We start from the raw sequence: 144,179 nt of genomic DNA, 5'->3' as shown, positions 1-144,179 counted from the left end.
GTTGTTTTTTTTGTTTGTTTGTTTGTTTGTTTTGTTTTGTTTTGTTTTTAACTTTAGTATCCTCCTTTGAAAATGAGCCCCAGTCTTTCCTAGTCCTATAGTATGTTTCTATGGCAGGGTTCTTTCTTCTTTATTGGCTCATTTTTTAAATAAGAGACATTAGTATAAGCACCTCTAATCCTAGGATGGGGGGAAGATGGTGTCTTTGGCTTTTCAGAGTTTTTCACAGTTTCTACTGTGACCAAGAACCCCAAACCAAAAGCTCTCCCCTTTTGCAAGTGCCCGCAGCTAGCAGTGGCTCTGCTTACCTGCCTCTACATTCACCTAAGGCAGAGTCTGTGAAGCACAACTGGGCCTGGCATTCTAAATCAGCTGAAGTTCCCTCAATCTTTCCAGACTCAAACCCAACTCTACATTAGTCTGGCAGGTGAAAGTTCCTGTGCTTTCTGCTCAAGCTCCAGCTATACCCAGCAAACTCTGGAGCTCCCCACTTGGACCTAACCCAGAAATGTTTGCACTTCACATGAATTAATCTCAGGTCTGGGTCTTTCTTCTGATCTTCTCAGGTTATATCAGAATGATCTTTTTTTCTGTCCCAAGTTGTCTTGATTTTTCATAAATCTATGTCTACCCCAAGGCATAAATTCATTGGGAGAGCTTGAAATTTACTAACCTATTCCCATATCTTCCCAGACTCCTCCTCTCTATTTAGGTTTCTTAAAATCACTTCACTAGTACAAGATGTAGAAAGTATGACTAAGCAGTGGTTTGTCTGGAAAAAAAAAAAAGATCTGGAAGTTTTAGTGGATTACAAATTAACATGGAGTTGATGGTGTATTATTGTATACAAGAAAGCTAATTCAATCTTAAATTTCATTAAGAGAAGCCAACAGTTAGAACTCAGAAAGCTATAGTGCTGCTATACTCTGTATTGCAAGAAAGCATATGAAAAGATTCATTGAATTCTCTATGCCACAGTGTAGGAAGGACAATTATAAGAATACAAAGCATACAGAGAAGAGTAACCAAGATTGTAAGCAAAGGCCTCAGACTCATGCCAAAGGAGGATCATTTGAAAGAACTAGGAATTTTTAGCCTAGAAAAAATTTCAAATGGATATGGGAAGTATATTCAAATATCCAAAGAGCTTTCAAGTGGAATAGGGATCAGATTTGCTCTGTTTGACCTTAAAAGGCAGAACTAGAACCAATGACTGGAAGTTACAATGGCAATTTTTAATTTCATGCAAAAAATAAAAAGTTAATCATATCAATCCACAAGTGAAATAGGCATCTTGGGTGATAATATGATCTTTCTCACTAGTAGATATCTTTAAGGATGACCATTTTTCAAATATGTTGTGAAGGAGAACCAATTCAAAGATCTATGACATTTGCTGACTACAATTCTGCTATTTTGTCATTTGTTCAAATCCTCAAATAACTTGAAGCCCTGCTTCACAAAGAGTCTCGAGAACTCATCACTGAAATTTAGGATTGACTCGGGGTTCCTCTGTTGATTTCTTGAGTACCTGAAATGAGAATGAGTAGTCCTCAGTTCATTTCCTTAAATATATTTATAATACTTTGTTCAGGAAAAGAAAAATCAAGTTACTTTCTAGAATATAATTGTTTAAGATGATCTAGACAAATTTGTATTAAATATGATATATATATATATTTGTATATACTTTTATGTATATAATATATATTTGTATGTATATTTAATATACATATAGAGAGGTAAGTACATTTTGGTTTCCATTTTCAAAAATGGTAGTAACTTTATATACTTTATGTAGAGGGCTGAAACTCTGAAAGGGTATGTTTGAATCTAAGACAGCAGAGCACTTAAGGTTAATTACTTGCTCTAGGTGTGATAATGGTTCTATAATATATGGTCATGTGATGACTCTCCTCAGAGTTGGCACTTGCTGAATGTGGTGATGACATAATCAGAGACAAGGATTGGAGAGCTGAGGGATAGGGTCAGAGCCTCTCTGACACAGCATGCTGAAGGGAGAGGATTTCAGGTTCCAGACTCCAGAATACAGGATTTATTTTTGGCAAGCTTCATGCCAGCTTGTCTGCCTCCTTCGCTTCTCCTCCTTAAAGACCAAGGACATTGACTGATCCTGACTCTGACTGATCCTGAGGCCATTCCAGAGAGCTAGCCCAGACTTTAATTTTCTTGAATATTAAAAATAAATTGCAAATATTCTAAAGTATTTTCTACCTTTAGCAACCAAACAAGAGATAGTAATACCATTCACTCAAAAGCATGGAATATCTAAAAACAGCAATTCCCAAAACTGTTTAATGGTTTAAATGGCACTATAGAACAAGGCATAATTAGAGATAACTGTTTCCTGCCTCCAGTTTTAGAGCTACCATGAACCATTGACGCAGAGGTAAGGGGATGATTTAAGTTGTGTGTGACATTTTTATGTGACCAATTGAATAAGCTGTCTTTGTATAAACTGGTTTTACAGACTATATCCTTGTGGTCTCTAAGGCTAGATAGCAGAGTATCTGGTTCATTACCAAAGGAGTTTTCAAGTATTAAATTTCTTTTTCAAAATTCCTCCACATGTTTCTTGAAGATTTTTCTCAATCATAAAAGCATAAAGAAGTGGAGAAAAGCATTATTGTTATATTGAGTCTAGGAAAGTAACAGGTGTTGCTAATACCTCATAGAAGTTAACTGGGAGAAATAGTTCAGCTGAATAGAGGGGAAGGTGAAAAATTTGAGTGTATATACATTCGTCAACATCCTTGAGTTTCCTCTTCTCTTTTTCCCTTGGAAAAAAATCCAGTCTAGGAGAGTATGCCATTATTACATGCCCCTGTCTTCAGTTTCATGTCATTCCTTCTAAAAGAGAAGATTATTATGAGATCAGGAGTGTTTGCTGAGGAGGCGACGGCAGTTATTAACTGCTTACAACTATGGACCTTGAAGCAAAGCTCAAACTGAAATCGATCTTAGAGAGCAGTAGTGATCATGGCAAAGATTCAGTCAGAGACCTGGGATAGTAAGGAAACAGAACAACGGGACAAGGCATTCCAATGGACACTAGACTTTTAAAAAATAAGTTTTTATTGATACTTCTATTTTTTATATATAACCAAAGTATCCCATGTATACTTTCCCACTCACCCTTCCAGATAAACATTCACACACACACACGCACACACACACACACACACACACACACACACACACACACACACAGGGGAGGAGGGAGGAGAGACAGGACAACATTGTTAAAAAAAAAAAAAAAAGTCCCAAATAGGTGCAATATGTAATCCCTGTGGATAGCTCATTTTCATGAAAAGGAAGTTATTTTACATCTTTTCATTTAGAATCTTACTTGATCTTTAAATTTTTGTTATTGTAGTTATTGTATATATTGTTTTCTTGCTTACTTCATTCTATATTTGTTCATACAGCCCTTTCCATGCTTCTCTGTATTCATCACACACATCACTTCTTCTAGTATAGTGATAATCCATTACATTCATGTACTTATAATTTGTTTAACCATTTCCCAAATATTAGGCATGTATTTTATTTTAAATTCTTAGCTATCACAAAAAAGTTCTGTTATAAATAGTTGGGTATATATAGTAGCAAAAGTAGATTAAGAAACAATTTTGCAACCACCAGCCATGGGTAAATCAAGCAAGAGAAGGCATACCAGGCATTATTCCAAACCTCTTCCCCACCATATTTCAAGTCATCCCCTCTTTTTTCCCCTCCATCTACCAACCTAAAAGGAATGGAGAAATATTTAATTAAATAAAGCAACTTCTTAACATTTATGCTATTCTAAATATATTTTGATAATTTGAGAAAGTTCTTTTACAACTCTCTTAATGCATTGTAACAAGTCATATAGCTACTCAAATCAATTAACACTTATGAAATACGTACTATGTATCAAGCACTGGGCTAAGTGCTAAAGACACAAATAGAGGCAAAAGACAGTCTTTTGACTCTCAAGAAGCTTGCAATCTACCAGAGAAGATGGACATACAAACAAATATATATAGGCAAGATATATAAAGGATAAACAGGAAATTATTAAAACGGGGAAGGCAGTAGAATTAAAATGGATTGGGAAATGCTTCCTATAAATTTTTAGTTGGGATCTGAAGGAGACCAGACAATCCAGCAGTCAAAAATTAGGTGGGGAAAGAATTTCATGCATGGGGGACAGGCAGAGAAAATCCCTGGAACCATAGATGGATCTTCTTTGTCTTCAAAGTATCTTCTTTGTAGAATAACAAGTAGGCTAGTGACACTGGATGAAAGACTATGTGGTAAGGAATAAAATGTGAAAAGATTGGAAAAGGATAGGGCAAGGTTATGAAAATCTTTGAATGCTAACCAAAGGATTTTGTATTTGATGTTTGAGTTGATAAGGAGATAATGGAGTTTCTTGAGTAAGGAGGTGACATTTTCACTCCTAGGCTTTAAGATAATTTCTTTGGCAGCTAAATAGAGGATGGATTGTAGTGGGGAGAGAATATACACAGGCAGACTCATCAGTAGGCTATTAAAATATTCCAAGTGGGAGGTGATAAGGGCTTGCACCAGATTGGTAGTAGTACCAGAGGAGAAAAGGGAGCATAGTAGAGAAAGGTGTAGTGGACAAATTGTGGCAACAGATTGGATATGGGACAGTAGTGAGGAGTTTAGAATGACACTTACCTACATTTCAAATCTGAGAGGCCAGGAAGATGATGCTGCCCTCAATAGCAATAAAAAAGTTAATACAGAAAGTTCTGGGGAAAAGACCAGTTTAGTCTTAGATATGTGGAGTTTAAAATGTCTGCCCTATATCCAGTTTGGGATGACATGGGAGATCGAAGGTCAGCAGAGAGATTGGAGCCAGATGGGTACATCTGAGAATTATTAGCGTAGAGATGCTAATTAAGGCTATGAGAACTGATGAGATCACCAAATGAAGTAGTGTTGAAGGAGAAGAGAAGAGGGCCTGGATAAACCCTGAGTTTCATATATATATATATATATATATATATATATATATATATATATATATATATATACATATATATATATATATATATATATATATATATATATATATATATATATATATATATATATATATATATATGTTTAAAAGGTATTATCTGGATCAGGATCTAGCAAAGGATCTGAGAAGAATTCTGATAAATAGGAGAACCAGAAGAAAGAGTTGTCCTGAAAATCTGAAAAAGAAGAGAGGATTTAGGAGAGGATTATCAACAGTGTCAGCAGCTTCAAATGAACATTGATAAAATATCACAAGTAAAATATTGTTGGTGAGATGAGAGATAGTTTTAGTAGAATGATGAGGTCAGAAGACAAAGTGCCTATTATATATACTATGCTATGTACTTTTAAAATATTACCTCAATTTATCTTCAAAACAATCCTATGAGACTAGTATTGTTATTATCCCAATTTTATAGCTGAGGAAATTGACACAGACAGAGGTAAAATGACTTTTTCAGAGTCACATTTAAACTTAGATCTGCCTGATTCCAGGTTTAGAATTATACTTCTTAGATGTCTATGGAAATGTAAAAGTAATTTGCATGGTCCAGGTGCTAATTGCCTGGGGCATCTTAGGAGATGAAAGAAATTCACCCACCCTAACCTAACTAGGCAGGAGAGTTGAACTCTAGCCAAAAAAATAAATAAATAAAAATTTAAAAATTAACAATTATTTAGAGCTAGACTTCTTATGCTTTTTCTACTTCCCCTTCCCTTCCACTTTATTTTCCTTCCACTCCAAAAAAATTTTATATGACCCTAAGTTTATAGGTACAGAAAGGAAGTGTACAAATCTCTAAATGAGAATCTAATAAGGTAAGAATGGGGGGGTGGGGGTGGAAATTAACTATATCATAAGTGAAAATTTTAATAAATGTGAATCTTAGCAAGTGAATCTAACTAAAACTGAGAATTGTGAGATTGCCAAAAGTTTCTTTCAAAGTTCATAAAGAATAATAGCTAGTTTCAAATCAATGCAAAAAAGAGGAGAAATAGACAGTTCTCATTCTTGAACAGATGGTTCAAAAGCCTGATAAAAACTGGACAAACCTGGATTATAAAAAAGACTATTCCAAATAGCCTCAGTCAGTCTAGGCAGCAACCTGGAGATCAGAACATCCTAAACTTTCCATTCTGTTAGCATCATATTCTCCTTGCCATTACTCTAGCTTTGTTAATTTAGCATGCAAGGCTGTTTTTTTTTTTTTTGTTTTTTTTAATAATTACCCACATGCTATCCATGTCTAATTACTTTCAATTTATTAAAAGCAAAGATGGAGAGACAGAAGTGGACTACTAATGCCATAATTCATTACTGCAGCTCTTAGTAATGTTGTAAGTTGCTAGAGTTTTACTGTTACAAGATTGGAATCAGAGACCCATGAATTCATTCGTATAAGGAACTTTCAGGTAAGGAAATTTCCTTTGCCAACGCAGTTCAAGATCTTCTTAGCTTTGTCTTAAAGAGATGCTTAAATCACATAGGCCCAGGATCACATAGGCAATATGTTTTAAAGGCAAGACTTGAAGCCATGTTTTCCTCACTTGGACGAGGCCAGCTTTCTATCCAGTTTGGCCAACTAGGTAGCACAATGGATAGAATTCCAGGCCTAGAGTTACCATGACTCTTCTTCATGAGTTCAAATCTGCTCTCAGACACTTAATAACTGTGTAACCATGTGCAAGTCATTTAACTTCATTTCCTCATTTGTAAAATGATCTGGAAAAAGAAATGGCAAACAAATCTAATATCTTTACCAAGAAAACTTCCAAAAGAGATCACAAAGCACTGGACATTATTGAAAAATGACTAAAAAACTTTGATCCACCTGACCATGCTTAGATGCTCTTTTAGAACTAAAAATAGCAAAGTATCCTCCAAGAATTAATAATGAAATTTTAAAACAATGATGAAATCTAATCCTAACTCTAGTACATAATATTAATGTCTGTTTATATAAATAGATATATGGATACCAATTGTTATTGTTGAGTCTTTTTAGTCTCCTGTGACTCTTTATGACCTCATTTGGAGTTTTCTTGGCAGAAATACTGGTTGGAGTAGTTTATCACTTCTTTCTTCAGCTTATTTTACAGATGAAGAAACTGAGTTAACAGGGTTAAATTATTTGCCATGGGTCACCCTTATAGTAAGGGTCTAAGCCAGAATTTGAACCCAAGCTCTCCTGACTCCAGGCCTGGTGTTCTATCCACTGCACTAGCTGTCCTGAATGAATATCCATGAACATTGTTAATATTGTCAATACATCGGCAAAATTTCAGCCTTTTCTAGTTTAAGTGTAGGACATGGGTGAAGTAAGAAATATAAGATTAGATTATATTACTATACTATTGATTTAATAGATCAATAACTGGTTCTAGCCCAACAAAACAAAATTAAACTTCTTGGTTTCAAATAAAGACTTAGTCACAGTGTTTTTTTCCAGGATGGGAGGAAGATGGGGACATAATTTCATGTGTATATATTGCTGTAACTTTTTGATAAAGAAAAATTATAGGATTTAGCAGCACCATAAAACCAAATGGAGTGTCCGTACCATGTTATTCACTCATAAAATTCATTCATCCTCCAAATTGGCTTCAGTTGGAACATTTTTCCACTGTCTTTTTGTGGGTTTTACCATTGTAAAATTTGTTTAGTTTCATTATTTAAAGGTATTTAGAGGAGTTTGAAGAAAAGCTCAGGCGAGTCCCTACCTTTACGCCATCATCTTGGCTCCATCCCCCCCACACTCATAAAATTTGAAAAACAATTTACTGTATATGGAAATTTTCCTTTCTGAAAAAAGAGAACTTTACTAAACAGTGGATATAGTATTAGCATTAATAAATAGCTGATGTGGAGTATTGAATCCAGAATTCTTTTTACTATTTCTAAAATCAATCAAAATATTTCAAATAAAAAATTATCAAACACTATAAAATGAATATTAATATTTTAATTGTTTTTCTTATCCTGCATTTTTCCTTTGTGAAAAACATTTTAATAAATGTTCTTTTTTCTTAAAATGACTGATATAACTAGATTCTACAAAAAAACCTTTGAAATCTGAATAGAGGAAAAGAGGGAATTATTTGACTTCTAAGAGTATAACATATGTACATATACATATACATACAGTTTATCAGAGAACAGGAACAAGACTAACAAAAACTGAGAGGACTCAATTTTAACACTGGAAAGAATTCCTCTCTAATGAAATCATGGATTTACTGAAGTATATATAAAATCAGCTTTGATTTTCTTAATTGATATAAATTAAAATCATAATTTGACAGGCAGAAAAGTAAACCTGATAAATCTCATAATGAAAAACTAATATTATGGTGCTAATTAGGGAAAATTATTTCTAATAGTCACACTTCTTCTTTGAAGAAAATTCTAGAAATTTTTAAGAAAGCAATAGTCTAAACAGCAAGACTCAAGCTTCTCTCATATCTCTTTACCTTTATACACAGCTCTTATTCAAAATGGTGTCAAACATAAAATTGCTTTCTTCTACTGCTTTTGGTAGATTACAATCATGGCCAAAGGGCTAAAATTACATTTGTTATATTATCCAAGTACAATTTAGACCACTGAGGTTAAAAAACAAAACAAAACAGCACAGCCTGTCTTAAAAGAGTTTCATCTCCTTTGACCTGTCAGAGTGAGAGCAGTGAGCGTGAACTGAGCTTTTGGAAAGCAATAAAACTACTTTTTTTTTTCATCTTCAGCTTTTCCAGGGGCAAAGAAAGGCCTAGGCAAAATACAGAGAGTCATGCATGACAAGCAACTGCAAACAACTGTGAAAGGGGGTCTCTGGCATCTGAGATGATGGAATTAGATAAAGACAAAAGGATGCAGGAGGTCAGAGGGATAGCTTCTTTCAGTAAGACAGTCCCTCCTATTCATGGCCGAAGTAAATGTTCTTGGGAGAATGAGGAGCAAATCAATATTTTTATGTTCAATATTCAGCTCAGGGTCAGACAAAGGCTCTCTTATTTCTGCAGCATTAGTCACAGATGTTAGCTGAATTATCTTTGTTACTCAAACAATGCTTCACAGAGGAATGTCTCACATATATAGCCTATACATGTGCAGCTACAAATTTTGACCACTGTCACTTAAGTTATCTGAACAGCTCAGCTTTTTTTTTTTTTTTTTTGAACATAGGTACATTTTGACAGCCTCTTCTTCTTCTTTTCTCTTTTTTTCCCCCAAAGCCAGTGGAAATGGTGGTGTATAACTTGTAGGCTATGTTTTTTAAGTCTGGAAGAGAAGCTATAACTTGAATGAATTCAAACCTCACACTTTGGGAATTTACCCACCCACCACCCTTTCAAAAATAGGGCGTCTACAGCTTTGTGACACAAACAAAAGCAATTCAAAAGCTCTCAAAACTTCATAGAAGAGAACTCATAATTTTATGGAACTTGTTTGGCTTTAATAAAAGAGATGATTCCCCACAGGGAAAACCTCACTCCTGGCATGGATGTCTCTCATAACTATGGAAACACTGAAGTGTCTACAAGCTTGCAAACCCAGACAGACAATTAAACATGTGGTTAATAATTTCATATAAAAATATCTGTGCACATATATTTTCCTACATACCTCACAACATCCTCAATGTCTTTAAGGATTCATACAACATAAATAAAGGAACTGTAGCCAAGTGGAAAAAAAAAAAAAAGGACAAATGAATAATTCATGAAGCAAAGCTTTCTGACATACCCGGCTGCTTTGGACTGTCTAAAAATAGATCAGTTAAGGGTAATATGCAATAATTTGCTTCTGAAGACTGTTAAAGGAATATTTTACTTGAAATTTTCTCCACACATTCATTCATCAGTGAACCTCTCTTCACATATATTCCATGAGATCTTCAAATTGTTTTAAAGAAGGGATAGAAGGGATTATGGAAAGTATATATGCAGAGTAGACTTACAATGACTTTTCTCCCTGTTGCCTTATTAGCATCTAGCTAGAAGGCATGGTATGCTTCTTTGCTTTAGTGTATTCTATGTAAATTACTGGAGAAACCCTGTGTTTACTAATAGATTTAAAACATACTTTAAAGTAATATATTTTCTTGTAGGCAGTATATTTTATGTGAAAATTTCAATTGGGGGCAAAGCCATTTTCCATCGATTTGAGACCTAATTAATAATTTCCTTTTTAAATCAATGGAATAATAAGCAAGTATAAGGAGTAGTTTTGGAATAATAAGACATTAAAAAATTTAGTCTCGCATAAAAAAATACATTTTCATTCCTCACCACAAATTCTGCTTTCTATTCTATTTCCTAATGTGTTGGGTATGTTAAATACAATGATACTGAAATAAGAATCAACTTAGACTTGATAAAAAGAACATTTGTGTTCATATTTGGTTAACACTATTTCTTATATAATTGGGCTTTCTAAATTTATGGTGTAGGTTTTTATTAGATCATTGATTAATTGAGTCTGAAAAAAATTCTAAAGAGAAATAGTTTAAAAATAATTCTACAGCATAAATAATATAGCCTCTTAGAAATACAAACAGCATCTACTTACTTTATGGTGGAAAAAAATTTCTTACAAAGTAACTGAATTTAATGATATGTTTATACTTTTTAGAAGTATAAAGTGACTATAGTAAGAATGGTGTAATCATATTTTAATGATATCTAGTTATATGAATCTTCACCTATATTTCACTTTTAATATGATAATTTATGTTTTATAATTAGCATAATCCACATAATTTTCATCACTCCCAAGAAATGTCATCTTTACAAAAACCCCCCAACTCAAATGAAATAGCCCCCCTGGTCACATAGTAGCTGAGCTGTCATTCCTCATTATTTTCAATAACACAATTATTTCACTGACCTACTTTTCCAGTGACCACTAACCTCTTGTAGGCAAAAATAAATTCAAAATTTAGAGTTTGTTTCTTTGAACTAGTTACCCTCCTCCATGTATAGAATCTTTAATGTCTTAATTGGCCAAAAGCTCATTTTCTATTTATATTCATGGTAAACTAATTTGGACTTAAGGTTTCTTCCAAATAGTAAAAATACATAAGTCATCCAATCTTTCTTCAAATTGTATTTATTAAAGCTTTATATCTGTGAACAATAAAATAAAAAGTACAAATCAAAATAGCAAAAATGAGTATTATTTACTCATTATTCCAATTTTATTCATGTTTCAAGAAAGATAGGTAAATAAAAGTGAGTCCTTTAGAATTTCATTTTCTAAACAGAGAATTTTAAAGGTTCTCTTCCTCCCATTTTTGGTCATTAATCTGTTAATTAACTGGATTTGTAAATGCAAAGAAAAGTTCAGTTAATCCATTTTTAAATTCATATCTGACAGAGAAGATTTATGTAACTGTGCTCCTGTCCACCATGTTAATGGGTTTGTTGAGATCCCCTTTTGTACGCGTCTTTGAGGAGACAGCAAGATGTGACATGGTGTATTAACTTGTTCTCCCCACCAGCCATATTACTGAATCGAAACTTGCCAGCAGCTAATCACCTTACTCATATTGCTCAGAGACTTGCTTTGGGATTTTGGATTTCCACTCATTTATGGATTTTTAAAAAAAGCAATTCTGCTTAAATATAAACAGAACAGCTAGGGACTTGTCATATTAAATAAGTAAATCCTGAAACCCTAAAAAGTTATGCTGAACCCTTAGGGCTGGCAATCAGATCCCACAAAGCACCAAAGCCCATCTGAATCATTGAAGGCTAATAGAACATTGCAGGGCAGACTCCTATGGTTCTCTAATCTTTTCCTCTATGCTTGCCTTTGGGGACCTTCCATAAGGAAGACTTATTAATCATAAGGGGGCCCAGTTCCTTGAGGGCCAGGAATGCCTTATGTGTTTTTATTTGTATTGTCAGAGCTTAGCACAGTACCTGGAATATAATGTGTTTAATAAAAATTTTTTCCCCTAATCATCTTAAGTAAGCCTACTAACTAATTCTGAGAGCCTTATTTTTGGGGAAAAAAAAAAAAAAAAATACTTCATGAGGTCAAGCCATTGATAATATAGTTCATAGTTCTGAAGACAAAAATGTCAAGGTGCCTTCTGCTATTATCCTTCCCATAATGAGGAGGCTTGCACTACAAGTGAGAAGTCAAAATAGTAAAAGGCAAAATTAGAAGCCTATATAAAGCAGTTCAGCAAGGACTACTGAATTGTTGACAAGAAAGGATATAACAAGGACTACATAACCCCAATATGTCAATTAAAATAAAAGTCAAAGGACCAAATTGAACTGAGTAAATGAGATGAACTAGTAAAAATATAAATTTTGGGGAAAAAAATCTTAAATGGCTATAGCAGAATTAATTATTATCCTTTCAACTGTTCCTAAAGAACCGGTGGTCTTCTGCTATTATTCTAGGGCATAACTAATCCACCTTGTACAGCATACCTCTGATTGAAACATTTCAGATCTGAAAGTGAAGCACAGGGAAATTCAACAAAGTTAAAAGACCCCTTATAAATACTGGTGATCACCCATAATTTCCAGTGCCCAGAGCACACAGCGTTAGAGGATAAAATATAATAAATTGTTTATGTTAATTGCTTAGTGGTGGTAGAATAAGAAATGAGAGACAGCAATTAAGAAGTAAAGATAATTGAGCAAATGGAGCTATATGAATCTTTACTTAGTTTCCACTTAAGGCAGGTAAGTCAGATGCAGCTAGACTCAATCCTGGGTCTGACTCACAATTCAATATCACATATGTCACAGGTAGGTTGACCTTTGGAATTTTGGAATAAATTAAGTCATAAATAAAATGTCCCAAATATCCTTATGTTCTGGTCTCACAATACTAAGGGCCTCTTATTTGGACTCATGCCAACTCTTATGGGTATAACACTGAATATGTGGGGTAGACTAATCACAGTCAGAAAAAGGAATATCTTAAAATAGAACTAGTGATGCTCTCCTCTTTCTTTTAAGGTCTGAGATTTACATTCTAAATTATTAATTAACTTCATACTCTTGAGATTTTAGCATCTTTCCATGCTCCTCCTTAATCCTTCACTAAATCCAAACACACACACACACACACACACACACACACACACACACACACACACACACTGAAAGATTGAGGATCTGCAAAAAACTAAGAAGTAAATATCTTCAGTAGAAGGAAAACTATCTCTTATATAGATTATCATCTATTTGTAATATGGCAAAAATAGAAAAATTATTAGACCAGAAGAAAAGAGTTTGGTTATATGCTATAGTGCTAAGGTATTTCCTGTAGAAGTGTGCAAGTTATTTAGGACAAGATAAAATATGTAAATTTATTGACATAAAATAAATACTTAAAGTTATTATCTTTTTTTTTTTTTTAAGCTGGGGTTAAGTGACTTGCCCAGGGTCACACAGCTAGGAAGTGTTAAGTGTCTGAGACCAGATTTGAACATTTTTAATTCATCAAAATCACACACATTATATGTTATGCATACAGGTGGGGGAAAGTAGGGTGTTTTTTTCCCCCAAGACTAGCCTTGATTATATCCCATATTTTAATGGGGTTTAAATAAGACATTTTTCCTGGTCATTAAGCCTTTTTTTTTTCTAATCAACTGCTCTTAATCTTTCCTGATACCATAAATAGAGGAGTAGAAGTCAAAAGAGACCCTTTTCTCTCTTGTAGGAATGGTAAGTACCTAGAAGGTACCATAAATGAATTTTATAGTTTATCTGTGCTGTTCAAAGAACTAATACATTATTTCCTGTAATTTTCCAAATAATTAAAATTGCCAGAGTGATGAAATGTTTCTCCTTGCTCAGTTTAAACTTTGCATTGATCTAAAACATGTTTGAATGAACAAAATACTAAGAAAAAGCCCAGAATGCCCTATGGGTCTGCTTCAAGTACAGGCTTCTATAAAAAGCCTGAAACTAACATATACTCAGCCTTATGAACTCCTAAATGCTCCTAAAAGACCTAGAATGATATCTTTCTTCTATCTTCTATCTATCTTCTGGTGTTACTAATTCAATCCAGCCATTAGAACTAGAATCATGGGAAGATTTAAAGGTAAAGGAAATTAGAAGAGGAGTTTCAGATATAAGCAAGTTATAATTTAGCAGGCTATGCTTTCTGGAGAAAGGAAAGTTAATGGCAGAGCTACTCAGAGTAAGACTCTAAAAGTAAATAATCAGGGGCAGCTAGGTGGATTGAGCACTAGCCTTGATTTCAGGAGGACTAGAGTTCAAATCTGGTCTCAGACACTTAACACTTCCTAGTTGTGTGACCCTGGGCAAGTCACTTAACCCTAGCCTCAGGGAAAAAAAAAAGTAAATAATCACAGCTGTAGTCTGTTTGCAATGGTGGGTCAATGAAAGGAAGGACTTTCACTGAAAAGAAGAATGAACTCTGAGTGACTGAGAAAAATTACCAAGTTTTTCATCCCAGTTTTTATGTCCTTCCATGAATATATCCTTACCTCACTCATAATAATGGTTAATAAGGACAGCAAGATGGCACAGTGGATAAAGCACCAGTCCTGGAGTCAGGAGGACTTGAGTTCAAATATGACTTCAGATACTTAACACTTCCTGGCTGTGTGACCCTGGGAAAGTCACTTAACCCCAATTGCTTCAGAAAAGAAAAAAAAAAGGCTAATGACAGAAATCAACTTGGACAAATCAACTAACATTTATTAGGTCTCTGCTACATGTCAGGATCTATCCTTAGTGCTGGAGATACAAAGAAAGGCAGAATTAAACAAACAAAAAGCTCCCCAAAGCTGCTGGCAATATGGTACCTTCTTTCTTTAAAAAGAAAGTCGGTGGTTATAGCTATAGAACAAAGCACATAGAGGGTATCCTAGAATTTTTAGTGTAGGTTTCAACTTTAATAACTTCAGATATATAAAGCTTGCAAACTGACAAATATATCCTTTGAAAGTTAAATTATTGAAATATGATATATATACATATATATATAATATTTTGAATTAAAAAGATAAAATTTTCATTTTAAGTTAAGACAGAGTAGCCTGATATTATTCATTATGTACTGTACCATACACTGTTTGTCAATGACTGGTGTATTTGAGTAGTGTTTTGCTTGGTCAACTCAATCATCTGATGCATCTCCATTAGACTTTTTCTTTTGAGATGACAGCAAAATTGTCATGTATCCATCAGAACCTCAATCTCTGGATGATTTTAAGACCAAGATTACAAATGGAGTACTTTCAGTCATTAATCAGTAGCTAATGAGAATCTTTGCAAATTTGAAAATTCTCTAGAGCAACATATAACACAATATGGTGAATACATTGAATTTCAACAAAATACCATATTTCAAAATTTTAAATAATTGACATTTAAAATGTTGGGATTTTTTTTTTTTGCCAGTTTATATCATTTGTACTGCTAAAGTTATTAAAGCTGTAAACTTCACTGAGGCTTTTGGGATCACTATCAGAGTCCAGTGATACGTTGTATAGTTTTGCTAAACTGCATTTTGTTTTCTTTTTTTCTGTTCGTTGTTACAAAGAATAACTTCCTGGTTAGAGAAGTACAGGTGACATAAAAATAAAAGATAATATTTTAAAAGCAGAAAAAATGGGCAGATATACTTAAATTATCTTGAAATTTTGCTCTCACTCTAAATCTATGACCTTAGGATTTTTAGCCAGGTGAATAAAGAAAACCCCCCTCTCCATCAATTAAATAATTTCATCATTCCAAATAAGGTAGCCTAATTTTTCACAAAGCTATCTGTAATCAGGGAACTCTTCCAGAGGTGAGGGGTAGAAAGAAACTCATTCTGTGTCTTAAATACTGTGTCTAAGTACTAAAACTAGTACTGTTTGTCTATTTTATTATTAGAAATAGTCATGAATCTACCACTAGCAATCCCAATCTTCCTTCCAACTCTTACTGCCAATCTTTCCCAAAAGACTACCATTTCATATCACCAATCTGTGGGAACCAATCATTTTGGCATCATTAAGTGTTTTGTGTGCTTCTTTTTTTGTCTTTCCAAGAATTAATTGATTTTCCTGATGTTGTTTTTATTTCAATGAATTTCCTAATGTAGAATTTCATGAGCTATTGCTAGGACAAGAGATCAGCAAAGCTACTTTGTACTAATTCCTTCTCAAAAAATGAACAGGGGTTCCTTTGGAACTTAAAAAGATGATACCTCTTCTGTTAGGGTAGTCCAAGATTACAAAAGCCTTATCACAGATCTTTAAGCAGATTACTTAACCTTATAGTAGTGATCATATTTCCACTACTCAAACACTTTTCTAAGGATGCCCTTTACCAGTTGAATCCACAGACTGTTAACTGAATGGAACTCACAACTGGATGAAGAGAGTCAAGTTCCAGGGAACAATACCAAAAGGTTTTTGGCACTTATGTCAAAGAAAAATTGTGGCCATGTGGGCTGAGGTGTCTGATATTAAACTCCATAGAATTTGCTATATTGGGAGTTGGGAGGAGCTTCATATGTATTATCAACAGTGTTGATCACTATTAAAAAGGTTCCCAAATGTGATATAGGAAGTAATCACTGGGACTATTCCTTCTACCAATGGAACTATCTTACTGGTACGTACTTGTGGAATATCTTTCTTCAAATGAAGAAATGAGAAAGAAGGAAAGAGTATAGTTATCTATTCCACATCTGCTTATTCCTCCAAAATATGTGATTTCATTCATATGTTTATGAAATTTTATTAATGACATTGCAGAGAAACAAAATAAATTATCTGTCAGGATACCCAGTAAAATCAGAGGCAGGAGGCAATTTCCCAGGTATTTTGCACTATGCCAACAGCATAACCTGCTAGGGAGCAATCACTTTTCCATGAATGCCAATACTTTCATCAGCATAGGCAAGACACTTGGTTCCTGGTTTTGGAAGATGGAGTTTCAGAGAGAATATTTTTAAGTCTTCTTTGCATTCACTCCAAGGGCCTTGTACACTTGGCCACTGAGGTTATGGGGTTTCCTCCCAACCGAACACAAAGTCCCTTGAGGGTTTACATGGCTGGCCCTATGTGGCTGGTTGTGGCTAGTGAGGGGAGCAGTACACTTGTTAAGAAATCTTACATACCCAGTTGATCCAATGGAAATTTTGAATATGTTTGTGTTTATAAGCCTTTTAAATGCTAGGATCTCATGGACATTTCCTTTCATTTTAAGGGAATCTTTCTGTATAACTCATAACTTTCTGAATTTTATGGTCTCTTTGCCACATGAAAAAGATTCAATGTGTGGATTATCTACCATGATGCTAGGCAGCAGTAGTTCTTTTAAGATTACAGTGCTTCTTGGCGAGGGATAGATGGTAGACTTTTCCTTTTAGTAGTATAGTGTACTGGGAGAATAAGGAATTTATCCAAGATTATATGGCTGGTATATATTAGAGGTGAGATTTGAATTCAGATCTGCCTGTCTTTGAGGTGAGCTCCTTATTCCCCATGTCACACTGCTTTCCCAGTTTATACTAAATATATTTATGTGATTTGGGTTCTTTCTTTAAAAACTTTTATATAAAATCTTATTTTCCAATTTAAATTGAATTTAACATTGTCTTATGGAGGAAGTGCTTACAATACTAGTTTTTGTAAAGCACTTAATTTCAAATGATATTTTAAAAAATTTTAAATATTAACCATGAATAAATTATGACTAGTTTAATTTATTACAGTTAAATTATTCTTATAGCCTATAAAAACAAAAAGTTTTCATTTGTCAGCTGAGGCTTAGCTTATACTTTTAATTTTTTTTTCCTTAACCCAAATATTTTCTCTGGGTTACAATAGGAAGCAATCAAAATGATATAGGAAAGATTAAGGATGTTAGAGGATCAGATGAAGAATTAAGGAAGTTTATTATTTTTTTGATCTTTATCTCCATAGTGGGTATTCCTTTTTACCTCTATATAAATATCCTTGATCCTCTTTCAATTATACATCTACTTTGAGATTATTTTTTCAAACATAGTGGTCAGTCCCCAAAGAGATCATAAAAAAAGGAAAAAGGACTCACATGTGCAAAATGTGTATAGCAGCCCTTTTTTGTAATGGCAAGGAGCAGGAAATTAAGTGGATGCCCATCAGCAGTATGACAATTGTGGAAATATGTATAGAAGAATTGCACATGTTTAACATGAATTGGATTACTTGGTATTTAGGGGAGGGAAGAGGGGAAAGGAGGAAGAAAAAATTTGGAACACAAGGTTTTGTGAGGCTCAATGTTGAAAACTATGTAAATGTTTTGAAAATAAAAAGCTTTATTATAAAAAATAAAATATCCCACAAAATAATAAAATATGAAAAAATTAAATAAAATAAATAAAAATAGTGAGCCAATCGGGTAGCAAGAGTAAGGAATCACCAACAGTCTATGCTTCCTATTGGTATCTAGACAATATTAGAGGATCTAAAAGAAGGCTCCTAAATATGTTAGGTGGAAAATCTGTGGGGAATTTAATAGAGAATTGTAGCGAGCTGTCGTCTCCAGAAGCTGCCGGATCGCTCTCTGGGAAGAGATCTGCTGTGTCTACTCAAATCTCTCAGACAGATTCTTCTTCCTGTAGAGAACTGTTGTCTCCAGGCAGTTGCCGTTAACTCTTGTCCAGAGAAGTGACTTCCCTTCCTGCAGAGAGCCCCGTCAGGCCTGATGTAATGCAGAGACTTCTGGAGCCTCCAGCCAGCCTCTTCTTCTTCCTGAATCCTGGCTCTGAATCTCCTCTTGTCCTTCCCCAGTCAAGACTGCTTGTCCAGGCCCAATGTTGCCTCTTTTATCCTCCCAGAGAATGGGGGTGGGATAATGCAAGGGCTTCTGGGAAGAACCACCTCAACCAATGAGCTTGCTCCTCCCAGGCATGCAAGCTCTTCCTTAGGAATTCACAAGTCAAACTACCAGGAAAGGCCGGAACTAGAGAATTGTCAAGTACCAACTTAGCACTTAGTAAGAACCCAATATCTCATTATCTCATTAGTACTTAGTAAGAACCTAACAGAGAATAGAGGCAAGAATCAATGGATAGAGTGCTGGACCTAGAGTCAAGAAAACTCAACTTCCTGGATTCAAATTTGGCCCCAGACACTTAGTAGCTGTGGGTCTCTGGGCAAGTCACTTAACTTTGTTTGTCTTAGTTCCTCTTCTATAAAATGATCTGGAGAAGGAAACGGTAAACCATTCCAATATCTTTGCCAAGAAAGTATCTTGTCAAAGAAAACTCCAAATGGAGTCATGAAGAATCAGGCATGTTTGAAGTGACTGAACAACAATAGAGGCAAAAATCATACAAGATGAAAAAGAATAGATAGATTGTGATACACATACTAATGGCGGGAATATTGACATGGATGAGATCACAGATCTCATCTGTGGGAAAAAAAAAAAAAGTGATAACTGAATGATGCTTATCGTAAGGGTTTTAGGTCAAATCTCACTACTTCTGTGATATCTACCTGAGATATATTAGTCCTTCCCAGAATTTCTAAGATAGTTATGCTTTGAATCAAAGAACACTTCACTTTTAAAAATACCATTTTATTTTGTTATCTAGAATTAAAATAATACTTTATTCATGTTGTTCTCTTTTAGTGATGCAAACATAATTGCAAAGAAACAATGACATTGTTCCTGGTAAGCAGAATCTAAGTTATTACTTGTGTGTGGGAGAAGAGGTTATAATAAATGATGAAAGCTGAAAGTATGTACATAATAGCACCCTAAATCTGAGAAAAATGGATACAAAGAAACATAATTACATTTTAAATGAGTAAGAGAGAGGGTATGAGTTGGAAATTTTCTTATCTATAAATTCTTCTAGGGAAATATATATTAATGATAAAAGTATTTCAGAATTTAAGTGATTGTTTGGCAAAAGCATCTTTTAAAAATCTGACCTGCTCCCAGCAAAATAACCTTTTTCTAGGTAGTCTGTATAATGTCTACATAAAGTCTGAATAGAAGAAAAATGTATAGAATTAAAAACTAGATTGGAATGGGGCAGTTAATCTTTAAGAAATTTGTTTATTTCTCACTAGGAGTTTTGGAACTTAGGAGGCAGAATTCACAATTATATATGTACAGGTACATATACTTCCACATAAATGCATATTTAATCTCCCTATATATAAGACTGATAAAATGCAAGTGTATTAATTTGTTTTAATATATATCCTTCATATAACCAAAGAAACAGTTTACTTTTTTCAAGTATTAGAGTAAGGATTAAAGAAGCTTACAAATGTAATATAAATATAAATATATACACACATACATGTATATATTATATATAATTACAATTATAAAATATGAAATAGTTCTGATTGCATTATATGCTGAGGTATTAAAAATACATTTGAAAATAATGTAAATTTTAAAAAGATTTTTAGAATTATATCAATAGATATTTATATAAATGAAGAAATGTTATATGTAAAATTCATACTCATTAAATGGTTTAGGAAGATCATGAATTTACAAAGGATGAAAAATCATAATATCATTGATTTGTAGTCAGAAATCACCCCAGACATTATTTAGTCTATCCCACTCTTTTAATAGATGAGAAAACCTTCAGACAGGAAGAAATGTAAGTACCTACTATGTGCCAGATCCTGTATTAAGCATTAGTAATAGAAAAGTAATGTGTGTGGGAGCATTGTAGATTGTATGGGTCCACATGGATTTGTCTAGATATGGCTTATAGTGTTGTTAGGATTCTTACAAGGTGCTAAGTCACTGAAATGCATATAATTATCTAATTTAGCATGGTACTTAACAATTCTCTAGTTCAGTAATGTATTTACTAAAATTCCATGAGACTCACACCTTTAAGAGAGCGTACTTTTAAGGAGCTCCAACAAGCCCATGGAGTACCCACAAGCCCACTCTCTGGGAGGAGGAGTCTGATTCATTCCAACTTCCACTTTGGGTGGAGATATTGGGAGGACAAGAGGCGAGAGGTTAGAGGCTGAAGGACAAGCCTTTGGATTTGGAGATATTTGGCAAGAGCTCTCCGGAGTAAAGAAGAGAGATAGGCCTCTACTAAAGCTAACTGGGCCCCAGGAAAAGATTCAGGACTTTGAAAGACACAACAAAGGATCTGGACTTTAACTCTTGGCTGCATTTTGGGATTACTGAACTAAACTGAAACTAAGGCTGCCTCCAGAAGCTCCCCAAGAAACCTGCTCCCAGAGAACAATTACAATTTAGAGAAAAAAACATTACAAGGTATTAATAATTATCTCTAGTTTTCTTCTGCCTTTCTCTAACGATGATTTTGATTTCTATCTTGAGTTCAAATCCAGCCTTGGACATTTACTTTCTGTGTGATCTTGGGCAGGTCACAATCTCTGTTTGCTTCAGTTTTCTCAACTATAAAAAGGGCATAATAATAGGACCTGTCTCCCAGGGTTGCTATGAGAATACGATGAGACCCTATTTATAAAGCTTATGTCAAAAAGCTTAGCATATATTGGGTACATAAGCATTATCTGTCATCATCATTCTTGTCAGGGCAGGAGAAGGAGGCTAGGGGTATGAGATTGGTCATCCTTCTCTTTTCAGAGAGAGGATATTGATTAAAATTATATTCATCTACCATTCTAGATATTGTAATTCCTAGAGAAGTAAATAGATGTTTCAAGTGACTACGTTGATAACTGTCCTTTAAAAGGGATGGGGTGACCTAAACTATATGCAAAGGCTTGATTTTAAATACAACAAATTGCTAGATAAATGGATAGATAGGCAGAAAAAATACAGGCATATCTCACTTATTACATTTTTATTATAAATTGATTTATTGTACATTAAGATAATGTATTTTTTGCTAACTGAAGTTTTGTGCCAATCCTATGTTAAGCAAATTGATCATCACCTCTTTTTCCAGTAGCATGAGCTCACATTGTGTCTTTATGTTCCATTTTGGTTATTCTTACAATTGTATGAGTCTTTTTGTGTGTGAAACCTTTTTGTTATTATTATAATATCTGCTTCAGGAATCTGTGATCAATGATCTCTGTTGTTACTATTATAATTGGTTTGGGGTACCATGAAGCACATCCATATAAGATGGAGCATTTAATAGATAATTTCTGGGAGTGTTCTGATTGCCCCACTGATTTGTCATTCCATCTTTCTCCCTCACCTCAAGCTTCTCTGTGTTTTTTCTGAGGCAAAGCAGTATTGAAATTAGACCAACTAAGAGCCCTAAACTGAACTCTAACTATCCAAATAAATGGAAAATCAATGTGGAAGACTTTATTGTTGTCTCATTTTTAGAAATTTTCAGAGCCACTCTAACCTTCAGCAAACATCAACACTGGGGCAAGACCTTCCATCAGCAAAAAAATTTTGATTCACTAAAGGTTCAGATGATGGTTAGCACTTTTTAGCAAAAAAAAAAAAAAAAAATGTAATTGAGGTAGGTACAGTGGTTTTTAAAATATATTATTGCTTATTTGTAGACTACAATATAGTATAAATATAACTTTTATATGTACTGTAAAACCAAAAAATTCTGTTTACTTTATTGCAATGGCTTGGAACTGAATCCTCTGAAGTATGTCAATACATAGACAACTAGACAGATAGCTAGAAAGACAGATAGATAGATAATAGAGAGATAGATAGAAAGACAGACAAAGTAAACAAATAGTACCTGCTTTCAAGGAACTCATGTTTAATGGGAAAGATATCATGCAATTAACTATATATACATAAAATGCACAAGTATCCATTGATACAGTATATTAAAACACAAAGACAGAAACCTCTGCCATGATCACTGGATCCTATGCAGGATTTATGGGAGAATATAGAACATACAAAGAATAAAAAAGCATTGGTGGGTTATAATTCATATTGTCTAGAACATAGTAAACACTTAATAAATGTTTGTTGATCAACTGAGTATCTATAGTGATGGGATCATGGGTTCATCAGCTTTGGGAAAGAGAAATTGAATTGCATTCAGGAAATATGTTCTAGAGATAGAATTCAAGTCCATATTTTAGAGGCTTTCCTTACTCCAAGACCAGATCTCTATTCACTGCTCCTTTCTTGTATATGTAGGTTTTATATATGTATTTATATATACATGTTGTCTACACATGTAATAAATACATAAACAAATATTCCTTTCTAGTCTATGATTTATAAGAAATCTACTTATTAGGTGAACCCTGATGGAGGGTTTACAAGAAAAAAATTGGGGGGGGGTTCATTCAATGGAATTCTATGGAAAGATTTCTTGATATTAATGAGACCATTGATCCTGTGACAATTTAAAGAAATGCATATAATTGTACAGACATATTTATAAATGCACACATATATATGAGATAGATGTATATATTTATGCAATTCTTTAAAAAATATGATATATGTATCTATATCTAATTTTGTGTGTATTCTGACTGCTCTGCTAGCTGGTTAAAGATAGAAGTAAGGCTAATGATTATAACAAAATAATTATTAATGAATTTAGTCATCAATTTTTATGGTTCTTTTGTAAAATAAAATCATTCTCTGCCTTAAGAAAGACCCTGTACTTTTCATTCTGAGCAAGGTAGTGATCAATATATTTGTAAGATATATTTGTAAGTACATTATTTCTTCCTTAGAAACAGTAATAACCAAAAAATTTATTGATCAACAATGGGATAAAAAGAATACCATACAAAGTAAATGCTAAATGTAGAGTAGGATCAATATAGCCTATAATAATGATGAAAAGGTTTGAGGATACAATATGATACAACAGGAGAAAATGCTACATTTGTAATCTTTGGGTGTGATCCTGGATCAGCCACTTACAATCTGTGACCTTGATCATTTAACCTCTGAGGGTCTCAATTCCTTCATGTAAAATGAAGAAATTAAAATAAATAATCTAAAAGATTCTTCTAAGTACTTAATCTATGGCCCCATAAAGGTCCCAGGACTTGATGAATTGATAGGATGTGAATATTCAGGAAAAAAAAATAGCATGGGGATTGATAATGAATTCAGATCTATGAGCAAGTCACTTATCTCAGTTTCCTACCTTTAAAATGATATCTTTAAAACAAATAACCTCATCAGTTCCTTCTAATTCAAAATTTATTATCATAATGTACAATATTCTGATTTGTGAATATGTGGGAGATATTTGTATGTATTTGTATGCTTTCAAACATATACAAACAAAACATATGATTATAAAACTCATTTGCATATATGAATATATTATATATAGTTGTCTCTTCCACATCACTGAAGTTAGGAGCATGTTGCCCTAGTGATCTGAAAAATCATATGATAATCATATAACCAAATAACAGAGAAGAAGTCAGAATTTTTTTCTTTTTTCATCTAAGGAGTATTTACAGAACCTTACTGTATAATTGGGTTAAATATATGGTTATAATCCCTGTGACATTTTCTGAACATCATGTGTCTGTGTTTTCTATATCATTTCCCCCCCCCCCCAATTCCCATTTAATTTTGTATACTAACCTGAGATGTATAGAAACCATTATGGGGAATATCACAATGTGTAATGGATACAATGTGTAGCTTCTACTGGAGCCCATCCCAAGCTTTCTTAACCTTAGTGTCTTCCTTCTAAGACTACCCTCAATTTATGGATCTTTTGTAAAAGATAAGCATTTTTGGCTTAAGTCATGCCAATATTTTTCATTCTAAGCAAAATAATTGACCAATTTATTTGCAAAATTCAAGCACAATCTTTTCCCCTAAGAAACATTTTTTGGTATCTTATTTTTATAGGGTTATTTGTCTATCACCTTTCCCATTAGACTATAAGCTCTGAAAGAATAGGAACCAAGTTTTTCTTTATATCACTGTAACACTATGCTTAGCATAGTGTGTGTGATAAATAATAGGTACTTACTAAATGCCTAAAGTCTTGATTATAGCTACTACATAATATTGGTTGTTATTCAATTGTTTTCAGTTATGTCCCATCTGTGACTTCATTTGGATTTTTCTTGGCAAAGATCCTGGAGTGGTTTGTAATTTCCTTTTCTAGTTTATTTTACAGATGAGGGTTAAGTGACTTGTCCAGGATCACACAAATAGTTAAGTGGCTGGGGCTGATTTGAAATCAGTAAGATGAGTCTTCCTGGAATTTGTGACCAAAGAAGAGCTAAAGATCATTACTGAACACAAAATAGATAATTTTGATTATATTAACTTAAAAAGTTTTTGTACAAACAAAACCAATGCAGACAAAATTAGAAAGGAAGCAATAAAATGGGAAAACATTTTTATATTGAATGATTCTGATAAAGGCCTCATTTCTAAAATATATAGACTATAACTGACTCAAATTTATAAGAATTCAAGACATTTTCCAATTGATAAGTGATCAAAGGATATGAACAGACAATTTTCAGATGAAGAAATTGAAACCATTTTTAGTCATATGAAAAGGTGCCCTAAATCATTATTGATCAGAGAAATGCAAATTAAGACAACTTGAAGATATCACTACACACTTCTGATATTAACTAAGATGACAAGAAAAGATAATGATGAATGTTGGAGGGGATGTGGGAAAATTAGAACTGATGCATTGTTGGTGGAATTGTTAATTGATCCAACCATTTTGGAGAGCAATTTGGAACTATGCCCAAAGGGCATCAAACTGTGCATACTCTTTGCTCCAGAAGTGTTTTTACTGGGCTTATATCCTAAAGAAATGTTAAAGAAGGGAAAGGGACTCACATGTGCAAAAATGTTTGCGGCAGCCATTTTTATAGTGGCAAAAACATGAAAACTGAGTGGATGCCCATCAGTTGAAAAATGGCTGAATAAGTTATGGTTATATGAATATTATGGAATATTATTGTTCTATAAGAAATGATCAGCAGGATGATTTTAAAGAGGCCTGGAGAGACTTACATGAACTTATGTTAAGTGAAATGAACAGAAATAGGATATCATTGTACGGAAGCAACAAGATTATACAATGATCAATTCTGATGGATGTGTCTCTTTTCAACAATGAGATGATTCATGTCTGTTCCAATGATCTTGTGATAATGAGAGCCATCTACACCCAAAGAGAGTGTAAGGATGCGATTCCTACAAAACAAGAGAAGGGAATTGTAAGGGTCCTTTAAATGGGCGGGCACTGTGCAACAGGAGATTTGAGTGGCCTAGAAGTATTCTCTGTGGATATAGGACTGCCCTGTGGGTGGAAACCTGGCCATATTGAGATAGCTTCGTAATGGGTGACAGCTCTCTCACTGGTTGGCTGTGTGTGTGATCTCACAGGCCCTTTATAAGCCCATGCAGACAGCAGTCACTCTCTTTAACCTGGCTCCCTACCCTGGGGTAGCTAAGCCAAGCTGATGGAGCCATGAGAGGTAAGAAGTTAACAAGTCAGGGCATTATGTGAGTAGGTATAATAAAGGCTTTTAAGATTACATGTGGCTGTCCTTGAGTGTACTACCAGTTATTAAATTATAGATCCAAGAAATCATGGCCAGAGACCTTTGAAGGCCTCAAGAGGAGGCAAGCCGGGTAGAGTTGACACTGCAAAGGTCAGTAGTCAAAGGTACTCTGTTGGGCATAGGATAGACTAGTAATTGTAATTGCCAGGAGGGTATATTACAAGAGAGGACCAAGAAAACTGAGAATGGATTGCAACATAGCATTTTCACTCCCTCTTTTTGGTGGTTTGTTTAAATATCATTTTCTTTTTCTTTTTTCTGATTTGATTTTTCTTGTGCACTAAGATAATTGTAAAAAATATTTAACATATATTTTTACTATGTGTAACATATATTGGATTACATGCCATCTAAGGGAGAAGGTGCAGGGAAGGGGAGAGAAATTGGAACACAAGGTTTTTCAAGGGTCAACATCAAAAAAAGTATCCTTTCATGTATTTTGAAAATAAACTTCAATGAAAAATAAAAGTAAGTCTTCCTGACTCTATGCCTGACATTCTTTCTCCTGTACAATGGAGATAGGATTAAATATATAAAATAGATATAAAATATGTAAATATATATAATAAAATCATGCTTTTATAGCTAAAACAAATTAGAAATTCTAACATGAATAGTACTTTAACCCAGATGTAATGTGGGTAAGATTACACTAGAAATTGCCCAATCTATTGTTTATAAAAGGCTTGCCCTACAGATCACTATTTTTTGGAAATATCACTACTGAAACAATTTATGAAATGAGATTCACAAAGGTTCTAAGGAGAAAAAATGAATAAATAAACCAAACTTTTATGTAGAAAGATTATACATCATGGAAATGAATGTATTTTATAATTCCCAATAACAACAAATGAATCGTATTTTTTTTAAAAAAATTCTAGTCTGACAAGTCAGCAAATAAAGATCCAAATGAAACTGTTCACAACTTCCCTTTATTCCTCCTAGACATAAAATAGAGAGCCATTTATGTGTGTAGGAGTCATATGATCACAGAATTAAGATTTGGGAAGAAGTTTAGAGATCATCTAGTACAGCTTCTTCATTTTATAGATGGAGAGACTGAGTTCCTTACAGGTTAAGTGACTGCTCCAACTTTCAGAGATATAAGTATTACAAGCACTATTAAAAAGTAGGTCCACTGTTCAAAAATAAATACAATGTTTGTGAAGGTAGACAGTAGGAAGAATATTTAACTGTAACAAAAAAAAAAACAACAACCTGAAAAAAACTTTTTTTCATTCTTGTAACTTTAAGTGAATGGGTATCTGTTAAGTCTATGTACATAAGTAAAATAAAGTGAAATTAATTTAGGAAATTAGCCAGGTTATTCATTGAATGTATGCCTGCTAAGTGGCTCATTGGCTAGAGTCTGGGCCTAAAGTTGAGAAGACTGATCAAATCTGGCCACATATGCTTAGGCAGTTGTGTAATTCTGGGAAAGTCACTTCATCCTGTTTGCCTCAGGTTTTTCTTCTGTAAAAATGATCTAAAGAAGGAAATGGCTAAACTCTCCATATCTTTGCCAAGAAAATCCCAAATGGGGTCATAGAGTGTTGTACACAACTGAAAATGACTGAACAACAGAATCTTATTGAACTATTGGCCATTATTTTGAAAAGGTCATAAAGAATTGAGAACATACATCAAAAAAGCAGTCTATTCCTCCCATATTTTTTCTATGTTTGTACATTATTCTCATGCACTGCAGTTATATGAAATAGCAAATCCTATCTCCTTCTTCCTATTTTCTGCACCTGTATATTCCTTTTACCTTCCTTTCTCTTATATATCTTATAATTCTAAGAACCAACCCACCCTAAGTTTTTTGTTTTTGTTTTCATATTCTTCTAATAACTTTTAAAGCCATGAAGATTCTGGAAGAACTTTCACTTGTTTCCCCCAATAAAAGTGCTAGTATGATATCATAAGGTAATCCTTTCCAATTACCTAAATATACTTAGAAAATTCAAGAAAAGAGAGATTAAGTGAATGATTGAAATTAGATGGTCCATAAGATGCCTTTTAGTTCTAATATCTTATGAGTTTATGAGAAAACTGGGATTTATAATGTCTTATACAGAGACAACTAATCAAGCAATAAGCATTTATTACACACTAATTATATACCAGGGATTGTCCTAAGTCTTAAAGATACAAACATTTATATAGTGCTTTAAATTTTGCAAAGTACCTCATATTCTTTATACAATTTCAGCTTTGTAATAACTATTGATAGATGCTCCTATGAGTCCCATTTTATAGATAAGAAAACTGATGATGAGACTCACTCTGCTATTTTATGACTGAAGTGATATTTAAACCCACAAGTTCTTGACCTCACACTTAACACAAAGGGAATAGTTCATGATCTTCGATATAAAAGCATTCCTACTTTCCCTCTCTGCTTCTATGCCTTCCAAAAATCTTACTACTCTGTAGCCCATTGGGAAAATGCATATATGCCTTCTGAATGAGGTAATGAATCAGTTTCTAGTATTCAATTTATTTGTGCCAGAAGAACACAAAAAATAGGCATAAAAATTTTGCCCCCGAGATGTGTAAATAGCAATGTAGATAATAATCATCATCATAATAGTGATTATTATTATGTATGTAACATATATTTGGAATGACACAAAGCCTAGACATCATTTCACACACACACTCTCACAGTTACACACACACACACACACACACACACACACACACACACACACACACACACACACAAACACACACATACAGAGAAATGAAATTGCTTTTTTGTTTTCATATCAGTGCAATATATCAGGAATACAATGCCTTAAGTATCTAGAGCAAAATGTAAAAATAAATGGTAATTAGTTTCACTTGTGCTCAATTTTGTCATGTGATGTGAATAAAAAAACATATTTCAGTTTGAAGAAAACACTAAATTGAGCTTTTGCAAATGCAATTGAAGAAATAATTTCTATAAGGGAAAATTTTCTGATGTTAAAAGAATAGATAAAATTTAGGTAAATTAAAAGAAATTCATTTGCTCCATAAGCAAGGGCAGCTGAGGTTTTAGAAATTTGGAGGAATCTGAGAGAGATTCTCAAATGCATACACATGTGAGTATGTGTGTGTAGGTATCTACACTTGGAAAACAACACTACAGGACAACAGTTGAGAAGATGGAAATGGTGAGTGTGTTGATTTACTGATTATTGGAGAAGAGCCACCCAGCACTAGGGCTGATCCCAGTGGTTCTCCCTGGTCCTTCAAATGTCAAGATGACATCATTGCCTACTACCACTTTATCAATTATACAAGTGATGAATAGTCTATCAATCTGGCTCCTGAGGAAATAAGAAAAGCAGAAAGGAATTACTAGCAGAAGGGAAATATGATGAGATTATTTCTTGACCCTAAAAGGGAGCTTCATTTCTTTTTGAAACCTCAAAGAAGACATAATCTGACCTGTTAACTAGGACAAAAAATACTTTAGTGGTCTCCTTACAGAAAAATTGATCAGTTTTTTACTTAGGGCACAGTTACATAGGCATTACAAGGGAGATAACTAAGTATTGCGTCTCCAGGAGAGGTAGAAAAGGTAAAAAGCTAGCAAATATTGGGTCTGTCTGACCCCACAAGCCAGTTAGTCAACAAATATTTATTAAGCCCTTATTATGTTCCAAGAAGCATTGAAAAAGGCAAAAGAAAGTTTCTGCTTCCAAAGAACTTATAGCCTACAAGATAAGCAAAATAACTATATCCAAAGTAGGATAAATTGGAAACTATCAATAGAGGGAAGACATGAGTATTATGAAAGCTCAGGAAAGACATCTTGTAGAAGATGACATTTTAGTTGGGACTGAAGGAAGCCAAGTAAAACAGGAAACACTGGTAAGGAAGGAGATTATACAAGACATGGGGGGAAAAGAGTGGGAAAAGGTCCAGGGTTTAGACATAGATTGTCTTGTGTGAAGAATAAGAAGAATCATAGAGAAGCACTTATCAGAAATTCCATGGGTCTCACAGGGATCCAGGTATGTTATTTTTTTTTTTTCTCTTTTAGAAAAGACCAGTGGAATGATATATTAGTAACATAGTGCTAACGGATGACCGAAAAGGGTAGAAGAATAGGCCACCAAAATTGCACATCTGAGGCAGCATGTAGAATTTCCTAGCACCTTAATTCACTCTGCTAATTATGTTCTGTCTTTATATAGCTTGTTTGTACATTATGTTTGCAGGCATCTTGTCTCCCCCATTAAATTATGAACTCTAGAAGAGAAACTGTCTTTAGTCATTTTTTATTTCCACAGGCTTTCACAAAGGTCCTATTATAAAGTAGGCATTTAAATATTTTGTCAAGTTACTAGCATACAGGAAAATTAAGACACAGAGAGGAGTCTTAGTGACCTTCAATAGATCATGCAGATAGTTTAAACTGGTGTTTTAGGAAAGCTTTTGAAGAATTATTTATTTATGTTTTGCTAAGGAGAGAGAGAGAGAGAGAGAGAAAGACAGAGGTGAGCATGGGGTGGTGGTGGGAGGTAAGAGACAAGAGGAAGATAGAGACACACTGAGATAGAGAGAAAGAAAGAGGAGAAAGAGAAATCTCTAATGGCTCTAGTAGCAGATGGGAGAGAGAGAAGGAGAAAGAAAAGAAAATTTTCTGTATAAGTCAGTGCTCATAAATGGTGAGACCAGAAATCTGTAGGGTATGTGAAACAATATAAAAAAAAAAAAAAGATATATGAGGGAAGATACTATCTGCAAAGGGAAAGAATTGATAAATAGAAATAAGTATGTGTAGAGTGACTCTGTGTGTGTGTGTTTAGGGTGGGTGAAGGAAAAAATGAAAAAAAAGTTACATGATAACTATTATATATTTTAAAAGAATAACAAGTTGTCTAAATATAGATTTGAAGTTTCATGTGTAATCATCTTTTTATATTTTAGTATGTTATGGAAATGCTTGGTTCATTTCATAAGTTAAAAATAAAATTAAAAGAAAAAAATTGTTCATCAGGTTCATTTAGCATATGTGAAAGTACTTGGTAAAGTACTTTGCTGAAATAATCCCTTATTACTTAAAGACTTGTGTTTGATTGTAACAAAACAAAAATCTTAAAGATGGTGAAATCACCTTTAAAAGAACTGGTGTATAAAGTATTAAAATAGTTGCCATAAGAAAGAACACATATATGTACCATCATGGAGCTGACGCTATGGACTATATTGGGATACGTCTGTAAATAGATTTCCCATTTCCTCAGATTCTGCAACATTCAAAAGAAGGAAAAAAAGTACCACCAACTCAATATTTCCTCATCTGTTACTCAATAACCTGACAAGCGCTCTAGTATGTTAGATACAATTCTAATTGCAGAGGCTTTTGTTCCTTACTGAATATCAAATTATCACTGGAGGGTAATTTACCTGTCTTTGCTACTTTCAGGAATGCTCAGTGATAGAAAATGTATACACTTTTACAAGGGAATGACAATTTGCTATTTAGTTACCATAATTACTTCCCAACCACAGTCAGTATCTAATAAAGGGTACAGCCTTAGATTAACATATACAGTAGAGATTTTGTACATATTCATATTGTCTTATGCATGAAAGAAGTTAAATAGAGCATGCAAATGGTGGAAGCAGAGCATCTTGGGATGTATATCAACCAAAATTAGCTAATTGGGGAAAATGCTAATGAGGGCATTTTGTTTAATGGAGAGGGGGATAAGTAGAACACTCACAACTCCAATAATTACTATAATATATATTTTAGAATCTAAGATTTAGGTCAACTATTATATGAAATTTTAAAAATATATAAATAATTGCTAAAGTTCAGCATATTTAAATTAATAAAATACTAACTAAAATCATATATTTGTTATTTCTGTCATGTAATTAGGATGAAAATATACAAATATTACTTTCACATTCTATGATAAAATTAACAGAATTTAACCAAAATTAACTAAATTTAATTGAAATTAACACCCGCTAGTCCCATATTATTTTAGGTTGTTACACAGATTTTAGTGGATATCATAGTGACTGAATATTATACATTGCCTCTAATTTTCTTCTTTTTGGAAATATTTTGAGGGTTCAGATTTATAGTCATCCTAATTAAAATTTGAGAAGTAGGTGAAGGCAGGTGGTAGAGGATGTCATAAATATATATATATATATATATATATATATATATATATATTCCCTTGGTATAGTCTTGTTATTAAGCAGATAGTGTTTTTTCCATTTTCGTCCTGCCCCATTGAAATAACCCAGATTGAAAGCTACTGGCTATATAACTCGGGACAAGTCCTTTAATTTCCTGGTGCTTTAGGAAACTCTCTAAGAATATAAATTATGGAACAACTATAAATCTTCATTGATAACAAGTTTTTCCTCAACATAGTTCAACACATTAATAAAATTATAGGATTGGGTCAAAATGTCATGGTGGTGGTAGCAGCTGTGATTGTCACCTCTGGTATATCAAATTTTTTTTTTTAACTTAAAAAAAATTTTTTGATGGAGTAGAACTAAAAATATTTTGGAGCTAAGTAAATATCCTGCTATTAATATTTCATACTTAAGATCCTGACAAGCATTGCACAGATGGATAAAGTGATAACTTTTCAAATTAAATATGAAAATTGAGATGAAGAGATATCTTCTCTAAAGTCACTGAAAGCACCTTCAAAACAACCATCCCATCAGAAAGAATGGCAGGGTTCAGTCTGGTTTCCTATCCCTATTTTTCCTTCTCTCATTTGTTCTGTGTTGCATCAGTTTCACATACACTAACTAGATATTTTGCTATATTGGGATAGCTTAAAATATTAATTTTGGAGTTAGGAGATTAGAGTTCAAATAGTAGCTTGAACATTTGCTAATTGTGGGATACTGGGCAAACCCTTTGACTGTATTCTCATCTGACAAATATGAGGAGGTAAATGGGGAACCATAATTTCAGCCAATATGTCCCAGGGCTGGATATAGAAATTCCACAGAAATTCCAACTTTCATCTCTTTAGTTTAAAGCTTTGATCTTTGTTAAAATGCAAATACATACCCCTAGGAAGAAGGGCTTACACTATAAGCCCCTATTTATCACTGAGCCTCCATCTGACTGAGCCTAAATTCAGTAAACATTTATTAAGTTCTTATGATATATGTAGTTGACTGTAGTCAGAATTAGAAAACTAAGACTCAAAGTGATTTCTTAATAGTTTCAAAAATAGCAAATTAGCAAAGCCCTGAGGTGCTATAAACTTACATGTACTATTTACATATACACCTAACTCACCTCACATTATATTAATATATGTAGCACCAATACAAAGTAACTTGCCTCATATTATATTTATATATGTAGCACTAAAACCTTTGTATGATGGCAGAAATGATAGGAGAAAGTCCACCTCTTGTTTTTCATTTCCCCTATCTTTATCAAGATTATTAAAGTTTCAAGAACATTCATATAGTGAGTCGGTCGTGAAAATTAGAAAGGCCATTCACTTATTTCCAGCCCCAGAAAGCTTCACACACTCCTCCAATATCGAGTTACACAGGTCTGCTTGTTATTTTCCCAACAAGACACTCCATCTCTCAACTCTAGTATTTTCATGCTTGTCTCCTACTCTTGGAATGCTCTTTTTCCCTCTTCCCTGTTCCTTGTCCTTCCTAGCCTCCTTCAAGGCCCAGCTAAAATCTCACTTTCAAAAGAAGCTTTTCCTGATCTTTCTTAAAGTTAAAATTTTCTTCAGATTGATTATGTCCAACATTTCCTATATATCTTGCTTATACCTAGTGTTTTCATATTGTCGTTACTCTTTCTTTTCTTTTTCTTTCCTTGCCTCCACTTTCTTTCTTTCTTTTTCTTCTTTCTCTCTTGTGTTTCTTTATTTTCTTCTTTTTCTTTGTGTCCCCAACACTAAGCATAGAACTTATGACATAGTAGGCACTTAATAAATGCTAATTTGATTGATTGACTGACTGACAAATGCATCAGGTGATTCAAACAGAGAGTAGGCTCACTTCCTGCTCCTGAGGCAGCAAAGATATAAAAGAAAATCACTCATCCTAACTCACAAAAGAATCAGGACTGGAGATCCTCAAAGTAGACCAAAGAGGAAGTCTCGCAGCCAGGGCCAGAGCAGCCCTTTTAATCACATCCTAAACAGAACTATGTGGTAAGTGAAAAAGACAGACTAAAGAATTTGATTAATAGCTCCCAGGCACTTGACTTGGGTGGTCCCTAAAAGAGCCGGTTCTAAAAGAGTATTAAAAATAGCTCACCCTCTGCCCACCCCACCTCACCCCCAGGCATTCAGACTGGGAGGTCTGAATCTAATGTAATTCTTACCTGAGACTGGAATAGGGGAAAGTAGTAGAGCAAAGCTACTTTGGAAAGCAGAAAAGAAGCCTGAGGTAAGCAGTGAGAGCCACCATGGTAGCTTCATGATGAAAAGATTACAGCAGAAGACCTTTGGTATTCAATTTAATTTCATTCCCCTCTACAAACATATATTAAACATGGATATGCTTAAATCTATACAAAAAGGAAATAGTTCCTGTCCATAGGGAGTTCATAGTCTATTGGAGGGTTTTGGCTTGTCAACAAATAAGCAAATGCAAAATATATTTAAAGTAATTTCTAAAAAAAAAGAAAATGCAAACAATGGAGACAATACAAAATGCTTGCCAGGGGACAAGCGGTGGCAGCTAGGTGGAGCAATGAATGAGTGCCTGGTCTGGAATCAGAACAACTCATCTTCCTATTGTTTAAATCTGATCTCAGATACTATCTATGTGACCCTGAATAAGTCACTTTAGCTTGTTTGCCTCAGTTTCCTCATCTGTAAAATGAATTGGAAAAGGAAATGGCAAACCATCCCAGTATTTTTACCAAAAAAGCAAGTAAACAAACAAAAAAAAAAAAACAAAAAAAAAACCCAACCCACAAATGGTGCTATGAAAAAGTTAGATCTAAGTGAATAATTAAAAAAAAAAAAAGGAAGGAAATGCAAGTCAGTGTGATAAATACATATCTTAAGAATCTTTTTTAATAGTGAATGTCCAGTAGAAAGACTTGAACAAGTTATTTAATCTCTGTTTGTTTTTGTTTCCTCATGTATAAAATAGGAAGATAATAGTCCCTACCATACCTCACTTTTTGAAAAATGCATTTAACAGTGCCTGGCTCACTAGTAGTAAGGGCTATGTAAATGTTTATTCTCTGCTCAACCCTTCTTTACCTGTCACATTGAGAAGTTTGTATATTATTTGGGAAGTAATGGATAGTTTTGTTTAGTTGTTTTTTTTTTTTGTTTGTTTGTTTTGTTTTTTAAATGGCAGAAATGCTTTCAAGACAGAAAAAAAGCTCCAAATACAGAGCTAGCTTTGATACATAAACAGCAGAAACAGGTAAAGCATCTGATGAGGGACACCTGGTGATAGATGGCCTCAGTCAACTGAAAGCTGGAAGGCTGAGTTGACTTGGCAGTGATAAAAGTGAAACTGTATGAAGCTGAAGAGGCAAGGGGATCCCCTAAATACAGTTTTGGCAGCAACTCAAGGGAGTCTTTTCTCTAGCATCTTAGAATCCTCATTTTTCTTCTTCCGTCCATTCATTCCAATGTTGTGGATCTTTTTCTTTTTTCTCCATTGACAAAGTTTTGGGGGTAATAAATTTTTTGGCATGTGAGTCTTTGAGGAGTATAACACCTCTGGTATAAAGAGTTACTGAACCTTTTCAGGGTTGCTCATCTATATTTGGTGTCTACCTGGCACTCTATTCCCATCTATGGCTCCAAGAAGCTGTAGCATGTGCAGTGGCCACATTTCAGTAAACCATCTCAGCAGATGAGCTAAAACAGATTGAAGATTACCAATCGGTATCAGACCTATTGGTGAGTTATCATGGTGTCTAAGCATATGAAGACTTCCCTAGACAGAATGGCCAGATGAAAACAATTCGTCCCAATGGCCATGGAGGCAAATGAAATAAGAGCTTGGTCATCAAAAATGCCAAATGTATCCACTCTCTCCTGGGCTAATACCAATCATCTTGACTTCTGCCTTACTATTGGACTTTGATAACTCTGGAAGAGAGAATGAGACTGATGACTTTATACAACTCTGACTCACTCAAATCCAACATACACGAGAGTCAAAACTCACCCTGTGACTACCAAAAGGGACCCAAATAATGGGATTACTTAGTGGTCCTGGATGAGTTGAGTCTGCATCAGTGGTGAGTATAGGACACTAACCCACCTATAGCAGGGTAATAAAAGCAATTCTGTTTTTAACTAGAGCAAAAATGGGAAAGCTATGTGACAGTGACTCTACTTGCCATTCCCACTTGGAAGATAATATAAAGCTGGGAAAGATAACTAACACAGTAGAAGACAGGATCCTAAAAGAACTTGCTAAGTCAGAGAATTGGACTGATTTAATAAAAATCTAAGAAATTTAAAAAGGATAATATTAAATTCTTACATTTGTTTCCAAAAGATTGACTTCAGAAATAGAAAGGGAAAGATCATACATAGCCAACAGTTTGTCTGATAAAAGATCTTGGGGTCTCAGCAAACTAGAAATTCAATAACAATAGTAGTCTCAAAATGGCAATGAGACATTGGGCTACACTGAGAGGCACAGATCACAAGTATAAGAAAGCAAAAGTCACAGTCTACTTTGCCTAGATCATACATTTGTGGTACTGCATTCAGCTCTGTGAGCTTAAGAAGGAGATCTAGAGGAGAGTGAAATAGTATACTGAAAAGCTTTCAATCTGTTCCTTATTACAATAAGTAGAAAAATCATTTATTAAAAATCATAAGGTATTTTTATAGCAGTTAGATGTTATCGGTTACAGATGTGGCCACACTAATATTACACAGACATAAGCAAGATATAGAAACAAGGCTAAGAATATAGAGGATTTGAATCTAGTAATCTGCTATTCACCATTATTGTGCTTACATATAGATAAAATCCTTCACAATTATAAGTAAAACAAAAATCCACCAGAGTCTACATTTCTGAAATGGGACACTGGACATGCTCATAGTTTAAAAAATGCAATATAGTTAAAATAAATAGAACTTTGAGTAATATAATACACAGTCAAGAAATATGACCTTCTACTATATCATGGTGCTATAGATAAAACAGAGAACATCATCTTTATAAAGCACCATTGATTGAAATATCTCAAAGGTGAAAACAGGGACAATCAAAGAGTACCTGGTGCAGAAGCATCATGTTCCATAGAATTCAAACCAAGCAGAGCTACAGATGGAAAGTGGAGAGTTAGCTGGAGGCTCCAGATCCAACTTTCTGAAAAGGAATGCTTTTGGAGGATATTTGTACTCCACCCTCCAGCCCTACCTAGAAGACTATAAGTAGTACCAAATTGAACCCTTTCAAAAGTATTATTCAGTAAATATCAATGCATTCACTGACTTTTACAGTTGGACTAACCCAACCCTGAGAAATAACCTCCATCAAAATCTATCCACTATGAGGCCATTCAATGAAAGGACTTCCATTACCTCTTTCTCCAATCTAGACTGCCCACTTTTAGCTGAGTCTAAATACTAAGTTCTAAAGATAAACATAAAACAAACATGAAATTATCTCTACCTTTAAGGACCACACATTAAATGGAGAGAGGAAGGAGAATACAACATATACTCAGAGAAGTCATTAAAAAGAAGTATTTTAAGAAAGGAAGAATATTAACATAAAAAGCATGTCTTGCCAAGAGATTGCATAATTCAGTCATCCTTAACTGGACCCTCTCAAAAGTATGATCTTTTAAATGGTACATGGTCTGCCAATCTGATCACAGCATTCTAAAAGTCATGGATACAAATCCAACCAATTTACTATTACAATAGATATGGTGAGGCTTGTTTAGATGTATAAATTGATATTTGTTGTACCTTATTCAAAGATCTTTTTTTTTTTTTTTATGAAGTTCCTAAATATATCATCAAAGGCATTGAAGAAGATATAGAATTCTATTTTAGAGCAGAAAGTGGGCCATGGGCTAGTGAATAGAAGCCAGCATTTGAGACTAGAAGGTTTTCATTCCATTCTATGCTTTGTCAGAAACATACTGATTATATGACTTTAAGCAAGTCTGTGTTGATTCTTAGAGAATTCTTTCTCAAAAGAAAATTATAATACTTAACCAACCTAACTTCACTAGGATCTTGTGAAGTCCAAATAACAGGCACCCAAAAATCACAAAAAAGTTAAATGACCCTACCCAAATGAAAGGTATTGTTAGGATAGTATCCGGATAAACTTTATACTATCATAACCAAAAAAAATTCAAAATTCTGTTGTAGTAATATTCTGATTCAAGCAAGAACATAATCAGTATTATTTCAACATTTATGCAATATGCTGTCTCTTATCTAATAAAGTCTTTGAAGCAAAGAAAATAATATATTTTGAATAACTTATTTTAGTAAAGGTGAATATAATTATAACAATAAAGAATAATAACATTATACATATTAAATATTCATCTATCAAATATCCCTGGAAAGTAAATAATTTATGTAGTACAATTTTCCAATTATTGCATGTTAATCCTTAAAACATGAAAACTTTATATAATTCTAATGGAAATCTTTCCAAAACTACATTTTATACCACCCTACCTTCTCAAATAGACTCTCCTGAAAGCAATTAATCTTCTTATTGATACTTAGTTGATTATGATTTTGAACAATACTAAATATACCAATATTCTGCATCTTAATAGTGATGTCTTCAGTTTATTAATTCATAGACTTGCCTAATTCACCCAGTGAGTTAATTATTGACAAAGTTTGGATTAGAATCCAACAAAGGATTAGACAGAGTCCAGGATTATGGACTACTTCAACACTGAAAGTTTCTAGCCTCCATGATCTTTGAATTATTGGGTCATCTTTTTTTTTTGCAAGTCAACTGGATTGTTACCTCCCCAGGGTCACCCAACTAATAAGTGTCAAATATCTGAGGCCACATTTGAACTCAGGTCCTCCTGACCCCAGGGACCATGGTCTGCCCACTGTATCCCTTAGCTGCCCTCTGTGTCAACTTTTTATACATTTTTGCACTTCCTTCCTCGGCTGACAACGGTTTTTTTTTTTTTTTTTTTTTTTTTCTTGCTTGTGGTGTGCTTGCCAGTAGCAATCAGTCAGTCAGCAAATATTTATTAAGCACCTATTCTGTGTCAGGCAGAGTGCTAGCATTCCATCTCCCAGGGGTCCTTGAACTTTTTTGTCTTTTGGATCTATTTTGCAGGATGATGTGGCCTTTGAATCCTTTCTGAGCATATTATTTATGGCTCACATTCATAATTGAAAGTCATATAAAATTTTAGTTACAGTAAAAAAGAATGAGAGGTAATTTTTTTTTTCCTAACCAAATTCATGGATCCCCTGGACCTAGAAAGCTCTCCTATAGGAGCATAAAAGAACTTTATAGAGTCTATCTGTGCTGTTCAAAGAAACTTTTCTGTTTAATATATTATTTCCTGTAATTTGCTAAATAGTCAAGATTGCTAGAGAGATGAAATGTTACTCTTTGGTCAGTTTAAAATTTGCTCTGATCTAAAACATATTTGGATGAACAAAACTCCAAGAAAAAGCCCAGGATGCCCTCTGGGTCTGCTTCAAGTACAAGATTCTGCATAAAGCCTGAGACTAACTTATACACTTGCCTTATGACCTCCTATAATACAAACAAAGCTTAACAATTTCCCTTCATTTGTCTCATTTCCCCAATAAAAATATGTGATCCTTAAGGGAAATGTTACATTTCTTTGGAATATAATTGTATATTCCTCAGAGCCTGAATAAATAAATAAGGTTTCTTGCTGATTGACTAATTGATTTGATTGGCTAAAAGCTTCAAACTAATTAACTCAATGGCAATGTATTCTCCTAATGTCTATTAATTCAGTGAATTTTCCCAATAGGATTCATTGAGGTTTTTTTTTATTTTTTTATTTAAGGCAATTGAAAAACTTAAATATTAAAACTTTAAACTTCTATTCCTCATGAAAATAGGGATGGACAAATGCAATTTATCAACTTTGGAACCAACCTTGAATTTTCATGCCAAACCAAAATCGTTTCAGTTCATTGTCCCTAGAGTCCAGATGCTGAACCTTTCATATGCATTTTAATATAAGACACAACTCCCTGCTAAAGACTCCTTCCAATTGTATTTTCAACCTTGACAGTTAAGTGAAAGAACTGAAAGTTGTAACTTTCAGAAATGCCCCAATAATGAAATCTATAAAGGTACCATAAGAATTGTTGGAATAGACTTCAAAATATCTCTGAGTTCTAACTCAAAGTGAGTGAGGATAGATCTGATATATTACACCAGTCATTTGCAAGCCAGTTGATCATATCATAAATTACAATCTTAAAGCATGATTGCTAGAAGAGACCTTAGAAATCATATTCAAATTGATTTGGCCACTTGGTAATTTCTGCCATTAAGGCAAATCTAACTAATTATTTAGCTGAAAGCAAATTTAATCATGAAAACACAATTTATCCAATGTGTTATATTGCAGATTCCTTTTAAGTGACCTAGGACACATTTGAACTCAGGTCTTCCTGATTCCAGGTCTAGCACTCTATCCACTGAGCCACTTAGACCCCCCTTCTTCACATTTCAGGTGGCCTAAAACCTAAATGAGGTTTTTTCCAGTTCTAAAATATTGTGGTTTTGATTTTGTGATTCTGAAATCCCTGTGTCAGTGTGGAAAAAAAAAAAAAAAAAGAATTTGATCCCTTAAGGATCAAATTAAGCATAGCTAGTAAACAACATATTTAATCTCTGAGTTAAAGAATAGTAGCTGAATCTTGTCAATACAGTCAGCTGCTATTGAATAATTGATAAATAGAAGCTATTATAAGGTCTTTATTGGAGGAGGAAATAGCTATAATGTTATTTCCCTTTTTTTACATTCTTTATTAACTATACAATATTTTTTCTTTATTAATTTTGCAATAAACAACATAATGTAGTGAGGAGATCATTGGGTGGCTGCTCTGAAAACTTACATTGAAATTATGTGTGACCTTGCTAAGTGGGCAAACTTGGATTACTTGTTAGTTGTATGGTCTTGAATAAGTCACTTCACAATTTTGGGGCTTGACTTCCTAATCTTTAAAATGAGGTAGTTGGACTAAATTACCTCTGAGTTTCCTTGCAATTCTAAAATAGTATGATCCACTCTCCATAAGTGATATGTAATCATCATTATTTCAAATGATATGAGATGTTGTGGATGATATGAGAAAATAAGGCAAAGCACTGGTCTCAGAATTCTGGAAGGTAATTTGGAATTAGGCTAAGAAAGTAACTAAGATGTAGGTATGCTTTGTTTCAGAGATTCTATTCCTAAGTATATATTGAGAAGGATCCAAACACACCAAAATAATCAAAACAATACTTCTTGTAGTAGCAAAGAAAATGTCAAACAAAGTAAATGCCCATTGAGTGAGGAATGGCTAAATAAATTGTGGTACATGAAGGTAATAGAAGATTATTCTGTTATAAAAATAATAAGTAGAAACCTCAATTGATCTAAGTAGAAGTAAATATAACCTGGAAAAAATACACATAATGCCCATAATAATATAAAATGGAAAGTAAATAATTGCCTTCTGTGTGATCACTGTGACCAAAGCTGGCCCTGAAAATGAAGTGAAAAAATGTAACTTCTTTTTATTTACAGAGAAGCTATGGGTATAAAGCATTGGATATACCCTTATGAATATTTGGTTAAATTTTTAAAATAATTTTCTTTTCTCTTTTAAAATTTATTTTCATTACTGGAAAAGATATTTTGAATAGAGGAGGAAGAAGGGATTTATTTGAAAATAAGAGCTTTAAAAAAACAATGAAATAATTAAAGAGGGGATATATATTACATGGAGTTGCTTACAATTAAAAAATCACCACTTCAAATAAACCCAAGGGTTTGGGGGATTTTTGTTTGTTTGTTGGGGGGGGGGGGTTGAATGTAGGGGCTAAATTTTTTATACTATTATCAGCATCTAAATATTTCAAGTTTAAGTAGTTGGGGTCCTAAATAACTGAACAATTTCCTCAATTCTCTACTTCATTATAAAAGATGGACATAGCATGTGACCCAATTAAAATAAATTATTTTGAGGAAAAAGAAATGTGTGATTCTGTAAAAAAAAAAAAAAAAAATCACTAAATTATTTCTAGGCACAAGTCTTACTCCAAGCATAAGAAAAATCATGGAGTTTTAGGACTAAGATGAAGCCAGAGATAACCAATGCCAACTCTCCGGTTAAATGGTTTGTTACAGAGTTAGCTAAAGAGAGAGTCAGCATTAGAAACAAGATCTTATGATTCTTTGCCGAATCATTTCCCACTGTTCCATGACTAATGTTATTAAAAATCATTAAGGGAGAGAGTTAAATATTAGCTAGCAATTTGGATGAATCAAAGCCTAAACCATTAAAGAATGGCATAAGCTAGGAATTTTCATACACTCTTGCCAACATGTCATTAACAAGTTCCCTGATTATTTTCCAGAATGTTGATGCTTATCAAGTAACGCAGATCATAAGTCCAAGTTGGCTCAGTCAGTCATCATTTTTCCTGACTATTTGGAGACTTCATTAACTGATGTGGTAAATCAAAGTTATGTCTTCAGCATAAAAGGCATTAATAGCAACTGCTGTGCCTCTGTCTTTAAATGTTAAGCAAAGTCCAATTAATATGCATGCCATATGAATTCAGATCACACAAAATTTGGAAAGCAGTTCTTGATTTGCTATAATTAGTTCACTCAAGTTGTGTTGATTTTTCTTAGAGAACTTACATTGTTCATATTGTTTCAAAGAATAAGTGTATATGTTCAAGCACCAAGTATTTTATGTGGTCATTAAAATTTGCTAAAAGTAGGAAGCATGTGATCAACTGGATGGACTTGGCTCTTTTCAACAATGAGGTAATTTAGGCCAATTCCAACAGACTTGTGATGGAGAGAACCATCTGCATCCAGAGGGATTGAATATAGATTACAAAATAGTATTTTCACCTTTTTATTGTTGTTGTTTGCTTGCTTATTTTTTCTCTCATTTTTCCTCTTTGGATCTGATTTTTCTTGTGCAGTATGATAAATGTGGAAAAATATTTAGAAAAATTGCATGTTTAACCTATATTGGATTACTTACTGTTTAAGGAAGGGGGATGAGAGGAGGGAGGGAGAAAAATTTGGAACACAAGGTTTTGCAAGGGTGAATGTTTGAAAAATATCTTTGCATGTATTTTGAAAAATAAAAAGCTATACTTATAATAAAAAAGTAGAAATCATAAACATATTTTCCTATAGAGTTAGAATATTCTTTTCTGTTGCTTGAAATATGCCTATAAATTTTAATTTAATATATGAGCTTTATTAATTAGTGTCAATGTTGTATAATGTTTTAGATGAATTTTAGCACCTTTTAATATGGAACTTCATTAACAATTGATTTTTTTTAAATTTTTGTCTTTAGATTCTGTTTTGCTGACTTTCACTTCCACACAGCTTTTTCCATATTTCTTAGAATTCTTTACATTTTTCATTCCTTAGATTGCAATGATATTGTCATAACAATAGGATAGTTTTAAAAGCTATTTTCTATTCATTAGACAGGATTTTTTCTGACTGTTTTGACTTACAAATAGTGCTATTATGAATATTATCATACATATGGGTTTTTTGTTGCTATCAATAACTTCCTAACAATAGAAATCAAAGATGCTAAACATTTTCTAACTGTTTTTGTACAATTCCAAATTGTTTTCCAAAATGGTTGGACCAATTTATAACTCAATTTCTGCCAACATTGAATTTTTCCATCTGTTACCAACTTTGTCAGTTTCATAGGTGTGAGGTCATAGGATCATCAATTTAGAATTGAAAGGAACCTTAGAAATCATGTAGACCAATTGACTAATTTTATAAATGAGAACCTAATGTCCCCTACAGACTGGGTGATTAGGTCAGGATCATATTACTATTAAGAAGTAGAGCCAAGAAGTGGACCCAGGTCCACTGATTCCAAAATCAACTTTCCATTGAACCATGCTGACTTCCAGTAATATCTCAGAACTGTCTAATTTGCAATTATCCAATTATTGGTGATTTTGAGAATGTTTTAAATTGGTTGTTGGCATTTTTCTTTTCATTAACTGTTTCTTTTTATGATGTCTCAAGCTTGGGTGATTATACTGTCTTCTCCAAGAGTCAATGTTAGAAATCTTCGACTTTGTGAGAAATGATCACTTGCATTTCTAGCAGAATATGATTTGGAGACTATTGTAGCTTCATGGCTTGTTGGACTTTGAGGCTGAAGCTTGCTGGAGCACATACACTAAATTACACAACTTCCCTAAATGAGGTCCTCAGAAAACTTTACTCTGTTCTATGTATCTCCCTAAAAATCACCTAGAATATGAAATAACAAACTATTTTATTGTAAACTCCTTAAGAGCATTGACAATTTTCTCCTTTTCTTCATTTGATTGTCAAATGTTTATGCCACATACCCCTAAGAAAAGATATGTTCTTTACTATTCATAGTTAATTTTTCTAGGGGTCTATCATATCTAACTTTTTCAAAATTCTACTTTCCTCCTTAACTTTCTCCTCCTTTATTTTTGGTTAGATTTTTCTAATTCTGAGAAGGGAAAATTGAAGTTGCTCAATAGTATAGTTTTATTTTCTATTTCCTCCTGTAATTCATATAACTTTACCTTTAAGAGTTTGTATACTATGCCATTTGGTAGTGATCTATTTTTGATTATGCTATGTCTGAGATCATGATTGCTATCCCTGCTTTTTAAGCATAATAGTTTCTGTTCTAGCCTCTTAGTTTTCTTCTTTGTGTGTCTCTGCTTACAAAGTGTAAAGAACTTATTGTAGGATACTGGCTTTTAATTCATTCTATCTGCTTCCATTTTATGGGTGAGTTTATCCCATTCACATGGATAGCCATTATTACTGTGTGTTTTCTTCTATCCTTCTTCCCTCTCCTCCCTTAACCTTCTCCATCTCTGTCTCTCTGTCTGTTTCTGTGTCTCTCTCCCCTTTCACCCTATCCCTCCTCAACAGTATGTTGCTTTCTATCCACTGCCCCCTCCAATACAACTTCTATCAGCCCCTCCCCTTTTTCTAATTTCCTTCCCCTCCTATTAAACCCAAGTAAGAATAAATGTTATTTCCTCTTTGAGTGAATTCAAAAGAGAATAAGGTTCAAGTTCTTCCAAATTTGTCCCTGCTTTCTTGACCTGACTTTTCTAGACCTGTGAGCTATGAGTGACCACAAGCACTCTAGTCTGTCCTGAAACTGTGACAGGATTTGCATTCCTACTAGTGCTTCTCACTCTGGAAATGCATCCCTGACCCACATACATTCAATAGAGTCCTATCTGTTAAGAGCTTTGGAAGTTGCCACTGCAATTCATTGACCACCAAGGCCTACGGCTAGTTTGCTGGGACACAACCTAATCTGGATTGTATTTCACTCCCTGTGAGACAAACCAGAATTTAGGCCCTCTCACTTTAAATCTCCATTCTTCTTATTCAGCCATAATGAATAATCCCATACCTTCCTGAAAAAAAGAATCTGTGGTGGTGAAGGGAAGTAAGGAACTTCTAGCCAATTGTCCCACATGGCAAGAACCTAGAGTTTATAGGCTAGCGATTTCTAGAGAGGGGGACTACAACATCCCAAACATGATTAGAAGCTAGTAATATTTTTATTGTAAATGCTTTGTATTTTATTGTTAAAAATACTCTTTTTATTGTAAATACTATTAAGGTAAAGATAGTTGCATCTAAAATTCATTTTTACACAATCACATCTCCAAGCAGCAAGAACTACCATAAGATTTTCCATAGTTACAATTTTTTTTTAAATGGTCCTAATCCCTAACATGAAGCTTCTACTATTTGCCAGCATAACTGGATAATTCTGGTTTATGCTCTGATACTTGAGTATATTTTCTGTAATTCAGGTTATAGCTATACGATTAGTGTGCTTCTGGACCTCAACATAACCTATTCTCAAGGCTCCATCTTGATTTATTGTATTAGTTGATGGTGCCAAAAATAGATCCTGCAAAACACAGTATCTTACCAGACTGTTAGCTTTCACATAGCATTTCCCCAGCTTCTGGGAGGAGGGGGAGCATTATCAGATTTGGAGCAGACAACTTGATGAGGAAACAGAAAGGCATTGGATACTTGGGGGTTGACCATATTCCTATGAAAAATGCCATAACCAAAAAAAAGTAGGAACAACACCAACATCAGCTATTGTTGTGTACCTGTATACAGGGGAAACATAACAATTTTAATGGGGCTATTGAATTTATTTTAAAATAAGTTTCATTAATTTTTAATATATTTCTATCTTTTCCCTAGTACATCTCCCCCTTGAGAAACCCATTCCATAAAACAAAGAGTTATTTGGGGGGGGAAAAAACAGGAAAAGAAAAAAAAAAGAAGAGAGGAAAAGATCAATAAAAATTTCATATGATATTTATCTGTGTCTGCCTATTTATATGTATATACACATGCATATACTACATATATATGTAGACTAATCATTTATATATCTTAGATAATTCACTTGGATAATAGCAAACTTAAATACAAAGATTCTTCCTTGTCTAGTCTGTTCCATTGATCTACTTCTCAATTTTATAACCAATACTAGATGCTTTTGATGATTGCTGCTTTACAATATAGCTTGAGGCCTGGAAGTGCTATCCCCCTTTGGACCCTACCTCATTTTTTCATCATTTCCCTTGATATTCTAGATGTTTTATTTTTCTAAATGGATTTTGTTTGATTTTTTTGTTATTCTATTAAGTTTATAAAGAATCTCTTTGATAATTGCATGGTAACATTTTCATTTTTGTATTTGTATTTATATTTTTATATAACCTGAGCAGGAGAATTGGATGTTCCTTTAGCTATTTAAATTTCTTCCTTCCTTTCTTCTTTTCTTCCTTCCTTTCTTGCTGGATCTCTTTGTAATTGAACCTATTTAAGTTTTATTTGTGTTTTGATAGATTGGTCCACATATATTTTATGTATTTTTAATCATTCCAGATGGAACTTCTCTTGCTACTAATGTCTTTTAGGGTTTTTTTTATGTAGAAATATTGCTGATCTTAAGGATTTATTTTATAACTTGAAACTTTGCTGAAGTTCTTATTGCAATTACTATCTTTGCTGATTACCTAGGATTTTCTAAGAAATCATAATGTCATACCTAAATAGAACTGTTTCTATCTCCTATTTACTTATCTTTAGGCCTTTAATTTCTTTCTCTTGTCTTGTTATTAATGCTAGAAGTCCCAGAATTATATCAAATAGTAATGTTTAAAATCATTGTCATTTTGTTATTCTTGTATTTTTTAAGTTTTTAAAGTATTTCTGAATTGTATCAAATAGTAATGTTTAAAATCATTGTAATTTCTTTATTCTTGTATTTTTAAAAGTTTCTGAGGTATTTCTGATGAATATGATGTTTACTTTTAGTTTTAGAAAGATACTTTATTATGTTATTTTAAAAATATTTTTCTATGCCTATGAAATAACAAGTTAAAACTGTATAGAGACAGAGAGAATGATAAAAAGAGACAGAGAGTCAGAAACAGAGTAAAACAGAGAAATAAAGACAGAGACAAACACAGAAAAAGAGTTCCTAAGTGTTAGCCGAAAATGGGTAATTTAGGAATATTTCAAAGGACACACCTGGTCTTTCCAGTATTTAATAAATGATTATTGAATTGAATCTAAAAGAATTCCTTAAAGCATAAAATACTCACTATAGGAACTTTTAAATAATTTTCCCCTTCTGCTTGCCACAGTGTTTTTAGAAGGTAAATTGATTTACCTCACAACTCAATTGCAAACATTTTTAGGAAAGTATCTATTAAATAAAGGGAAATAAACCTGTATATTCAACACTCAATTATACATAAATAGACATTGTATTACTCAACTTTAAGGATTACTGTATCTGTTCTGTTCTCACTTCTTCCTGTCTTTTCACAAACCATATTTCTAGACAATCATTGCCTGGAAAAACTCCATGATGGAATAGAAAAATCCTAGGTCTTAAAATTAAATTCACCTATAATGAAATTCTGCCACTCATACTAGTATCTATTTCTCTAATAAAAGATCAATCAGCTAACATCTTCGACCCCTAGTTTTTTTTTCTATAAAATGAATTATAAAGATACTTATATTACATAAATGTGAGATATAACTATAATTATTCCATTATGATAACTATCTTCTTGGGAACAGATAGTTTCTGGACACAATAAGTCATAGTAGATATAACATTGGAGTCAGAAAGACCCAAGTTCAGATTTGGCTTCAGAAATTTGTCATCTGTGTGAGTCTTGCCAATGCACTGAACTGTTGCCTGCCTCAGTTTCCAAATCATCTATAAAATGAGGATAATAGCACCTGTCACTTTCCTCAGTACAGTCCTACCTGAGATTGTCCAGCACAAAAAAAATCATTCAGTTTATTTACCAATGTTACCAATCATCAATATTGTATGGTAAATTTTACAAAATAAATCATACACACATTCAAAAGCAGTGCCAATAAACTTATCATTCATTTCTCTTCTCTCTTTACTGATTCATTCATTCAATCTTGCAACCTGAAGAGCAGTCTGAGTTTTATGTATGTCAGGGAAAGTTAATTTGTAACACAGGAAGCATGAGATAAAGAAGAATGTGTGTTGTGTTTAACAGATTTGGTGTAAGTGTGAATATATATATTTATGTGAGACTGAAGATAGATCTACCAAACAGCTGGATCAAAAGCAAAAAACAAGTTGCTTTTCAAATCATGAAATGCTCTACATTTTTACAGAGAGTTTCCATTCAATATTTTTTTAAGAGTGTCATTAAATGTTTTTAAATTCCTTTTTTTTTCAACATTTCTTCCCTTCTAGCTTTTGTTTCTGCTAGTTTACTAGGTTGAGCCTTTTATTTGTTTTTTTTTTTATTTTATATATATATATATATATATATATTTTATAATATTATCCCTTGTATTCATTTTTCCAAATTACCCCCCCTCCCTCTATTCCCTCCCCCCGATGACAGGCAATACCATACATTTTACATGTGTTACAATATAGTCTAGGTACAATACATGTGTGCGAATATCATTTTCTTGTTGCACAATAAACATTAGAATCCGAAGGTACATGCAACCTGGGCAGACAGATATTAGTGCTAACAATTTTCATTCCCCTCCCAGTGTTTCTTCTCTGGGTGCAGCTACCCCTGTCCATCATTGATCAACTGGAAGTGAGTTGGATCTTCTTTATGTTGAAGATTTCCACTTCCATCAGAATACATCCTCATACAGTATTGTTGTTGAAGTGTACAGTGATCTTCTGGTTCTGCTCATTTCACTCAGCATCAGTTGATTTAAGTCTCTCCAGGCCTCTCTATATTCCTCCTGCTGGTCATTTCTTACCGAGCAATAATATTCCATAACCTTCATATACCACAATTTACCCAACCATTCTCCAACTGATGGACATCCATTCATCTTCCAGTTTCTAGCTACAACAAAAAGAGCTGCCACAAACATTTTGGCACATATATGTCTCTTTCCGCTCTTTAGTATTTCTTTGGGATATAATCCCAGTAGTAGCGCTGCTGGGTCAAAGGGTATGCACAGTTTGATAACTTTTTGGGCATAATTCCAGATTGCTCTCCAGAATGGCTGGATTCTTTCACAACTCCACCAGCAATGTATTAGTGTCCCAATTTCCCCACATCCCCTCCAACATTTGTCATTATTTGTTCCTGTCATCTTAGCCAATCTGACAGGTGTGTAGTGGTATCTCAGAGTGGTCTTAATTTGCATTTCTCTGATCAGTAGTGATTTGGAACACTCTTTCATGTGAGTGGATATAGTTTCAATTTCTTCCTCTGAGAATTGTCTGTTCATATCCTTTGACCATTTATCAATTGGAGAATGGTTCGGTTTCTTATAAATTATGGTCAGTTCTCTATATATTTTGGAAATGAGACCTTTGTCAGAACCTTTGTTTTTAAAAATATTTTCCCAATTTGTTACTTCCCTTCTAATCTTGTTTGCATTAGTATTATTTGTACAGAAACTTTTTAGTTTGATGTAATCAAAATCTTCTATTTTGTGATCAATAATGATCTCTAGTTCTCCTCTGGTCATAAATTCCTTCCTCCTCCACAAGTCTGAGAGGTAGATTATCCTCTGTTCCTCTAATCTATTTATTATCTCCCTCTTTATGCCTAAATCATGGACCCATTTTGATCTTATCTTGGTATATGGTGTTAAGTGTGGATCCATATCTAATTTCTGCCATACTAATTTCCAGTTTTCCCAACAGTTTTTTCCGAATAATGAATTTTTATCCCTAATGTTGGAATCTTTGGGTTTGTCAAAGATTAGATTGCTATAGATGTACCCTTTTTTGTCCTTTGTATCTAATCTGTTCCACTGATCTACCGGTCTATTTCGTAGCCAATACCAAATGGTTTTGGTGACTGCTGCTATATAATATAGCTTTAGATCAGGTACACTTAGACCACCTTCCTCTGAGTTTTTTTTCATTAGTTCCCTTGCAATTCTTGACCTTTTATTCTTCCATATGAATTTTGTTGTTATTTTTTCTAGGTCATTAAAATAGTTTCTTGGGAGTCTGATTGGTATAGCACTAAATAAATAGATTAGTTTGGGGAGTATTGTCATCTTTATTATATTCGCTCGGCCTATCCAAGAGCACTGAATGTCTTTCCAATTATTTAAATCTGATTTTATTTTTGTGGCAAGTGTTTTGTAATTTTTCTCATATAATTCCTGACTTTTCTTTGGTAGATGGATTCCCAAATATTTTATACTCTCAACATTTGTTTGGAATGGAATTTCTCTTTGTATCTCTTGCTGTTGCATTTCGTTGGTGATATATAAAAATGCTGAGGATTTATGTGGATTTATTTTGTATCCTGCCACTTTGCTGAAATTTTGAATTATTTCTAGTAGCTTTTTAGCAGAGTCTTTGGGGTTCTCTAAGTATACCATCATGTCATCTGCAAAAAGTGATAGTTTAATTTCCTCATTTCCTACTCTAATTCCTTGAATCTCTTTCTCGGCTCTTATTGCCGAGGCTACCGTTTCTAGTACTATATTGAATAGTAATGGTGATAGTGGGCAACCTTGTTTCACTCCTGATCTTACTGGGAAAGGTTGCAGTTTATTTCTATTGCATATTATGCTTACTGACGGTCTTAAATATATACTCCTGATTATTCTAAGGAATAATCCATTTATTCCTATACTCTCAAGAGTTTTTAGTAGGAATGGATGTTGGATTTTGTCAAATGCTTTTTCTGCATCTATTGAGATGATCATATGGTTCTTATTAATTTGATTATTAATATGGTCAATTATATTAATAGTTTTCCTAATATTAAACCAGCCCTGCATTCCTGGAATAAATCCTACTTGATCATAGTGTATTATCTTGGAGATGATTTTCTGAAGTCTTTTTGCTAATATCTTATTTAAGATTTTAGCATCAATATTCATTAAGGAGATTGGTCTATAATTTTCTTTCTCAGTTTTCGATCTACCAGGTTTAGGTATCAGTACCATGTCTGTGTCATAAAAGGAGTTTGGTAGGACTCCTTCATCCCCTATTTTTTCAAATAATTTATATAACATTGGGGCTAATTGTTCTTTAAATGTTTGGTAGAATTCACATGTGAATCCATCTGGCCCTGGGGATTTTTTCCTGGGGAGTTGATTAATAGCTTGTTCTATTTCTTTTTCTGAAATGGGACTATTTAAGCAATTTATCTCCTCCTCTGTTAATCTAGGGAGCCTATATTTTTGGAGAAAGTCATCCATTTCACTTAAGTTATCAAATTTATTGGCATAAAGTTGGGCAAAGTAACTCCTTATTATTTCTCTAATTTCCTCTTCATTGGTGGAAAGATCCCCCTTTTCATTTGTAAGACTATCAATTTGATTTTCCTCTTTCTTTTTTTTGATCAAATTTACCAAAGGTTTATCTATTTTATTGGCTTTTTCATAAAACCAACTCTTGGTTTTATTTATTAATTCAATAGTTTTTTTACTTTCAATTTTATTGATTTCTCCTTTTAATTTTTGTATTTCGAGTTTAATTTTTGGTTGGGGGTTTATAATTTGGTCTTTTTCTAGCCTTTTAAGTTGTAAGCCCAATTCGTTAATCTTCTCTTTCTCAATTTTCTTCAAATAAGCCTCTAAAGATATAAAATTTCCCCTTATTACTGCTTTAGCTGCATCCCAAAGATTTTGATATGATGTCTCATCATTATCATTATCTTGGGTGAAATTGTTAATTGCTTCTATAATTTGCTCTTTCACCCAGTCATTCTTTAAGATGAGATTATTCAGTTTCCAATTACTTTTTGGTCTATTTACCCCTAACTTTTTACTGAATGTAGCTTTTATTGCATTGTGATCTGAGAAGAAGGCATTTATTATTTCTGCCTTCCTACATTTAATTTTGAGATCTTTATGTCCTAATATATGGTCAATTTTTGTATAGGATCCATGAACTGCTGAGAAGAAAGTATATTCCTTCCTATTGCCATTCAGTTTTCTCCAAAGGTCTATCATACCTAGTTTTTCTAATGTTCTATTTACTTTTTTAATTTCTTTCTTGTTTGTTTTGTGGTTTGATTTGTCTAAATCTGAGAGTGCAAGGTTGAGATCTCCCACTATTATAGTTTTACTGTCTATTTCTTCTTGCAGTTCTCTTAACTTTTCCTTTAGAAAGTTAGATGCTATACCACTTGGTGCATATATGTTTAGTATTGATATGGCTTCATTATTTATGCTACCTTTCAGCAGGATATAGTTTCCTTCCTTATCTTTTTTAACGAGATCTACTTCTGCTTTTGCTTGATCTGAGATAAGGATAGCTACCCCTGCTTTTTTGGCTTTACCTGAAGCATAATAGGCTCTGTTCCAACCTTTTACCTTTACTCTGTATGTATCTCCCTGCTTTAAGTATGTTTCCTGTAGACAACATATTGTAGGGTTCTGCTTTTTGATCCAATCTGCTATCCGTCTCCGTTTGATGGGATCGTTCATCCCATTTACATTTACAGTTAAAATTACTAATTCTGTGTTTCCTGCCATCGTATTATCCCCAGATTATACTTTTTTCCCTTGACCCCCCTGATCCCCCTCCCCGATATTTAATTTACAGACCCCCCTTGTGACGCGCAACCCTCCCTCTTTTTTTTTTTTTTTTAGGATCCCTCCCCCCTCCCTCCAAGTCCCTTCACTTATTCTCCTTTTCCTTTCCCCTTTTCCTCTCCCCCCTTTTAATGAGGTGAGAGAAAATTCTCTGAAAAACAAATATGTTAATTATTTACTCTTTGAGCCTCTTCTGATGAGAGTAAGATTCACACAATGATTCTCCCCCTCACTAAGTTCCCTCAGATATGGTGTATTTTCTATGTCTCTTCCTGGGATGTAGTTTCCCTCTTTTTATCACTCCTTCCCCTTTTTCTGAACCGACCACCTTCCCTTTACCACACCCCCCTTTTTTTCTTTTATATCAGTAAAATCAAATTATCCTTGAGTATTTTTTATATACCCACAACAGAGTTACAGTTCTCAAGGGTTCTGTGTACCTTTTTCTGTTTCTCTTCAGTCTTGTGGATGTAGATCAAATTTTTTGTTTAAGTCTGGTTTTTTTCTTAGAAACATATAGAATTCCTCTGTTTCATTGAATGACCATCTTCTTCCATGGAAAAAGATGCTAAACTTAGCTGGGTAGTTCATTCTTGGTTGCAGTCCTTGATCTTTTGCCTTTCGGAATATCAGGTTCCAGGCCCTTCTATCTTTTAATGTGGAGGCAGCCAGATCTTGGGTGACCCTTATTGTGGCACCTTGGTATTTAAATTGTTTTTTTCTAGCTGCTTGCAGGATTTTCTCCTTTGTGTGGTAATTCTGCAGCTTAGCCACAATATTCCGTGGTGTTCTTTTTTTAGGGTCTATTTCAGAAGGAGTTCGATGAATTCTTTCCACATCTACTTTCCCTTCTGTTTCTATTATCTCTGGACAGTTCTCTTTGATAATTTCCTGTAAAATAGAATCTAGGCTCTTTTTTTGGTCATAGTTTTCTGGAAGTCCAATAATCCGCAGATTATCTCTCCTAGATCTATTTTCCAGGTCTATAGATTTTCCCAGTAAGTATTTGACGTTGTTCTCCAGCTTCTCATTTTTTTTGTTTTGTTTGACTGATTCTTGGGTTCTCTGTGAATCATTCATTTCTATTTGTTCCATCCTGACTTTTAAGGAGTTATTTTCTTCTTTCACAGTTTTTAGTTCTTTTTGTAAATGCCCAATTTCGTTTTTAAATGAATTATTTTGCTCTATTGAGTTTTTTTCCATTTCCCTAATTTTTTTTTTTTTGAGAATTATTTTCTTTTTCCAATTCAGAAATTCTATTTTCTTGAGACTTTTTTATCTTTTCCAATTCAGAAATCCTACTTTCCTGTGTTTTTTTAACCTTTTCTAATTCACTAATTTTGTTTCCCTGCATCTCCTGTGAATTCTTTATTTTTTCCAACTCCAATTTCAGGACGTTGTTATTCTCTATCATAACTTCCCTTTCTTTTCCCCATTTTTCTTTGATCTCCCTCAATTTTTTAAGAGCTTCTTCTAGGAGAGAGTTATGTGATGGGGGGCAGGAATCGTTCCCCTTTAGGTTGTTGTCTGTTGATTCTCTGCTGTCAACTTCCTCGGGGTTGGACACCCACTCTTTCTCTGTATAGAAGGAATCTATAGTTTTTCTAGCTTTTTTGCTCATACTTAAAAAAATCTTTTGGGGTCTGTCTCTGGGGTAGGAAATTATTTACTTCTTTACCAGCTTCCTCCCAGACCGGATGGATGCAGCGGCCCCTGCGCCCGAGCTAAGAGAGAGCTCTGGGAGAGAGTTCCCCACCCCCTCCCTGGAAGTGCCTCAGAGGTGATTAGCACTACTGTGCTTCGAGGGCGTAGAATAGTGAAGACAGCACGAAGCCCAGCCTATGTGTCCGGGTGGGGAGTGGATGTCTGCAGCAGGTGACGTGAGAAGCCCCTGCGCTCAAACTGGAAGTGTCTGCCAGAAACCGCGGTCCCTAGTTCAAAGGTTCCGCTTCTCTGGGACTTCCTGGAGCTGAGTTCCACTCCCTCCAGCTAAGCTAGGCAGTGTGTGTTGCCTTGGGTCGTATCCACCCACTTGTCAATCTCTTAACTATTCTCAGGTGGTAGCTGAGGCCACACCCCCTGGTGCCGAGTCTGTTGAGTCACCCCCAGGGTCCAGGGAAAATTTAATCTGAGTTTTAAAATATTTTGGCTTTCTCCTCTGAACTGCTAAATAATTAGCAGAGAAGAGCTAACAGCCTGTGCCAGATTCCTTTACCTCAGTGGCTTCTCTGATCCCAGAGCCCTTCCCAGCGCAATGGGCGCAGTGTGCCCCTACCCCACCGTCTGTGCTGGTCTTTCTTATTCCTCCCCTGAGAACTGACCTTTCCTGTTGAAACTCCAGATTCTCTTCAGCTGGTAAGTCGTGCTTCCAGTCCTTGTGGTATCTATCAGTCCTGAGCTAATTTTGAGACTTAATTTATCTAATTGGTTGTGAGGGAGTGAGGACGTTCACTGAGTCGTGTGTTTCTTCTCCGCCATCTTGGCTCCGCCTAGGTTGAGCCTTTTAAAAAATTTCAAAAGAATTATAAACTTTTTAGAACAAGAAGGGACTTTGAGGAATATCTAGTCATTTTATGCTTGAGGAAACTGAGTACACAAAGAGGCAAATGACTGGACAAAGATGATTAGTAACTAGATGGCACAGGGGGTAACAGATTAGACTTGGGAGTTGTAAAGGGCTAGAAGTGAGCAATGCACTTGGATAATGAAGCACGTGAGACTAATCGCCAATTGGACAGTTCCCTATTAACTTGTTTGAAGGTTGACCCTCCCCAGCTGTTCTGTGCTGACTTGATTGGTGGGATAAAGAGGGAGAAGTGACGTGTGTGGGAGCAGTAGGAGGAGGAAGAGGAATTGAGACTTAGAAGCTGACTCAGTCTCTCCGGGCATTTGAGGGAGGAAGGTGTGTGTGAAGTTGCTAGCCCTAACCCCCTGACCTTGACTGTAAAAGATCAAGAATAAAGACGTTTAGTGATCCTGACTCCAGTTGATTTCTGGGAAGACAGAGTTCCAGCAGGGAGTCAGGAAAATTAGATATTAACCTCAACCCAGAACAAGCTTTCAACCTGTTTCATCAACAATTTTTCATTTTTTAGGCATGTCCAAATCTTCATGACCCCATTTGGAGTTTTATTGGCAATTATCTTGGAGTCATTTGCCATTTCATTCTCCAACTCATTTTACAGATGAGGAAATTGAGACAAACAGGTGACAAAACAAGTAACTAACCCAGGGTCACACAGCTAGTGAGTGTGTGAGATCAAATTTGAACTCAGGAAGATAATTCTTCCTAACTCCAAGCCTATGGCTTGATCTACTACAATTCCATCTAGCTGTCCCCAGCATGAGCACATGCAAATAAACAAGTGGTTTATTTTACAAACAAAAACACTAAGGAAAGCCAAACTGAGGCACTTTCATTTTAATAATTTGTTATGCAAATATGGTCATCAATAATCCTCTGGGCTATTAGGTTCCCTATATTCACACAGTAATCAAAAGGTAATCAGATGGCTTATTTATGTGGTACAAGTATTATATCCCCATTTTCCACATGAAAAAACTGAGTCTCTGAGATGCTAAGGTCACATCTGGGTAAGTGTCAGAACTACTACTGAAAACCAAGTCCCTTGTTTCCAAGTAGTTTAGTTTCCACTTTATTCTGTGATGGTATTACCATTTCCAAATGCAAAAGTTCATATTTCTGTGGTTTAACTTCTAAAATTTTGCTACAGTAGAAATATTTAAAATTTTAGAAAACCTATCAACTAGTATATTCTATATAATAATAATAACAATAAGAATAACTTAAATTTTACCCAAGTAAGATTATTTTTAAGTAGACTGGCATAAAAAACTCTGCTTATTACTCTTTAAAATAATTTAAATAATTAAATTATTATTTTGTGGGGCTTAAATCACTAATTCGGTCATCACAATCCTACAGCTATTAAAAAATAATTGATTCATGAAAGACCTTCAAATAATACAGAAAATAAATTTTTAAAGGAATGGCATAGGTGTTCATCAGGTGAGGGGGAAAGAAGTGAATTATATTTATTCTCAGACTATGGCTTGAAAGGCTCTGCACATTATCATGAAAATGAGAAATTTACATTTTCCCCCTGACTTCCCATAGGAATTGTGGTTGATGATCTACTTTGGAGAAAGTCTACTGTCTGCTGACAAAATATCCACAGAGAAGAAAGATTCCTGACCATTTGGGAGGTACTATCTGAAGTGGTTTGGCTCATATCCTAGCCCATTTCCAAACAGGGTATAACTTTTGATCTTCTAGAGCTACTTTATGCATGAAAGGGAAAATAAATCTAATTTTAAGAAGTAAAAAAAAAAAAAAGCAAACAGAAAATAGAGGAAAGCAGATAGAAAACCTGCACATTCCTTGAATTTTATGGTAGAATGTTTCTAGAAAAGACTCTAATCTGTTATCTTAATAGGAAAAGTAGCTTGTAAAAAACCATAAGAAATAGAAAAAGCTATTAAATATTGGACCTCATTTATTAAAAGCTCTGCTCCTATTTAGTTTGGTATCTAAACAGTGGGAAAAATAAGTATGTATTTGAACATTTGGCAATTTTGCTTGATCTGAAGATGAGGGTGAGGATGAGAGGAATTAAAGGGGACTGTACAGGGAAATACAAGTCCAAATGTCTTGACATATTTTTAATTAAGAGCAAGTGATATTACTTTATTTTTAGGCAAATCTTCACCATTGACTCCTCCAACAAAATTCAGGTGTGAATATTAAAATAACTTGTTTTTTTTTAGCTACAGAAATAAGAGTAGTAAATAATCAATTTTGTTCTTTTTCAAGGCTGGTTTTAATCTTGCATTAACTCTTTTTGGTACCTGTAGTGATTTTATTAAATGTGTAGGGATAAAATTGTCTCCAGAGGAAAAAAAAAAAGGCTTAGCTGATCTTAATCACATCTGTACCAATATTTGTACTAAATTGTCCAGAAAGATGGTGAATTCTATACTTGTCTCCCCCCAAAATGTTTCACTTATTTGTTGGTTGGTCACATCATGGACATACTACTATGGAGTCAGAAGAACCAGAATACATGGCTGAAAATCCTGACTTTGGTGTGTAGCAAAGTGACTTTGGCTAAGTAACTTAATCTTTGAGCCTCAGTTCCTCATCAATATAATGATGGGGTTGAAGTAGATTCTCTAAAATAGTGTTTTCCAGGCCTAAATCTAGCCTCCTTTGGACTATATGAACTACAGATAAAAGCATAGTATTTATCCTTAGTTTTCCTACTTAGTACTGGCTAAGAAATAGTGGTGAATCAGTGGAATAATCAAGACATAATAGTCAAGTTCTATAGTAATCTATTGTTTGATAGATAAGTCCAAAGACTCCAACTTCTAGGATATTAACTCAGAATTTGACATGAATTGGTAGGAAAACTGGAAAATAGCATGGCAGAAAATAGGCATTAACCAACATCTAACATACTGTACCAAGATAAGGTCAAAATAGGTACATGATGTAGACATAAAAGGTGATATATCTGTATGCAAATTAGGAGAGCAAGGGATAGTCTACCTGTCAGATCTGTGAAGAGGGGAATTTATGATCAAAGAAGAACTAAAGAACATTATGAAATGCAAAATGGATAATTTTGATTACATTAAATTTTAAAAGGTTTTCATAAACAAAACCGATGCCACCAAGATTAGAAGGGAAGCCAAAATATGGGAAACAATTTTTATAGCTAGGGTTTCTGATAAAGACCTAATTCCTTAAATTTATAGAGAATATGCCTGGTGCATTTTATTGCAGTAGATCTGGAATCTTATAGATGTAGATATTTCCTGCAATAAGTCAGATCATGACCCATTCATGTCTGGCTGGTGCTTCAGTCCTTTGGTCTATGTCCTGGAGAACTTTCTTTAGTTTTCTTGATATCATGATATCAGTGGTAAACTGCCCAATGAGTTCCCAGGCTTTAGAGTATGCTAAGATTTGTCCTTGCTGAGGGAGAACATGCTTTAAGGATTTTGAACTCATTGGTTCCTCTATTCCTCTTGCTTCCTACAATGGAATACCAATGGGACAGATAGACTGTTTATTAGTTCTACTTTGATCTCCTTACATGACTGACCAATCTTTTTGGTCCTATATTTCTTTGTTGAAACCCTTATTTCATACCACCATGTGTGCAAATTATCTGTTATAATATATTGTAGTCTACCTTCTGTATAATTCTTCATTGCTGCTTTGAATGATCCTTAAATACAATTCATTAAAGACAATAATATTTCATGACAAAAAAAAATAGACCTCTGTTTCATATCAAACAGAATTTTTAAAATAAATATATAATTTCCTGGAGACAATCAAGCAGTAGCATTAAAATTTCACATTTCAAAGCTCTAGTAATTGTGATAAAATTATCCAAACACACGTCCCAGGAATGAACTCTATTTCTAAGTATATGGGGCAATAGGTAGGATATCTAACCCAGGCAAGCGATTTAACCCTTTGATGCCTAAAAAAAAATGATTCTTTGGCCTTTAAATTGTCTTCCAGCTTTGAATCTGTTCCTATTACCCTAAGGATAACAGAAGTAAGCTAAGAGCAAAAAAAGCTTGGGAAGCAATGTGAGATAGTGAGGAGGAATTTTTGCAATTATTTTCAGTCATGTCTGACTCTTCATGACTCCATTGGGGTTTTCTTGGCAAAAATACTGGAGTGGTTTGGCATTTCCTTCTCCAGATCATTTTTCACATGAAGAAATTGAGCAAACAGGGTTAAGATTCTTATCCAGAGTCACACAACTAGTAATTGTCTGAGTTCAGATTTTAACTCAGTTTTCCTAACTCCAGAGCCAGCACTCTATCCAGCTGCCCCAAAGAAGAAAGGGACAAACAAACATCCTCTGTATATGAGGTCAGGGGATTTGGATTCTAATTCTCCTTTTGGAACTCATTACCTTTTAATATTAGGAAGTCAATGTCTTGTGTCTCAAGTTTCTTCATCTGTTCTTGCTTTATATGGTCTTTGATATTCTATGACCTATGATAAGAAACATTGTACTTTCAAAGAACAACTTAGCCCTACTTGAGAGACTTAGTTAGAAATTTTATTCCAATTTAGTAGAGAAAATAGAATAAAATGCGCCTATAAAATAGAAGCCCTGCATGGTATGCTGTGGGAACTGGTACAATCTGTTCCTTCCCTTTCTTCCCCTAACCCAATTAATCTAGCAGTTAATCCTTTCCCCCTACAGTACCAATCACCCATTATCTTTTTTCTCCAATAAAGTAAAATGTAGGTGGCATATCTGCTAAAACAAATAGACCTCCCATATCTTTTTAATAGATGTGTAAAAAGTTCTCTTTAAAATATCCAGAGCTGCTATCTATTTTAAAATTTGGGATTTTCTCTGTTGTCTGAGGAAATCATGCTCTCTTTTTCCTTTTCCCCACTTCTTTGTGATCAGGCCTATTCCAGTTTTGATTCTAAGATCCAATGATCTCTTAATATATGATCCTAAGGTGTTATGAAATCTCATTTGAAATAGAAAGACTACTAAAAATTCTAGTCCTTCCTATGGGAAGCTAATTTTACTCAGAGATGGAGGGGGAAGAGAAGTTACATGAGAGTAACTAGTATAGAAAATGGTCAGTGCAGACAGAAGAATTATGGAGTTTGAGTCCTGGATGTGTTATATATTACCCATGATCTTGGGCAACCAACATAACTGCCTTGTATGCCCATTTTCTTCTACATAAAAGAAATAGACTGGACTAGATGATCTTGAAGGTTCCTTACAGCTCTAAAACATGGTCCTTATGATACTTGGAGAAAAGACAAAAAATAGATGGAAATTCTGGAATTTCTGTTTAACTCTTTAAAGCAGTGCTAAGGAAGTCATAAGTTCATCCCTATGTGAATTTAGCTGAAGTTAAAGGACACTTCCCTAATTTTAGCTTATTTCTTTTGCTCAAGAATGCCTTCTTTCTTCCCACTCTCCACAGACTAAGTACCAGCTTTACTATTAAAAGTCATATCTCAAATACTACCTCCTGCAGGAAGCTTTCACTGTGTTTCTGCTCCCACCCTTGAAGAAGATGTTATCTTGTCCTCATCTCATGAAGAATTCTATTTGGATCTCATATTTTTTATAATAGTACTACACTACAATTTATCGCTGTGTTATAGTTATTTTTCTCTTTTAAAATTTATTTATTGTACTAAATATAAAATAAGCAAAAAAATAGAAAAAAGAAAGAAAAGGAAAATAAAACTGAACAGAACAGAACATTATCATGTGCTCTGCAAAACATTAGGGAGGATTCAAGTACTATAGTTATTTATAGGATAGCTATTAGGGCAGTGGGTAATATACCAGGCTTAGAGTCAGGAAGACTCATTCTGGTGATTTAAAATCCAGACTCAGCCACTTACTAGTTATGTAACCCTGGGAAAGTCACTTTACCCTGATTGCCTCAGTTCCTTATCTGTAAAATGAATTGGAGAAAAAAATGACAAACTACTCCAATATATCTATCAAGAAACCCCAAATGGGGTCACAAAGAGTGGACCAGATAGAAAAAAAAAGTAGCTATTTATATGTTTTGATTCCCCTTTTAGATGACAAACTCCTTCACAGTACTTTGTCTATATATTTCTCTTAATGCCTAAAGTGCTTTCAACATTTTTGGGTGGGGGTGGGAGTGTAGAAAAGTGTTAGCAAATGTCTCTGATTTCATTAATGTAGAAAAGTCCTAATATGAAAGTTTACTCCATACCCCAAATCATAATAATGTCAGAATGGATACATGATTTATTAATAAAGGATGATACCACAAGCAAATTATGAGAGCAAGGGATAATTTACATATCAGATCTTTGGAAAAGGGAGGAATTTTAATTTTTTTTATTAAAGCCTTTTTATTTTCAAAACATATACATAAATAATTTTCAACATTCACCTTTGCAAAATCTTGTGTTCCAATTTTTCCCTCCCTTCCCACCATCCCCTTCCCTGGATAGCAAACAACCCAATATATGTTAAACATGTACAATTCTTCTATACGTTATCATGCTATACAAGAAAAATCAGATCAAAATGGAAAAAATTAAAAAGAAAACAAAATGCAAGCAAACAACAATAAAAAGAGTGGAAATAGTATGTTGTGATTTACACTCAGTCCCCATATTCCTCACTCTAGGTACAGATGATTCTCCTCATCACAAGATCATTGGAACTGGCCTGAATCACCTCATTGTTAAAAAGAGCCACCTTCATCAGAATTGATCATCTTATAATCTTGCTGTTGCAATTTATAATTATCTCTTTGTTCTGCTCACTTCACTTAGCATCAGTTCATGTAAATCTCTCCAGACCTCTCAGAAATCATCCTGTTGCTCATTTCTTATAGAACAATCATATTCCATAACATTCATATACCATAACTTAGCCATTCTCCAACTGATGGGCATTCACTCAGTTTCCAGTTTCTTGCCATTACAAAAAGGGCTGCCACAGACATTTTTGGACATGTTGTTCCTTCTCCCTTTTTATGATCTCTTTGGGATACAGGCCCACTAGACACATTGCTGAATCAAAAGCTATGACAATTAGATAGCCCTTTGGCCATAGTTCCAAATTGCTCTACAGATTGGTTGAATCAGTTCACAACTCCACCAACAATATATTAGTGTCCAGTATTATGTCAAAGTGAGGGCCTGAATCCACAGTTGTCTTTCCAAAACCAACCTCTTTATCCACTATGAATCAAAGTCAATCTGTATTTGTATTATCGAGGCTAAACCATTTGGTGAAGGCTGGGAATGGGGAAGGGTAGAAGGCAGAACTTTTGATTTCTTTAGTTTAGGGATCTCCTAACAAAGCACTCTCTTTATTAATGCAATTTGATCCTTTCTCTTCAGTTTACAGTATTAGTTGCCTGTGAGTACTAATAAGTTAAAGTGATTTTTTTTCCCCCAAGGTCATATGTATTGGAGGTAGAATTTTAATTTCCTGACTTCAAGGCCAACATTCTATCCATAATCCCAGGCTTCTTCAACACTTGATAAATGGTTGATGAGTAAAACAGATCAGCTTCAGATGACCAGTAATGATAGCCAATCCCCAAAGTTAAGGTTTGCTACCTCCAAGTCATTCTTGACTCTTTACTCCTCATTTATCTTACCCAATCAGCTTCTAAGTAATCAAACCTATTTCTACACTCTCTCTTGCAACTATACATGATGCTCCCTTTACACAGCTTCCTCTATTTTTAAAGCTCCTATTATCTCTTGCCTGGACTGTATCAAGAGCATCCTAAATAATCGTCTTGCTTCTTGTATCTCCCCTCTCCAAGCTATTTTCGATACATCTGCCAATATAATCCTCTTAAAGTATTGCTCTGATTATTCAAGTCATACCCCCATTCAAGAACCTTATAGTAGGATATACAAATTACTCTGCTTGACATTTAAAATTCTTTGTAGTCTGACTCCAGTCTGCCTTTCTTAATGTGGTGTTTAGGGAGGACTCATACAACTTCTTTCCTGAGTCCTTTTTAAGTTTGCTCATCCACTTTTGTTGCTACCTTGCACTCAACTCTCACCTGTGACTCCCAGAAGCTGCAGCATATGTAATAGCCACATCCCAGTAAATGAACTTGGCAGATGGGCCAAGGTTAAACCAGATCAATCTTTTAAAAGATTAAAAGCCAGATTAAAGGTAAGTGACAGTCCTCAAATCTGTCAGTGAGTTTGGGGGACATGAAGCTTCCTTCAATGGAATGGGCAGATGAGAACAATTGTTCCTATAGCCACAAAAGGCAGATGCTACAGAGTGCTTAGAGGTTGGTTTAAGACACTGAAGATGCCAAGGTCATCTGCTGCATCCCAGGATATCACCAGTAAACCTGAATTTTATTCTGTCACTGGACTTTGATGAATCAGGAAGAGATAGTGATATTGACAGCTTTATTTAATTCCAGCTCATTTAATTCCAATTAATGAACAAATCAGCATCTCCTTATGATGTCATTGGTCCTCCTCAAAAATAAAGAAGGAATGATATTTTCCAGACTTATTCACATTATTTCTTTTCATACTTCACTCTTTCTAGTGACACTAGTCTCTTTGCTGTGCCATAAACAATATCTTTCATCTCTCTGCTTATGGCATTTCCCCTGACTATCCCCCTTACTTGGAATGCTTTCCCTCCTAATCTACTGCCTTCCCTGACTTCCTAACTAAATTCCTAGATAAAAAATTTTGTCTTCTATAGGAATTCAAGACAGCTAGGTAGGTGCACCTAGCCTGATTCATCTCTTCAAACCTGGCCCCAGAGACTAACTAACTGGGTAACTCTAGGCAAGTCACTTAGCACTATTTACTCAGTTTCCTGATCTGTTAAATGATCCAGAGAAAGAAATCACAAATCACTCCAGTATCATTGCCAAGAAAGCCCAAATAGGATTGTAAAAAGTCCAATGTGACTGAAAATGACTGAACAAAGCCAAACAGGAAGCCATTCCCATAATCCCTTCCCTCTCATAATAATTTTCTCTTTTTAAGCTCTTATATTTTATATATTTTTAATATTTTATATCATGCTTCTACTTGTCCTATATGCAGAATGAATATAGATTGTATATATAATAAAAGTCTCTTAGTCTGGAGTTCTGAAAGTAAGTTCACCACTTGAATACCATCTCACAGAAGGAATAACCACTATGTAAAAGAAAAAGTGGGGGAGGAAATCCCACAGAAACTAGTGTATTGAAATCTTTAGTTGTGGGTTTAACAATCATAATATGAGTGGTAGTGTGGTGTGGTGGAAAGACTGCTCCCTAAACTTTTCAACCAGAAGAGCTGGAGAGCTGGGTCTAAATCCCTGCTCTGTTTCATAGAAGTCCTTAAAGCAAGCCAATTGTACTCTCAATTTTTTCTTACATAAAATGGCAGAATCATTGGATTGTATTGGTCAAAACCTATCTTTTCTTTTTCATTGGGAACTCCCAATAAGGAAAGTCCCTATAAAAAATGTAAACTGGCACCTACTTTGTTCTTTAAAGTCTTAGTTGCCTGGGGCACTGAAAGGTTAAGGGACTTGCCCAAATTCACCCAGATAGTAAGTGTTAGAAATGCAAATTGAGACCTGCCTGGAAGGATTTTAAGTTAAGGACCTTGCTGGGCTATTATAAAGAAAGCATGTAAATTTTCCATTGTTATTTGGTTCACTATTAAATTGTAAATTTGATATGGTAGTTTGCATTAGATGAAGAAGCCCCCACCATTAGACTTTAATCTAGATAAGATGTTGGAATAATTTGGAAGAAGAAATTCCACAACTAAATTTTATTAATTATTTATTTCAAGCATTAACAAACTACACATTTGGTATAGAAGTAATTATTAATTAAAGTGGCACAGAAGAAAAGTTCCTATGTCAAAGCTTGACTTAATTAAAGTACAAAATGCATTACAGAGAGAAAATAGAATTTTACCATAAAAAGCTAGTTGTCATCATGAAATGATTTAAACTATATGTTTACAGTGAAGTAAGGTGAATGTTTTATTTAAAATATGAAGAACTTGGGGGCAGTTAGTGGATGTAGTGCATAGAGCACCAGCCCTGAAGTCAGGAAGACCTGAGTTCAAATTTGACCTCAGATACTTAATACTTCCTGGCTGTGTGATTCTGGGCAAGTCACTTAATCCCAATTGCCTTAGCAAAAATAACAAAATAAAATGAAATATAGAGAATTTAAGGAATATTAAAAGATATAGCCAACTACAAGAACTAAGTAGAAAACAAAAAAAAAAATGCATGTATAAAAAAATATAGTAATGGTAGCAAAATTTTATTTAGAAAAGCCATTGTCACAGAGAATTTTAAAATATTTGTCATGCCATATGCAATTTTTGTTGCTGTCAGACAAAAAAAAAAAAAAAAAAAAGCAAAAACAATTTAAAAAAAAAAAAAAGCCTCACCATGCATCATTTGTCTCTCCAAAAATTATCTGTGAGCTACCCATACTCTTTGCCAGTTACCCTTTTCTCTGATTTCATTTACAGCAAAAACGCTGATATTAAGATGATTGAGGTGCTATAGCTGTATGTCTACTTTTTGGATAAAGTTTATAGTCCAATATATTTCTCAACTCCATGGCTAAAGACTGCAAAAAAAAGTCATTTATATTTGGTGTCTCCATTTCCTCTCATCTCACTCTCTTCTAAACAATTCCTTTGTACTCAAGTTTCTGTTCTCATCTTTCACTGAAACTGCTTTCTCTAAAGTTACCAAGGATCTAAATGCCAAAGCTAATGGCCTTTTCTCAATGTTGATCCTTCTTGACCTCTCTGCAGTATTTGACATATTTGCTCATTGTCTCCTGAATACTCTCGCCTCTGTAGTTTTTTGCATCACTGCTCTTTCCTGGTTCTTCTATTCCTACAACTACTCCCTTCCCCCATCCCCACTCCCCTCATTCTCTTTTGATGGCTCTTCATCCATGTCATGCCTGCTAATTGTGGGTATTCCACCACAGTGCTGTGTTGAGCCCCATTCGCTTTTTGCTATGTAATATCTTACTTGGTGGTTTTATCATATGCCATGGGGTCAATTATCACATTTATGCAGATAATTCTCAGATTTACATATCCACTCATCATCATGAATCGCCAACTGTCTCTTAGATATCACAAATTTAATGTATTATAGTCATCTTAAATTCAACATGTCCAAAACAAATTTTATAACTAAATTCTCCCTACTTTTGAAATTTCTTATTACTCTTACAAATATCAAAATCTTCCCAGGCACCCAGGCTCACAAACACAATGTCATCTTCCAATTCCTCTTATTTACTCCATATATCCAATCATTTGATAAATCATTTTTCTTTCTTCATATCATTTCATGTAAATGTCTTCTTCTCTTTACTCTTAGAGCCAAAATCATAGTTCAAGCCTTTCCTAACTCTCATCTTCTAAATGATCTAATCTCTTCCTACCCAACTGAAATCTGTTTTTCACCTAAAGTCTAAAATTATTTTTCTAAATCATTATTTCTGACCTTTTCCTATTCCCACCCCTGTTCCCCTGTTCAATGAGATCTGGTGGTACTTAAGAGATCATCTAACCTAACTTTATCATTTTATAGGAAGGCAATTAAAGAGAGAAAGATCCAATACTTATCTAAAATCATACAGGCTATAAATAGCAGAACCTGATATTATTTTCCCCCTCTAAATTCAGTATTCTTTTTGCCATACCCTTATTCAAATCATATGTTTTCTTTCTAAATCAACCACTGCTCTGATACTTGTGGACTTCAACATACCCTCTGACCTCCTACTCAACTCTCATGACCTATATAGTTTTTCTTTTGCTTAGTCAATAAGAACATACATATCTATCTTGTCATCACTAATAACTTTGCTACCTTCATCCTTTTAGACTCATAATTTCCTCTACAGTAATAATCTGTTATGGTAATTGTCTCTGTTAACATCCTACAGCCTTAAAGTCTCTAGCCCTGCTCTTCCTGAACCTATTTTTTATACTCCTTTCTTCTCCTTCCCAGTTCACCACTGCTCTGGAATCACTTTCTTTTCTTCCCACTCTTGACCCTTCTTTGACTGTTTCATCTGAACACCACCACTTATATGACCCTCTTCTTGACTTCGTTCATTACTTTACAATCTAAAACCCTGGATCACCCTATCATCTTTCTCCTCTGCTTTTTCTACTGATCAGTTGAACACTATTTTAGGAAATAAAATATTCATCACAACAGGGATCTAAGAACACTTATGTTTTCTAATTCCAAAAGAACATGTTTTATTCTTTCTTGATTGACTGGCCATATCATTCCCCTTAGTGGCTAGTTCCAAGCATTCTCTTCTCTCAAGTTCAGTGCCTTCTAAAACCCCATCTTCAATTAGTTATTTTCACCTTTTACTTTACTAAGAAAATAGATATCTACTGTAATATCTTTTTTTCATCCACTCCAAATCTAGAAACACTTCTCTTTCTTCACCCACACTTTCTTACTTTACTCTTGTCTCTGAGGAAATGGTGTCCCTTCTCATCAAGATCAATCCCTTGGACCATTGCCTCAATCTCATCTAACATAGATAAGAAATTTAAAACTGGAAGGAACTTTAGAGTTCACTCTATTCCAACTTCATTTGAATGATTAGATAACAGAGGTCCAGACATGTCACATGACTTACTACTTAGCTAATAAATGGCTATGCTGAGATTTGAACCCAGGTTGTTCAACTCTCTGTCTAAGAATTTTTTTTTTACTATACTACAATAGCAATCCCCTCTCATTTTCTTCAGGAGTTGGCCCCTTTGATGATTACCATTCTCTTTCTTCTTCAATCTCTCCTTATCTACTCTTTCCCAGATGCCTGCCAGCACGTCCAATTCTACTTAGTCCTGTAAAAAGTCACTTGATTCTGACTCTTCGAGCTATTAACCAATATTTTTTGCTCCCTTCACTGCCAAACTCCCAGAATAACAAATTAAATACAGTATACTTCCTCAAGACCTATTTATTTCTCATCCTTTACAACTGGGTTTTTGAATGCACCATTTGACTTAAACCACTCTAAGACTACTAGCAATATTTTAATTGCTAAATCCATTGGCCTTTCCCCGATCTTGATTTTTTTGCAGTTTTTGATACTGTAAACTATTCCCTCCTCTTTTAGATTATTGTCTACCTTTGTGTTTTTTTTTTTTTTTTTTTTTTTAATATCTTGGCACTTCACTCTTTGCAGATGATATGATGGTATACTTAGAGAACCCCAGAGATTCTAATAAAAAGTTATTAGAAATAATTCACAACTTTAGCAAATTTGCTGAATACAAAATAAATCCACATAAATCCTCAGCATTTTTACACATCACCACAAAATGCAACAGCAAGAGATACAAAGAAAAATTCCATTCAAAACAACTGTCGAGAGTATAAAATATTTGGGAATCTGCCTACCAAAGAAAAGTCAGGAATTATATGAGCAAAATTACAAAACATTTGCCACAAAAATAAAGTCAGATTTAAATAATTGGAAAGACATTCAGTGCTCTTGGATAGGCCGAGCGAATATAATAAAGATGACAATACTCCCCAAACCAATCTATTTATTTAGTGCTACACCAATCAGACTCCCAAGAAACTATTTTAGTGACCTAGAAAAAATAACAACAAAATTCATATGGAAGAATAAAAGGTCGAGAATTTCAAGGGAATTAATGAAAAAAAAGTCAGATGAAGGTGGTCTAGCTGTACCTCATCTAAAGCTATATTATAAAGCAGCAGTCACCAAAACCATTTGGTATTGGCTAAGAAATATACTAGTTGATCAGTGGAACAGATTAGGTTCACAGGAAAAAAATAGGGTACAACTATAGCAATCTAGTGTTTGACAAACTCAAATATACCAACATTTGGGATAAGAATTCATTATTTGAAAAAAAAACTGTTGGGAAAACTGGAAATTCATATGGCAGAAATTAGATATGGAACCACACTTAACACCATATACCAAGATAAAATCAAAATGGGTCCATGATTTAGGCATAAAGAATGATATCTAAATAGATTAGAGGAATAGAGGATAGTCTACTTCTCAGACCTGTGGAGGAGGAAGGAATTTATGACCAAAGGAGAACTAGAGATCACTATTGATCACAAAATAGAAGATTTTGATTACATTAAATTAAAAAACTTTTGTACAAACAAAACTAATGCAAACAAGATTAGAAGGGATGTAATAAATTGGGAAAATATTTTTACAGTTAAAGGTTCTGATAAAGGCATCATTTCCAAAATATATAGAGAACTGACTCTAATTTATAAGAAATCAAACCATTCTCCAATTGATAAATGGTCAAAGGACATGAACAATTTTCAGATGATGAAATTGAAACTATATCCACTCATATGAAAGAGTGTTCCAAATCAGTAGTGATCTGCAAGAAATGCAAATTAAGGCAACTCTGAGATACCACTACACACCTGTCAGATTGGCTAAGATGACAGGAAAAGATTATGATGAATGTTGGAGGGGATGTGGGAAAACTGGGACACTGATGCATTGTTAGTGGAGTTGTGAAAGAATCCAGCCATTCTGGAGAACAATCTGGAACTATGTCCAAAAAGTTATCAAATTGTGCATACCCTTTGATCCAGCAGTGCTACTACTGGGCTTATATCCCAAAGAAATAGTAAAGATGGGAAAGGGACCTGTATGTGCCAAAATGTTTGTGGCAGCTCTTTTTGTAGTGGCTAGAAACTGGAAAATGAATGGATGTCCATCAATTGGAGAATGGTTGGGTAAATTATGTTCTATGAATGTTATGGAATATTATTGCTGTGTAAGAAATGACCAGCAGGATGAATACAGAGAGGTTTGGAACTTATATGAACTGATGCTGAGTGAAATGAGATCACTATACACTTCAACAAGTATTCAACTGTATGAAGATATATTCTGATTGAAGTGGATATCTTCAACATAAAGAAGATCCAATTCACTTCCAGTTGATTAATGATGGACAGAAACAGCTACACCCAGAGAAGGAACACTGGGAAGTGAATGTAAAATGTTTGCACAGGTTACTTATACCTTCAGAATCCAATTTTTACCGTGCAACAAGAAAATTGGATTTATACACATATATTGTATCTAGGTTATACTGAAACACATTTAATATGTATGGGATTCCCTGTCATCTAGGGGAGGGACTAAAGGGAGAGAGGAGAAAATTTGGAAAAATGAATATAAGGGATATAGTTGTTAAAAAATATATACTCATGCATATGTAGTCAAAAAATTATAATTATAAAATTAATTTTAAAATATCTTGGCACTTTTTCTAATATTTGACAATTAGTTCCCAATTTCCTATGCTGGATCTTTTATCATTTCTCCCCCACTTAATGTGAATGTTTTCTAAAACTTTTTTGGGGCTCTTTTCTCTTTTTTCTTTAAATGCACTCTCTTAGAGGTCTCCTTCCCATTAAAAGGGTTCAATATCATCCTAATAGAGATAATTCCCAAATCCATATAGCTATATCTTAATCTTTATTCTCAACTTCAGCCATGAATCATCAACATATGCTATATATATTCTCCTGGATGTCCTATTAATATCTCCATTTCAACACAATCAAAACAATATTAATTATCTCTATACCTGAACTTGCCTTCATACCAAATTTTCTTTCTTTCTTTTTTTTTTTTTTTTTTTTGAGATCACCAATACTCTACTTCTCATTCAGACTGACAATTTTGTAGCTGATCTTTATTCCATACTCTTTCCCACCTTCTCATAATCATCTTTTCTCTATTCACTCAGTCACTACCCCATTCCAGGCCCTTTTCATTTTTCATCTGGATCCCTGTAATATTTTCCAAATTGATCTGATTGCTTCTTTGTCTCTCCAATTCATCCTCGAAATGGCTGGTAAAATAATCTTATGTCGGACCATGTAAATCTTTTCCTCAAAAACTTTGGTGACTCTCTATTTCCTATATTATAAAATGGAAATTCTTTAACTTGTGTCATAGGGGGAAAAAATATCTACCTCATGCAGCCTAGACTATTTATTTTTTCCATAAAAAATGATGAAATCATTCTTGAAACTTAATTGGTCCGAGGAACTTAAAAGGTCCAAGCACTGACAAAGCTTTTTATTTGCCTAAGTTACATAAGCACAGTACAAGAGATATCAGCTCACTCCTTTGGTTTGACCAAAGAACTTGAATGGCATGTCACCATGGCTTAAAAGCACAGAAAGGGATGAGCTATACCCAACTGAATGAGCTGTCCTATCCTTACTAAACAGCCCTTCCATGCTATTGCTAAATAACAAATTTCTTTATTGGATGTTAGAAAGTTTATGAGTTTTTAATATCTTTTCCATGTTGAGCTAAACCACTTAATCAATTTGAGTCAGGCCTTGCCTAGAAAAATTTGCTATTTAAGGTTATCCTGAGCCTAGCTCCAATCTACTTTTCCAGCTTGATTTCATGCGATTCTTCATATTCCAATTAAACTGAACTCCTAGTCTTCCATAAACTTGATAATTTAGCTCCCACCTCCATGTATTCCTCAATTTGCTTTCCTCATTTCTACTTCTCAAAAAACTTGTCTTCCTTCAAGATTAAGTGTCATAGCTGTCAAGAAGTCCCTCTTATTTTGTCTAGTGATCGGGGTGCTCTCTTCCTCTTTCATTTTCTTAAGATTATACTTGTGTGTGTATATTTCCCTAGCTGAATAAAGGTTGAGATCAGAATTTCAGTTTCCCTCTCTCCCTCCTACCCCTATTCTCCTTCTCCCCCACTTCTTACAATCCTAATATTTGGGAAACTGTTTTGTACATGGTAGGCACTTAAATCATGTTCTTCATTTGTTTAAATTGTTTTTAAAAAGTTCTCAGTAACTTCCACTAAAGCTGGGGCCAGGATTAAGATGTTAGGTGCCTCTAGAATCTGTTGCTCTACAGTGGGATAACTATTTTTAGGAAGAATCTTTGAAGATATCAATTCAGTACCATAATCACAGAACCTGAGAATTAGTTGGAAACCCATCAATCATTTATCTCAAACCATAAATGACAAGAATTCCCTCTATTATATACTAAAAAACAATCATCCTACCTATCTTTGAAGAACTCCAAGAACAGAGAACTCATATCCTTTCTAAGTAGGTCATTCCACTTATGTTCAATTCCTATTATTAGGCACCTGGATGGAACAATGAATAAAGCATTTTGTTTGATATAAAGAAAAAATTCTCATGAGTACAAATCTGGTCTCAGGAATTACCATGGGCAACTTAACTTTCTTTGTCTCAATTTCTCACCTATAAAATAAGCTAGAAAAGGAAATGGGAAATCACTTTAGTATTTTTACCAAGAAAACTCCAAATGGAGTCATAAAGAATTGAACATGATGGAAATGACTGAACAACATTGTTAGGAAGTTTTGCTTTGTTTCTTTTTTTTTTTTCCATGTGTGGTGACATTGTATTAGCTTTATTGGACTACAATATTAACACATTAAAACAAAAACATAGATAAAATCTGTGCTTCTAAAGAACAAAAGATCTGGAAAATTGTTTCATCTGCAATTTATTCTTTCATCTATGAATAAGAAAGTGCTTTTTGAAAGATCCGGATTAGCTGTGCTGAGTAGATGAGGCACATGAACCTGTCTTATAATGAGACAAATAGCAGCAATGAAAGGTTAAATGATTTCCTGTTTCAGAAGAAAATGTCTAGAACCTAAAGAAGAAATTCTGATGCTTAATTCCTATCTCTGATGACTAAAATCCTCCTTATTTATGTAACCTATTTTTTGATTACATAGAAAATTGACTGATTTTGGATGGACCAAATCTACTTTCAAACTTTCGTATTTTATTCCTATGACTAGAGATTGTGTGAGTATCTGAGGACAGATTTCAGTCTACAGTAAATAGTCCATTTTATATCATTGTTTCTGTTTTTTTTGCTAGAACTGACAATGTAGTACTGTCAAGTGAAATCTCTTTTTGTAGTTTTATCTGTACCATAAATACCCACTGTAGGCTGAAATCTGGCAAATTAGACTATATTGACATTTTATTTTTCCCATGGACTTCATTGGGAGTACTTAAATGTCAATTCCAAAAACAATCATGAGTCAAATGATCAAAAAGTTGCACAAGTATGGTTTCTATTTATGTATTTCTTCTGTTCTTGGCAGACTATATCTAAGACTGTCTATAGACTGGCCAAAATAAAAAAAGAAACCCTAAATTCTATTTAAGCAGAGAATAATTCAATGATTAGATACTGTCCATTAGCAAATCACAAAAGACAAGGTTCCCATAATTCCTGACAGTGAGTATTTTTCAATGTTAATTATAGTTCCTGGATAAGAGTTGCTTCACAGAAACACAGTATCAAGTAGGAAAATGAGCACAGTGCTGGGAACCATAAGATTTAGATTCCTATCCCAACTATGCTATTATTAAATAACTATAACTTTGGACATATCAACACTGCACTTAAAAAAATTGGTTTGCATACTGCTCTCCACATATATTCTACCACCTATATCTGTGCCATTGCCAACACTATGTCCACCATGCCTAGAATTCACTCTCTCTTTACCTGTTTATGATATAATCCCATAATCCCTAGCTTTATTTAAAAGTCAACTTAAAGTCCATTTCTTCAGGAAGATTGACCCTATGTACTCATTTACTCATTCCCTCATCCAAGAAATTACTTGTATATATTTAGCATTCTATGTATATCATTTCCCAAATAATCTAAGTACCTTGAAAAATAGGAATTATTTTTAGAAGTTATCAAACTGTGCATACCCTTTAATCCAGCAGTGCTACTACTGGGCTTATATCCCAAAGAAATACTAAAGAAGGGAAAGGGACCTGTATGTGCCAAAATGTTTGTAGTGACTAGAAACTGGAAAATGAGTGGATGTCCATCAATTGGAGAATGGTTGGGTAAATTATGGTCTATGAATGTTATGGAATATTATTGCTCTGTAAGAAATGATCAGCAGGATGAATACAGAGAGGTTTGGAACTTAAATGAACTGATGCTGAGTGAAATGAGATCACTATACACTTCAACAACAATACTGTATAAAGATATATTCTGATTGAAGTGGATATCTTCAACATAAAGAAGATCCAATTCACTTCCAGCTGATCAATGATGGACAGAAAGAGCCACACCCAGAGAAGGAACACTGGGAAGTGAAAGTAAAATGTTTGCACAGGTTACTTATACCTTCAGAATCCAATTCTTACTGTGCAACAAGAAATTTGGTTTTACACACATATATTGTATACATACAATATGTATGGGATTCCCTGTCATCTAGGGGAGGGACTAAAGGGAGGGAGGGGAAAATTTGGAAAAATGAATACAAGGGATAATGTTGTAAAAAAAAAAAAAAAAATTACCCATGCATATGTACTGTCAAAAATTATAATTATAAAATTAAATTAAAAAAAAGAAAAGAAAATAGGAATTGCTTCATGTCCTTTGTATCATAGTACATGTCACATATTAGGTGCTTAATTCTTGAATTGAATGAATGAATGAATAATTCATGGCTTCTGTGATTTTTCTGGCTGTGATCCAAAATTTGAATGGTAGATTTCCTTGCTTCCATCTCTTTATACATCCATAACTATGGCCTTGGAGGGAAAGATAGTATTTGCCTGTTAAACTCCATACAAAGAAGATATGAAAAGGGATATAGCAAACAAAAAAAAATTTAATACAATAGCAATATGACTGGACATTTCCATAAGTTGAAAATACGAAAATGTCATTTAAAAAACCCATATACACATTAAAGCCATATTTAAATCCCAAAGGAGCATTGGAATGGACAGTGAATTAATTAGATTTGATTTGGCCAATAGCAGAAATATTTCCCCTGGGTTTCAGTTTCTTCTTCTATAAAATTAGATAGACAAGATAACCTCTTGACATTCCTTCTAGCTCTAAGGATATGTATGCTGTAATGATATCTTAAGAATAGAGATTATTGGAAAGAATTTAGTTGTATTTAAAATGCAGATCTATAGTAAAGGGTAAATGTTACTGGGCCTCTTCTTTGCTGGCATTCTATAATTTATAGGGATTAAATTATATGGGATTCAGCGAAAGAACTCTGGGAGTTGACTATAATGGTACATAGAATTCCAAATCCCTCTATTTTTGTCTGGCTACATTTTTGACTTCCTTCACACACTAATTGTATACTGTTTCAAAGTCCGATTCTTTTTGTTCAGTAAAATAACTGTTTGGACATGTATACATATATTGTATTTAATTTATACTTTAACATATTTAACAAGTATTGGTCAACTTTCCATCTGGGGGAAGGGATGGGGGAAAGGAGGGGAAAAGTTGAAACAAAAGATTTTGCGATTGTCAATGCTGGAAAATTACCTAAGCATAAAATTTTTGTAAAAATAAAAAAAATATTAAAAAATTATATAGGATTAAATTATCCTTGACTTCTTTAATATGTATAAATCTTACTTTTTCAACAGAACCAAAGTTCCTGGAAGGTAGAGAGTATTTGTTAAATTGTTTTTGTACTTTATTAAATATGGACAACGTCTTCTATAAGGAGAACTCTAGAACTAGGTGGGGATGGGGGAGGATGTGTGCAAAATAACTATTGCCTCCTCTCCTAGCAAAATACTCATTCCCTCAATGCCATGATCTTGGCTAATTGGCAGAATTTCAATCTTTTCTGAGCAATCAACTTTCCAGACCTTATTCCTTTGATACTGGTTCCGTCTGATATTTTGATGCCACTTTTTTTTTTCCTATTGGATAGTTGATTGTTTCTGTGCTTTTATGATATGACTCTTTAAGTTCTAGTTGTTAACTGTTCTCTTTTAGTTTTCATTTTTAGTTCATCATCCATATACCACTTTCTTACTGTGAGTGTTAGCCAATATTTTATTCTAGGTCTCCTGCTATATTTTCTCTTCACTTTCTTTCTTGGTGACCTCATTGGCTCCCATAGATTAAATCCATGGTATTGGCATTAATTATAATTCTGTGCTGATGATATGCAAATATAATATTTTACATTATATATAATTAAATTAATATAAATTTCATTAATATATGCACTTTTGCTATTATGTATAGACATAGGTATAGCCTTCTAATCTTCAGTGCTGTATCTCCAAATGATTATTGGATACTTCAAACTCAATATGTCCAAAACTAAACTCATTAATTTCTTCTCTCAAAAATCCCCCCAACAATTTCTGTTCAATATTTTCCCCAGTCTCCCAGTTTATAACCTTGGCAATAATCTTGATCTCTCAATCTCCTTTACCAACATACACAATCAACTGGCAAATCTTTCCATTTTTTATAGCCCAATCCTTCCTATCCATGCCCTTCTCTTTATTCACAAACTTGACACCTTACTATAGGCCTTATTACTTCCTGCTTAGATTACTGTAACAGTAATCTCCTGCTTCAAGTAGCTATTCACTCTAGTCCTTCCTTTATAAAGGTGATAATGATTTTCCTTCATCTGGGCACACCATACCCCACTCAGATAATTCCAATAGGCCTCTATTGCCTCCAGAATAAATACAGATTCCTCTGTTTAGCTTTTAAGTTCTACATAAATTGGCCCCCAAACTACTTTTGTAGTCACATTGGACTCCTCTATTCTTGAAATTTGTCATTCAGCCAAATTAAAATTCTTGGTGCTTCTCAAACAGAACAGTCCCCTATCCATCTCTGGCTCATTCCAATGAATATTTCCTATGCCCATAATGCATTCCCTACTCACCCCATTTCAGAAAATTCCTATCTTCCTTCAAGGAACTGCTAAAGAACCATTTTTTTTTTAAAGAAAGTCTTTTCTGATACCATCCAAACTATCTTGATTTTAACTAGTTTATATTTATTCTTTTTAGGTTTATCCTGTATATATTTATATATGCATATAAGTGTATTTATATGTATATGACATATGGATATACATGTAATTATTGTCTTATTCATTAGAACAAACTGTCAAAACACATTGCCTATGAGGGCTGCAGAAAGATTATAATATAATTGGGAAGTATTTCACAAAATAAATTAAAATACAACAAAGCAAAGATAATATTACATTTTAAAACTAAGTCAATATGTGGCACACAGAGATTCTTATTTGTCTTACTGGTGCTCATTCAGGGTGATTGATTAATAAATACTTATTGATTCATTGATCTAATGATTTTCAGTTTTCTAAGTGGTTTAGGACTGAGATCAGATTAATGTGTTACCTTTGCTAGAAGGGCTTCATTTTCAAAAATGACCTGGAGAATAAAAGGTTTTAGTCTCAAAGTTTATCTTTCTAAAGGCAGTATTTTAGGTAGATAGTATACAGGAAAAAAAAATGGATAGGGGAAAGTATAAAGGAACCTATACTCTGTCCAGCTCTAAAACCTGGATGACTGGACAAATCCAATTGAGAAATAATTATTATTTGAACTAAAATAGGATAAACACCCCTCTCTTAGACTTTAAATTGCAAATAATATGTAAATGCAAAAATAGAATAAACTAGAAGTTAGAAAGTAAATTGTTTAATACATACTTTTTTTTTTTTTTCTCCTCACCCAATGGAACTCAGTCCTTATCACTGCACATTGTCTGTCATGGAGAGGTTGGACAGCTCCTTCCAAAACCTACATTTGTGGAGGACCCCCAGGCCAGTCATCTCTCCATTTCCCATGGGGCTGCATTCCTCTGGATTTCTCCATCATGTTCTTATGTCAAGGATCTTGACTCCTTTCAACTTCTTTTTGTATATTTTCTTTCCCCATTAGATTGCAAACTCTTCAAGCACAAAGAAGGTCTTTCTCTTTCTTACTTGTATTTCCAGCACTTAGCATAGTGCCTGGCACATAGTAAGTGCTTAATAAATGTTCACTGACTGACCAACATTTAATTGTAACTTAGTACTAAAAGCTGAATTAAGAACCTGGAAATCTTAATTCTAGTTTTACTATATGGTCACTGTGACTTATAACAATTAAAAAAAAAAAAACACCTGGTTATTTTTATTGTTTTTTTTTTTAACCTGGTTATTTTTAAAAGAAAAAAGTAACTCAGATGAAATGATATCTCAGACTCCAAATAATTTTAATATTCTGTATATAGTTCTTGATGTCAATTTAATACAATATTAATATAGTATATATAACATCAGTTATAGTGCCTTAAATACCCTAAATAATAGCAACACATTTCTCAGGCAGAATTACAGCAAAATTGAATAAGGATTTTTTTTTTATTTTTTTAGTTTTTAGCAAAAAATCTAGACCTTACACAAAATAAAGTTTGCTTTCATAATTGATTCAGTTAACTTTTGTTTGCATCATCAGTGATATTTTTCATGGACTGAAGAAATCATCAAATCACTTAATTTCAAAATAAGAACCTATTCAACTCTTGGCTGGAATGATTGCCCTGATCTACCTTAAAATATTGTTGCTAGTGTATGAATTTCTACCTGTAAAAATAAGGCTTAATGAAGGAACAAACCCCTTCAAGGAATTAATCAAAATATTACATTATAACCTTAGGCATCTTGTTAGTGGGGGAGAAAAAGAGAAAGAGCTGAATCTGGAATCAGGAAGTCTTGAGTTTATATCTGATCTCAGATACTTACTAGCTGTGTGACCCTAAGCAAGTCACTTAACTCAATTTCCTGTTCTATAAAATGAAGATAATTATAGCACCCACCTACCTGAGTTCTCCTGTGGTTCAAATGAGATATTTGTAAAGTGCTGTGTGAATCTTAAAGCACTATATAAATGCTATATGTTATTCTTATTTAAATAACTAGGGCATTCCCCACCTACCACTCTGGAAAATTCATTTCATTAAGTAGAAGTGTTCAACATAATTGTTTCTGTTTGCATTTTGAGTCAATAGTTATTTTATTTTAGCTTAGTTTATTTTTTGAGAACTGTGCAAGACCTCTCAGAGTACATTCATCAAAAGCTTTATTTTCCTTCCTTATAACTTTTGCAGGAAGTCCAAGTGGAATTTGCTTCCTTAATGACCATTTTTTCCCAAGGTTGCTCTCAGGATAATTTTTTTTTTTAACCATTAAATAGAATTTTTATTAAACAATAACCATGTGCCAGGCAGGCACTTTGCTAAGTCCTAGGATACAAAAAAGCAAAAAACACAAAATGATTTTAAAATTCTAAATTTAACTCTTAAGATTGTTACATTGTAATGAAGAAGGAAAACATAAATGGTTTCTAGAAAGCAGCAAGGCAGAGATGGAATGAATTTAATGGTGTTTAATGGTGCAGGGGCAAGTTCAATGGTGAAGAAGACAGAAAGATCTAAAAAGTGAATTGAAGTAGCTGGGAAATGAAAATGGCTGGGGCTTTAATTCTGAAATGAAGATTCCAGTCAGGGACTCACTAGTCACCAAGCAGGCTCCCCTATTCTAAGGCATCTTGAGGTGGGCAAAGTTGCCAGGGGGGATGGAACAGTACAAAGATTGGGAGCACTTAAATTTGAGGGAATCTAAACTGAGAAGGCTGACTCCCTTTACACTATGGCTATCTCCTAGGGTTGCTGGATCTGTCATCTTTAAGCTCCTTGTTGTAGGCCACCCCTTATTCCAGAAAGAGTCTTTAAATTCTGAGGTCACTGGGGAGAGTTTATATGTGATGAGGTCAAATTGCCCAAAGAACCAATCCTAAGCTTCAAAAAAGATAATTCTTGAGTTCAGGGATAAACACCATAGCCAATTGGTGCTTTGAAAGCTTTAAAAGTGAGATTTGTGACAAATGACATAAAGAAAAACAAGTTTTTCTATAAGCAAGAAAGCTTTACTTTAAACTGCATTTTTTTCATTTTAAAGCTTTTTATTTTTAAAACATATAGTTTTTAACATTTACACTTGTAAAACCTTGTGTTCTAATGTTTTTTCCTCTCTCTCTTTCCCTTCCCCCTTCCTTAGAAGGCAAGTAATCCAATTTATGTCAAACTGCATTCTCAGAAGATCCATTCTGCTCAGGAATACTCAAGTGAAGATTAACTGCTTACTTCCTTCTTTCCAAGACATATAGAAAGACTATCAGAAGTCATGTTCCAGCATCCTCCACTATTTTGAGAATCATACCTCTGTTCTATTCTTCAATACATTCCAATTGGATATGCAAATTATGCACTACTCTTCTTTAATTTTAAGTGGTTTAGTCATACACTGGTTTAGAGAACATTTTCTGCTACAAGTTGGAGAAATAATAGGAACAAGTAATCACCTCTACAGTTTCTGAAACTCCTTAAATGCAGGGGAAAAAAGGAACTCAATGACCATATAATCTAATTTTCAAGTATTGTACAGAAGTTTGTCTTTACTACAAAATTGAACTTTCCTCTTTATAACTGCTATCTCTTTCTAGGGAACTAGTGAGTGAAGTGGAAAACTGTAAATGGAATCAATAGATCTGAGGTCAAAGCCCAGATCAGCCATTTATTGCCCATGTGATCTTGGGTAAGGTATATGATCTTCTTGGGCCTCAGTTTATAAAATTAGGACATTTGACTAGAAGTCTCTGAGATCCCTTCCACTTATAAATCTCTGCTCCACTAATAATGCTACCACTTGACAAGTTGAATTTCTCCTCCATATGGTTGCCCTTCAAATATTTGGAGAGATCTATCATGCTTAGCTATTTTTCTTTTCCTTTCTGAATTTAGATGCCATGGAATGTACATATTTTCTCTCCCCATAGAATATAAACTCTTCAAGAGTAGAGACTATTTCTTTTTTTTCTTTTTTCCCCCTTCATATCCCTAGCTAGTCCCCAGCACAGAGAGGGCCTAGCCATAGTGGTCCCATAATAAGTACTTTTTGATTGATTGATGTAGACAGATCAATAAATCAAAGGTAATTTGAGGAGGAAGAAAAGAACAACTGGCAGGATCTGGAATGGCTGTCAGCAGGTTGTTGTGCCTCAGGGGACACCTCCATGCAGCTTCAGACACCTAGACTGACAAAGCCTTATAGTCTGCTATTGAATATCTAGGTGAATATTTGTAGGATTTAAGCCTGAAATACTTAGACACAAAACACTGAAATAACTTTGAATGATGTGTTGTATGTCTACAGGTGCTCTGAAGCATGTAGCAACGCACTAATGATATGGAAATATTGAGTCAAGAGTTTTTCAAAGATTACAAATCTTTGTTCATAAGCATCATGGATTATTACTAAGACAAGAATTTTTATTTCCCCTAGGGAACACAGAAATGACCTGCCCTTTGAATTATTACTCTCTAACCTGGGGATTTATCAATCAGCTAGGGATTTTCTGATTCAACCAAGAATTTTCTTCTTAAAATAAAAACCTCTTTATGTAAACTACCTGAACCTGTTGTGAAATAAAGAACTATAATCTCTACATGAAGAAAGACCATGTTCAGAAAGGTTATTCCTGGTATCTTGATTTCTATTCCAAGTGCTGTGCTGATGACAGGATAAGCTCATTCACTAGAAAGCTGAACAGCCTTGTGATAAAACCATCAAATATTGGAAGTGACTGATGAAGGATATTGGTTTTGATGAAGCACCAAAGGACTAGTATGAGAATCATTATTACATTTCAATACAAGCTTCTTAAAGAGTAGAGTTTTACAATGCACCACACAATAGAGATATGCAAAGCTAAAATCTGATTAAGGTCTTCAATATCCTTTACATATTTAAAGTATCATATCTTTTTTATGCAACAAATTTTTGACAGTGATAGAGCTAGTTTAGGTTAATGGTACTTCTAAGTAGCAAGGAAATATTTCTATTGAAGCAATGGATTTCCTGTGCCCAGGAATAACAAGAGAGAGATCTAAAAGGGGGTTTACTTACTCAGGATCTCAAGATAGAAGTAATCAGGATCTAGAGATAGAAGTAATGGGAGGGCTTGCCTAGTTCAAGCCCATACATACATATGTATATATATGTGTATCTGTGTGTGTATATATACTACTCCTAAGAAAATTGAGAAGGGGACAGTAAGTAATTAATTGTAGGAACTGAGTGAACCATACTGACTCTATCTTTTAAGGTCTGGAGCTAGCTCTATTCCTTTTTTGTTCAATTATGGGTCTAGTTGAAATTTTGTCTTGTGAGAAAAATTCATCCAATTGTGGGAATTTGGAGAAAACCTTATTGTATTGTTTGAATAGAGCCCTGCATGGCACTGGGAAACTGGATCACTGAGTTATGCTGACTATAAACATGGTCAGGTCCAAAAATTGATACAAAGAATTTTTTCACAATTATATATTTCAACTAATCCATATGTCTAATCCAAAAATTGGCTTTGTACTGATCAATCAGTTATTGTTCCATATTGCTTTGATTGTTTACAGACACGTGGGGAGAGTAGAATAGCTCCTTTTCTGATTTTCAGGGAAATGTACCTGTTCACTCTCCCATTCCCACCTTGAAAAGTTGCTAACCTATCCTCCAGTTAGAAATCAGATTATCTAACATTGTATTTTTCTTTTAATTAATTGATCTTATTTGATTAATGTTTTTAATGTATAAAAGTTTGTCTCCCTTTGCATTCTGCATCCAATGTCAAAACTGAAGAAGTTTACTGAAATTGCTTTATTGGGCAATTGCCATGTATAGCTTAATAAATCAATATGTTTGAAAGTGTGAACCTTTGTTTTCTCAGTCATTTCATCTTTCACCTACTACACTACTATTTTGACTCCAAAATCTAGTACTTCTTCTAACATGCTACATTGTCTTTCAATTTTCATCTGTCAAATTGAGCTAATAATTCTTGTACTGCTCTCTTCCAGATTATGTAGTTACAGAGCTAGATAAAGTATTGAATTTGAAGTCAGAAAAATCTGAATACCAATATCATTTCCAAAACTTTATAGTTGTGTAAACCTGGAAATTTAACTAAATGTCTCTATGCCTCTACTTCCTTATCTGTAAAATTGGAGTAATAATGGTACCTATTTCATAGGGTTGGTGTGAGGACCAAAAGAAATCACAGTTATGAAACTCTTTGTTTTTAGTTTTTCAATTATACCTGAGCCTGTAGACCAGAGTAGGCTATACGAGTGAACAAAAAAAGTTCTTTATAAAACTTAAACATTCTTCTCCTCCCCTCATCTTTTCTTTTTCTCTTTTTTTCTCCATCCCTAACCTTATCTCCTGTAAAAGCATAATTTTATATTATTGGGAAAAGATACATTGAAAGGTTGGAGGCCAGTCAATGTGAGGCTTATTTCAGTCTTTTCTAGGCAAGATCTCATGCTGATTAACAATTGACAATAACATCAAGTTAGCTGTGTAAATTAATTAATAATTATTGGAAATATTAATGAACCTATGTCACTTAATTTTTGACTACCCTCACTTAACTTTATTATACAATTACTACCCTTAACCTACTGAAAGGATAATAAGACATGTATATGTATATAACATACATATATATGTTACTTTTCAAGTTTTATTCTTACATATATTTTCTGAAAATGTCTGTTTATCAGAATGTTTGAACATTTAGACTTGAACAACCAACAGATAATCATTGACTCTTAATTATCACAGGACTAGAAGGATAGGTCATCTGGTCCAGCTCTCCTCTATAAGTGGCCTGTAATTTTTCCCTAAACATCTCTAAGGATGTGAGTTTGCTCTGATGACTCATCATACAATTCCATTTTTGGATCACACTAATTATTAGGATGTTCATCCCCTTCCTTTGCACACCCCCCCACTTAAACTTCCACTTATCAAACTTATTTCTGCCTTCTGGAGAGACCAAGAAAAAAAATATACCTTCTTTCATATATAAATAGCAAATACTTATATACCACTTACTATGTGCCAGGCATTGTGCTAAGCACTTTAAAATTATTATCTCATTTGATCTTTACAAAAACCTTGGGAAGTATATACTATTACTATCTTCATTTTATACAGAAGGAAACTGAGGCAAACAGGGTTAGGTGACCTGCCCAGGGTAACATAGATAATCTAAGGTTGGATCTGAATTCAGGCATTTCTGGTTCCATACCTGGTACTCTCTTCACTGCAGCTAGCTGCCCCCGTGTAGAGTCCCACAGATAGTAGATGTCTGAGGCTGAATTGCAACCTAAAGTCTTCCTAATTTCAGACCCAGTGCTCTCTCCAATGCTGCTCTTACATATTTGAAAATAAACATTAGATCTGCCTTAAGTTATCTCTTCTCTGGGAAAAGTACATTCCCACCTAGTTCCTTTAATTGTTTCTCATAAGAAGATGGTTTTTAGTAACCTCCAACTCCTTCTCTCCCATTCTCTACCAGGATACAAGGCCATAAAAGTCTAGGTCAGCAGGTTGGATGGTATACAGAGCCAGTTGCCAAGGAACAAGAATGTAACAGCTCAGTTTTGAAATGAAAATTGTCAATGGTAACTTTAGTTTATTTTAGGTATACTACTTAAGCATTTTCATTGCACGGAGTTTCTAGATTTGAGTAACCTTAATTGCATATGGAAATGAAATATATTTTTGTTGTTATGCAATCTTTCTGCCACCATCTCTGTAATTACATTTTTATCACATGTGATCTTGTTAATCTCCTTGTTAATTCTAAATACACCTGGATCTTTTGAAGCCACTGTTGTTACCTAACTAACTGGAGAGAATTTTCCCACTACCATTGGAGGCTTAATTTGAAGTATGGGAACCAGGTAATTAAAGGTTGAAATGCTGTCAGAGAGTTCTGAGTTGCTAGATGCATTGTCTAACTCAAAGTAAGTGCTGAAAAAAAGTTCTAAGTGAACCTGGCATCTGTATCATAATAACAGCTTGCATTATCAATCAATCAATCAACAATAATCTATTAATCACATCCTATATGTCAGGAGCTGTGCTAGGTCCTGGGGATACAAGTACAAAGAATGAGACAATCCATATTTACAAGTAACTGAATTCCAGTAGTGGAGAGAGAACAAGTACATCTAGAAATGTCTATTGCATGAGAATAAAATCAATAAAATGCAAATATATGTATATATACATATATATGTATATATATATATATATACACACACACACACACACACACACATATATATATATATATATATATATATATATATATATATATATATATATGGAGGGGAGCACTAATATTTGAGATGGGGCAGTAAAGATTTTGTGACTTAAAAGAAGGAGCTTATGAGGTAAAGATAAGGAGGGAATTAATTCCAATGATGAGAAATGGCAAGGCAATAGCTAAAGACAAGATGGAATGTCATGAGAAGATAAGAGAAATTCAGTTTGGCTAGATCACAGAGGGTAGTAGAATGAGTAATGCTCAATAATGATGAAAGGACAGGTTGGATATAAGCTCTGAAGAGTTTTAAAACCTAAACAGAAAAGTTCATATTTTATCCAGAGGCACTAGGGAAACATGGATTTAGTGACATGATCAGATATATGATTAAGAAAATTACTTTATCAACAGTATGAAGGATGGATAGATTGAAAGTTGAGAAGGAGACTTTCAAGGAAGGGGTATGAAGCAGAGAAACAACCAAGAGACTTGTAATCTCAGGGAATTGAATGAATAGTAAACTATGGTGGTAGCTTTATGATTAGAGAAAAATAAGATGCAAGGGATGATGATAAAAAAATAGAAATATTTGGCATTTGATTTGATATGTAGAATAACAAAGAATGAAAAATCCAGGATAATACTAAGATTATGAAGCTGGGAGACTAGACTGATGAAAACAGGGGAAGTTCAGAAGGCACATGGTTGGTTGGGAAAGGTGGGCACACCTTCTTTGGGAGAACCAATTTAAAATACCCAACTGCAGTTGGTGAAGCAAGATTAAAGTTTAAGAAATGGATTAAGGCTGAATATTTAGATTAGTGAGTCATCTGCACAGAGATGGTAGTTAAACTCATGGAAGTTGGTAGAATCATTAATTTTAAAAAAGCAACTCTGATAAAGAAAAAAAAAGGAAGAAAAAAAAAAGACCTCTGATAAAACCGGGGCGGGGGGGGGGGGGTTTCCTATAGTTAGGTGGCAAATTTGACTGAGAAGCCAGCAAAGGAGACAGGTAGGTAGGAGGAGAAGGAGAAAATAGTGTGACAAATGCCCCCAAAAGAGAGATTATATAGGAGGAGATGAAGCATTTCAACATTTCAACTCAGAACTTTCAAGTTTTTTTTTACCTATGAAATTAGATAACCCCTAAATTCTTTTCCAGCTCTAATTCTATGATCTTACAATTTTTTTTTATCAAATTGTTTAAAACGTGATTTTAAGGATTATAGAATGAAAACTGGAAAAGATCTTAGAGTTGATCTCACCTACCTCCCCAATTTGCAAATGATAAAATTGAGACCCAGAAGAGTGACTTGCCCAAAATCGCATGGGTGTCAGAGTTGGAATTTTGATTCAGATTTTCAAGAAAAAAAAAAAATTGTCAAGGTATGCTAGAGCCAGCTCAAATTGGATTGTGAAGAGAGTCTGTTAAATTTTCAGTGAGAGCTTTTACTCCTCAGAAATCAGCAATTGCTACAAATCAATTAAAGGGCTTAATTTAATGTTTTGTTGATTGTCTAGATAAGAAAGTATTAATAAACTTAAGTCTGTTAATGAGCATTATCCACCAAGAACTGCATTGCTAAACATTTACCAACATATCCCTGAATCTAGCCCTCTTTTCCACCATCTCTTAGTAATAACAATAACTTACATTTATATGGAATTTATTATATGACAGACATTATGCTAAGAGGTTCATCATTATTTCATTTGATCTCCATGGCATGCAGGTGCTAATATTATCCTTATTCTTTTTTAATGCCCTTCTTTCTCAAACTTGCCTTGCTTTACCTTTTCCCAATACTTGTCTATTATAGCAACAGAATCAAGCTACAAGTGGCTGAAGGCCGTACTGTATTTTTGCCTATTCTACAAGCTAGCACTACCTAAACTCTCAGTGACTTGTGGAAACTCACTTGTGGAGCATCTGATCAGGCTGGCCCTCAAATACAACCACCTTGGCTTTAACTGCAGTCTTTTACAGATGACATATCCTAATGAAAAGAAAGAACCAGAAACAATCCCTTCACCCCAATTTCTCCTCTAAATCTACAAGTCTCTCCTTTGAGGCAAAGACAGACATAAAGATCTGAATGTGGAGCTCAGCAGGATTAGCAATTCCTTTATCAACATTTTGCCCTCACCTGAAAAAACCAAAGACCTGATTCAAATTCCAGCTGCTCAGCTTCCTGAGATTAGTTTTTAAAAAAAATAAAATGAGCATTGCAAAACACACTGACCTAGAAAGGGGATTGTTTGCATCATCTTGTCAAGTGAAGGTAAACACCATTCATAAAACTGGTTCACTTTTGAAAGAGAAAACCAAACCATTTGCCTGGGAAAGAGGGATTGATTGAAGGTGTCCTAATAGGCTTTAGCATCATTACGACATATGCCCTCTGTTTGTTTAAAGGGGAAGCTACTGTTTTTCATGTTCCAGCTGCAGAAAATTGGTGGGAAATGTGTGGCCAATTCTGGATAAATACCCCCCTAGCAACACATTCAGTGCAGATGAAGAGGTTTTCCTCTCCAATTTGCAACCTGACAGCACCCTTGCTGAGCCTGATGAGACTTGCAGTTGAGGTGTGAAATATAACAACTCACTACACTTTGACTGGTGCAGGGAACAATTGAAATCATGGTTCTTGGATTACTTTGTTGGAAAACTCCATTGTTTAAAAAACAAAAATCCCTTCCAGCTAGAGTGAGGGAATACAAAAAATGCAAGAATATCTGGCACATTATTTGGAGAGTAAATGAAATTACAGAGAAGCATTAATCGTGAAAATGGAAATTTGCTGTTTCTGGGGATCAATGTTCTGGAATAGGGCTTCTAAGGTAGACACAAATGCTTTTGCTGATTTTTCAGTAATAAAAGCAATCAGAACCAAAGCAAAGATATAATGACTGCTGGGGGTGGGGATGTATGAGGGGGTGTTTTCTTTCCCTACACTCAGATATATTCTTACATTTTGTGGTGATTACTACATCGCAGATCCTGTTGCTTAACTGTTTATACCTCCTATTCTGGTCCTAGATCTTCATGATAGGTCTCTCATTGTTGAACTCATTTCGTTGGGCCTATTGGCCAGCTTGCTACACCTAAGGTATATTCTGGAAGCATTGTTGGTTTGGGAAAGATGAACAATATCATGTCTGCTTTTCTGTCATTAGTGTCAACTCCTGCCCCAACTCCAGCCACATGTATATATCTGGTATCCTTCTTCCTCCTTTACTTCCCCTTGGGTAAATGAGATGGTGGTGGTGGGGAAACTCAATCAATTATTTAGGGAACATGTTACCTATTTCCTATGACTACAACCAACAAAGAAGAACTGAACTCTGTAATTCAAAAGAAATGAAGATGAAGGCTGACTTTACATGCTCTCTAAGATGGAATCTTGAGCTCTCCATATACTACCTACAGGTGAGGTCCTCTGGTGCCCTAGCCCCATTCTTTTTCCTGTTTTGGCATTAGTTTCCCCATTTTTTATAATTATAACTTTTTTGACAGTACATATGCATGGGTAATTTTTTACATCATCCCTTGCACACACTTCTGTTCTGATTTTCCCCTCCTTCCCTCCATCTCTTCCCCTAGATGGCAGGCAGTCTTATACATGCTAAATATGTTATAGTATATCCTAGATACAATATATGTGTGCAGAACTGAATTTCTTGTTGCACAGGAAGAATTGGATTCAGAAGGTAAAAATAACTTAGGAAGAAAAACAAAAATGCAAACAGTTTACACTCATTTCCCGATGTTCCTTCTCTGGCTACAGCTGATCAATTAGAACTGAATTAGATCTTCTCTTTGTGGAAGATATCCACTTCCATCAGAATACATGCTCATACAGTATCGGTGTTGAAGTGTATAATGATTTCCTGGTTCTGCTCATTTCACTCAGCATCAGTTGATGTAAGTCTCTCCAAGCCTCTCTGTATTCATCCTGCTGGTCATTTCTTACATAACAATAATATTCCATAACATTCATATACCATAATTTACCCAACCATTCTCCAGTTGCCCATCAATATCTTTTATCACAATATCTTTTTATCTTTGTTTCCCCATTCTGCCCATTGGATCCTATATTCTAAAGAGGTTTCTCCCTGAGTTCCTTTTCCTCTATCTCTTCCTGCTCACAGCTAGCACTTGTCTTAGATATCAGAATTGCTATTTATGGCTCTGCCAATAATGTTTAGAGAGGCATCAAGGTGTAGTTGAACAGACCACTGGATTTGAAAACAGATGACTTGAACTTAAACCCTGACTTTGTAGCTTTGGATGGTCAATATTTCAAAAATGGATTTGATACCTGCTTCCCAGCATTATTGTAAGGATCAAATAAGATGACACATGTGAAATTATGTTCAGTTTCTGTCATGTGGCAAAAGACTCTAGTCTTTTTCACATGGGCAATAAATGGCTGATCTGGGCTTTGAACTCAGATCCATTGATTCCATTTATGGCTTTTTTCCCACTTCATCCACTAGTTCCCTAGAAATAGATAGAAGTTATAAAGAGGAAAGTTCAAGCTTGTAGTCAAGACAAATTTCTGTACAATTCGTACTATCCAAAATTGGAACAGATTGTCTTTAGCACTATTGAGTTCATTACCACTGAAGGCATTCAAGCAAAATCTAGATGACTATTGTTTAGTACATATAGATGAAATTTTTATTCGAAAATGCTTTGAACTAGGTGACCAGTGAGGTCCCTTGCAAAGTTGATTCTACTGGTCTGCTTAGTTTTCTAGATTACTCACTAACTCTCACTTTACAAGTCACCAGCTTCTTTTCCCACTGCCCTAATCTTGCCAACATTATAGCTTATCTCTTCCTCTCTGGTAAATCTTCAGTCAGCTTTAGCCACAGAATTGTAGGCTACTTACCTGTACACACACAAACACACACACTTACCTCTTTCCTTTCCCCCACATATCTTTCCTCATAATAATCTATTTGATCATCTCTGAATTTGATCTTCTCTTCTATACTCTCCTGAGAAAATATTTACTTCAAGGAAATTTCCTTGGTTAAACTGCTCTTGATCTCCCGGTTTTTCCATTTCATACTAAAAGTTTCCCCATTAGATTGTAAACTCTTTGAGGTTAGGGACTATCTTTTTCCTTTTTTTTTAATCCCTAGAACTTAATATAGTGCCTGACATATAGTAGAGATTTAATAAATGTTAACTGACTCACTTGTTGAAGTGATAATTTTTAAGAAGAAAATAATTTTTAAATTATCATTTTGTCTTTGTTTATATGCATCTCTGAGCTCATCAATGTTCATTCAGTTTTTTCCTCTCTGGGAGTAGATTACAACCCATCATGCTTTCCCCAGGAACAGTAAGAACCATATCCATGTTTCTCTGTTACTTTATAACTTATTTAAAAGTCTATACAAATTTATTTTCTCTCACCAAATGGATAATAAATTCTTTAGATGCAGGGTCAATCTCTCAGCATATCAAACTAGATCCAGTCTAGGTGTTCAGCTTTGCAACTGGCAACAGAGTTCCCCAAATCATAGTCAATGTTAAGCTATTAAAGCTTATAACTTTACTAAGACTTTTGAGACAGCTTTTCCTTTCACCCCTACATGGAGAACTCCTCACCTGGACTAACTCCTTTGTTGGGAAGCTGGAATCACAGGATTGTCTAGGGATATGAAAGGCACCTTAGGGATATACAGGTCCCTCATTTTATAGATGAAAAAAAACAGACACAAAGGATGGATTTGTCCAGTTAGCAGCTGGAGAATGGGGGATTACACCTACCAACTGTGGGTTGCACAGTTAGCAAGTGTAAGAGATGGTATTCAAACCCAGGTTTTTAAATTCCAAATCTAGTCCTTCATCCTTTGCACTGTGTTGCTTCTCATTCTGAGGTTTCTTTTCTGTGAAAATTATGTCCATTGAAATAAAGAGATTACCCCTGCTGATTATTAGATAGAACTTAGCAGGGGGGGATAGGTGCCCCTCTAGGAAATTTATGTTGGTGCTCCCTAAGTTTCCCACTCATTGGCAGTATCTTAGAGTTAGCTCTGTGGAGGCTTAGTTATTGTGGCTGCCTAAATATGGTGTAGATAAGACTAAATATATGGGGGGGACTTGAACAAAGATAAAAAGTGCCCCATCTACTTTTCCAGTCACCACCTTTAAGCAATATGCTATCTTCTCTCCTGCTATCCCAAGGACCAAAATGCAGTACTGAATATTAGGAAATTCACTTTTTTCCTGCCTTAGATTAGCAAGAAAGAAATACGATCTCAAATGTCTTGGTCTGTACTCTGCTCTCTCCTTCCCTTGCACTTTTGAGACCAGGGCATTTCCTCTTTCCCCCATCTCAGAGATTCTATCTAGATGAAATCTGAGCCCCTACTTGTCATGGCTTTTGTTTGCCCTGCATGCCATTGTACAGAAGGAAAGGATGATGAAATATACTCTAGCTAATTTGCAGGATCTGAGTAAACCCTAAGGGGTTCTAATTTTTTCCAGTAATTTCATAATAAATAGTAGACAGCCTTTTATCTGCACATTTGGATGCAGTGAAGTCACATCAAAGGGAAGAACAACTCATTTTCATCCATTTGGTGCTTCACTATGCAGACAGTAATGCTGTGGTGTCTATTAATGCAGTTCAGATACTTATTTGATAACATTTAAATAGTTGGATGAATTCTCAGGAATTATAGTTCTGTTCTTGCAGTGAATAATTCTGTCTCAGTAGGTAATCCCCCAAATATGCAGCACTTGAGTAACTGTTAACATGTTTAGGGTGAAGTCAAACCTTTTGTGTTGATCAGGTTTCCAGAATAGTGGCCAAAAGAGTCCCTGAGTCTCCACTTCTCTGGCTTGTGGTGTTCCTTTTAAGAGGCCCCTACAAGGTAACTGTACTCCTTTTAATCAGCTGTGGTTAGTAAGTCTCAGCACTGAAATGTCACCAGGAAGCTCCTCAGCCTGAACAGAGGTCTCTTGCCCGCCTTCCTCCTCCCTAACCTTTCATTATCCCACTTTTTGATACTCAGATTTTCTAACCCATATTTCTCCAAATTAATGCTGGGGTCAATCCCTTAGGGTCAGAGTTGTGTTCACACACACACACACACACACACACACACACACACACACACACACACATCTTTAATTAAACTATATGGCGCCAATTTTCTCTACAAAATTAAAACACTTTCACCCATGATTTGGGATATAAAATGCAATAATGATGCTGCTTAAATATCTTCCAAAATCTTGGACAATCCATTAAAATACAAATTGCCAACTTAAGTAGAAGATTCAAGGTTAGTATCAATTGACCATTCTGATTTTCACTAAAGATTAGTCATTCTGGAAAATAAAATCTGGTGTTAAATAACTGTGCTTAATATTCATTAGAGACTCCAACATATTCATAATACAAAATATAATTCCTGTTGTTATTTGACCTCCCAAATTAATGACATGTCAAGAATTATTCACATAAGTGAATCCCAAAAATAAATTCCATATCATCAATAGTAAATTGGGAAAGACTATAGAGGAATATGAGGGAGGCTGAACCAAGCAGAGAGAGGAAAAATATGAGGCATCAGTAACCAATAAGACTGGAACAGGAATTAATGGATGAAACCCAGAAATGGGAACTTTAACACAGTTTTTTCTTGTAGTAGTCACACTTTAACATAAATGATTTTCAAATAAATATGTAAAGACCAGAGTAACTGCCTAAGATAGTGCTTCAAAATAATTTAAAGAACTTTTTTTTTAATAAACCAAGAGTTATAGAACCATTCTCAATATAGATAGATAGATGGACAGACATGGATATATCTATCTACCTCTCTCTCTCTCTCTCTCTCTCTCTCTCTCTCTCTCTCTCTCTCTCTATATATATATATATATATATATATATATATATATATATATATATATATATATATATATATATATATACATATATATACACAAAGATAGATAGATTATAGGTAAATATAACCAATTGTTAGTTAATCCTCTAAACATATAAAAGAGCTGGTGGCACCTTGCCCCTTCCCTTCTTGCCATCATGCCCCATCATGGGATAGTGTCCTACCTCCCATTTTTCTGCTTTTTTTGATGTGTCATCTTCTTCCATTAGATTGTGAACTCAAGACAAGAACTGTTGCCTTGTGCTTTTCTTCATGCCCCAAGTGCTAGCATAGTGCTTATCATATAGTATATACTTAATAAATCATAAGTCAATTCTCTTTGATTCAAAATAGAAAACCATTTAGTTAAGTTAGAATTGTTTATAAGACAAAAAGTCTTATCTAAACTCTCAAATGCCTCTAAAATGTTCCTTTTTCACCTATGAAATACAATAAAAGGTCCTGAAAACAAAATGTTTTATTTTTTGATTCACGTTATTAAGCTTTAGCAAATGTAATTATAACCGTTTGATATTCAATTAAAATGTTTAAATTCCAGTCAACTTAATCTTACAATGAAATAGTTACTTATATAAAGATTATGCCAAATAATTATCTGATGTCTTGCTTTCATATAATCATGGAAACAAAAGAACATTTCAAGTAATCAATATGAATCCATTTAGTCCTCACAAAATAGCAACAATCACTTGAGATATTTTACAGAAAGAATGTCATCTATTAGAAAAAGAAGTCAAAAAGTCTCTGTATGAAATCCAGATTTTTTTAAACACTGAACAAGAGAGGGAAACAGAGAGAGCCGATCAGTGTTAAGTTTCTCTGTGTTTGGGATGTTGACATCCATTTAACTGAAAAGTGATTATTGAAGTAATTGATCCTGGAATGGTGATGATATAATATTAGATACATAGGTACAGGAAAAAAAATAAATTATTTCTTGGAATTTCTGCTAGGAGTGATGACTCATCACAAATTGGTGCTATTCAAGCTTGTCAGAAGTTATAAGCTGGAAAAACTAGTATATAAAAATCAAGGAGCACTTAGTATATCTCAGCAGAAAAGTAGCTGAAATAAGAGCCTACTTGTTTCGACAATGGAAATTATTTTTTTTAGTAGGAAAGAAGAGGTGTCATTAGATCCAATCCACATTTAAGAACTGTTGAACTATAAAAGTACAACATCGTTGATCTTTCTCTTTGGGGAAAGAACTAGAGAGGAACTGAAACAAAAGAGTAAGGAGCCTTGGTCATTCTGGGATTCTTGAGTGTGCAGTAAGACACATTGGTTTCTTCTCCTTTCAAATGAATATGGAAAGGCCAGTTTAACTGTCCAAACACAGCTTTGCTGATTCAGATGATAACTACTTCTGGAAATAAGAAGTGGTCACTTTTTCTCCACAGGCCTCTAAAATTAGTTTCCATGTGGGTGGAGGAACATTTGCAGAGGTGGGCCTGTGGGCCTGTGGTGATCCTGCTCAATATCATAAAGATAATCTAGGCTAGCTCTTAGTAGTGGAAAGTGGGAAATCCCCCCTCCCTGTGGCATCCCTACAGCTCTCACCACTATCCCACATTAGGGTCTTCCTAGACCTAACCAAGAGCAGGGTGAGAAGAGACATCCAAGCTCCACTATAGCCCTAATTAGATCTGGTTGAACCAGAATTGTGTGATATAACTAGCTACAGACAGGAAGGTCTAATTGAAATCACCTTGATTTATAGAACAGATGCCTGTAGATAATATAAAGAGTTTTCAAGAAGGAACTGGACTCAGCTGAATAACAAACTAAGTAAAGGTACAAGGTCAAGAAGAGTCTATCCTTGATTAAGTGCTTGTTGATGCATGTAAGAAATATAAAATAAGAATTACAATGCCAGAAAGAAAATCATAATGAATTAATGTGTCACACCAATTTGTTAGAAATGTAAAATTGTACGTAAAAAATGTGAAGGCAAATGAATTAATGCCAAAGTGAAAAAGGATTTATTAAATGCTTATTTTTTCCTAAACATTTTGCTGACTATTAGGGATACAAATATAAATATGAAGTAGTCCCTGCCCTCAAAGAGCTTACATTTAATCAATAAGATTTTATTAATTATTTTAATTAAATATTAATTAAAATTAATAATTTTATTATTATCATTGCTTCCTAATGGTTCTACACAGTACAAGTTGCAAGGGATAAAAATACACAAATAAGACAGTGCCTCCCTTCAGGGTTTCATTTCTGAACTATAAATAGTGTAACATGATTTCCTGGACTCCAAAATTTCTAAGGTCTGTGCTCAGTGACAGATTAGAGGGTCTGCTCCACATATTTGTTAAGAAAACAAGTACAGAAGAAAAGGTTAAAGTCTTAGGTGGGTTGGGAATAACATGGGGTCTAAATGGAGGTGTGAAAATTAGGTCCTTACTATCTGGTGCTAATGAAAAAACCTTTAACCCTCAGATTCAAATACAACAGAAAGTCTTTCCTTCTTCCTTGAAATTGCTTGGCAAGGCATTTTAAAGATGGCTATACTTGTAGCTATGAAATCAATGGAAAAAAATGATTCCAAAAATGGCCAACAGAGAATGTCCATAAATCTGCCATTACTCCATTCTCCCTGAAGCAGGTTCCCCTAGTTTTCATAACATAATCTTAGGAGGTCTATGCAAGTCTGGTTATTGTTTTTCATTTTCTAAGAGGACTAAAATGATATCTATGCAAGTACCAATTCTCCATAATAAAAGGAAACACTAGAATAAAGAAACGATGGCATTCAGTAGAAAGAGAACTAGATTTGTAGTAGAGTATGCTGCTAAATGTTTCACAACTGGCTCTTTAGAAAGTTAAACTGTGCACATAGCACATTTCAAAGTTTAATTTACATTATTAAAAGTTTCTCCATAATTTTCTTAAGTATAGTCAATAGAACAATAAATCAAACCTTAATCTGTAGAATTTGTCAAGACATAAATGACCTTAATGAAAATTTAATAATGAGAGTTTATGAATGGGACAAAGCTGACTATGGCACATTTCTGTTTGAGAGTGAGAGTTCTGAGTTTAAAATACAACCCTAATATTAACTATAATACTATGGACTCAGTAACAATAATTTCCTCACTGGGTTTACTTGTGTACTCTATGTATAATATTTTCTTTTTTCGTGTGAAAATGACTGGGAAGTCATATCTATCCCATTCAACTTTTGAGGGTATGGACTGTTTTCATTTTGTATTTTATACCACCTTGAAATTCACAATGCCTGACACTACTGAATTTAATTCAGATGCTATATTTCTCTTCCCAATGCATTATTCCTAGCTCTGACCTTTGAATCAGCCACAGTAAGTTCCATCCTTCTCTGTGCCACAGACTTAAATATGTCCACCTACATATTTTAATGCCCAAATTAAACTTTTTCAGGTCTTTAAAGCCAACTTCATATGACATTGTCTTCAATCTATAATACTACACTATCTGTCCTCTTATATATATATGAAATAGCTTGTTAAAGTTCTTAAAATATGGCATCCAGAAACAAACATTTTCCTTTATGTATTATGGTAGAGTATAGTAGAATTATCTTTGCTCTTGTTTTGAATACTAGAAATCTATCAATGTAACCTAAGGTCACATTCTTTTTTTTAATTATTATTATTTTGGAAGCCATATTGCACAGATGATTTCATACTATAATAACTCTAGATATGATCTGATCAGAACAAAGTATGATAAAATTATGACATTTTCACTCTGTTTCATTAGCTAGTTAGCTGCACAGTTTGGGGATGCTTATTTCTAGGGTTACCTTAAATTTTCTTCTTATACTCCCTAAGTGAAAGTTCAATCAGGAGCAAACCTATCCATCTAGAGATTCACTTGAACACTTGAACATATCAATAAATTGCTGGGGATTTGCATACATATGCACCCACAAGCCACTTTCACTGATTAATTGCTTCTTAAATAACCATATAATTTTCTCAGCATAAGCTTGTACTGTCACTCAATACCACTATTTATTCTCTTCCTCTCCCTCCTTCTCTTCCTTCTTCTTCCCCTTCCTCCTTCCCTCCTACCTTCCCCCCTTCCTTTTATCTGTCTCCCCCTTCTATTTCCCTTTCTCCCCTCTTTCTCTCTTTCTCCCCCTTCTTTCTTTTCCTGTCTCTTTCTCTCTTTCCCTCTCTTTATGTCTCTTTCCCTCTCGCTCCTCTCTCTCTCTGTCTCTTTCCCTCTCGCTCCTCTCTCTCTCTGTCTCTCTCTCTATGTCTCTCTCTCTGTCTCTCTCTCTGTCTCTCTGTTTCTCTGTCTCTCTCTCTCTCTGTCTCTCTCTCTCTCTTTCTCTCTTTCCCTCTCTTTATGTCTCTTTCCCTCTCGCTCCTCTCTCTCTCTCTCTCTCTCTCTCCTCTCTCTCTCTCTCTCTCTCTCTCTCTCTCTCTCTCTCTCTCTCTCTCTCTCTCTCTCTCTCTCTCTCTCACTGTCTCCCTCCCTATTCTTACATTCATTCTTCTCTTCTTCACAGATTCTAAATGGCATGCTTCACCTTCATATTGGATGACATGGAAAACATGTCAAGGAAACATGACAATTTTATGTCTGTCACCTATTTATTTATCATTTTTTTAATTCCTCAGCAACCCTGGCCTATCATAATCCCTCCTTTTGTAGTCCTGGAGTAATTAATAGTTATGGGCATAAATGATCATGAATCAAAAATAAAATTTTAGAATAGACAAAAAGGGAAAAAATGAATGTATACTTTTTAGAAAAATATCCAGAAAGTGAAAATGGAAAAGAAGTTAAATGAAAAGGAAAAAAAGAGAATTTTACTTTATTTAACTGAGAGAAAACAGAATTATTAAACCAAATAAAAAGAGGGGAAAAAACAAATATAACTCCCAAATTATGGAAAGAGCTGACCAACAGGAAGCAGGGGGAAGTATTACTGAAATTAAATGGAAGAAAACATGTGGGTCTATACCATGGGACAGATTAACCAAAAATAATTAAAGAAATAACGTTGTTTTAAAAAAGAAGAATCAAAAAGCATCCATATTTGTAGAAAAATCATTATTTAAGAGAAATGAAGAAAAAAACATACACTTTAGTCTAACAATTTTAATTGTGAATGGACTAAAAAAACAAATAAAACTTAAAAAGTGAGAGATTGAATCAGAAAACAAGATCTTATGATCTTCCTCACAAAAAATACAGATAAAATTACAAAAAAAATAGAATAATAATCCGGCACTGGAACAAAATGTATTATGAAACAAGTAAAAAGACAAAGTTTCAATCAGGTTTTTAGAAAAGCAAAAATAAATAAATTTCACAACATAGAGATAAATAAGGAAAGCATCATATAGAAAGAAACAATGGACAATAACCCAATGTCAATATTAAATTTATATGCTCTAAATGTCATAACATCTAAATTCAGAAATTAACATAGATATCAAATTACAAGAAAGTATAGACAACAAAATGATAGGTGGCTTCATTCTCTTCCTCTACGATTTGGAAATCTCTAAAGGAATGATATACAAAAAAGAAACTAAGAACTAACCAAATTGCTAGAGAAATTAAGAGTTAAAAGATTTCTTCTTTTTCAGTTATGCCTGATTTCCCCTTTTAATTTTTTTTCAGAAATGAGGTATTTTCTTGGTAAAGATACTAGAGTTGTTTGCTAGAATGGTTTGTCACTTCCTTCTGCAGCTTACTTAATTAGGCAGAATTAAATGACTTGCCCAAAGTCACATAGTTAACAAGTTACTGAGTATGGATTTGAAATCATGATAATGAGTCTTCCTGATTCAAAACCTAGTGCTCTATCCACTGTACTACACAGTTGCTACTAAAAGATTTCTAGTATTTTCTAAATGAGACTACTAACAATATACATATATATGTATGTATCTTATATATTTCTTAACATACAGAACTGTTACAGAAATTGACCATGTATCAGAATATTAGAGAAAATGAAAATAAATGAATGTGCACATCCTTAATAAACCATAATGCAATAAAAACTAGTTATCAATAAATAGAGCATAAAGAACACAGAAAAATGCAATCAATAATGAAAATTTATTTGTTTTGATATTTCTTTTATATCATGACTAATATAGAAATGTGTTTAAAATGATTGCCCATATCAGATTATTTGCTATCTTAGGGAAAGAAGGAAGGTAAGTGAGAGGAAAGAGAAAAAAAAATTGGAATTCAAGATCTTACAGAGATGAATGTTGAAAACTATCTTTAAATATAATTGGAAAAATAAAATATTATTGATTAAAAATGAAAACTTAGATAATGATAGAGAACAAAATCTTAGAAATAGGTCATGATTATATAAAAGAAAATAATAATGAAATATACCATTTGGGGGATATAGCAAGATCAATTCTTAGGGAGAAATATGTTCTTAATGTAAATAAATAAAATTAAAAAGGAAAGGATTAATAAACTCAATATGCATTTTAAAAGTCAGAAACCATACAAATAAAAAAATAAGCAAAACAGAGGAAGTATTAAAAAATCAGAGGAAAAATAAATTAGACTCCAAAACTTTATAGAAATTTTAAAACTAAAAGATGCTAATTAGAAAAGACTTTAAAAGAGAAAATTTTTTAGCAAACTTAATTAAAATAATAGAAAAGTCAAATCAAACAAATAGCAAATAATCAAGGTGAAATCATAAAAAACTGAAGAAATAAAAAGGGATGATCAGAACTTATTGTGAATAGTTTCTTCCCAAAATTGAGAATATAAATTAAATATAAAACTACTTTAAAAAATACAAAACACCCAAACTAACAGTGAACTAAATTTATAACTTAATTCATTTAAACTCAGAAAAGGAAATAATTCTAGTATTAGAGAAAATACCAGAAAAAAAGAATCCTGGTCCTGCCATATTTTAAATGGCATTGTTATTCTTTTAAATCCATCAGTCAAGATCATTGATTAAGAGGAAAAAATAATAGCATACAAGCTCAAAAGTTGGGGGGAAAAGTCTTTTATGCTTTATGACTCCTTTAGGAAACAAATGTAGTCCTGATTCCCAATGGAAGAATAAGTCAAGGAACTATAAACCAATATCATTAATTAATTTTAATTAATTTTTAAAATAAAATCCTGTCACACATATGACAGTAATTCATCAAACAAGTAATTCATTATAACAAGTTGGAATTGTACCAGAAATGCAAGTATGTTTCAACACTAGGAGATCAATATAATCATATAAAAAAGACATCAAAACCACATTATCTCAATAGATGCAAAAAATTAAGAGTAGCAGATCATATATCTGCCACAGCTTTGGGTAGGAGGTATATTCATAACCAAACAAAAGATAGAGGCAATTAGAGAAGATAAACTATATGAATGATTACAGGAAACTGAAAAGCTTCTGAAGAAACAAAATTAATGTCTAGGAGAAGAAGATTAGTCAAATTGGAAAAGATTTTGCATGAAAATTTTCAAATAAAGATTTTGGATGCAGAATCCAAGATATATACATATGTAGGAATACATACATCTATGTATGACACATATATGCCTATATATCTCTGTATGTATTTATGTAGATGGGTAATGAGATGATGGATGGCAGCTATGTTGCTAACTACAAATTATCAAGGAAATAAGCAATTCTAAAAAGATGAATTTTAATTATTAAATAGGCATATGTAAGAATTCTCCAAATCACTACTAATGAGATAAATGTATGTCAAAACATCTTTGAGGCTTTGCCTTCTATCCAGTAAATTGACAAAGATGAGAAAGGATGGAAATAGCCAATGTTGGAAAGGTTGTGGGAATATAGCCATTGTAGCAGATTACTGGTTATTGGTGATGTTGTGAAGTAGTATAACTATTAAAAAATAATAATTTTAAATTATACAATTTGACTTAGTAATTCTACAACTAGACATAGATACTAAAAAGGTGATTTAATAAAAAGAAAGTCCCTTCAAATAATCAAAATATTTTTTAAAAAACATTATTTTCTGGCAGCAAAGAATTGAAAACAGAATAGCTGTCTGTCTACTGAGCAAAGGATAAACATATTTTGTGAATGTAATGTAATATTACTGTGTTGGTTGAAACAATGAAAACAATAAATATAGAGAAGAATAGAAAGATATATATATGAACTGTTGAAGAATGGAATCAGAAGAATCAGGAGGAAATGTATATGTAATGATTATAGCAGTGTAAATGGAAAGAACAACCAAAACACTATCAAAAGCGAAAGTAGCCAAATTAGAAAGTATGAGAAAAGTTCTAAGAAGCCACTCCTTCCCATTGTTTTGCAGAGATGGGAAGTCCACAGGTATGGACCACTGCATATATTTTCAGACTTTTTTGATTCACTCATTTGTTTTAGTGAGAGTTGTTTTTGTTTATGTTTTTATTTTTTTTGGGGGGAGGTGGGTGCTCTTCCTCTTTTTCTTATCTTTTTAAAAAATATTCTTTGTTATAAGGGATGATTATCTGGGAGGGGATGAATTGAAAGATAAAGGGAAAAATGTAAAACCAAAAGATAGTAATAAAAATTTTATTTCAACTATGGACAACTGTGAGGCTTGTTAATTCATGCATACACATGCTCCCTCTTTATAGCTTATCAAATGATTCTTAGAAAGTCTTATCTACTAAGAGACTCAATTTCATTTTTAAATATGGGGATAATAGTCCCATGCTACATAATTCAGAAGATTGTTATTAGAAAAAGGATTTAAGACAAATAACAAGTGTGAATGAATACTACCCTAATCTCAAACACCAAAAGTTTAGTTACAAAATAGAAAAGAAAAAGCAATGATGGCAACAAATGACAAAGTAGTGTAAACTTTGTAGCCAAAATGGTAGAGTATAATGTGAAAAGAACTAGAAATTATGAGATCACAGGGCAGCACTAAGTACAGAAAAAGGAAGTTCCAGGGAGGTGGATTACCGCTATTGGCTTCAAAGTAGCAGGGACAGAGACATGTTGATATAATTGTGAGATAAGCTCACTGTGAAGATGATATTTTAAGATACTTTTTAGATTTAAGGATGTATTGGCTTGATGCTTTTGTCAATGTTTTGAACACCTTTGAAACTGGAAGGAATCCTAGAAACATTTAGCATCTTAAACAATTCACAGCAACAAAGTGTTACTATGTGTTCTTTACTACTTACTAGTTTTAACACATCCCCCTTCTCTCAAATAGTTTGGAGTATAATAAGGAAATGATAAGTATGCAATGCAATAACTGATCCAAAGGAGAATGAAATAAGTTTAGTGACTCCCACATATGTAGCACATTAAAATTTGTAAAGCAGAAATGCAAAAAAAAGGTTCAGGTAAAGTCCTGTATTGGCAGGGACCTTGTCATAGTTGACTTTTCAACTAGAAGGAGATGTCATAAGGTTTTAAGATAACTTGGCTTAATTATCCTTTAAGACAAGCCTTTGGTCTTGTTACTGATTCTGTAATCCCTAAACAACCCTTCTCATATTTGTTTGAATTCCCTGGTAGATCTCACTATTGTAGGAAATACCTTACACACTGGCAAAGATATTGAAGTAGCTTGCCATTTCCTTCTCCAGATCATTTTACAGATGAGGAAACTGAGGCAAAGAAGATTAAGTGACTTACCCAGGACATATAATACATATTTGAAGTCAGATTTGAACTCAGATCTTCTTCCCTCCTGGTCTAGTACTTTCTCCATTGTGTCACCTGTCATTATTTATATAATATATGTTATGTGATGATAATAATATAATGTGAAAAATAAATAAAAAGTTGCATATACATACGCATCCATATACACATATATAATGGATAATAATATAATACCAAAATAAAAATTTACATATGCATATAGCACTTTTTTTTTTCCCCTGAGACTGGGTTAAGTGACTTGCTCAGGGTCACACAGCTAGGAAGTGTTAAGTGTCTGAGATCAAATTTGAACTCGGGTCCTCCTGAGTTCAGGGCTGGTGTTCTATTCACTGCGCCACCTAGCTGCTCCCCGAATATAGCACTTTAAGGTTTATACAGCACTTTATTATCTCCTCTTTTTAAATTAATTTGTATTACATTTTAAATTCTGAGCTGTCTCACTCCTCACCCTGTACTAAAGAAGGCCAGTATTTGACACATCTTTATAAATATATGTAAAACCACACTATGCATATTTCTCTTTATCTGTCCTTTTCCTGGAGGTGAATAGAATCTTCCTTTATAGATGCTTTATAGTTAATTTGAATATTTGTAGTACTCAGAATAGCTTGGTAACTCAAAGTTATTCTTTTAACAATATTGCTATTATTGCATACAATGTTCTCTTGGTTCTGTTCATCTCACTTTTCATTATTTGATGTGTTTTTCCATGGTTTTTTCCCTAAAATCATCCAGTTCATCATTTCTTACAGCACAATAGTATTCCATCACAATCATATATCACAAGTTTTTTAACCATTCCCAAATTGATAGGTATCCAGTCAATTTCTAATTTTTTTCTACTGCCAAAAATCAAACAAAAAAAAAAAAAAAAAAAAACCCATCCTACAAATATTTAAAAACACATAAGTTTCTTTTCCTTTCCCTGTTCACCTTGAGAAAAAGAACTAATAGAAGCATTGCTGGGTAAAAGGGTATACATAGTTTTAGAATTCTTTAAGCTTAATTTTAGATTGCTTTCCAAAATGGCTGGATCAATTCACAATTCTATCAACAGTATATTAATGTTCCAGTTTTTCCACATCCCTTCCAATGTTTACCATTTCCCTCTTCTATCATCTTAGTCAATCTGAAAAGTATGAGATGATATCTAAAAGTTATTTTAATTTGCATTTCTCTAATCAATAATGATTTAGATAATTTTTTTCCTTTCTTCTCTTTAACAACTCTCTCAAGTAGGGTACTATGTATCCCCATTTTACAGATGAGAAAACTAAGGCAAATATTAAATGATTTGCCTAGGGTCATACTATCTGTAGGATCCTTGATTCTTTGCATTCTGCCATACTGCTCTAGTCTTCTATAGTCTATAGTATAAACTTCTATAGTCTATCATTTTGTTGAACTAGCAGAACTGAGTAAAGTCTGAGAGATTGTCAAAAGTTGCTTCAGATAAACAATTCTTTACTGATAATGATATGAAGGATATGGAGGGCTTTCTACTAAACTTGGTGACTGGAGTCCTGGATTCTAATTCTAATTCTGTTATTTACAACTTTCCTTTGTACTTTCTGCTTTACAAATCTTAAAGTGCTACATATGCAGGAGTCACTAAGCTTATTTCACTCTTCCTTGTATCAGTTATTTACATACTTATCCTTTCCCCATTAAACTGTAAGCTATTGAGATCAAGGGCTATGTCAAACCTAGAAATTAGTATAAGAAATAAAATCAGGTCCTCTTGGATTTCTTGATTTGTAAAATGTTGTCCTTTCCATCTGTAAAAATAGTTTACCACAGTATTATAGAATCATATATTTAAATATAGATATATGTAGATAAATATAGATATTTAAATATAGATTTAAAGCTTATACGGCCCTGGCCCATCCATTTTATAGAGGAAGTAACTATGTCCCAAAGAGGTAAAGCAGTTTCCCCCAAAGTCAGTCAAAATTTGAACTAAAGTTCTTCGATTTGGAACTGATAATCTATACTCTAAAAGATATACTTATCTACTTTCTGGGAATTCTGATGTGAAAATTAGTGAGAACTGTCTCCTGTCATTCTTCCTTGTCACTCAAGTTCTGACTGAGTGAAAGTCAAAAAGGCAGAAGTTAGGAAGGATATTAGGCAGTCTTTGTCACAAGTGGGCAGCATTAGAGGGGGATATGAAAAAGCATTATCTATTTTAAGCCAGTAAGACTTTTGCTATTCTTGTGGTAGTTCTATTTTAGAAGGAATCTCTACTAATTTCCTTGGAAATTTTGCCCAAAAGACTATTATATCATTCTCACGGTAGCTACACTATTATCTCAATTTGTTGGTAGAGGGAAATTGGAACACCCAGTTCTGAGAGTTATTGAGCAAAGGCTGATGAGAGCAGAAGCCAAATTACTTGAAAACATTATAAATGTAGATAGAGAAAGAATACTAAATCTTTAGATAAGGTGCTTAGACTTCCTTCTGATTTTGTCTCTTTGTAGTTTAGTGACTCTGATTTGCAATGACTTTCTTTTAGCAGAATGTAAATGATACAGAATTTTTTGAATTAAGCTCTCTATTTTGGCTATGTCAGCTGTAAACTTCAGTTCTTTTAACTGTGATCGAAAGATAATTTTTTCTTCATATCTAGTCTTGCTTCTTTTGCATTAAAAGGTAATTGCTCCCATGCTATACCCTACATGGTGGCTTGAATAAAGATAAAATGCAAACATTCTAAAACAATTTTAATAAATGAGTTATGGGGTTATTGACTAATAATGAAGTAGAAAATTCTGCTAAGAATTAGCAGCTGAAATCTTACCACAAGATTCACCATATTTTGAATTCACTCTCCAATCTTGTATCCACTAGGTTGTTGTCATGGAGAGCAATGACCTTGTGCTTAATGTATGAGGTTCTAATTCTACTCCTTTTACCTGCCCCAGTCTTGAATACCATTTTTAACAGCTCACTTCTGGTAATCTAGTAAAGATTGTCTTTTTTGAAAACTTCCTCACTTCTACCTAAACAAAACAGGTTTTAACGGAGAGGTCAATAGATAGTCCTTGCTGAGTCCTAACTCCTTCTCTAATGATGAAGTCATGGGAGCACTATACATTGGGCCTTCAATGTACTTACTTATTGTATGACTATCTGTCTTTTTTTCCTTGTTTCGTGTCCTAACTAGAATTTGAAGTTCTTAAGATTAGGAACTATGGGGCAGCTAGATGATGTAGTAGATAGAGCACCAGCTCAGGAGTCAGTAGGACCTGACCTCAGATCTAGCTTCAGACACTTAATCCTTCCTAGCCATGTGATCCTGGGCAAGTCCCTTAACCCCAACTGCCTCAACAAAAAAAGGAACAGGAACTATGTTATTCTGTCTACTATATTCCACAGTACTAGTATAAGAACTTTGAGCATTAATTCCAGAATAATAGATTAATATCCATCTCTAAGGAGATATCAGATATATATCTATATCTATATCTATAAATACATATTGTATTTCCTCCACCTTATTCTTTTTTAGGTGGTTCACTGCACCATAGAACTATCCTGAGACTGAAAACAATATCATAGATCAGTAGTTTCTGTCCTCTATTCCTTTACATTTTTGGTTTTGGTCCCACCGGATCAGATCCTCAAGTCCCTGGAGCAATATGTTTTTTAAGTCAGTGTTTTCTTCCAAAGGATAGTAAGAAGAAACTAAATATGCTGAGTATTAAATTATATAATTTAAAAAGTCAAGTAGCAGCACTTAATAGACCAGAAATACCTAGCTAGCTATAGATGTTAGTTATTTCAAAATCTTCCATATATACTCAAATCATTTGGGCTGCTTGAAACAAAAGTCCAATGATACACAAAATCAGAAGCTAGGATAAGAAGGAGATGAACATGCTACTTATGTTTAGAGGAGCTCTAGGTTTACCTGATTGAACAATCTGTCAGCTTCGAATAATGAAAAATGGATAAAAGCTAAAACAATGATTCTATCACCATTTCCTAGAGAAATTTAACCAATACAAAACAATTACCATTATGAAGAGGTCAAAGAATTCAGAAATGTTTTAAAGAGAAAAATATTTAATCTCCTTGTCAAGTAGAGTTATATGTTACAGGTCCATATTACAAGTTTGTTTACCACATATATTGGAGGATAATGTAAGACTGTGCACAGAGCGGTTAAAAGCAAGCTTCAGAAGCTGAGTATGAGGTCATCTTGAACTAATTTGCTCAGGAAACCAGGAGGACAATGTACACATACAAAATGGAAAATATTTACTCTTTTTAGAAAATATAGATCTATTATCATTAGTAATAACAGCAAGACCAACTCTTTGTTCTGTAACATCTTAGTACCCAGTATACTATGTAAAAGACTAGAAATGGCTTTAAAAACAAAGAAGTCAGAATACAGTAAAATATTACTAAGTAGCTACAGAAAAATCTCATTAGAAGCATTGCAATTTAAGTACTAAACAATAATTTTTCAGGATATCACATGAAGGTAAAGATCCCTAAAATTAGAAAATATCTGCAATACTTATTAACTAATATACCTGTTGTTTTGTGTTTGTTTTTTTCCATCTCTCTTAATTTGTGAATTCTTCAAGAGTACTCTTGTAAAAACCTGAGAAGGGAATAAGCAGGAATTTGTACTTAATTTCCATAGCAAGACTGTTTTTTTTCTTTTATTAATTAATTTATTTTTAATATACATTGCTTTATGAACCATACTGGAAGAGAAAAATCAGAACAAAAAGGAAAAACCATGAGAGAGGAAAAAGAAAACAGAAAAAAGAAGTGAACAGAGCATGTTTTGATTTACATTCAATCTCCATAGTTCTTTTTCTGAACGCAGATGGCCTTTATTATCTAAATTCTATTGGTATTGCCTTGGATCAGTGGACCATTGAGAAGAACCAAGTCTTTCATAGTTGATCATCGCACATTCTTGCTGTTATTACCTACAATGTATTCCTGGTTCTGCTTGTTCTGCTCAGCATCAGTTAGTATAAATCTTTCCAGGCCTTCCTAAAATCAGCTTGTTCATCATTTTATAGAACAGTAATATTCCATTGTCTTCATATACCACAACTTATCCAGCCATTCCCCATCTATTCATTTTCCAATTCTTTGCTACCACAAAAAAACAAACAAACAAAAAACAATTGCTATAAACATTTTTTTTCATATGTGGGTCTTTTTTCCTCTCTTTTTTGATTTTCTTGGGACACAAATTCAGTAGTATCACTGCTGGGTCAAAAGGTATACACAGTTTTATAGTCTTTTGGGCATAGTTCCAAATTGTTCTCCAGAAAGGTAGCAATATAGATCTTTATCATCACATACCTGATTAATAGAGATATAAAATATAAGATTTGCTATATAAGATATTAGGAATTATTTTTATTTTTATAAAAAGCCTTTTATTAAATGAATAGAATTCTAGAGGTGATATCAAGAAGGCCTGAGTTCAGATATAACCTTGAAAATTTACCATTTGTGTGACTGTATGCAAGTCATTTAACTTTCCTGCCTATTTCCTTATTTATAAAATGAGGATAATAGTAGCACTAATTCCCCAAGTTTGTTGTAAAGGTCACATGAAATAGTATATGTAAAGTGCTTTGTAAACTTTAGAGCAATAATAAATGCCAGCTATTATTTATTGACTTTTGACTTAAATACAATGTCACTCAGAAAGGTATCCTCAATTTGTTTCCATATGTATATTTAAAAATGTACAAAATTCAAACATATGACTATAAATTATATTGTTCAGACATCTACTTAGTAAACAAATATTGACATTGGATGAGTTGTAAATAATGAAGATGTTTTTAGCATATTCACCAATATCATGGAATATGCCTTTAGCTTGTTCAGGTTCAAAATAAAGTAGGGCATTTCCCTAAATGCTCCCATACCCAAATGACACTGTATTGACTTGAGTCTCAGAACAAAAAAAAATTATTACTGAAGTCCATAGAAATTCAAAAGATAGGGATCAGTCCAAATATCTACTCTGGGTAGAGAAAAGAGTAATTAGTCAAATTATATTGCTCACTCTATGACAGATATATAAATTTGCAGTCCATTGAGATAACTATCAATATAAATATTAGATAGGCACCATAACTGGACAATGAACTGTGCTCAGAATTGAGCAGGAGAAAATGACTGGTAGTATTTGAAGAACTACCCAGGGATTTCAGTGAGCACAAACTACAAAATTTCATCTTTCTACACCTTAGGGAACCTTAAAAGTCAGATAATCCAATTACTTCCTATTTATTATACATGAGGAAACTAGGGCCCAGAGAGAAAGGTTAAATGACTTGTTCATAGTCACACACCTAGTAAATATATAAGATAAAATTTGAATTCATGTTTCTCTGATGCCAATTGCAGCTCATTGTCCATTATATCATGCCAAATTTAGACCTGTCTTGTAGCAAGATTGTGAGACAACTAATGGACAATCAAGTGGTAAATTGGCTTTTACTGAGATAATTGGAAGAATAAGAAGGCATCCTCCAGTACAATGATTAGACCCTCTATAGAGAGTTTATATAAAGACCTAGATAATAATCATGTAGGATGAGAAGATAGAAATTGCAGTCTTCATTGATAGAAATTGTTTTTATGCCATTGAAATAATAGTTACAGCAAATAAGTTGTATTTAAGCATATTATAGAAAAGGCCATGTAAACTCATCTGTTGAACATTTAAATCTCTTTACAACATAACCCCTTCCTATACATATAAATGTTCCTCACACATATTCTCTTTATCTCCATCTCTGCCTCTGTCTGTCTCTGTTTCTGTCTTATCTCCCTGTCTTTCTGTCTCTGCCTCTGTATGTCTTTGTCTCTCTCTGTGTCTGTTTTTCTCTGTCTCTCTCTACCTCTATATTTCTATCTCTCTGCTTCTCTCTGTATCTGTCTCCCTGTCCATTTCTCTGTGTCTCTTTATCTCTCTGTCCTTCTCTGAGTCTCTCTCTGTTTCCCTCATTTAATAAACTTGCCATTCCTCACCCACAATGATATCTTCCAGCTTCTTGCTTTTGACTGTCCCAAATTCTTGGAATCTTCCTTTTCTTCACCTCTACCTCTTAGAATTCCTGATTTCTTTCAAGAATGTACAGAAAACATTTTCTGACTTTCAGTATCCTCAGGAAGCAGTACCTTCCTTTCTAAAGTTATTTTCCATCTACTCTGTATGTGTATATCAAACTATGTCATTTTCATCAGTTGAATGTAAGTTCCTTGAGGACAGGATATGGGCTATTTTTATTTTTTCTTTATATCACATAAACATAGCATAGTCCATGGCATAGTAGTAAGCTTTAATGAGCTTTTAATTGAAATCTGTGTCAAAATCCATTCTATCATCATTATTATTATTTTCCATCATAAAAGTGAAAATTCTGAGAGACCCTGAGTTCTTTGAGTTGTTACAGTAGGAAAAAAATGAGTTTTGAATTGAAATAATTATTAGAATTAGTAGGAAGCACTGGAAAGATTTTCAGAACCACAAAAAAAAAAAAAAAAAAAAAAAAAAAGCAGTTGCAAGTACTTGGGAGTGGCTTCTGAAGTCCTTGAAGCTGGTGACAAAGCTTTGAGCATTCAACTATAAGAATAAACCTGTATTATTTGTGAATACATTATATTATATTATATTATACATTACACTATATTATGAAGATGAAAGCTAATGATGAAGGGTTTTTATCTCCCTATTTTTATGAAAACTTTTTATTCTTATACTATATCATGATAAAGTACAAAGGGCACAGAACCAGAGGGTCAGAAAATATTTTTTGACAATCAGTTCTAACTTACCTTGAGCTTGGACAGATTATGTTCTCTGGACTGCAGTTTCTTTATCTATAAAATGATCATATAAGATCAGAAGATCTCTAAAATTTCTTCTCTGTCACCTAGCCTATGAATGTAAACTCAAGTATTCCTAATCACATAATTAATGTTGAATCTTCAAATTGTGGCATCCTATTGAAAAGGAAGTGAAAAAAATTCTAGATTTCTAAATCAGCAGTGTCATAGATTTCAAAAGCTTTCCCCTTGTGCTATTCTTCAACATGCTCAATATACATACATCATTTATCGATCTTTTTGATAACTTAGCAGTGAAAAAGAATGAAAGACTTTCTAAAAGTCCTAATCAGGTAATATAATGACTCTAATCAAAGCCCTCAAAATAATCATTTTGCAAACTTTAAAACACTATATAGATTTTACTTAATGCTATTATTCTCATTAGGTATATGGATAAATATTGGACCTGTAATTTAACTGGTATAACGCATACCCACATGAAGAAATCTCTTCACACAAGGTTTTGCAAGGATGAATATCGAATATTGAACACTATCTTTGCATATATTTTGAAAATAAAAAGCTATTATTTAAAAAAAAAGAAATATCCTCTATCAATGCAAAACAGTAATTTTATTTATTTATTTATGCGACTTAAGCTCTCAGAGAGTTGTCTACAGCAAAGAAAGGTTAACAAGCTTGCCCAGAATCACACAATCAGCATATGTCAATTTGGTTGTTCAATCATTTTTCAATCATGTACAACTCTTTGTGACCCCATTTAAGATTTTCTTGGCAAAGATACTGGAGCAGATTGCCATTTCCTTCTTAAACTCATTTTGCAGATGAGGAACTAAGGTAAACAGAGTTAAGTGGTTTATACAGGGTCACATAGCTAGTAAATGTCTAAAGCCAGATTTGAACTCATGAAAATAAGTCTTCCTAATTCCCTAGCTGTTGTGCCACTTAGACTGATGAGAATGAAAATCATTAAAACTCCCAGAGATTTATTTGCATTTATAATGTGAATATGGATGTGTGTGTATGTGGGTATGTGTAAATATATAGACCCACATAAAATCTCATCTGATAGAAGTCAATTAAGGGTAAAAAAAAAACACTTGATTTTGAGTAACAGATACATACATGAAAAACTATTATTAGAGATGTCATCACATACTGATAAATGGCAGTTTTAAATGATAAAGTAGGATATGGGGAAACTTGATTGCAGTCACATTGGGACATTTACAAAGGCTCTATTTATTTCTAAGATATCATATAGTTCTAACTTTGAGGGGTATGATGCTACCTAAACGGCTATATTGTTGGCAAGTTCAGAACTGTGTGATAGATAGTTCACAAACCAACCTCTGTGGAGAAATGATTCAGGACCTGAGATTCTAAAAGAACAAAAGCATCAGTGCTTTTGGGAAGTAGGAAATTTTGCCTTTCTCCTCTAACTAAAGCAGTGCTTAATTGATGGCAGAAACTATATTTAATTAAAACATCTATTTCCTGAACCAGAGAACCCATTTTTGTTTAAATCTTCATGATGTGGTGACCCAGGTTAATGTTAGAAGGTTGTTCACATTTGCATTTGGTAGAAAATTAATGGAAAGTGGTGTCAGGGTCAGTTACTATGAATTTAGAAAATGTTGATCAAATGTCCTACCTGGTCATTTACATAGGATAGAGAAATTTAGTAATTTAACCAGAAATGAAATGTCCATAGCAACAAGGCAATTGATCTAAAAATCTCAACAAAATATTTCCAATATTTATTTCAGTTTCTTACATATGAATAAGAGTATGATGCAATTAAAACTAGAAGGCATAGAATGATCAGACTTTTACAGATATCAATTTTTAGAAGAAAAGGCAAAGGAGAGAAGGGGAAAATGTGAAAGCCAAAGACTAATGATGATTAAGTTTAAACAAAAGTCATGGTTTTTATAATCATTTTCATTTTGTTCTGTCTTGCTTGTTTGGCAGTGTATAGACAAAAAAAAAAAGAAAAAAAGAAAGAAAAGAAAAGAAAACAGTTGTTACTTTCTGAGTTGATATGGTAGGAAAATCTTTTTAGCCACCATCAAAAATGTGAATAGAATATTAGTAGAATATTGGGGTAGAGACTCCATATTAAAGGCTAGGTTTCCACTACTTAGCCTTACCTAATAGAAGAGGAGACAGAAAAAAATAAAATTATTAAAAGAGGAAGTGGGTAAGGAATTGTGCTAGAGGGCAACGGAATTGAGTTAATTGGGGAAAACTTCCTGGGGTGGGGGGGGAGAGGTAAGCTTTCCACTGTTAATTAATAGGAGACTGATGTGGTTTTTCATTTTGCTGTCACACAAGAGAAAAGAGATTGTTCTGTGTTTATAAGAAAGAATGTCACTACAGCAATTCATCAGCCCTAAGAGATTACCCAAGATGGCCAGAGATTCAGCTGAGTTTACTTAAGGTGAGTTCTACAACTTTCTGTCAGGGCATAAAAGGTGGCAAAATGTGGTAGAGGACAAAGACTTAAAGCAAGGCTGAGTGGACATTTAGATGAAATAAATAGAAATAGAAAATAAATATAGCTCAAAGTCAAATTTATGTGGGAAAATTTATGAGCTAGAATATTAGGAATTTTAAAAACTGTCTGAGATGACTTACCAAAGAAAGAAAACTGAATGGGCAGTGGCCCAAGTGATCACAGACAGAAACCAAGCCTGGATGACTATAGGAATTGACAAAACTAGGATCAATGAGCTTGAGAGAAGATCAAAGACCTGGGGCCATAATGAAGCAAGAGCTGGACCAAGAGAACAAAGCATAGGTAAGAGAAGAGAAGAATATATTTAGCTATTATCATGTAGGTAAGAAATGCTATATTTGAAAAAACAAATCAGGAATGTCTAGATCATCAGGCTTTGGAAGGGAGTAGCCTATTCCAAGTATAGCCCCACTGGAAAAGTATTATCTTTCCTTTCTGTCCAGGAATTCCTTGAGTCAAAAGACATTGGTCCCCTTCAAGAATGAAGAAATATAAATCCCCCTTTGTCTCATGATTCCTACAGACTTCATAGAATTCTTTATTAAATTAGACATTTCCTGAATCCAAATGAATTAGAAACAGACAGAATGTTCTGCCCCAAGTCCTCAGGACCCTTTGACTCTGATTTTGTTTTTCAGTTCAAATGCTGAGAGGCAAGGTTTCAGGTGAGAAGGCATTCCTTCAAAGTCACTATATTCATGCCCAAGTGTAGGAAATGGTTAACGTTAAAATTTGTAACTAAAAAGGAGAAAGTCGAAGATGGCATTGCTGTACAGGTATGTATTCTTTATCAATCTGGGTTACAGAAGTGTAATATAATTGATATTAATACTACTTTCTCAGAGCCAGAGCTATTATATTTTATGCTTGTCAGGGTTTTCAGGTACACTGAAGGAGTGGAAGGGATTTCTCCTTTGTTCCATTGGCTCAAGACTTTTCATTTCATAGCCTAGAGACTAGAACTCCACACTGGATTAGTTTTTACAAAAGAATTGGGCAAACACGATATTAAAGGGCATGAATATATTCATTGTTGGTCATCAAGATTTAAGTAGTCAATGGATAATGCCCATTAAACTTAAAAGTATGTCAAGCATATTTTTCCCCCAGAGTCTATTGTTAATATCTACTAGCACACTGTGGGGCTATGGAATAGTCCCTTCCCACCACTACCTCAGTCTCTGTGGAGAGAGAAACAAATAGAGGAACCTGTGGGTTTAGGGAAGATAAGATTCATAGTTTGGCTCAAGTCCTACATACCATTTTCCCCTCAAAATTCAAGTCCAAACCTTGGCAGTATTAGCTTGTTCTGGCCTGGAATCCAAGACCTCAAGTATCCTACAACTGACTAGATTCCTGGCTTCCTAGATCTCCATATTTCCTGCTTTTGCTCCAGATATGAGACCTCATCATTGTACCTAGAACATAAAAAAATGAAAACACAAGATCCAGATCCTTTGCTTGGGGTCATATGGACAAGAGTTAGGGACAGAGGAGATCTTCAAGCCTTCTCCTCTTGCCACATGGTATGAGTAAAGGAGTCAACTTCAACCTCAGGTGCAAATGCAGCAAAAACCAAAACCAGTGCTGAGTCAAATACGTTTTAAAGATGCTGACAGTCCAAACTGTGCATCTAGTCCAAAAGACTTCTGTCCTAACCATATGGTAGGTTTATGCAAGGTGCCATGGCCCAGTCCATAATATATTCTTCCAGAAACAGGTGTCCAAGATCATCCTGTAAATGGTGACAGCTAAGTAAATCTGATGGTGCTTGCCTATACACGTTCCCATTGCATAAATCTAAAGGAAAGGAGTAATTTTGGCCACTAATATAGCACCAATTATGTATTTTATAATAATACTTAAATTATAGTCAAGAATAATTGAGTTCAAAATTTGCTTCTAACATTACTATTAACTAATATTTATGTTGAATTTGGGGGCATTTAGGTAATACAGTAGAGTGCCAGGCCTAGAGTCAAGCATACCCATCTACCTGAATTCAAATCTGGCCTTAGATACTTCATAGCTGTGTAAGCAAGGATAAGTCACTTAACCTTGTTTACCTCACTTTTCTCATTTATAAAATCAATTGGAAGGAAAACAAAATGGAAAACCACTCTATTTCCTTTGCCAAGAAAAATTCCAAATATGATCCCAAAAAACAGAACACCATTGAAATATGACAATATGTAACATTTTAAAGTTTGCAAAGTTCTTTATTTATGTTTTCTTGTTTGTATTAACAATAATACTCTGAGATAAGGAGTAATCTAGGAGAGGTTAAGAGATTTGCCCAGGATTACACAGCTGGTAATTGTCTGAAAAAGAATTTAAACATAGGTCTTCATGATTGCAATATTCTATCCTCTGGGTCATCAAGCTGTCTGGCATGACTATGCTTAAGATATGAAATTCTTCCAAACCTCAGTCTCTTCCTTTGTAAAATAGTGATAAGAATACCCAGGGTACCTTCCTCATAGGGTAGCTGTGAGGCTCAAACATTATATAAAGCATATTACCAACATTACCAAATTTTTTAAAAAGTTATAGAAGTTATCACTATAAAGTATTCCAGTATTACAATGTCATACAAAGACAGAGACAAAGAGACAGAGAGAGACCCAAAGAGCAGAGAGACACAGAGAGAGGAGGAGGGGGAGAGAGATAGGCAGAGAGAAACAAAGAGGGACAGAGAGAAAAAAATAAAGGGGATTAGAGAGTAAAGAAGAGGGAGGAGAGAGAGAGGGAGAAAGACACAAAGACAGACAGAGACACACACACACAGAAACAGAGTCACAGAGAAAAAAACAGAGACAGAGAAATACACAGAGAGAAACAGAAAAAGGGACAAAGACAAAAAAAAGAAAAAAGGGGTAGAGAAGAGAGAGAGAAGGAGTGAAGGAAAGAGAGGAGGAAAGAAAGAGATAGGGAGAGAGAGACACAGAGACACAGAGAGAAACAGGGACAGAGAAAAAAAGAGAGGAGGAATAGAGAAAAAAAGAAGAGGGAAAGAAAGGGAGAAAGAGAGAGACAGAGAAATGCACAGAGAGCAACAGGTAGAGGGACAGAAACAAAAAGAAAGGGTACAGAGAAGAGAGAGAGAGAAGGAGGGAAAGAGAGAGAGAGAAAGAAGAAAGGGAGAGAGAAATGAAAAGTAGAATGATCTATCTAGAGAAAGACATTTTTCCAAGGACAATTAATTTTTCTTTTTTTAAAAAATGAAATTAACAATATTACTAAGCAAGAATAGTAATTAAAATCTATACATTAATATATACATACACACATTTATACATATACATACTTTGTAATTATCATTACTTTGACTTTAAATTTTCTTACTTCTGTTAGACTACATATTTGCCCCAGTCCAGGAACACCATGGCCTTAAAATGTATCAATGCTATGAAACACCATGGCAGGGAAAGGAGAACATTACCCTCACTTGCCTCAACCCACCAAGGGACACTTTCAGAGATCAGCATCAGTTTGCCTTGGGGCATCTTTCCCTATTTCCCCCCACCTTAATCCCTAATATCCAGTTACCAAACTCCTACCAGACAATGAATATCTATTTCCAGCTCATCTCCATCTTGACTCAGACGCTCCACTTTGACCCTTGGGGCCACTCCATTAGCCCTCTTCCAGTCATTGGTTCAGGGCTGTCTGCCCTGCCACTGCTCCCCAAGGTCCACAGATCCTTCCCATCTGCCCAGCTGTTTTGTCAGCTGGACTCAAGGCCTTTTTGTCTGCCCTGAAGCTGAATCCTCTCCTATGAGTTGTCAATCCAAATTACAGCATGTGCTCCCTGAAGGCAGAAACCATCTCTTTTCTTTTTATGTCTTCAGAATTGGTCACTGTTCTTACCAAATAGTATGTGCTTAACAAATGCTTTTCCATTCCATTATGTCATAATAAACAGAATGTGTGAGGGGAGGGAACAGAATGGAGCAATGCTTAACCTTTCTACTTATCCACCTACTCAGCATCCTGTTGTCCTTGCTTTTGTGCTTCTCTACCTTTAAGCTTTTTCATCTGGAAGCTTTCAACTTTTGCTCAATTGACGAAGAGAAAGTGATAATGGTGGTAGTGAACCAGATATAATACTTTTATTATATAATAATATCTGCATTAGCTCAAAATTCCTTGTCTCTAGTGACAATATAGGAAAGAAAAATTTCAAGTTTCCTTTATTACTTCTGTCCTTGACAAATGTTAGAATTATTTTATAGCTTATTTCCTCTTAACACCATTCAAAAATAATCTCTCTTGACAGTTTAGTAGGTGACACCTTAAATTTTCACTGTACTTTCTTAATAGAAGGAATAACTTCACTATTAATCTCTAACAGCTGCCTCATGTACATTTTGGCCCACTTATCAATATATATCAGAATTTTGAATCTTCATAAAAACAAATATGTTTTTCATGCAGAAGTTCTACATCCCTTTTAGTCAAGTTTGCTTTTAAATAACTTCAATACTTCATTATAAATGTTGTTCATGGCTTTCAAAGTAACTTCATTTTCTTCTTTTCTTCCTGCATTTGTAAAATGTGAATAGAATGAATGCTTTGCTATTAAAATTCCAGCCACTCTGTCATATAAATAAAATTTCACCACCCTCATGGCAATCATCAGAAACCAGAGTCCACAAAGTACTCAGTATATAGTCAATAAGCTGTATGATTAAACTAACAGTCCTATACAGTTCCATGTCTATCCATACTGCCAATCACACTTTCTTTTGTAGATATCATGATCATTTCCACTTTACCATTATAAATGAGTGTGTCCAAAATTGTTTCAATATCTTTCATGGACAATTCTACTTTACTAATGCCTAGTTCACAAATATATTTCTATATTCCAAATGAACTGTTTCTTTGTATCATGGTTGTTATCTTTCCCTAGCTATTTTTGCCTTGCTTTGTAAGAATTTAAAACAGATTCAAAATCTTACTTAATATTCCAAATCCTAGCAGTCACCAATTAGATTGTAAATTGGTAAATTGGAGAATAAGACATGTACACCAATAATAATAGAAGGCATTATGTGATATGGACAATAAAGGTGATGGTATTTAGGAATTTAGAAGAGGTTATTTTTGAGACTGTCACAGATTTAATAGCTTTGTTAAATGATTTGCTCTCCAAATTTTTAGTATTTTGTTGATTTCTCTTAATATCAAATTACTCTTTTATCAAATATCTCTGTTCCAGATACCTTTATTTTTGGCATCGTCTATGATTTTTGGTACACTAGCTTCATTTGGTTATCAGATCCCTTTATTTTGCCAATATTCTAAGATTCTTTTATTATACACAGAGGGCCCTAGATAAAATTCTATTGATGACTATTATTATCTTCTCAGCTTCTCTATGAAACATTTCATTCTTTATATCTTGATCTTTGATCCTGTGAGGAAATTGATGACATAATTCTATAATCCTGCTTTCTGTTTCAATTGGATACACCTCCAGCAGCTGTGCCTTTACTTTCACCTCAGTCATGAGGAGGCTGTGCTTGGTACAGTCAAACCTAAGAATTCATCTTTCAAGATTGATATTTGTTTCAGTTAATTAGAGAAGCAAAAACAATGGGTGCAAAACATAACAAAACAGAGCAATAGGATCAAGAACATTAATTGAAACCAGAAGAATGAAAGTACACTTTTGGACATTCCAAATTCAATTTAATGATTTATTTCTTAGCTATCAAATTGAGAGTTTTCTTTTTCAAATTTGGGCCTTACTATGAATAACTTACCTCCAAATCATATAGCATCTTGGTGACATATGTATTTGAAAAGATAATCAAAGCAAAAGAATGTTCATGTTGAATGGCTAAGAAATACTTCAAAACATCCAATAATTAATTATTGTGGTTACTTCTTTATAGAATTCCTTCTCCTCCCAACTATCCTTTCCTACATCTAATTTGAGGCTTTGCCTTATTTCCTGGGGAAATGATCTTGCCTCTTCTAAATTCCTAAATCCCATCACCTTTATTGTCCTTATCATATAATGCCTTCTATTATTATTGGTGTACATGTCTTATTCTCCAAACTATATAGTAAACTTATTGAAGTTAAATGATTATACTTATTCTACTTCATATTCCTCATAATGTCCAGAAAAAATGTTTTACTTGTACTAGGTGATAAAGTTATCCTTTCTATAAATTCAGCCATCCATTTTCAGTCACTAATCCAAGAAGCATTTATTGAGTACCTGCTATAGGTATAGCACTAAAAATAAAGTAGTTATTCATTCACATAGAAATAGAAACATGAAAAGGATGTTTTAGCATGAAATTCTGTAATCCTCAGAATTTGTAATATTATTTATTTATGAGGTTTTTCTCAGAAAGATAAATCAATAAATTTCAAACTCAGACATGAAGAGGATAATATTAGATACTTATCACTTTAAATACATAGCTATCTTGCCCCACTAAAAGCTTATTCTTATGTCTAATCAGGGCATAGAGGTAACTGTAGCATAGAATCTCAAAAGCTATTCCAGAAAGACTATTATAATTGATAGACAATATGTCAAATTCAAGAATCAGCTCATCATTCTCTCAAGTTATCCCCTATTTTTTCTCCTTTTCACATTCAAATCTCTAGGAGAGATGATTTATACTAAATCCCTCTGCTAGTTGCTTCCATTTATCTCCTTCTTTCTAGCCCTGGCTAAGCAAATCAGACAGATTACCATTCCCAAACAATCTTGTCCTTTCCCATCTCAGGTCTTTGCTCTACCTAGAAACTCACTTTTCCTTAACCCCTCTTCCCCAAACCAATTCTCTTACTGAAATTCTAACTATACTGCTTCCTAATCAAAACTTTCTCTTATCTTCCCTGAGGAAAGTGATCTTGCCATTTCTGAATCCATACTAACCTGAAACTACTCTCTTTGAGATTGCTGAAAATCTCTTAATTGCTAAATCCATTGGTGATTCTATTTGACCTCTTGGTGCCTGTGACATTGTTGATCAACCCTGCACAACTTCACCCTTGGCTATCACAATATCACTCTCTCTTTCTGCTTTCCTCCAATGTGTCTGAATATTCTGTTTTAGTCTATTTTCTGGATCAGAAATTTTCTCTCTATTCCCTATCTCCTATTCCTCTGAAGTTCTCTCTGGATCCTCTTCTCTCTATATCCTCATAAATTCCCATGGGTTTATCATCTTTATATAGATAAATCCAAAATCTGTATATTCAGTCCTATTTTCCCGCTAAATTCCAATCTTACACCAATTTTTGTTTGTAGAACAAACATGTCTACATTTCCTGGAAATATCTCAAACTTTACGCATTTAGAACAGAATCATTATAGTACCTAATGCACACACTATTCCTCCAAACTTTCCTAATTGTGTTTTTAAAAAATCTTATTATTCTTCCATAATTCATGAGTGTATTAGAGTAATATGTTAACATTTTCTTTCTTTTGCATAATTAAGCAATCTTGGATATCCTATCTTCACAACATTTCTTACATCCATTCCTTTTTCTCCTCCTCATGTAGCCTCTACACTATTTAGCCCCCATCATCTCTTCCCTGGATTTATACTATACAACAAAATGAAACCCTTCACCTAGTCTTCCCCCTCTCCTATGATAACCTTATATAACTGCCAAATTAATGGTGATCTCATGGGAAAATTTTTCTTTAAGGCAGAACAGAAAAGTTGTGGGGGGAGGGGTTGTTGCCCTGGCTATCTTTCCCTACTTACTTCTATGTTACTTTAGTGAGAAGTCTGTTGTGTTGGATCATGCTGTGAATTGACTGATATCTTGAGCACAGAGAACATTGCAGGGTTGTGCTAGTGATGAATGTGCCACAAAATCAGCAACAAGCTGTCCTTGACATCTTCTGAACTATTTATACTCTATTCTCTCAGGATAGTCTACTGTCAGAGGTCATGGGACACTTGTAGTCAGAGGTCATGAGACCCTGACACAGCCTTATCTCCCTCTGTTCGCCTACAAAAACCCTGAGTTCAAAGCAAATCAGACTGATTACCATTCCCAAAAAATTCTGTCCTTTCCCATTTCAGGTCTTTGCTCCACCTAGAACCCCACTTTTCTTTACTCCTCTCTCACAACAAATTCTGCTTATTGAAATTCTAACTTTGCTCTTCTAAATCAAAGCCTTCTCTTATCTTCCCTGATCTTGCCTTTTGTGAATTCTTAAACATATTACTCATTGTACTTGTTACTTAATGTTTTATCTCTTCAACAATACCACAAGCTTTTGGAATGAAGAAATATCCCAATGACTAGAAGAGTGTTTTACACACAGAAGGTGGTAAATAAATATTTTCTGAATGACTAAAGAAAAAAGACATTATTTTATAGACATTTATAACAATTCTTCAGTATTCTCAGTGTTCAAGATAATAAGCAATTCATAGTAAGATCCAACACACAAGAAAGACTTTCTCAGGAATTATATGGCATATGGGAACACAGGGACTTAGAGAAAAAAAAAACAGAAATAATCAACTGACCCCTTCAATCCCAATAAACTGTCCTATTCTGTTGGAGAGTAGAGGTCTCCCCTAACTACCATTAATCTCTTAAAAAAAAAATCAACATCTCAACATTATTATTAGAACAGACCATGGCCCAGATGCTATCTGTTGGCTGTCTCACAGTGAAAGGGAGACTAGTGTAGTGCTTGAGGCTAGGCGTTGGGATATTGCGATATCAATGACTTAGGAATCCTGAATTTCTTACCATTCTAACAGCCAGTGCTATCCTTTAGAAGTAAGGAGACTTGGATTCCACAAATTACTATACTACTAACTAACTTTGTGACTTTAGACAAGTCATATGATCTGTCTGGTTCTCATTATACTCATTTATAAAATGAGAAGTTTTAATTCTATTTAGTTCCATTAATCATTGATTGAGCATCTACTATGGCAAGAAAGTTGAATTATACAGTATCTTGGATCTCTTCCAACTCTACTATTCTATGATTTCTATGATGGGAAAACTGATGCTTGATTGCAGAGGATCCTGTATTGCCGGCTGAGATATCTATATATTATTCTGCTGATAGTGTAAAGACATCTGAGGTTTCTGAGTAGGAAAGAGATATGCTAAGATGATATTTTAAAAAAGATTTATCAGAATACCATGCACAGGATAAAGGAAAAATAGAGGCAATTAAATAGTAGAGGGTGTGGTATTAAAATAATACAAGCTTTAGGGAAGGAGTGCCTGAAATAAGAGGGTGACAATGGAAAAAAAAAAAAGGTATAGACTATGTCTACTTTGTGTGAAATAATCAGAATTGAGTGCATCCGGAGAAGCAAGAGACATACCAATGGTGATTCCTAGATTACTAGGCATAGTTGCTATTGAAGAGAAAATGATAGTTTTTTTTTTAAGTGAAGCTTTTTATTTTCAAAACATATATGAAGATAATTCTTCACCATTGACCTGTGCAAAACTTTGTGTTCCAATTACCCCTCCCTACCCCTAGATGTCAAGTAATCCAATATATGTTAAACTTGGTAAAAATATATGTAAATTCAATATAGGCATACATATAAGTACAATTATCTTGCTGCACAAGAAAAAATCAGATCAAAAAGGAAAAAAATTAGAAAAAATAAAATTTAAGCAAACAACAGAGTGAAAATGCTATGTTGTGATCCACACTCAGTTCCCACAGTCCTCTCTCTGAGTGCAGAAGATTCTCTTCATCACAGCATCATTGGAACTAGCCTGGATCATCTCATTGTTGAAAAGAGCCACATCTATGAGAATTGATCATCATATAATTTTGCTGTTGTACAGCAAAATGTACAATAATCTTACAGTTCTGATCATTTCACTCAGCATCAGTGTAAGTCTCTCCAGACTTCTCTAAAATCATCCTGCTGATTATTTCTTATAGAACAATAATATTCTATAACATTCATATACCATAACTTATTCAGTCATTTCCCAATTGATAGGCATCCACTCAGTTTCCAGTTTCTTGCCACTACAAAAAAGGCTGCCACAAACATTTTTGCAAATGTGGGTCTCTTTCCCTTCTTTAAGATCTCTTTGGGATATAAGTCCAGTAGAAACACTGCTGGATCAAAGGGTATGCACAGTTTGATAGCCCTGTGGGTATAGTTCCAAACTCCATGAACAATGTATTAGTACCCATATTAGTTTTCTCACTTCCCCTCTAACATTTATCATTATCTTTTCCTGTCATCTTAACCAATCTGAGAGGTGTTTAGTGATGTCTCAGAGTTGTCTTAATTTGCATTTCTCTGATCAATAGTGATCTAGAGCACTTTTTTATATGACTAGAACTGGTTTCAATTTCTTCATCTGAAAATTATCTCTTTGTATTCTTTGACCATTATAATATTATTTTTAAGTAAAAAGTGGTGTTAATTTTTAAAACCGTACTTTAAAAAAAAAGATGTCACTAAAATAGAGAAGAGATCATTCACTGGTGAACCAGGAAAAGTTACTTTAAACATACTGAGTTGAAGTAAAGCTTTGAAGAGAAGTTGGATCTAGAAAAAATGGAAATTGTCTATACAAAGGCAATGATAAAAGTCATAAAAAGAAATCATCTCACTACAGAAGATAATACAAAAGATGCTCTGAAGTATCTTAAATATCTTGAGTATCAAGGGCAAACGTTCCCAAATCTAAAATTTAGAAGACAGGAGGATAAAGGATCACTGAGACAAAGAAGTGACCAAAATGATGGAGGTACTAGAGAAGTGATAAAGGTGTATATTTCAGGAATGGGGAACCATCACTGCAAAGACATGCAGATGGGACAGGAATTACTGTGTATGAAGAACAACAAGGCCAGTCTGATGGAGTTGTAAATTATATAAATAGCAATGTGTAATAAGACCAGAGGTGTACATTAGGGGCAGGCTGTAAAGAGCTTAATATAGTAAACAGGGACTTTATATTTTATCTTAGAGGTAAGAGGGAACTACTTGAGTTTATTAAGAAGAGGAATGATATAATCCAATCTATACAAGGAAAATCATTTTGGCATTTATACAGAGGATAATTTCGTAGAGAGATACTTGAAGCAGAAGAGCTAAATAGGAGGCTAGAAAATCATCCAGACAAGAGGTGATAAAGCCCAAATTAAGGAGGAGGTTGAGTGGGTGGAAAGAAGCAGAGGGATCTGAAAGAAGTAGAGGTAGAAATGACAAGGTTTATCAACTGACTGGATGTGTGGGGGAAGTGAGAGTAAGAGTGGGAGGGAGGAGGTGAAGATGACACATAGGTGAGAACCCATTGCCAGTCACACCCCCTCACCAGCACAAACTCAAAATAATGGGTGTTACCCACAGTGTTAAATATTATCAAAACAATTACCAAAGAAGTTTGGGGGCAAGGGGAGCAAAGAATACAATTAGTAAAGTGAGCACTATTTGGAATGTTTAACCATGAAGCCCAGATTGGAGAGTAAGATTAGTAAAACCAAAAGCATGGAGTGGAGTGGAGGGATCTCAAAGAGTTGAGTTGAACAGACTTTTCCTATGAACACAAAAGGTGATTTCATAAATTATGAAAACACAGAAGAGAAATTTAAAGAAGCTGTCATTAGAAGAAAGAGCAAAGGTCAAAATCTTGGGTATGGAGTAATTTCAAAGATGTCTGCCAAGATATTGCCTAGTCAATGAATAGATGAAATAGATTGGAAATATAAATAATTGGATTTTATAAGGTTGGAAAACTCTCAGATATCACATGATGGTAAAGTTGAAGTAGAAAAAGGAAAAATGGTGAACCAGGTGCTGAAGTCATTACAAAATGTAGACCTGTATCATGAGGATCAGTGCAAGTTAACTTTGAAGATATGGAGTATTTGGTTTGAGGAGACATCATGAATTGGGAAAGAGGATGATCTGTAAGATAGTTGCATTTTAAATTGTACTATGAAGCAATAATGGGAAAACCAGAAACAGAATCAGACTTTGCTACAGAGGGCTTTCTGGAGAAGTGGTGATAGGTAGCACAGTGGAAAGAATACTGGATTTGAAATAGGAAGACTTGAATTTGAATCTTGCCTAAATATTTATTGCCTTGCACGATCTGGACAGATCACTTGGATTTCTCCATGCCTCAAATTTCTCATCTGTAAAATAAGGATTGCTGTTGTTGTTTGTCCATCATTTGAAGAGGATCATGACATCAGAGAGGAGATGCCATGATGTGCAAATAAGTTAGATTTATATGAGAAAGGGCTATGCAAAGTCACCTATCTCACTTTCTCTTCCAGAGTCATCTGGCTCCGTGACAAGATACACATGAAGATACGTAGAGATGACCCCAGATGCAGTGGGACACCTTGGCTTTTTTAAGCTAAGATCGCAGATCTTGGTTTGACTGAAGTATATATGCATATGTGTATTATACATACATATATATATATGTGTACATGTATATAGACAGGTATATACACACATACATGAATAGACACAGTGTACATATATATAAAGATATATTGTGAATAAACATATATTTATCTACAAGGCGTTATAGCACATATAATATATATTATGTCACCTTATGTATATATCTACATACATATGCATGTGTGTATGTATGTATATATATATATATATATACTATAATGATGATAGGGATGATGACAATGTGGCATTCAGAAAAAGTCTTAGGTAAATATTTATCCATAATGCTTGGAGGAAAGATGAAAAGTGTTTTAAAGATTTGCCAACAACAGGAGACAATTTTCACAGGGCATAATAAAAGGGAAAATTAGAAAAATAGGTAAGACAGGAGAGATTCGGGGCAAAGGAAAGCCCAAGCAACATAATGGAACATAGGGAATTGAAGCAAAAAAAAAAAAAAAAAAAGAATTCCTTTGGCCTGGAGACAGGACTTACTTCCAAGGCAGGGCTCATACAGTTAAATCCCTAATGCTCCTGCCAGTTTCCCAATCCTTATCCTGTTCCAAAATGTAGGGGTTAAGTAGTAACTGTCCATGTCTAACCTTAGAGATCACCTATCCCAGAACCTTCTCCAGAGGCAACTGCACTGTGAACAACATGTGGTCCATCTTCCCCCCCAACTCAGGTCCTTTTTTTTTTTTTTTTTTTTTAATAAGCAAGGAATCCAGGCATTCTAACATAGTTTCATGTGCTTCTACTTCTAAGGCAGGATACCTCATATTTCTTAAGACATACTTGATTTGGTAGGAAGCTGAACCTGAAAGGAAAATAGTCTGTTTTTCTCCTAACACTGCTAAAGTGTTTACATTACTGCCCAATGGTTAGCATAATTTTGTCCCTTAATACACATTCCATCCCAGTGATTCTTAATCCCTGCCTACTGATGGATAGATTATGTCCAAGTCTTTGGATTAATATGCACCTATCCACTTCAGCCTTACCCTACCATGTCCAATTCTGCTCATTCTTTTCATATGCCTTCTAGAATACCCGCTTCATATTTGAAAATTTTCTTTCATCTTAATTCATTTTCTTTCCTCACTTCTTCCATGTTCTAGTATCACTGAGACGTGGCCATGACTTGATGAAACTGCTTTCCTCAATGCTATTTCCAGCACTAACTGCATTTTCTCTCATACAGCTCAACTCAGTGGTTGCAAGGGGATGCTCCTCATTAATACTTCCATACCTTCCCTCCCTCAATCATCTTTTCTAAACAACTTCTCTGCCTTTGAAATTCTCATTATAGAAAGGTATCACTCAAGTCAGACCTGGTGGCTATTATATAGAGACTTTTAAGTTCTTCTTTCATTCTTGAGAATTTCAGTGCATGTTGCACAGTGCTTCTTTCTTCTACCCTATCTCTTGCCCTAATGATAGTGTATGTGTGCATATACATACACATGTATATATTTATAAGCACATATATGTATATATACATACACATATATATGTGTGTGTGTATTTCTTAAATACACCCAGCTTCCCAGTTTCTCAATCTATTAAATTTCTGTGATCTAATTAATTTTACGTCAGTTGCAGAGCTGAGCACACCATTGACCTTACTCTCTCAAATATTCTGCTTTCATGTTCATAAACCTCAAAAATTTTCATGTGGTTCAGTTGTTTTTCAATCATATCCAAAATTTTTGTGGGGTTTTCTTGGCAATGGTATTGGAGTGCTTTGCCATTTTCTTTTCCTGTTCATTTTATAAACATGGAAACTGAGGCAAACAGGGTTAAGTGATTTGTCCAAGGTCACAAAGCTAGGAAGTGTCTGAGGGCAGATTTGAACACACAAAGAATTCTTTCTAACCCCAGGTCTGGTACACTATTCACTTCTCTAGCTAGTTGCCGCCAATTTCCTGTACACTAATCATCATATTTTATCATTTCAGCTTTCTCTATTCCTTATGACATCTAATTCTATTCTTTGTCTTCATCATGGCCTCCATTCCCTCTCTTCTTCACTTCTTTTCCCAGATTAACAATTGTGCACTGATGACACCTTCTTTCCTTCCCCATTGACCTCTTGGTGAAAAATTCAACTCTATGCTATCATGCAGCGCTAATTCTGTACTGTTCTGGACCTATCAATGGCAAGCCCCAAACCTCCCACAATCTACTGCCTTCACTCCTATCTACTTGCTGTTAAATGGAGCTCTAGGAAGCCTCTAGCTGGGTGTTCTCCAAGGTACTGTCCTTGGTCTTCTCATTTCACTCTATAAATCTTTACTATTTTTGTTCTATAGAACCCTTTTGCAGTTGTGTGAAGGCAAAGACCACTTACCAGAAAAAAAATATTTTTAAAAATATAAAATAAAATTCATATGGTTACAAAGGAACCAATTATATTGAAATACAGTTATCAAAATTAAAAATAAAATAATGCATTCCCAGACCCTAAGAACTTTTGGCCATATGATCTCACTTGGTAATTTCCTCCATTTTATGGATTCAATTGTTCAACTAGGTGACACAATAGATAGAACACTGGACCTAGAGTCAAGAAGACCTGAGTTCATAGCTAGCCTCAAATATTTCCTAGCTGTGTGACCCAAACTCAGCTTGCCTCTATTTTCTCACCTGTAAAATGAGCTAGAGAAGGACATGGCAAACCATTCTATCATCTCTGTCAAGAAAACCCTAAATGGGATCACAATCAGTCATGACTGAAAAATGACTGAACAACAAAGATTTCAATTATCATTTCAATACAGGTGATTCCCAGGTAAACATACCCAGCTCTTGTCTTCCTCCTAAGCTATAGTCACATGCATCCCAACTACTTCTTGGAGATCTTGAGCTGAATGTCCTATAGAGATTTCAAATTCAATATATCCAAAATAGAATTCATCTTTCCCCCAAAACCCTTCATATTTCTCTAAACTTCAACATTTCTGCCAAGGGCATTACAATTCTTTTATCACCCAGGCTCAAAACTTTCATCTATATAAATTGTATTATATTTTAATTAAGAAATATTCATAGTAGATTAAGCCCAGAGAAGACAATGTAGAATGGTAAACATTCTGGTATGCATGTTCTATGGGAAACTAGAGGTGTTTTTCCATGGAAAGTACTTTCTTCTTACTTCTATTTCTTAGACTCTTATTTTCTTGAAAACTCAAGTCAAGTTATGTGAAGCCTTTCTTGTCCCTTCCTCCTAGTATTCTCTCCCTAAAATACCTTGGATTAATTTTAAATATATTTGTACATACTCATAAATAGATATGGATAGATATTACATAGATGTAATTTATATTAGATATAATATTACATATAATGTTGTATAGAGTTTTAATATATCATATTATGTGTAATATTATGGGTAGATAGACTCTGAGGTTCCTTTCAGAGATGGATTGAAATTCAGTTCATTAATTGGTCTTCTTACTCTTCTTTAAGTACAACATTCAATTTTCTTTTTTTTAATTAAAGCTTTTTATTTACAAAACATATGCATGGGTAATTTTTCAAAACTGACCCTTGCAAAGCCTTCTGTTACAAATTATTCCCTCCTTCCCTCCACTTCCTCCCCTAGATGTCAGGTGGTCTAATACATGTTAAATATGTTAAATCCAATATATGTATACATATTTATATAATTATCTGATTGCACAAGAAAAATCGGATCAATAAAGAAGAAAAAACTGGGAAAGAAAACAAAATGCAAGTAAACAACAACAGAGTGAGCAAGATTCAATTTTCAGTTTATGCTTTTATACTGACTAATCCCCATATCTCTCAAATGCTTGCTCTTAGAATCTCTGGCTTCCATTAATTAAGTTCTTTGTTTTCCAAGAGGCCCTTCATTTAGAATATTGCATTTATACTGATTATACTGATTTATATAGATTGTTTCCTCCTTTAAAATGAAAGATCCTTGAGGACAGGAACTGGTTTTTGCTTTTTCTGTGTATCCCCAGCCCTTGACATAATGAATGCCTGTATATATTTCAAAAATGCTTTTTGATTAACTTTATTTGAGTTTCACATTATTGTAGTTTGCAAGATTGGTATTACAGAAACCTCCATTTTGCAGATAAGAAAACTGAGTTTCAGAGAGATTAATTGGCCAGCCCTTGGTTAGAAGGCTAATAAAGGTCAAAACAAAACCCAGAACTTCTCCATTCAGCACTCTACTCATTATGTCACACTGCCTGTTACCCTGTTTCTTCTTTAAATAGATACCTGTTTTAGCATTCAAAAAATAGTAATCCAGGAAAGAAAGCTGACCTTTACAAAACCAGTTTTGCAATGAGCATAGGTAAATGTGACTAATATATTTCTTTTTTCTCAAATTTCGCAAAGCTGATATAATTTTTGAGTATTTCACATCCTCTATTTTCCCCCCCAACAATATTCTTGGTTCCCATTTAAACTGGGCAAGGCTGCAAGTGCACACAGCATTTTTCACATGATATATGTGAAAGCTTAATTGAAATTTTGGAGTGAAATTACATGAAAAGGGTCAAGAGTAAAAGCTGTTGACATACAAGGTTAATTCTCTCCAGGTACTGCTAATGTGGGAGAAGGGATAGTGCTATGACCTCATCTCACATTCACTTCAGTTAGAGCATGGATTAAAGTGGGTCTGGAAGCTACTCCTAGTAATGGTCTCTAAAGGAAATATGCTATAGATAAACTAAACCAAGATTATTGAAGCATGTACAGATGATAAGTGCAACCCAGCACTCCCTTTTATCTGTTTTATCAAAGTTGCTGTTGAGAAAGAAGGTCTGGCTTTTTGCCTTTAATGAATTGACCATAAGGCAGTTGAGGAGAAAAGAGGAATGTTTGCAGTTATAAGGTTTCTTTTCGCCTCTTTAAAAGAGAGGACTATGGGAGAGATACAGACCACAGATCCAATTCAAGACCTTTCCCCATCATCAAAGGCTGCTTATGGCTTATTTTGAATAAAGTTTTTTCTCCCCCCTCCTTTTTGTTACTGGGCACATAATTACAATCAAAAGGTTAACATTATCTGGAGCCTTATCACTTTCTCAGGGTCTAAAGGTCTTGAATAAACAAGAGCTGTAAGAAATATGAAGAAGCCAGGCTATTAAACTTGATGTTGTATGCATGAACAAGAGCTGTATGAGACAAAACAAAATCTTTGGTTGAAAACTGGGGTTTGGGAAGGCTGGGGGTGGGGATGGCCAGTGAAGAGGCATGAGCTTCCATAGGAGACAGGGCAAATAAACCGGCTGCAACCTTTCCTGTTTGTGAAAAAAAAAATAATAATAATACATCAGCAGTAGACTAGTGTTGTAGTTTCCTGTTTTTCTTTTGGAAGGCCTGAATGGTTGATAAACACATCTGTAATATGTTTTAGTATATCTTTACTCACTCTCTGTCCATTGAAGCTTTTTATATCAGAGAGCTCCAGCCTCAGAGAAAAACCAATAAACTTAAACATTCTGTCTCACAATCTGATTTCCAGCCCTGATTCACATATTTCCATGCTGACTGACCCTAACACATTCTGGTATCCCCTTTAGGCAACCTCTAGAATGGAGACCACTCAAAATCTGAATAAAATTCACACAGTGATTCACTGAAATAAAACAACACAAGAATGCTCTGAGCCAAATAGCAGCCAGATGATTTCAATTTATGAAGCACCATTACTGAAAATTAAATCATAGCTTTCTTAGTGATCTATGAAATTCTATATTTAAGAATGTTTATGAAAAATTTTAACAATTTCAGAAATCTCATAGCTTTAGAACTGGAAAAAATCCCATAGGCTAATCATCTCATTTTTCAAATGAAGAAACTATGACCCAAAGAGATTAAAACACTTGCCCATTTCATAAAGATTAGAGCTTCTTGACTCCTTTTCACCTAAGAAATTTTTATGTGATCCTGGATACATAGGTTTATAAAACATATATATAAATCAAACAAAACATCATATTCAGTTATGAGACCCCCTATAGCGTTATGACCCATAGTTTCAGAAATTGGGATATAGATAGTAAATGGCAAAGCCAGAATCTGGACTTAAGTCCTCTCACTTCCAGAACCTCTATTTGAACCAATAAGGAGAAAATATGGTTAAAAATATATAAAATTGTGTTTGTTGTTTGAATGGTGGCAATGAGGTGTGAACATGCAAATAATGCTAGGAAATGTATCCTGTGGGTATGTAGATTAGAATCTTCCTCTTAAGTCACATCAAGACCGAAAGTATATTGGATTGAGTCTGAGATTCTTTCTTTTCAACCAGTAGCAGAACCAGTGCTGTAATCAGGGAGAAAGTGAATCTATCTTTTCCACAGAAAAATGATGATTAGAGAGTTCTCATTATATATGGCCTCAAAAATAGCCCCTTTCACCTGTTCAGTATTAATAATTAGTTAAACTAGGAATTTAATTTAGCAGGGCAGCTACATGGCAGAGTAGGTAGTGTGAGGGCTGGAGTCACAAGGACTTATCTTACTGAATTTAATTTGAATCTGAGCTCAAACTTAACACTTGTGTGATCCTTAAGCTTAAACATGTTTGCTTCCTATAATCCTGTAAAATAAGCAGAAGAAAAAAATGGCAAATTATCCCAATATCTTTGCAAAGAAAACTCCAAAAAAAGGTCATGATGAGTAGGACCAACAGAATAACAACAAACTAGAAATTTACCTTATGCCATGCTACTTCCTCAGTAGTGACCTTGTGATGTCCCCAGATTCCCTCACCACTCAAGATCTATCCATTTACTCTCCTCCCCAACAAAACATGCTTAAAGTAGTTGTATTCTGAGTATGTTTTGTACTTTTTTCTCCTTGAACAATTTGTCCCACTTGTCCCAAACTCCAAAATTGCTAGGTACCACATTGAGTAGAACCATTATATACAATTCCAGGATTAAATAGTTAGCATACCAGTCCAATGATATCTGTTCATCTTACTGCCATTTGCAAAACCTGCCAGTCTTAACAAACCTTATAACAGGAATAGTTCAGTTCATGATTCTGCAATATAATGTATAAATAGTCAAAGATGTTTAATGAAAGGCAGTCACTTGGCTAAGTTTAAATTGAAGAGATATAAAGGTTTTGATGAAAATGATTATCTAAAATTTGTTTATGTTTATACATTTCCATTTTTTTTCCTGTCCTAAGTGCATATGGAACTATGAGGAAAATAAATTCCAAAATTCATGGATTTTTTCTATTTAAATCCTTTCTCTTCCCTGGAATGTTTTCTAATAACAAATATTCTTTCAGAAATCAGTTTTTGGGAACCGATTTTTTTCCATTAACTAACTGTCTAATGTTGGAGAAGCCACTTGACTTCTCTGGGCTTCTCTTTCCCTTATCACTATCATTTAGTTTGACCTAGTCTGAGATGAATATATCTCCCCAATTCTGGATAATCTCTCAATATTAATGAAACAAAAAATTCTATGAGGTTTTTTTTGGCTTCCATAATGGGAGAGTTGGGCTAGCTCAGGTTAAATTAAAAGCCATTCATCCCACTATGTGTCCCCCAAATTTGGATTCTTCAAGGACAATACCATTCTGTGTTTCAAAACCATAAAATATCTTCAAAGGCAAAGTGCTGTTAAAAACTTGACTTGTAGTTTTAGAGAGACACTCAGATCATTAAATATAATTTCATAAATGCAATCCAGCCTACATTTGTGTATGTGTATATGTGTGTGTGTGTGTGTATGTGTGTGTGTGTGTGTGTGTCCAAAATACATGTATTAAAGCACCAAATCAGTGATTGGGGCTGGGAGGTTGGGGTGGGGGTATTATCCAATGGCATATTATAATTGGGACAACATTCTTGATGTATTTGTTTTTATTTTTTCCTTCCTTCCTTCCTTCCTTCCTTCCTTCCTTCCTTCCTTCTTTCCTTCCTTCCTTCCTTTCTTTCTTCTTTCCTTCCTTCCTTCTTACTTTCCTTCCTTCCTCCCTTCCTCTTTCCTTCCTTCCCTTCATTCTTTCTTTTCTTTCTTTTATTTTTTCTTCTTTCATTTTAAAAATGTGATGGTGTACATAGTTGGACTTTTAGGAGATATTTCAAAGTTAGATATAATCAGAACATATCCTTTATAAGTAGGAGTAGTATGAGTTTCTCACCATCAGTAAAGAAACATTATTATCATTTTCATTTTGATGCTTAAGTAGACATTCTTCATGCATTAGCTAATATTTAGGCAGGGCATTATGGGACTCAAATAAAATAATGGATATAAAGCACTTGTAAACCTTAACTGCTATATCAAGATTGGTTATTAGTATTTTATTGTTATTATTTATTAATCTGCAATCACTACATCTCCAGTTTGGTGATGATTTAATTCTCTGTGTCTTCCTTCTACTGTACTCCTGCAATGTTCAAGAAATGTTTATAGCACAATACAAAGATGTGCTGGCAAATGTTTAACAATAGGATTCTGGGGGTAGGGAGTATGCATATACTCTTACCATTAATATGCATTATTAATAATTTATTAAGTCAAAGATATTAACAAAGCAAGAAATCAAAGCCTAATTTGTAGTGATTGTCAATTTCTGAGATATAAATTCTCACACTGAAAATATAACAATGTCTTTCATAAGCCAGTATGCTTGTGTATTTGGAATACATTTATGAAGAAAGAAAGAAAAAGAAAAAAAGTATACTTATTAAGTATCTACTGTTTGCCAAGCACTATAATAAGGGCTTTACAAATATGAATTCATTTAATCCTCACAACAACCCTTAGAGGGAAGTTCTATTAATTCTATTCATGCCTCATTAGATATTTAGAATCAGAGAGTATGTTGAACAAATGCATTTTTATAAGCAATATTGTATGATTTATTTTGAGTGACGATGGCAGCCAAAAAGCCTAACCTAATTTTCAATTGCATTAAGAGAAGGATATTGTACAGGATTAAGGAAATGACAGTCTCATTGAACTCTGCCCTAGTCAGACCACTTGTGGGATTTTTGTGTTCAGATCTTGGTGCTACACTTTTTGAAGAACACTGAAAAACTTGAGAACATATAGAGGAAAGCAACAAAGATGATAAATCACCTCGGTGTGTTGCAATTTAAGGATGAGTTAGATGAAAGAATTCTACATATTTAACCTGGGAAAGAGAAGCCTTAGTGGGGGATATGATAGCTGTGCTCACATATTCGATGAACTGTAGAAAATAAATGATTTGTTTTGCTTAATCTCAGAGGGTAGAGAACTAAGAACAATGGGTGGAAGTCAGAAAGGCAAATCTTGACTTGATATAAAGAAAGAAAACAGCATCAGCAATAAGAAAGCCTGTTTAACATTTAGAACTGTTCCACAATAAAATGATGGCTTTAGGAGGTAGTTGGTTTCCCCTCACTGGAGATCTTCCATCAAAAGTGAAATGACATCACTTTTCACAAATACATGAAAGGATATTCTTATGTGGGTGTAACTCAGACAAAATCTATGACCTCTGAAATCCCTTCAAACCTCAATATTCTGTATTTGGCACCTTATTTAGAACAATGTTCTTGGATTTAGTGCAATACCAAAATGTCATCTACAAACAGGGAGATATGGAAGAATTTGCTATTTAGGGGAATATTTTTTCCATTTGATTTTGCACTTACTGCCCTCCACAGCTCTAACAAAGATATCTGATAATTATATATCTCCTTGTTGTCTTAACTGACACTGATAACTCAAAGTTTACTGAATGTATCACTATTGTCTCATCTTTCAGAGTCTTATATGATTTTTAAAGTAGGCATGATACGATACCTTTTCTTGGGGAAAAAGAGGGTTTAAGAATCATTTTTGTTCCTTGAATCAAACTTTTCTCCCAACCTACCATCCATTCTCATTTTACATAAACAAATAGTCAACTGCCTGATAAAGTTCCACAATTTCACACAAGTCTGTAAAGGTGTATATTTGCCAGGAGTTATCTTAATGGCTAAAGTAATAATTATATTTTGACTTTACACAACATCAAGGACTTTCTCTAAAGATCATTTCCTGTATAATTATCTCCAGTTTATCCTGCATATATTTTGTCTTTATATAACTGCCTCCATGTACAAATACAAATACAAATACAACATTAGATTGTGAGGGATTTTTTTTGTTTGTTACCTTTCTTTGTATCGCCAATGCTTATCACAGTGCCTGGAACATGGTAAGTGCTCAATCCATACTTGTTAATATATTAAAGACATTTTTTTATAATCTAAGGGAATATAGAGGAAAAGACTAACAATAACAACAACAACAAGCTTCCAGATGTTTGGTTCTATCACAATGCCATTGTTCAAGATTAAGAATTTGGAATAAGCATTTGTTCTGGGAATAAAGCCACTTTTTTCTCTAATTAAAATGTAAATAAGAAAATTGTAGATTGCAGATAAATGTTCATTCCAGGTTATTCTTTAACATACGCTCACCAATATTATTCTAGCAATGTTTTTGTATTATATAAACTAAAGACAAGAAAATTTAAAGCAAATATTAAATTCTAGTGCTAGTGCAGTAAGATTCTATCTTTTCCCTTCCCTAGAACCTTCCTTCTGGTAGAAATAATTTGATGTAGTATAAAAAGATGGCACTTGTTAGAGAGTTTAAAACTTGTCTCTTTGTTAATTATCTGTATGACTTTGGACAAGTCACTTCTTTTATGCACAGACTTCTGAGGACACTTAGATGTCTAAATCATATGGTCCTTAACAGAGAGATTGAGATATAAGCCACGCTGCAATTCTGAAAGAGACTGTGAGATGAGGGTTTTAATTATAGATGAAATTGCAAAGTGAAGATCTTAAGTTAAATGTGTTCATACCATGTCAAACAAATAAAAAAAAAGGAAAATAGGATCAGAAAACCCACGTGTTCACTACCAAACTCCTTACCTCTCGGCTATCCATCCACTTGGCTTGGCCTGGCCACTTAGGCTAGGGAGCCAGGTTAAAGAGAGTGACTGCTGTCTGCAGTGGGCTTATAAAGGGCTTGTGAGGTCACACACACAGCCAACCAGCGAGAGAGTCGTCACCCATTACGAAGCTATCTCAATATGGACAGGATCCCACCCACAGGGCAGTCCTATATCCACAGAGAATACTTCTGGGCATCAATCTCCTGTTGCACTGTGGTGCTGCCCATTTAAAGGGCCCTTACAATTCCCTTCTCTTGTTTTGCAGGAACCACATTCTTACATTGGGCCACCCCATTCTGCCTAATTATAGGAAGAATAAAAACCCTCCAAATTAGCCAAAGAAGAAAAGATTCCATAAACAAATCTAAGACCAATTCCAAAGCAATTATGTGGACCTAGCCAAAAGAGACAAGTTTGTCTGCTTGACAAATGTATCATAAACTTTGCAAAGAGGGCCCCAAATACAAAAATTATTCAAGGAACTAAAAGAAACTGAAAATCTGATGTTTGCTGTCCCAAGTACATCTTTGGGAACTTCTTAATAAAGGTCAAGCTGATTCCCAGGTACAAAGTACAACTGACCTATACCAGGAACACACAGGGTCAAGATGCTTTATCTGGTGGTGAGAATATAAGACAAAAATTCTGTAATTTTGAACATTCTCAAATATAAAGCTATCAAATTCTGAGAAAAGCTTAAAAATGACTATCATAAGAACTGATTCAGTGAGAAAGTAAATCTTAGCATAGTTTTATATAGATATTCATGACATTAGATCATTTTATTTTTTGCTGAGGCAATTGGGATTAAGTGACTTGTCCAGAGTCACACAGTCAGAAAGTGTTAAGTGTCTGAGGTCATTTGAACTCGGGTCCTATTGACTTCAGGACTGATGCTCTATCCACTACACCAACTAGCTGCCCCACATTTGGTCATTTTAATATTTATAATGTTATATTATTTTAAGAATGCTTCATTAGCTTTATAAATCCTGGCTTTTTTTGTTTGTTAAAGACATGTAATCACTTCAATGTCATTAGCTCACTACCAGAATTCTAATCCTATTCTCATGATTAAGGCCTTACTCTTCACCTGTGGGGTCATATCTTAATTGGGGGGAAAGTACATAAAAAGAAAATAAACATCCCTTGAGTGCTGACCTTGCAAACTTTACTATAAACAGTAACATCACAAGAGCAGAGGACACCGCATTTTCTATCTAAGCACAAAGGATTATTTGCAGAAAAATCAATGCCTCCTTTAGGTCTTCCTTGTAAATAATTGACTATGTGTGGCTGGTCAGACACAGCTGTTTCTCAGGTGGGAGTTGTTCATAGCTGAAACTCATTTGAAGAAACAGGAGGGCAGGTTAGCTTCACATACTGGACTTAAAATTAACCAGAAACACTCTCTTTACTGAGTGTGATAAAATGCATCAACAATTGAACATAGACTCCTTAAGGATTTTTCTTTATATACCAAGTTCATAGCATAAGATTTGATAAAAGTTAAGCACTTTATAAATGTTTATTGAAATGAGTTGAACTGAAATTTCTATTCACACTCAAACCTTTCTGACACCGAGATGTCTTGTAGTTCTAAACTGACCTTGGACTGTGGTTGCTATTTCATGGACATCACATTGACAAAGTGTTTTTTCTAAGCTCTGGACAGATCTCCTCTTTTAGATCCCTGTTTGCTTCTTTTTTGTTGTTTTTTTTCCTAATGCAGCAGGAACTGCTCTCCTGTACTTCATCTCCATGATTTTATCTAGTACATATGAGATTTTGCAAATACAACCCATGATTAACACAATTCCTGGACCAATGACTAAAGCAACAGGGTAATTCTACCTATGGTTTTTAATAGAAGATACTATATTCTCTAGGATATTTGGAAATAAAATTTCAAAGTAGTATAAATAAGATAGCAAATACAGTAGTCTCAGAATCCTCTGTTCAAATCTTTCCTCAGATGCTCCTTATTCCTGGATAAGTCACTTAAGCTATAGCTGCCTCAGTTTGTATAAAATAAATTGACTTGATGGCATCTCAGGCCCCTTCCAGTTCTAAACATATTTACTTTTGTATAAAGTAAACAGAAAGAAAAAAAACAGTAGATTCTCGTGTGGCTCACATCATTCTCAACATGCTCTGAGTTGCTGGTGTAGCATAAGCCTAAGAGCTAGACAGTATCTCAACATTTTCAAATAAACCCTTTGGGGGTTTTTGTTTCTGTGGGAAAACAGCCCTGATTTGATAATGGAAGGTAACAGGAAAATAGGATTTGCTTTACAGACAACTTTGATGGAACACATCTGTGCCATAAGGGGAAGAATATTTTGGATAACTTTCTTTGACAAAGACAGAAGCCTACTAATACCTTTTTTATTCCAAGAAATGAACTAGTTATCTCTATAAAGTGGATTGATTCTTTTGGGGGCTCAAGAGATTTTTATGGTAAATTGTTCTTTTCCATTTGGTCAAATGATACTATAGTGGCCTAGCCATGTTAATCCTTTTCCTCAGGGTGAATAAATGACTTAAATATAGGCCCATGCAGGTGACTAAAGATGTTTGGGGCTAAGTCTGTGCCTTACTCAAAAATGTTTTATTAAACCTTTTGTTGAAAAAAAAAACCCTGACATTTATATAGAGGTTTGCAATGTGCTTTCCATGGATATTAGCTTTCTCACAACCTTTCCAAATAGGTACTAGAAGTCTTATTTTTATATCTTTCTCAACCTCAGTTCCTGCATTTGTACTAATAAGATCACCCACCTCATGGGGTTCACTTGAAGATTGAGATAACATGGAAAATACTTTGCAAAACTTTAAAAGTGCTGTATAAATTCTAGTTATAGTAGTGAGGAGGGGTACTAATGACTGTGCAATTTATAACAATAACAGCAATAGTATTTACATAGTATTTACTGTGTGCCAGACACTGTGCTAAAGATTTTATAATTATTATCACATTTGGTCCTTACAACAAGCCTGAGAAAACTGTGGCAAACAGACATAAAGTGACTAGCCCAGGAACAAAGGTTAGCTTTGAACTAAAATCTTTCTAACTCTAGAGTGGCATTCCATCATTGGGCCATTTAGCTGCTTTATTTGAGTCTCCCAACATATCTGGAATCACAATAACATAATGACTGAGACTTCCTATACTCCCAATCAGAAAAAAAAAAAAAAATTTTAAGTATTACTATTATTACCATTTTACAGATTGGGAAACTGAGGAAAACAGATTAAGCCCCTAGGCCAGGGTCACACAGTTAAAAAGTTTCAGAATCAGCACTCAAATCCAGGTTTTCCTACCTTGAATGCTTCAGATCCACCAGAGTATTTCTTATAAATTTGTTTGGAAACTCTTCTCCTAAGGAGGGGAAGGAAAAGGAAAGAATGACATGGCACAACTGCAAACATTTGGTGGACAACTTTTTAAACATAAATTTACCTTTTTATTTGGGGGTGGGTATAAAATTTACTGCAATTTTCTGGGTATCTGTACTTTTAAAATATGACTGCAGAAACATTATACATGACATTAAAAAAAAAACTTTTTCATTACTAATCAGTTTTCAATTCAGATTACACTTATAGGATACTCTAAGCAACAGAATAAGACAACTTCATGAGTACCTTGAACTGAGGAAGTTTTTCATCCTGGGGCAGCAGCAGTGTCATCAAGACAACATGCTTTGCCTGAATAGACAGTTTCATCATTACATTTCAGTTTCCTCTGGCTGAAGAGAAAATTGCATTACACAAACAATTCTGCTACAATTGTATATATTGTGTTGTTATGACAGAAACTTTAATTTATTTTGCACTAAAGCTGTGGTAAAGCTCTTCAAAAACAAAAGGAAGTATTATGAGATAGTTCCTATTTCCAACTTTAAAGCAAAACATTTCTCCCTGTAATACTTATGTTCAATCAATGCTGGAATTAGATAGGTCTCTCTGTTCATCAAATAGCCTCAGACTGTTTGCTTTTTTAAAACAGAATTTGTTGTTCTAAATAATGGATTAATATAAATCCAAAGAATAAAGCCTTTAATAATCTAAAGCAGTCAGTCTGAGTTTCATAGGGATGATGTGGGACATATATGGGAAATATATTGCATTGGTAAGAAGAGGATATAGGTTTGAATTATGGCTCTGCTACTTTGATATCTTTGTGACCTTGAGTGTGAAATTTAAATTATCAGAGGTCTGGTTTCCTCAATTTCAAAAACAGAGATTGGATGAGATCATTTCTAGTTCAAAAACAAAATACCAAGACCATTCTTATTTGACACCGGAATGGTGGACAAGGATTCTTTAAATATTAATTGATTAATAATTCTGACTTTCTTTAATATTTTGAAGCATCTGTGAATATTTATGAACTTTTTCTCATTACTTTCAGGAATAACTGATATTCACAGCTAACATACTCTATTGTACAAACCATCATACATAATCAGTTGAACCCAAGTAGCAACTACTAAAGCATTCCTAAGTCTTGTATTTTTTATTTAAAATCTCATTTAACTTAATTGCCCTCAGCTGATTTTGGTGTCAATTACCTAGTAATTTGTGATATAAAAATCACATAAAAATATATTATTTGCCAAAGCCCAGAACTAAAGAGTAAAAGTCACCAATTAATCCTAGAATTTTCAGTTAATTGAATTCAATTAAAAAATAATGTTAAAATATTTTCAGTGACAGGTAAAGCCATTACTCCCTGAGGATGAGACAACTGTAGCTTTGACTTTGAATGCCAAAATTAGAGGGTACTGAAAGTACTATACTGAGCTTCAAAACTAGACCAGAGAGCATTGCCTCCACATCTTTAGGAATAGCCAATGGTTTAGCAGCATAAACCAGTTTCACATAAGTATATTTTCTTCTCCTGAGTGTCCACACCTCATATGATTTCCACTTTGCCCCATATTGCCCCAAGTATGAAAATTCCAAGTTGTGGCCCTATTGATAGTATAATCCATCAGGGAAATATGGATTAGGCTTGAACTATGAGTCCCTAGAGTAGCAAAAATTTATATCTAATTCCATTCAAGACAATAAGCATTAAATTATCTACTATGTATATATTATTGTGTTAAGGTGCTGGGGTAGGGATATACAAAAACAAATGTGAAACAATTACTGAATTAAAAAAAATGTTTTCTACTATACTCTTATAAAAGCACTGCCATGTTCCTAATCAATGACATGGGAAGAATATATAAAATTATAAAGTTTGAGATGCTCAAACAATATTAATCAAAATGGCTACTTCCTAGGGTATTCTGAGTTCACTTCTGAACCCTGTCCATAGCCTATAACTCCAAGTATGCCCCATTCTTACAAGCAATCTCGAGAGAAGTCTTGGAACAGTTTGCATCTTCTAAGACAAAGGAAAACAGAATTAAAGCCAATAATTGGAAAATATGAGCATATATCCCACAGTGTTAGCATTTGGGCATCCTACTTTCCCTTTTTACCTTTACACCTAAGAGGCTATATAATCTTTTTTTTTTCTTTTTCTTTTTCTTTTCTCTTCTCTTCTTTTCTTTTCTTTTCTTTTCTTTCCTTTTCTTTTCTTTCCTTTTCTTTTTTTTTTTTTGAGGCAATTGGGGTTAAGTGACTTGCTCAGGGTCACTCAGCTAGGAAGTGTTAAGTGTCTGACACCAGATCTGAACTTGGGTTCTCCTGACTTCAGGGCTGCTGATCTGTCCACTGTCCCCCGAGGCCATATATTCTTAAATAAACCAATTTTTATGCTCTACACAATACCAAGAGTCAAAAGAAAAATATACCATTAATCATTTTTGAGTAGAATACTAATAGTCTGGATATAACTAGAGGATCCCTATAGTCTGAAAAGAATAAACTTTACCAAATGTCTGCAAATCTAATTTACATGAGAAGAAAGGTTAATACATAATTAGGATTTAGTTCATTTTTATACAATATATTTCAAGTACATAAGCAAATCCTAAAATGTTTATTAACAGAATTCAATAAAATTGAAGACAATGTGATTTAGTTGCTAATCAGAGGAGTTTATATTTAGTCCTAGAAGTGATAGGGAGCCTATGCAGGTTATTGAGTTGGGTAGTGGTGTGGTAAGACCTGTGAAAATTATTGTGGCAGCTGTGTGGAAGATGGATTAGAGTGGGAAGAAACTTGAGACAGGGATATCAATTAGTAAGCAACTGATAGTCTAGGTGAGATGTGATGAGTGTCT

The 144,179-nt window shown here is 34.1% G+C and overlaps 1 long non-coding RNA gene and 1 pseudogene across 1 annotated transcript; both read right to left on the bottom strand.

The window, feature by feature from the left end:
• Positions 1 to 55,906: 55,906 nt before the first annotated feature.
• Positions 55,907 to 112,130, bottom strand: LOC141540991 (uncharacterized). The gene is made up of 3 exons (XR_012481619.1): positions 112,029 to 112,130; positions 108,740 to 108,810; positions 55,907 to 56,389 (listed from the first exon to the last, which is right to left on the bottom strand). It is a non-coding gene; the product is annotated as an uncharacterized LOC141540991 (long non-coding RNA).
• A 7,015-nt stretch (positions 112,131 to 119,145) lies between these two features.
• Positions 119,146 to 120,079, bottom strand: LOC141540990 (DNA-directed RNA polymerase III subunit RPC6-like; annotated as a pseudogene).
• Between the last annotated feature and the right edge of the window lie 24,100 nt (positions 120,080 to 144,179).

Source organism: Sminthopsis crassicaudata, chromosome 4, assembly GCF_048593235.1.
Source record: "Sminthopsis crassicaudata isolate SCR6 chromosome 4, ASM4859323v1, whole genome shotgun sequence".
Classification (NCBI taxonomy): Eukaryota; Metazoa; Chordata; class Mammalia; order Dasyuromorphia; family Dasyuridae; genus Sminthopsis; species Sminthopsis crassicaudata.
The sequence above is the reverse complement of the archived record's forward strand: the minus strand, read 5'-3'. Positions and strand labels throughout refer to the sequence as shown.